At 38.9% G+C, this 144179-nt stretch overlaps 1 protein-coding gene across 2 annotated transcripts; it reads right to left on the bottom strand.

The window, feature by feature from the left end:
- Positions 1 to 65024: 65024 nt before the first annotated feature.
- Positions 65025 to 129106, bottom strand: SDHAF3 (succinate dehydrogenase complex assembly factor 3). 2 transcript variants are annotated; one of them, XM_055114728.1, is made up of 3 exons: positions 128869 to 129106; positions 103972 to 104117; positions 65025 to 65796 (listed from the first exon to the last, which is right to left on the bottom strand). In XM_055114728.1, the coding sequence occupies exons 1-3, from the start codon at positions 129040 to 129042 to the stop codon at positions 65658 to 65660; spliced, it is 459 nt and encodes a 152-aa protein (XP_054970703.1). In that variant the 5' UTR covers positions 129043 to 129106; the 3' UTR covers positions 65025 to 65657. The 2 variants fall into 2 exon arrangements, with proteins under 2 accessions (XP_054970703.1, XP_003809741.1); XM_003809693.5 differs by lacking the exon at positions 103972 to 104117 and having other exon boundaries at positions 128869 to 129105.
- Between the last annotated feature and the right edge of the window lie 15073 nt (positions 129107 to 144179).

Genomic DNA, 144179 nt, shown 5'->3' with positions numbered 1-144179 from the left:
GTTGGCCATTTGTATGTCTTCATTTGAGAAATGTCTATTCAGGTCCTTTGCCCATTTTTAAGTCAGGTTATTTGTTTTTTGCTATTGAGTTTGAGTTCCTTATGTTTTTGCATGTTAACCCCTTACTAGCTGTGTTGCTTAACAATATTTTCTCCCAATCTGTAGATTATCTCTTCACTCTGTTGATTTCTTTGCTGTACAAAAGCTATTACTTTGATTAAAATCCCAATTGTCTTTCTTTGCTTTTGTTGCCTGAGCTTTTGGGGTCAAATCTGAAAAAAATACTGCCCACATAAATGTCATGTAGTTTTTCTCCTATGTTTTATTTTAATATTTTTATAGTTGTAGGTCGTTCATTTAAGTCCCTAAACCATTTTTAGTTGATTTTATTATGGGGTGAGATAGGATCCAATTTTATTCTTCTGTGTCGTTTTTGTGATTGCCTAGTTTTTCCAGCACTCTATTGAAGAGACTTTCCTTTCCCCATTGTGTGTTCTTGGAACCTCTGTCAAAAATCAATTGAGTATAAATGCATAGGTTCATCTCTGGGAGCTCTATTCTGGTCCATTGGCTGCTGTTTTTGTTTTGATGCCAGTGCCATGCTGTTCTAATTACTATAGCTTTGTAATATAGTTTGAAGTCAGGTAGTGTGATGTCTCTGGCCTTTTTCTTTTTGTTCATGATTGCCTTGGATATTCAGGATTTTTGTGGTTCCATATGAGTCTTAGGGTTTTTCTATTTCTGTGAAAAATGACGAGAATTTTGATTGTATTGCATTTATAGAAAATTTGGGGTAGTATGGACATTTTAACAGTATTCTTTCAATCTGTAAACATAGAATATCTTTCAATTCATGTCTTCTTCAGTTTCTTATATCAACAGTTTATAGTGCTCAGTGTACACATTTTTATTTTGTAGCTGTTATAATAAATGGGATTATTTGGCCAGGTGCAGTGGCTCATGCCTTTAATCCCAGTACTTGGGAAGGCTGAAGCAGGCGGATCACTTGAGGTCAGGAGTTCCAGACCAGCCTGGCCAACATGGCGAAACTTCATCTCTACTAAAAATACAAAAATTATCCAGACATGATGATGCCTGCCTGTAGTCCCAGGTACTCGGGAGGCTGAGGCAGAAGAATTGCTTGAACTGGGGAGGCGGAGGTTGCAATGAGCTGAGATAGCACCACTGCACCCCAGCCTGGGTGACAGAGTGAGATTCTGTCTCAAAAAAAAAAAAAAAAAAAAAAAAAGGTGGGGGAGATTGTTCTCTTGATTTCTTTTCTGGATAGTTTGTTAGTTCATAAGAATGCTACTGATCTTTGTATGTTGATTTTTTTAAAATTTATTTTATTTTATTTATTTTTTTGAGACGGAGCCTTGCTCCGTTGCCCAGGCTGGAGCACAGTGACGTGATCTCAGCTCACTGCAAGCTCCACCTGCCTGGTTCATGCCATTCTCCTGCCTCAGATTCCCGAGTAGCTGGTACTACAGGCGCCCACCACCACGCCCGGCTAAATTTTTCTGCATTTTTAGTAGAGACGGGATTTCACTGTGTTAGCCAGGATGGTCTCGATCTTCTGACCTCGTGATCCACCCGCCTTGGCCCCCCAGAGTGCTGGGATTACAGGCATGAGCCACCATGCCTGGCCTGTATGTTGATTTTTATATCCTGAAACATGATTGATTTTTTTGTTATTAGTTCTATAATAGTGTTTTGGTAGAGTTCTTAGGATTATCTATGTATAAGATCATGTCTTCAACAATTTTGCTACTTCCTTTCCTATTTTTGAATGCCTTTTACTTATTTCTGTTGCCTAATTGCTCTGGCAAAAACCTCTATTACTATATTATATAGAGGAGTGATGAGAATGAGCATCTTTGTCTTGCTCCTGATCTTAGAGGAAAAGCTTTCACCTACTTCCTTCCTTATGTGGATGCCTTTTATTTTTTCTCTTGTCTAATTGCTCTGGCAACACTATGTTTAATAGAAGTGGTAAGAGTAGGCATGCTTGTCTTGTTCCAAAACTTAGAGAAAAGGCTTTGTTACTGTTGAACATAAAGTTAGTTGTGGGCTTGTCATATATGGCCTTTATTGTTTGGAGGTATATTTCTATACCTGATGTGTGAGGAGTTTGTATCATGGAAGATGTTGAGTTTTGTCAATTTTTTTTCTGCCTCTAATGAGATGACCATATGGTTTTTGTCCTTCATTCTGTTAACATGATGTATCACACTTACAGATTTGTATATGTTGAACCACATTTTAATGTGTTGTTAAATTTGGTTTGCTAGTATTTTGTTGAGGATTTTTGTGTCTATGTTCATTAAGGTCACTGCACTGTAATTTTCTTTTTTTATAATGTTTTTGCTGGCTTTGATATCAAGGTAATGCTAGCCTCACACAAAATGCTTGGAAGTGTTTCTTCCTCTTCAATTATCTGGGAGAGTTTGAGAAGGGTTGGTATTAGATCTTCTTTAAATGTTTGGTGGGATTCAGCAGTGAAGCCATCAGGTTCTGGGTTTTTCTATGATGAGAGATTTTTGTTACTGATTACATTTCCTGACTTGTCATTGGTCTTTGAAGGATTTTTTTTATTTCTTATTGATTCAGTACTGGTAGGTTATGTGTGTCTAGGAATTTATCCATTTCTTCTAGGATGTCCAATTTGTTGGCATATGATTGCTCGTAGTAATATCTTATGATTCTTTGTGATACGGATTTTATAATATCTCCTTTTTCACTTCTGACTTTATTTGTATCTTCTCTTTTTTTCCTAGTCTAGGTAAGAATTTGTCAGTTTTGTTTTCAAAAAGCCAATGTTGGAAAGAGGGGAGACAGTTTGATCAATGGGTACAAAATTACACTTACATAAGAGGAATAAGTTCTGGTGTTACATTGCACAGTAAGGTGATGATAGTTAACAGTAAGACATTGTATATTACAAAAAAAGTGAAAAAAGAGGCTTTTGGATGTCCTCATCACAAAGAAATGATAAATGAATGAGGTGACAGATATGCTGAATATCCTGATTTGTTCATTATGTAATATATATGTATTGATGCATCAAATTGTACCCCCATAAATATCTGCAATGACAATGTGTGAATACAACAATTTAATAATTTAAGTTTTTAAAACCAACTCTTGGCTGGGCACAGTGGCTCACGCCTGTAATCCCAGCACTTTGGGAGGCTGAAGCGGGCAGATCACGAGGTCAGGAGATCAAGACCATCCTGGCTAACACGGTGAAACCCCGTCTCTACTAAAAATACAAAAAATTAGCCAGGCGTGGTGACGGGTGCCTGTAGTCCCAGCTACTGGGGAGGCTGAGGAAGGAGAATGGCGTGAACCCGGGAAATGGAGCTTGTAGTGACCCGAGATCACACCACTGCATTCCAGCCTGGGCGACAGAGCGAGACTCCATCTCAAAAATAAATAAATAAGATAAATCAAATAAAATTAAGTTAAAAAAAAACAACTCTTGGCTGGGCGCGATGGCTCACGCCTGTAATCCCAGCACTTTGGGAGGCTGAGGCAGGTGGATCACGAGGTCAGGAGATCGAGACCATCCTGGCTAACACGGTGAAACCCCGTCTCTGCTAAAAATACAAAACAATTAGCCAGGCATGGTGGTGGGCGCCTGTAGTCCCAGCTACTGGGGAGGCTGAGGCAGGAGAATGGTGTGAACCTGGGAGGCAGGCTTGCAGTGAGCCGAGATCGCACCACTGCACTCCAGCTGGGCAACAGAGCAAGACTCCGTCTCCAAAAAAAAACCAACTCTTGATTTCATTGATTTTTTAAATTGTTTTTCTATATATTTTATTCTTTCTCTGGGTGTTTATTTTCTTCCCTCTACTGACTTTGGGCTTCGATTGTTTTCTAGTTTCTTGAAGTATAATGTTAGGTCATCTATTGTAGATTTTTCTTCTTTTTTGAGATAGAAATTTATTGCCATAAATTTGCCTCTCAGAACTTATTTTGCTGCATCCCATAGGTTTGATATGTTGTGTTTCCATTTTTGTCTGGCTCAAGATATTTTTTGATTTCTTTTTTTCTTCTTTGGCACATTAGATATTTAGTAGCCTGTTGTTTAATTTCCACATACTTGTGAGTTTTCCAAGATTTCTTATGTTATGGATTTTGTAACTTGATACTATCATATTGAGAAAATTTTGTTCAGACATGTTTTGTTTCTTTTGTATTTGAGACGGAGTCTCACTCTGTTTCCCAGACTGGAGTGCAATGGTATGATCTCAGCATACTACAGCTTCTGCCTCCCAGGTTCAAGCAATCTTCCACCTCAGCCTCCTGAGTAGTAGTAGATATGCAACACCATGCCCAGCTAATTTTCATATTTTTAGTAGATACAGGGTTTTACCATGTTGGCCAGGCTGGTCTCAAACTCCTGACCTCAGGTGATCTGCCCACCTTGGCTTCCCAAAGTGCTGGGATTACAGGTGTGAGCCACCAGGCCCAGCACATTTTGCTTCTTAATATATGATTTATCTTGGAGAAAGTTCCAGGTACCCTTGAGAAAAATGTGTATTCTGTTGATGTTGCATAGAATGTTCTGTATACATCTGTTAGGCACATTTGGTCTAAAGTATAGTTCAAGTCCAATGTTTCCTTATTTTTTTTTAATTATACTTTAAGTTCAGGGATACATGTGTATAACGTGGAGGCTTGTTAATAGGTATACATGTGTCATGGTGGTTTGCTGCACCTATCAACCTGTCATCTATATTTGGTATTTCTCCTAATGCTATCCCTTGCCTAGCCCCCCACCCCGCAACAGGCCTTGGTGTGTGATGTTCCCCTCCCTGTGTCCATGTGTTCTCATTGTTCAACTCCCACTTATGAGTGAGAACATGGGGTGTTAGGTTTTCTGTTTCTACGTTAGTTTGCTGAGAATGATGGTTTCCAGCTTCATCCATGTCCATGAAAAGGACATAAACTCGCCCTTTTATGTGGCTGCATAGTATTCCGTGGTGTATATGTGCCACATTTTCTTTATCCAGTGTATCACTGATGGGCATTTGGGTTGGTTCCAAGTCTTTGCTATTGTGAACAGTGCTGCAGTAAAAATATGTGTGCATGTGTCTTTATAGTAGAATGATTTGTAGTCCTTTGGGTTATAATCCCAGTAATGGGATTGCTGGGTCAAATGGGGTATTTCTGGTTCTGGATCCTTGAGGAATCGCCACACTGTCTTCCACAATGGTTGAACTAATTTACACTCCCACCAACAGTGTAAAAGCATTCCTATTTCTCCATACCCTCTCCAACTTAGTTCTTTCCTTTTTGATGGCCATTTTAACTGGCATGAGATGGTATCTCATTGCGGTTTTGATTTGCATTTCTCTAATGACCAGTGGTGATGAGCTTTATTTCATGTTTGTGGGCCACATAAATGTCTTTTGAGAAGTGTCCGTTCATATCCTTCACCCACTTTTTGATCGGGTTGTTTTTTTCCTGTAAATTTGTTTAAGTTCTTTGTAGTTTCTGAATATTAGCCCTTTGTCAGATAGATGGATTGCAAAAATTTCTCCCATTCTGTAGGTTGCCTATTCACTCTGATGATAGCGTCTTTTGCTGTGCAGAAGCTCTTTAGTTTAATTAGATCCCATTTGTCAATTTTGGTTTTTGTTGCCATTGCTTTTGGTGTTTCAGTCATGAAGTCTTTGCTCATGCCTATGTCTTGAATGTTATTACCTAGGTTTTCTTCTAGGGTTTTTATGGTTTTATGTCTCATGTTTAAGTCTTTTTTTTTTTTTTTTAAATGGAGTCTCTGTCACCCAGGCTGGAGTGCAGTGGTGCGACCTCAGTTCATTGCAACCTCCACTTCCCAGGTTCAAGTGATTCTCCTGTCTTAGCTTCCCAAGAAGCTGGGACTACAGGCGCCCCCCACCATGCCCAGCTAATTTTCGCATTTTTAGTAGAGACAGGGTTTCACCGCGTTAGCCAGGCTGATCTTGGACTGCTAACCTCGTGATCCACCTGTCTCAGCCTCCCAAAGTGCTGGGATTACAGGCATGAGCCACCACGCCCGGCACATTTAAGTCTTTAATCTATCTTGAGTTAATTTTTGAATAAGGTGTGAGGAAGGGGCCCAGTTTCAGTTTTCAGCATGTGGCTAGCCAGTTTTCCCAGCACCATTTATTAAATAGGGAATCCTTTCCCCATTTCTTGTTTTTGTCAGGTTTGTCAAAGATCAGACGGTTGTAGATATGTGGCATTATTTCTGAGGCCTCTGTTCTGTTCCATTGGTCTATATATCTGTTTTGGTACCAGTACCATGCTGTTTTGGTTACTGTAGGCTTATACTGTACTTTGAATTCAGGTAGCATGATGCCTTCTGTGTTCTTTTTGCTTAGGATTGTCTTGGCTATACAGGCTCTTTTTTGGTTCCATGTGAAATTTAAAGTAGTTTTTTTCTAATTCTGTGAAGAAAGTCAATGGTAGCTTGATAGGGATAACATTGAATCTACAAATTACTTTGGGCAGTATGGCCATTTTCACGATATGGATTCTTCCTATCCTTTTTTTGAATCTCACTCTGTCGCCTAGGCTGGAGTGCAGTGGCACAATCTTGGCTCACTGCAACCTCCACCTCCTGGGTTCAAGTGATTCCCCTGCCTCAGCCTCCTGAGTAGCTAGAATTACAGGCACATACCACCATGCCCAACTAATTTTTATATTTTTAGTAGAGACAGGGTTTCACCATGTTGGTCAGGCTGATCTCAAACTCCTGACTTCATGATCTGCCAACCTCGGCCTCCCAAAGTGCTGGGATTACAGGCGTGAGCCACCTCTCCTGGCCAATTCTTCCTATCCATGAGTGTGGAATGTTCTTCCATTTGTTTGTGTCCTCTCATTTCCTTGAGCAGTGGTTTGTAGTCCTCTTTGAAGAAGTCCTTCACATCCCTTGTAAGCTGTATTCCTAGGTATTTTATTCTCTTTGTAGCAGCTGTGAATGGGAGTTCACTCATGATTTGGCTCTCTATTATTGGTGTATAGGAATGCTTGTGATTTTTGCACATTGATTTTGTATCCTGAGACTTTGCTGAAGTTGCTTATCAGCCTAAGGGGATTTTGGGCTGAGATGATGGGGTTTTCTTTTTTTTTTTTTTGAGATGGAGTCTTGCTGTGTTGCCCAGGCTGGAGTGCAGTGGCGTGATCTCGGCTCACTCACGGGTTCATGCCATTCTCCTGCCTCAGCCTCCCGAGTAGCTGGGACTACAGGTGCCCACCACCAGGCCCGGCTAATTTTTTTTTGTATTTTTAGTAGAGACAGGGTTTCACTGTGTTAGCCAGGGTGGTCTCGATCTTCTGACCTCATGATCCACCAGCCTCGGCCTCCCAAAATGCTGGGATTACAGGCGTGAGCCACCGTGCCTGGCAGATGGGGTTTTCTTAATATACAATCATGTCATCTGCAAACAATTTGACTTCCTCTCTTCCTGTTTGAATACCCTTTATTTCTTTCTCTTGCCTGATTGCCCTGGCCAGAACTTCCAATACTATGTTGAATAGGAGTGGTGAGAGAGAACATCCTTGTCTTGTGCAGGTTTTCAAAAGGAATGCTTCCAGCTTTTGCCCACTCAATATGATATTGGCTGTGGGTTTGTCATAAATAGCTCTTATTATTTTGAGACGTTCCATCAATACCTAGTTTGAGAGTTTTTAGCATGAAGAGGTGTTGAATTTTGTCAGTGGTCTTTTCTGCATCTATTGAGATAATCATGTGGTTTTTGTCATTGGTTCTGTTTGTGATGGATTATGTTTATCGATTTGCATATGTTGAACCAGGCTTGCATCCCAGGGATGAAGCCGACTTGAGCATGGTAGATAAACATTTTGATGTGCTGCTGGATTCAGTTTGCCAGTATTTTATTGAGGATTTTCATATCCATGTTCATCAGGGATATTGGCCTGAAATTTTCTTTTTTTGTTGTGTCTCTGCCAGGTGTTGGTATCAGAATGATGCTGGCATCATAAAATGAGTTAGGAAGGAGTCCCTCTTTTTCTATTGTTTGGAATAGTTTCAGAAGGAATGGTACCAGCTCCTCTTTGTACCTCTGGTAGAATTCAGCTGTGAATCTGTCTGGTCCTGGACTTTTTTTTGTTGGTAGGCTATTATTGCCTCAATTTCAGAACCTGTTATTGGTCTATTCAGGGATTCAACCTCTTTCTGGTTTAGTCTTGGGTGGGTGTATGTGTCCAGAAATGTATCCATTTCTTCTAGATTTTCCAGTTTATTTACACATAAGTATTTATAGTATTCTCTGATGGCAGTTTGTATTTCTGTAAAATCAGTGGTGATATCCCCTTTATCATTTTTCTGTCTATTTGATTATTCTCTTTTCTTCTTTATTTGTCTGGCTAGTAGTCTGTTTTGTTAATCTTTTCAAACAACCAGCTCCAGCCAGACACGGTGGCTCATGCCTGTAATCACAGCACTTTGAGAGACTGAGGCAGGTGGATCACGAGGTCAGGAGATCGAGACCATCCTGGCTAACATGGTGAAACCTCATCTCCACTAAAAATACAAAAATTAGCTGGGCATGGTGGTGCATGCCTGTAGTCCCAGCTACTCGGAAGGCTGAGGCAGGAGAATTGCTGGAACCTGGGAGGTGGAGGTTGCAGTAAGTGAGATTGTGCTGCTTCACTCTAGCCTGGGCAACAGAGCGACACTGGGTCTCAAAAAAAAAAAAAAAAAGTACAGAAAGAATAAAAGAATAAAAAGTTTCTGTAATCATTGATTTTTTTTTTTTTTTTTTGAGACGGAGTGTTGCTCTCACCCAGGCTGGAGTGCAGTGGCGCAATCTTGGCTCACTGCAAGCTCCACCTCCCAGGTTCACGCCATTCTCCTGCCTCAGCCTCCCAAGTAGCTGGGACTACAGGCACCCGCCACCACACCTGGCTATTTTGTATTTTTTAGTAGAGATGGGGTTTCACCGTGTTAGCCGGGATGGTCTCGATCTGCTGACCTCATGATCCGCCCGCCTCGGCCTCCCAAAGTACTGGGATTACAGGTGTGAGCCACCACGCCCAGCCAATTGTTTTTTGTTTTTTTTTCTTTTTTTGAAGGGTTTTTCATGTTTCTGTATCCTTCAGTTCTGCTCTGATCTTAGTTATTTCTTGTCTTCTGCTAGCTTTTGAATTTGTTTGCTCTTGGTTCTCTAGTTCTTTTAATTGTGATGTTAGGGTGTCAATTTTAGATCTTTCCTGCTTTCTCCCATGGGTATGTAGTGCTATAAATTTCCCTGTACACACTGCTTTAGATGTGTCCCAGAGATTCTGGTACATTGTGTCTTTGTTCTCATTGGTTTCAAATAACTTATTTATTTCTGGCTTAATTTCCTTATTTACCCAGCAGTCATTTGGGAGCAGGTTGTTCAGTTTCCATGTAGTTGTGTGGTTTTGAGTGAGTTTCTTAACCTTGAGTTCTAATTAGATCGCACTCTGGTCTGAGAGACTGTTTGTTATGATTTCTGTTCTTTTGCATTGACTGAGGAGTGTTTTACTTCCAATTATGTGGTCAATTTAAGAATAAGTGCTATGTGGTGCTGAGAAGAATGCATATTCTGTTGATTTGGGGTGGAGAGTTCTGTAGATGTCTATTAGGTCTGCTTGGTCCAGAGCTGAGTTCAAGTCCTGAATATCCTTGTTAATTTTCTGTTTTGTCGATCTGTCTAATATTGACAGTGGGGTGTTAAAGTCTCCCACTATTATTGTGTGGCAGTCTGGGTTTCTTTGTGGGTTTCGAAGTACTTGCTTTATTAATCTGGGTGCTCCTGTATTGATTGCATATATATTTAGGATGGTTAGCTCTTCTTGTTGCATTGATCCCTTTACCATTATGTAATGCCCTTCTTTGTCTTTTTTGATCTTTGTTGGTTTAAAGTCTGTTTTATCAGAGACTAGGATTGCAACTCCTGCTGTTCTTGCTTTCCATTTGCTTGGTAAATATTCTTCCATCCCTTTATTTTGAGCGTGTGTATGTCTTTGCACATGAGATGGGTCTCCTGAATACAGCACACTGATGGTTCTTGACTGTTTATCCAATTTGTCAGTCTGTGTCTTTTAATTAAGGCATTTAGCCTGTTTACATTTAACATTAATATTGTTATGTGTGAATTTGATCCTGTCATTATGATGCTAGCTGGTTATTTTGTTTGTTAGTTGATGCAGTTTCTTCATAGCGTCAATGGTCTTACAATTTGGTATGTTTTTGCAGTGGTTGATACCAGATTTTCCTTTCCATATTTAGTGCTTCCTTCAGGAGTTCTTGTAAGGCAGTCCTGGTGGTGACAAAAATCTCTCAGCATTTGCTTGTCTATAAATGTTTTTATTTCTCCTTTGCTTGTGAAGCTTAATTTGGCTGGATATGAAATTCTGGGTTGAAAATTCCTTAAGAATGTTGACTATTGGCCCCTACCCTCTTCTGGATTATAGGATTTCTGCATAGAGATCCACTGTTAGTCTGATGGCCTTCCTTTTGTGGGTAACCCGACCTTTGTCTCTGGCTGCCCTTAACATTTTTTCCTTCATTTCAACCTTGGTGAATCTGACAATTATGTGTCTTGGTGTTGCTTTTCGTGAGGAGTATCTCTGTGCTGGTCTCTGTATTTCCTGAATTTGAATATCAGCCTGTCTTGCTAGGTTGGGTAAGTTCTCCTGGATAATATCCTGAAGAGTGTTTTCTAACTTGGTTCCATTCTCCCCATCACTTTCAGGTACACCAATCAAATGTAATCAATCAAATACCAATCAAACCTCTTTTTGGAGGCCCCAGCAGACAAGAGTCCAGCTGCCCACATCAGTAACCCCTCATCAACATACACTTTAGTGACTCTCTTTCTTCACTGTCACACTTCTCCTTCCCCTTCACCATGCTTCCACCACCCACCTCCCCCATAAATTCTTGCACCTAAATGTCATCCATCAACACTGTGTTGCTCTTTCGGTACAATTGTTTGCTGCTCATTGCTGCTTATACTACCGAGACAATGGCACTGCAGTTCTAGGAAACACACGGCCATTTTGTTGTCCTGGCTTGATGTTTTTGTCACGTCGAGTTCTTCCCCAATCTACATTGAATTCCAAGACCCTTTCAGCCCACATTCTCTCTGATAGAGCTCAAGTAGTCTCAGTTGGAGCAACAACAGATTTTATACACAGATTAGTTTTACATACTGATTTATGAAGGATTAGTGGTCATAAATATATAACCACATCCTATAAGCAACAGAGAGTCTTTGAATGGTTTTTAAGCAAGGAATAACATGAATTTTATTTTACAAAAATCACTCTGGAAGCTAAAGTGGAACATGGGATGAAGGAGGGTAAGAATGAAGATAAAAAGCGAGGAGGCCATTTATAATAAACCAGTTAAGAAAATGAATTCAGGGAATACAGTTGGTGACCAGGAGACAGATTAGAGAGAAATCATAGTATAGTATTCTTAAAATACTCTACTATGCACCTAGAGACAGTAAGCACAAATGTCTCTAGGTGCCATAGACATTTGGTGACATCAAGTTTTTGTTTATATTCAAAATTATGAGTTCTACAAAAGGAAAATTAATAACAATAAACAACATATCACAGTCTACAACTGCCTCAAATGGTCTCTAGAGCTGGGACTTAACTTCTTAGGGAGTGCTATGAAAGAGTTTTCCAGAATCTGGAAACTACTGATGGTATGTATGTGTAATTATGTGTACTTTTGTGGAGAGATGGTTCATAGCTTTACAAATACTCCAATGGGTCCAAGACTCAAAAGAGAAAGCTTTAGCCCAAGAAATGAGACAGATTTCAAACACCATTCCTTCTCATTGAAGCCTGTAAGCCAGCTGTTGGTGCATGTTATGCAGAGCTTCTTCAGAATGGAGAGTAACTAAGCCCTGCAACATGCAAGTTTACACTGAGAAAATTCTAATCAATGAAGAAGACAAAGCCTGGATATTAAGGCAGGAAAGTATTTGGCAGTAACTGATAGGAAAGTGTGAGATGGAGATACAGCACAAAGGCCTTCTTAAGTTTATGTCAAGTACCTCCATCAAAGCTGACTGAGAAAATCAGCTTGGGTGCAGTGTCTCATGTCTGTAATCCCAGCACTGTGAGAGGCCAAGGCAGGAAGATCACTTGAGCCCAGTATTGGGGGAATTTGCCTCCAATATTTCAATGTAGTTTCTTTCTATTTTCCATAAGTGTCGGCTGGCTGAGAAATAAAAAGAGACAGTACAAAGAGAGGAATTTTACAGCTGTGCCACCAGGGGTGACATCACATATCAGTAGGACCATGATGCCCGCCCAAGCCTCAAAACCAGCAAGTTTTATTAAGGGTTGCAAAAGGAGAGGGGGTGTAAGAACAGGGAGTAGGTAGAAAGATCACATGCTTCAAAGGGCAAAAAGCACAACTACTGATAAGGGTCTAACAGAGATCACATGCTTCTGAGGGAATAGGACAAAGGGCAAAAGCAGAACTGCTGATAAGGGTCCAACAAAGATCACAAGGCAAAGGGCAAAAGCAGAACTAATGATAAGGGTCTATGTTCAGTGGTACACGTATCATTGTGATAAACATCTTAAACAAAAGAAAACAGGGTTTGAGAGCAGAGAACTGGTCTGACCACAAATTTACCAGGGCGGAGTTTTTCCCCACCCTAGTCAGCCTGAGGGTACTGCAGGAGACCAGCGCATATCTCAGTCTTTATCTCAAACGCATAAGACAGACATTCCCAGAGTGGCCGTTTATAGACCTCCCCCCAGGAACGCATTCCTTTCCCAGGGTATTAATATTAATATTCCTTGCTAGGAAAAGAATTTAGCAATATCTCTCCTACTTGCACGTCCATTTATAGGCTCTCTGCAAGAAGAAAAATATGGCTCTTTTTGCCCAACCCCGCAGGCAGTCAGACCTTAGGATTGTCTTTGTTCCCTAAAAATCGCTATTATCCTGTTCTTTTTTCAAGGTGCACTGATTTCATATTGTTCAAACACACATGTTTTACAATCAGTTTGTACAGTTAACACAATTATCACAGTGGTCCTGAGGTGACGTACATCCTCAGCTTATGAAGATAACAGGATTAAGAGATTAAAGACAGGCATAAGAAATTATGAAAGTATTATTTGGGAACTGATAAATGTCCATGAAATCTTCACAATTTATGTTCCTCTGCCGCGGCTCCAGCTGGTCCCTCTGTTCAGGGTCCCTGACTTCCCACAACAGCCCAGGAACTTCAGACCAGCCTGGGCAACATAATGAGACCCCATCTAGAATAAAAACAAAAATTAGCTGGGTACAGTGGCACACTTAGATCCAGTTTTTAGGAGGTAGAGGCAGGAGGACTGCTTGAGCCCAGGAGGCTGAGGCTTCAGTGAGCCATTGTTACACCACTGCACTCCAGCCTGAGTGACAGAGTGAGAACGCCTCTCTTAAAAAAAGAGGAAAAAAAATAAGCACAGGCTTACAGGCTTTACAGAATGGGTGAGGATAAACGAGAGCTGTTTTCAAATATGGGAGGGGAAGATGGAAGCAGTATCAGTGCCTAAGGGGCCAAAAAGTGACCAGAAAAAATGCTATTGGTCAAAGCTATACTAGCCCACATTGTGCTTTGTGGATTTTAAAAAGCCTCCCTGCTTTTTCCAAGGGGATGCCATCTTGAGACAGGGCCCACAGCTTAGTGTGAGGCATCCAGACTGGATTCCAGACTCCATCAACCTGCTCAGCTTGCTGTTTAGTGCAGGGCTACACCTGCACAGCAGTACACATGGCCCTGCCTCTGGCCTACATGAACATTTGGGTCAGCATATCCACAGCCCTCCTGCCACATCCTTGCAACATTCCCTAGCCATTCCCTTCTCTACACCCAGCTCTTCAGACCCCTAACCCCTATCAGAGCCATGCTAGATATTCCCTACACCCTTCCCATTATCTAGACAAAAAGTTTGTTTACTCATTATCACCCTCTAACAGGCTTCTTAGCCAGGTCTTCCAACATCTTCCCAACCTCGCCCTTCTCAAGGCCACCTCTATTACATTTACACCCTGTTGTTGAGATCATCCCTAATATTATGCACCCATGATTTTCCCAGAAGCCTCTCTTCCCTTTTCTCATTCTTTTTTTCTTCACATTTCTCTCTTGCTTTCCTGATGTGTGTTATGTGAGCATTTCTTTGCTACCCATTGGTGTCTGCCATTTCTTCCCCTGTGGTCTAGTTTAGTATGGTGGTGTTTTGCAGAAGAGGATGGTTCTCCAGCAAAGGCCCCACCCTCAAGCCTGGATCCCCATGGCCCTAGGTGAGAAGTATTCTTGTTTTTGTGCCCAAAAAGTTGCCTTTTGGCCTGCCATGCCCCCCCCCCACCCTGTACCCACATAAACCCCAAACCCCAGACACCAGAAGCAGCAGACAAGGAGACAAACAGTAGAACAGCACAGAGAAAGAGAAGGAATGTCTGGAGGAGTTCAGGTGGGGACAGTTAGAGAATCAGCCACTGGACGGCCAAACTCCAGGGGAAGATAATCTTCCCACTACATCCCCTGTCCAGCTCCCCATTCGTCCTACTGAGAGCCACCTCCACCACTCAGTAAAACTCCCACATTCATGCTTCAAGTCTGTGTGTTTCTCAATTCCTCCAACACGCTGGACAAGAGCTCAGGATACAGAAAGCTGTCACACTGGCCCCCTGCCTTTGCAAAAAGGCAGAGGGCCTACTGAGCTGGTTAACCCTTAAGCCATCCCTGGACAGTGAGGCTAAAAGAATGCACTGTAACATGTGTCCACTTGGGCTTTGGGAGTCAGAGACACCCACCCGTAGACGCTGCTGTGGGGCTGGAGCTCAAAAACACTCACCCCAGTTCCTGCATCTGCCTGTGTGCCACCTCTCTGGTAAGGGGTTTAAACTTGCAGCTGCTGAACAGAGAACCACACCCCTGTCACACCTCCTGTGGCGGGGCCAGAGAACTCTCCCATTTCACTAGGACCCTCATGGCAGTTACACTGCCAAGGTCTGCAAGATCCTCTGTTGCTCCTAACTAGAGCTAGGCTGTCAATGTTCAATGTCAAAGGGGCTGATGTCTGCCCCAAGTGGTGTCATCTGCCATTGATGCCGACACTCATACTGCTAGCATCTTAGGCTTTCAACATCTCATTATCCTTTTATCTTTTTATTTTTTATTTTGAGGCAAGATCTTGCTTTGACACCCAGGCTAGAGTGCAGTGGCAGGACCACAGCTCATTTGTAGCCTTGACCTCCTGGGCTGAAGTAATCCTCCTGCCTCAGCCTCCAAAGTAGCTGGGTCTACAGGTGTGCACCACTGCATCCAGCTTCACCATTCTTTTCAATATATTCCCATGCTATTTTCAAGAATTAATTAACCTGATTTTCTCTTGTTATATACCAAAGTTATTAGAATTTGAGCTGCCAACAGTTTGGTAAATTATCAAAGAAATTTCAGTTAACATGAAATAGCAGTGAATATCTGTGAATCTAATATCTGGGTCAAACCTGTGTAAAGAATAAATAGTATTTCATTCCACTGACAATTATAAAGACTTCAGTTTAATTAATTTTCATTGATTTAATATTAGAGGGGAGCTCAGGGTGGGAAATACATTTATACCACTTCAGAGATTAATGAATTTCCTGCTACAGTACTTCCACCTCTTTTCCCTAGAAATGTTCCATTTCTGGCTACTATTTATTAAAGCTGCCTGTGATCTTAATTCTAAATCAGGATTCAATTGTACAAAGATAGAGTGGAAGGCATAGACCATGCCTGCTGTGGGATTTCCCCTAAGATCCTTACTATATGTTTTAGGTTGAAGTGTACCCCCAGAAAGATGAAGCCCTAACTTTCAGTATCTCAGAATGTGAGCTTATTTGGGAATGACATCATTACAGATGGAATTAGTTAATACATGATCATACTGGAGTAGGGTGGGTCCTTAATCAATGTGGCTGGTGTCCTCAGAAGATAAAAATTTGGACAGAGAAGGGAGACAGCCGTGTGAGGACTGAGGTAGAGATTGAAGATTTGCTGCCACAAGCCAAAAAACACATCAGGCTACCAGAAGCTGAGACAAGGTAATCCCAGCACTTGGGGAGGCTGAGGTGGGTGGATCACCTGAGGTCAGAAGTTCAAGACCAGCCTGGCCAACATAGTGAAACCCCATCTCTACTAAAAATACAAAAAGTTATGTGGTGGTGGGCGCCTGTAATACCAGCTACCAGGGAGGCTGAGGCGGCAGGAGAATCGCTTGAACCTGGGAGGCGGAGGTTGCAGCGAGCCGAGATAGTGCCACTGTACTCCAGCATGGGTGACAGAGCGAGACTCCATCTGGAGAAAAAACAAAGGGATAGATTTTCCCCTTTGAGACAGGAGAGTTCCCTGGCCCCCCTCATAAGACACGCGACAGGGGTGTGATTGTCTGTTCAGCCACTGCAAGCTCAAACCCCTTACAGGACAGGAAGCAGGCACACAGGCTGGTGCAGGAACCAGGGTGGACACTTTCGGGCTCCCGCCCCATGGCAGCATCTAGGAGTGGGTGCCTGCAACTCCTGAAGCCCCAGTGTTACGGTGCTCTTTTAGGTCTGCCATCCACAGACAGCTTAAGTGTTAACCAGCTCAGTGACCCCTTGGTACCTGGGCCCTTGTCCAGTGTCCCAGAAGAATAGGGTCACACACGACTTGAAGGATGAATGCAGGGGTTTTATTGAGTGGTGGAGGTGGCTCTTAGCAGGATGGATAGGGAGTTGGAAGGGGGGATTGAGTGGGAAGATGATCTTCCCCTGGAGTTTGGCCGTCCAGTGGCTGAACTCCTCTCTGACTGCCCCAAGTCGAATTCCTCTCAGTGTTCAGACATTCCTTCTCTTCTCTCTTTTTCTGCTGTGCTGTTCTGCTGTTTGTCTGCTTGTCTCCTCATCTGCTGCTTCTGGAGCCTGGGGTTTGAGGTTTATATGGGGACAGGATAGACGGCATGGCAGGCCAAAAGGCAACTTTTTGGGCACAAAAACCGGCATGCATGTCCTCACTTAGGACCACGGGTATCCAGGCCTGAGGGGAGGCCTTTGCTGCGGAACCACCCTCTTCTACCTAGTATTTCCCTGTCTCCTGTCCATATCACCTAGAGAATTCAGAGGGAGCATGACTCTGCTGACTCTAGAACCATAGGAGAATATATTTCTGTTGTGTAAGCCACCCAGTTGGTGGTACTTAGTTACAGTAGCTCTAGGAAACTAAAACACCATCCAAGCAATAACCCTGCCGTTAGTTCATTTGTTGAATTAGTCAGCAACCACTTATTAGGTGTCCACTGCTGGCTCCCTAGGCTAAGTGCTAGGAATACAGAGATGAATGACGTGGTTTCTGCTTTTGAGGAACTCACAATCCCAGGAAAGCGGGGTCGGGGGCAGGGGGCAGACACACCAGCAGCCAGGACTATCCAGAGAGATGCATGGTAAAAGACAGAAGTAGGTACCAGACACTATAAAAGTAAACGCATGAACTTAATGCCTAAGGCAATTGAGGAAGTCTTGATGGAGGTGACACTTAATCTAAGGAACAAGTAAGAATTCTATACAATGAAAGGAATAAGGGCTTTCAGAGACAGAGGGAACAGCATTAGGAAAGGAATTCACCGTGATATTTTGCTGGCATAGCAAGTTAGATCAGATTATCAACTACATTGAAATCCACAGGGATAACCTCCTATATTGGCATTGAGGAAAACAATCATAGAGCTCTGACCTCTAATATTACAGGGAATTATCTTAAATTATTTGTTTGACTGCTCAAAATAGGTAACTGTTGTCAAATGATAGACTCCTTCAAAAACATCGGGCTTAGGCTCATGCCTGTAATCCCAGCACTTTGAGAGGCTGAGATAGGTGGATCCCCTGAGGTTTGGAGTTCGAGACCAGCCTGGCCAACATGGTGATACCCCATCTCTACTGAAAATAGAAAAATTAGCCAGGCATGGTAGCACATGTCTGTAATCCTAGCTACTCAAGAGGCTGAGGCAGGAGAATTGCTTGAACCGGGGAGGTGGAGGTTGCAGTGAGCCGAGCTTGTGGCACTGTACTCTAGCCTAGGAGACAGAGAGACTTGGTCTCAAAAACAAAAAACAAAAACACCTGCTTAGATAAGGTACAATTCTCCCTAAACTGTTCACCTTAAATAATTTTAGTATTAATGTCTTCTAGAAATAATAGGATCCAAAACAGTCACTAGTGCCAAATGACAGGTTCCTATGGTGAGAAGCATTGGTGCTTTTGCTGCTAGTAAGACCAGAAGAGGACCATTGCATTTCTGTCAGATTGATTAGCTGACTAGCAGAGGGTCATTTGGACTAAATGAGAGCTAAATGAGTTCATTTAGCTGGTGTCAATCTGTGGCAGATTGATTCATCTGTTTTTTATGCAGAACTCCCAGGGAACAATGCCAATTATTTCCACAAATGGAAAGGAACAATCCAGCTATCTGGGGAGTGTCTTTAACATGCCTATTTCTTTAGGGAATTAGACGTTTCTTTCTTCTTTCCTTTCCCTCCCCATTCTTCTACTTTCCTTCCTTCCTTTCTTCCATCCTTCTTCTTTAGGAAAATTATTTTGAAAATTAAAAAGGTAAAGTTCAACATAAGTTTAAATTCTTCCTAGGCCTTTGCTAGGAACATCAACATTGTCAGGGACATCAATTGTTAGCATTTATTGACTACCTTTTATTTGCCAAGCACCATGTTAAGAGCTTTACAAGTTCTACCTCATTTCATCCTAATAACTCTTTGAGGTAGGTATTACATTTCCACTGTGTTGCAAATAAGAAAATTGAGGCTCAATGATATGAAGTAACTTGCCCACAGTGGCACCTTTAGAAGAAAGACTATGACAGGTAGGACTCGACTCAGTCCTTCTAACATCATAATCCATCTTCCCAATTGCAGTCCTAGTGCTTCTTAAACTTAATGTGCATGGAAACTACCTGAGACCCTTAAAATGAGGGGCCTGAGATCATGCATTTCTACCAAGTTCCAGGTGATAACAGTCAGCAGCCACCTTTTGAATCACTAGGCTATTTACTGACATAATCTGCTCTTTCAAGAAAAGCAGAATCCCAGTTTTCTGGAATGCTAAAAGTCAAATGGTGAAACTACCTGTTCAATTTAAAGTCTTCAGATAGCTTCTATTCCTCTGTGCTCTGCTGATTCATTCCTCCCTCTCTACTAATAGACTTCTCTACTAATTTTCATCCCTTTTTGTCTTTTCCCCTGTCATTTAGGACAACCCTTAAATTAGCAAAGGAATGTTCTTTCCATAAATCCTTCCTCTGTACCATCATGCTCCCAGGTAAAACCTCAGGTTCTTAGTCTGTATTTTGAAGTCTTTCCCCATCTTTATTTAGCCTCTTTCACTTCCTGCTATTCATCCTACTCTTTATTTTACCCAATCCTGAAATACGCCCTCTCAGTCCTTTCTTTAATCCATCAGGAGCAAAACACTACTTAAATTTAAACCTGCAATCTTTTCTATGTTAGGATCATTTTTGTGAGAAAACAAGTTTAGAACCAATGTCATAAAATAATAAATATTTGATTAGCCCCAGACTTTATGAAGTCATCACAATTGAATCTTTGGGCACATTTTAAGTGTGAAATGAAGACCTGTGGATCTCAAGAAGGCTTGGCAATTTGTTTGTTTTCATGTCACTGAGGTCAACAAACGAAAGGAATCATATTGTATTCATTCTCCCCAGGGGTTGATAAAGTTCCAAAGAGCTCTTTTGAGCCCCCATTCTTCTGGCCTCTCCATATTCTCTCCATTCCCCAGTCAATAAAGTCTCTAAGACCTTTTCAGGCAAAAGTATAGCATACACTGGTCTCTAGCATTGCTATAAAACCAAGGAGAAAAAGCCAAAAGAGCTGGAGGTCATTCTGAGAACTAAATAACTCAAGATCTATAACGTAGGTTATTAGTTTCAAAACTGAGAGCTGAGGCCAGGCACAGTGGCTCAGGCCTGGAATCCCAGCACTTTGGGATGTCGAGGCTGGGGGATCACTTGAGCCCAGGAGTTGGAGACCTGCCTGGCCAACATGGCGAATCCCCATCTCTACTAAAAATACCAAAAAATTAGTTGGGCTTGGTGGCGCATGCCTATTGTTCCAGCTACTCAGGAGGTGAGGCAAAAGAATTACTTGAACCTAGGAGGTGGAGGCCACAGTGAGCCGAGATCACACCACTGCACTACAGTCTGGGCGACAGAGCAAGACACTGTCTCCAAACAACAACAACAAAAACAGAGAGTGGCCCATGAAGAACAGTGAAAGCAAAACTCAGAATATAAAACTCTCAGTGGATGTGCTTCACCAACTATGTCCTCAAAAGAACTGGTTTCAACTGCACAGGAAGTCAGTCCATTTATTAACATGTTGCATAATCTATATATACTGTCCAATTAATCACCTACTGTATTTGCCAAACTTTACTGTTTTCCAAAATTGAACTCACCTTCAAAGAAAGATAAACAGCCCCTAAGAAATACTCAAAATAATTTGCCAAGGATATTTATGGTCCGCCCCTGCCCCACGAGATGGCGTCTTGCTGTCACCCAGGCTGGATTGCAGTGGTGCAATCTTGGCTCACCGCAACCTCTGTCTCCCGGGTTCAAGTGATTCTCCCGTCTCAGCCTTCTGAGTAGCTGGGAGTACAGGTGTGTGCCACCACACCCGGCTAATTTTTGTTTTTTTTAGTAGAGATGGGGTTTCACCATGTTGGCCAGGCTGGTCTCTAACTCCTGACCTCTTGATCCACCCACCTCAGCCTCCCAAAAGTTTTATGTTCTTAATGTCTTCTTAGTTATCCTCGTAATCTGGACCAAATGAATTGTTATAATTAGGTTTCAGTTCATTAAGTTTATAAAAATACACTGAACTGAGATTTTTGGTGAGCATGCTGCAGTGAGATGAATACCACTTGTCAGTGAGAGGATTTTTCATTTCTAAATTACTTAAATCATCTTTCTCAGTCCTCCTTCTGTAATAATTATGCCCCTTCAACATCTTTCTGAATCTTTATATCATTCTAAGTAGGTAAGGATATTCCTATGGCAAGGAGTTAGGAAACAAGTTGATGAAGAAAGGTAAGCCAAATAGATCCCAAAACAGCAAATAAATGGTTACATCATTGATATTCAATCATTGATTTTTGTTTTGTTTTGTTTTTACTTGTGTACCACAGTTCCTTTAGGGATTTTTTTTTTTTAAGAGACAGGGACTCATTCGGTCCTCCAGGCCATCATAGCTCACTGCTGCCTCAAATTCAAGGGATCCTCCAGCCTCAGCCAAGCAAGCATCTGGTACTACAGGCCCATACCACCATGGCTGGCTAACTTTTAAAGTTTTTGTAGAGATGAGGCCTCACCTTGTTGCCCAGGATGGTCTCAAACTTGTGGGCTCAAGAAATCCTCCCACCTCAGTCTCCCAAAGTGCTGGGATTACAGACATGAACCACCATGCCCAGGCCCTTTATGGATTTTGACTCAGGGTGTAATGATCTGGTTCTTCTCTTCATCATGTTTTTAGGTCCCATTGAGGCAGTGCTGTGGACTGAATTGTGTCCCCCACCCAAGTTTAAAAATTAGAGCTCTAACCCCCAGTGTGACTGTCTTTGGAGATAGGGGCTTTAAGGAATAATTAAGGTAAAATTGATTTTGGACGTCCAGCCTCCAGAACTAGGAGAAAAGAAATTTCTGCTCTTTAAGCCAACAACTCTGTACTCTGTTAACTTCACTGTTATGGCAGCCCAAGCAGACAATATAGGCAGTTTCACTTTTGCCTCAAGTTGATAAAATGCCACCCAACACAATTGTTTTGTATGTAATGCTATTAATAAAATTTTTCCAGAAATTAAGTGCGTTCAAAATAATATAAAATATGCTTAGAGAGTTTAGGCTTGTAAAACTGAATATTATAAATGTGAATTGAAACCAAGTGACGTCTATACAAGTCATATTAGAATAAGAGTGAGTAAAATACTTCACAAATCTGGAAATAGCACAGAGATAACAGCTAGTCTGATGTGGCATGATATTTTAATTCAAAGGTATCAATTACACATAGCCTATCTGGTCATGTGTCTTCTGCAGAGATTTAGAATAGATTTGCCCCCAAGTTATGGAATTATATAATGTTACAGCTGAACTAACTGCTAAAGCAATACAGTCTGAATCTCTCTTGTGGCAGCTAAGGAAGCTGAAAACCAAAGTGAGCAGGTAATTTGTCCAAAGTCACAACTTAGTGCAGGTAGTTTTAGTGGCCCATCGCCAGACACCAAGTCTGGGGAATTTTTAGGTTACCTTGTTTTTGCTTTTAAGTGGTCAGTGTTTTGGTCCACACAACATCTATTCTAACCTCCTTATTTGACTTCCTGGGCCACTGATGTCAGAAAAGCTCAAAACTGCAATTGCCAGACTCCCTTTCAGCCAGAATTCCACATGTGACCTGGTGAAAGATAAGAATTAACAGCTGGACTGTCACTCTTAGTTTTAGGGATGCTTGAACATAGTTTGATCTGTAGTTGAACTTCTTGACATATCCACTGTGGCTAAATAAGCCTTCTAAGACATTCCTAAGTACTGTACCTAGTTGTCGAGATGGTTCATTGTGTAAACTGTAATATATGCACCGTAGCTGCACTAAAGAATGGAAGCATGGCATACAGCCTTTGGAATGCTGAGGATTAGCTGAGACTTCAGGCTTCAGGGATCCTAAACTCTATGACTTTCTTATGCTGATGTGATCCACATTCACTTCAGCTTGTCATTTGTTGTGACCAAAACATGCCCCAATGTATGTGCCTGGGGACATCAGAAACTGCACCGAAGGCTTCTGAGACACTGTTGCTCTGGATGCTGTCTCTTCTGTATCCTTTCTAAGAGCTAGTTAAATGTTGTGGTGGTAAGTTTGTGCCTTAAAAGTTTGACTAACAGTCCAAACTAGGAACCCACTCTAGTAACAATGCACCTAGGGTCTGCCAAGCAGATCCACCTGCATGAGACTTGGAGGCAGAAGTGAGCACCAGGTGACCAGGTGATGAAGCCCACAGGAAAAGCTATCAGATCTTTTAGTGGACATGACAAAAGTATTTGGTTTTTCTGGGGCAACTCCAGTGTCTATTGTCCAGTCTCTAGCATCATCAGTACAAGCAGCAAGCTATTGCAGCAGGGATTTTTTTCCGTTATAACCAACTCAGGTATGGTGGGATACTTTTCCCTACTCTTTGCTCCTGACTACTTAAATTCTGTGGGCCAATCAGTTCCTTTAAATATGCATCTTTTTATTGGGTAGAGGGGACTCTTTCTGCATTAAGAACCCTGGGTCAATAAAATTAGAACCTTTTGTCTATCGCATTGAAGGGATTGTTCTGAACATTTTACTTCAGTTTGGCTTTAATTCCTATGTAAAACCCAGGTCTGAATGAAAGGTATTCATCTACACACTGTAAGGTTCAAGACTTGTTTCTAAAGGCTTCTGCCTGAAATTCAAACTCCCCCAAAGCTTCCTACAACTTGTTTATGATTCTTTGATCATCTCCTGAGGTTTTCAGTCAGGCAGTCAGACAACCAATGGAAGAGGAAAGGAAATTGAGGCCCATGGTTAGCTCTTTCTTGGGACCCCATTGCTGTGAGATGTTTGGATAATTTGGGAGACCTCTCTGGCCTCATGAACATTAAAACAGTCAAAAACAAGGAAGCTTTGGGAGAAAGAAATGTTTCACAAGAGCCTGGCTTACACAGCAGAGGAGGGAAGAAAACCAGTACAATGGAGCAGTCCCTATGCATTTTGCCAAAGTAAAAATGCTTCACCCTGACTCTCACTGGCTACCACTTATCACATAAACATGGCTTAGGCTTTAATAGTCAATGGGATAATTGGCCAAAATATGTTTATGGACCATCTGATAGGTACTGAGATATTGTGAAAGCTACAAAAAGAAAGACACACAAGAAGTTTGTGTATAAGAATTAGTCTCTTTCAATGTGTTTGTCAGTGTTAGAAAAATTCCGGGGAAGGAGACAGAGATCAGCATGGAGACAGATGGAGACAGAGAAAGCAGAATGGGTTGGCCCATGGTAAGGACCCTGAAGCTGCAGGTCTCTAAAAATGAAGAGGCATCAATGGAGAGGAGAGGAGGAAGGCAGAAGGCTTTCTATACAGGGGGAAAATGGTTTGAACAAAGTACCAGAGGAAACAGAAACGGAGACAGAACTGAAACTCAGTGGACTTATTTGCTTACAGAGAGATGATTACATGGGTGAAGCAGGAAAATAAAGGACAGTGGCTAGAATAGGGTCCTAAGTCTTTCATTCTATTGCTCTGCCTGCCCTCAGATAGAGAAATGCAATACTGCAGCAAGTAGTAAGGCTCTTTTCAGTGTGCAGCTGCCTCCTTTATATCTTATGAACTTAGGATTCAAATTGAGTGGCTACGAATGTGTAAGCAAAGCCTATAAGCTTTCAAATGAAATAAGGAACTACTGGCCATTTCTAATTCTGATGTGTGTAGGGAAATGTTTCCATCCATTTGCTCATTTATTCCATAAGCATTAAGTACCCAATAATTAAGTATTAATTTCAACTGAGCACTTACCTGTGCCTGGCTCAATGCATTAATGTTGTAGCAGAGACAGACAATTGCTTCTCATTTAACAGAACCCAGGACTTAACCCTTTTTGTATTAGAAATGACAGTGAATTCATCTAAAAGACTGTATTCCTCAGCCTCCTTTGTGGATGTGGGTGTGTGGCTCAGATCGGGCCAGGAGCAGTTGGATACAGGGGTTCTGGGAAAACTCCTTAGAAGGGATGTAGACTCAGTCCTTGATCCACCCTCCTTTCTGTTGCCTGAAACATGGCTATGTTAATGGACCTTCTCCCACTGAATCATGGTAGCATAAGGAAGCCACAGTCAGCCTAGGACTCTAATGACAACATGAAGCAGCCATACCAGGTCTTTACCGCCCACTTCTTTTTTTTTCTTTCTTTCTTTCTTTTTTTTTTTTTTTGATACAGAGTCTCGCTGTGTCACCCAGGCTGGAGTGCAGTGGTGCAATCTCGGCTCACTGCAAGCTCTGCCTCCCGGGTTCATGCCATTCTCTTCCCTCAGCCTCCCAAGTAGCTAGGACTACAGGCGCCCGCCACCACGCCTGGCTAACTTTTTTGTATTTTTTTTTTTAGTAGAGATGGGGTTTCACCGTGTTAGCCAGGATGGTCTTGATCTCTTGACCTCGTGATCTGCCCGCCTCAGCGTCCCAAAGTGTTGGAATTACAGGCGTGAGCCACTGCGCCCAGCCCTCCTTTTCTTAATATACACGATAAAAATGAATGCCTACTTATCTTCTTTAAACTGACCACAATTCCTAACTGATGTTATCTCATTTAGTATTCATCACCTTATGCCCTTAACATATGTAAGAGCAGGAAGAATCCATTACAAACAAACAACAAAGCTTAGTATCTGAGAGTTAAGCTCACTCACAGAATCCAAGAAAGAAGAAAAAAGTTTCTGTTTGTCTCTTAGTCACCTGTTAGTCCACACTAAGTTCTTACACGAGCAAACATAAATCCACCTTTTTCTTTTCTTCATTCAAGTATTGTCAACTCATCTTTTAATCTCTTATCTCTTCCCCTAGCGTTACACTTCTTTTCTGACTCTGTTCCCCCAGAGCTGGTCATTCTGAGTTCTCTGCTTTGCCCTTTGGCCAAGCTGGAATGGGGTTAGAGTAGGGAGTAGAGGTTGGGGGTCAGGGACTGAGGGGGGAAATGGCATCAGGTGAAGGGCCCTCTAAGCAGGAAAAAATAGGATAAACAAAGTACAGAAAACAATAGGAATGGGGAGGGAACTGTGAGTGACCCCCCATTTGCTTAATGAGAGAGGATCAATATGGACAAAGGAGGGGGGATAATGAAAAAGGAAAAAAGCTTGAGCTGAATCCTGAGATTCTGAATGTAGGAAAATCAGACTCAGGAGGAAATCGGTCCTTTATGGGTCAGTTTGATGATAAAACATTTATAACAAACATTTTTAATTCTAAGATTGTCCCCTCTTCGTATAATCAATTGCATTTCCTGGCTAACAGAATGTGTACTCTTCTCTGTATTACCAAAAGGTCCCCTTTTATTATCCTAGTCTGGCATAGACCAGAGAGACCCAGGAGTATGGATGTACACTCCACTTTAGAAGTGGGATGTTTACTCCTTTGAGATAGTTACTATTATTTCCATTTATCATATGATAAAAAAGAGACCAATAATTTAAGTAATTTGCCAAAGATCACAACTGGTCAAAGGCAAAGGGAGAACTCAAATATGGATATGCCTCTACTACTCTACTACTTCCTTTGATGTCTGACACCATGTGTGGCACAGGAGATATAAGACGGGGTTAAAAAATGGTTCTTGCCTTAGGGGATTTCTCAGTCTATCTGGTAGCTTGATATACAGTAAACACAAATAAATAATAGTAAGAGAGCATAGAGGAAGAAACAAACAAATAGGCAATGGTTTATAGAAAAGTCTCTTACAGGCCGCGCGCGGTGGCTCATGCCTGTAATCCCAGCACTTTGGGAGGCTGAGGTGGGCGGATCACAAGGTCAGGAGATCAAGACCATCCTGGCTAAAATGGTGAGACCCCATCTCTACTAAAAGTACAAAAAATTAGCTGGGCGTGGTGGCGGGCGCCTGTAGTTCCAGCTACTCGGGAGGCTGAGGCAGGAGAATGGCATGAACCTGGGAGGCAGAGCTTTCAGTGAGCCAAGATCGCGCCACTGCACTCCAGTCTGGGCGACAGAGTGAGACTCCGTCTGAAAAAAAAAAAAAAAAAAAAAATCTCTTACAGCCCTTGAAGCAAAGTCTCTTGAAATCACCTTCCTTTTTTGACCCCATCCTTAGGGTTTAATTGAAAACTGGTGATTTTCTGGAAAGTCTTAACTTATTCACTTGCGGTATTTCAATGAATATTCATTGAATACCTTCTGTGTGCAAAGCACTGTGATTTATGTTTCTCTAAGGGGTTGACAAATGGATGAGGAATGGTCCTACCCTTCAAAAAGTTTAGAAGAAAAAGTATAAAAAATTAAAGGCATAAAAATCGTAGGCTAACAAATTCTGTAAGGGGAATCAAAGGTAAAAGGTAAGAATACCAATGTGCTTTCATCTGTGATCTTTGGTCTCCTTTAAAGGTTGATTCATTCATCTGCTAACTCATTTGTTAAAATTTTTATTGAGCCTTTACTAGATAAGTACCATGCTAAGCTCTGGTAAGTCAACAAAGAACAAGACACAACATATGCCTCAGGAGTGCTTATAGACCAGGCATTCCCAAGAAGGGGCATTGGAAAGGGGGAAAGTAATATCACCCACAGAGCGGATAAAAGTTGGCTCTTGGTGGAGGTGGAAGAAAATCTTTTAAAAAAACATATAAGACACAGACATGCAGTACAAAAATATATAGCATATACAGGTCATTACATTTTTAAGGAGGAAGGGAATGGTGATTAGGAACAAAATGTCTAAAAAGATTCTTTAGATGGGTGATGATAAAGAGGGCTGAGAAATGCTGATATAAACAATTTACCAAGCAATTTCTACATAATGTGCTAAATGCTGTGATAAGAATGAGTCAAGTGGGCTGTGGGAGTACAAAGAAGGGAGACCTAACCCAGATTTGGAAGACAGGAAAGACTGCTTAGCAGGCAATAGCTAAGGTCAAAAAGCACGCAAGGGCCAGAAAAGGGATAAAAATGTGTTCTAGATATATGGAGCAGTATATGCAAAGTGCTAGGGCTGAGAAAGAAAGCATGTGGCACTAATGGTACAAACTTCACCATAAAGTTCAAGTTTGAAAGGGGAAGGGATGATATGAGGCTTCCACTCTTATCCAATAACTGTTTTTAAAAAAATTCTAATAGGTCACTTGGCTGAGACAGCCATCGTGCTTTAGGTTTCTATGTGAGCAGACCAAAGCCCAATGTAAACAGTAAAATGAAACAAGAGACTTTGCCAATCAGAAACTGCCAACTAACCTCTGAGATTGTTTCCATATGAAACCAATCAATGTCTTTGGCTTCCCTCCACATAAACCTCACTGCCCATGCTGCTGTGGTGGTGCACTCTGAACCTCTCCTGAGTTCTGCCAGATTCATGAAATAATCTTTGGTCAAATCAACTCTATTACATTTCTGTTGTCTAAAATGTTTCTTTAAGGGTATTGCATAAGGGTGCCACCTTTTGAGTGTGGTCCAAAGCAATAAAGGGCTCTGTAGCAAGTCAAGACTGCAACACAAGCTATTCTTCCACTTGGGACTTATGATTAGCAGATCCAATGAGACATAAAATGGCTGTAGCAAATAGAAATGATGTATGGAGTCTCTGACAGACAAAATAAGAAAAATCACAGCATAGGCTTCTAGGGTTGAAGCAAAGTCACACTCCCTTCAGCAGATAACTATCCTCATTTTGAGAAACAATCTTTTCTATGAGGCAGTGGTATAGACTAAATGCTAACTGTATCAAGTGAGCATGCAACCTGGCGTGTCTATAAAAAACTGGGTGTTACCTGATTTGCTGAGCCATAATTTGAATATATACAGCAGCCATCTATTTTCAAGTTCTATAACTAGATGGCTCAGATTTCTTTGACACTTCTGTTGCATTCCCTCTTTTTTTTTTTTTAATCAATCCACACTTAAGGCCCCATGGGAGTTCCTATGACTAAGAAGGAAAAAAGTCAGTACTGGTTTGTAGATGTCTCTATACAGTATATTAGTACCCACCAGAAGTGAATGGCTGTAGCATTATAATCCCTCTTGAGAGGATTGGTAATGAAGGGCATTAGTAATAGAAATTTATCTCAATGGGCAAAACTTCAAGCAGTTCATTTGATTGATCACTTTGCATCAGAAGGTAGACAAAAGAATGTATCTATATTGATTTGTGGGGATTTGTTAACACTTGGGACTGATGATCAGGGACTTGGAAAGAACAAGATTAGAAGATTAGTGACAGCAAGGTCTGGAGAAGTATGAGGATAGATCTCTCAGAATGGGCATGGTGTGAAAATATTTGTATTTCAACTGATGGCTTATCAAAAAATATCCAAAGCATGTCAACCACAAAGCAAAAATCTGTATTAGATACACAAAACAAAAATATAAAGGATTTAAAGTGTGCCACTCCGAAAAACAATCACACTACAAAGTCAGCAAAAGAGGAAAAAAGAAAAAAGTCTATAAAACAACCAGAAAACAATTAACAAAATGGCAGTAATAAGTTCTTACCTATCAATAATTATCTTGAATGTAAATAGATAAAATTATCCAATAAAAAGTCATAATGACTGAATAGACAAACAACAAGACCCAACTATATGCTGCATTCAAGGAATTGATATCAGTTTTAAGGACACATAAACTGAAAGTAAAGAGATGAAAAAAGATTTTGTACAAATAGAAACCACAAAAGAACATGGGTAGCTATACTTAGCAGACAAACTAGACTTCAAATAAAAAACCGTAAAAAGATAAAGACAACATTCTGCAAGGGGGTCAATTCATCAGGAAGATATAATAATTGTAAATGTATATGTACACAACATCAGAACACCTAAATATATAAACTATTAACAGATATGAAGTGTGTGAGAGAGATTATAGCACAATAATAGTATGGGACTTCAATAATGGACACATCCAGACAGAAAATAAGAAAACATCAGACTTGAAAAATGCTTTAGACCAAATAGACCTAACAGTGATAATACAGAACATCCCCTCCAACGGGAACAGAATACACATTGTTCTCAACTGCACATGGAACATTCTCCAGGATCATATGTTAAGCCAAAAGACAAGCCTTAACAAATTTAAGAAAGTTAAAAATATCAAGCACCTTTTCTGACCACAATGGTAAAAAAACAGAAATCAATAAGAAAAATGTAAACACAACATACTAAAACATGGGATGCGCAAAAGTAGTGCTAAGCAAAAAATTTATAGCAATAAACACATCGAAAAAGATATCAAATAAACAATGTTATGCCTCAAGGAAATAAAGAGAACTAAGCCCAATGTCAGCAGAAGGAAACAAAGAGATTAGAGCATAAATGAAAGAGACTGGAAGAACAATACAAAAGATCAGTGAAAATAAATTTTTTTTGAAAAGATAATTGACTAATAAAAGTGAGAACTCAAACTTGGAACTGAAAAAGACATTGCAACTAATAACACAAAAACAAAAAGGATCATGAGACTATTATGAAAAATTACATGCCAATAAATTGGATAACTCAGAAAACGAATAAATTTCTAGACACATATGCCACGACTGAACCAGGAAGAAATAGAAAATCTAAACAGATGAATAATGAGCAGCAGATTGAATCAGTAATTAAAAGTCTTCCATCATAGAAAATCCCAGGACCTGATGGCTTTACTGCAGAATCAACCAAACACTTAAAAAACTGATACCAACTCTTCACAAATCCTTGCAAAAAATGGAAAAGGCAGGAATACTTCCAAACTCTTTTTATGAGGCCAGCATTACCCTGATAACGAAACCAGAGAAAGACACTACAAGGAAAAAAACACATTCAAAAACACTGCAGGCCAATGTCTTCAATATATATCAATGTAAAAATCCTCAACAAAATATTAGCTAACTAATTTCAACAACGTATTAAAAAATAATTTACCATGATCAAGGGGAATTTGCCCCAGGGATGCAACGATGTTTCAACATACACAAATCTATAAGTGTGATACATCATGTTAACAGAATAAAAGACAAAAACCATGTGGTCATTTCATTAGATGTAGAAAGAACATTTGACAAAATTCAGCATCTTTGAGGGCATTCCAAGACAGCTGAATAGGAACAGCTCTGGTCTGCAGCTCCCAGCGTGATTGATGCAGAAAACGGGTGATTTCTGCATTTCCAACTGAGGTACCTTGTTCATCTCATTGGGACTGGTTGGACGGTTGGTGCAGCCCACAGAGGGTGAGCCAAAGCAGGGCAGGGTGTTGCCTCACCCGGAAGTGCAAGGGGTCAGGGGATTTCACTTTCCTAGCCAAGGGAAGCCGTGACCCACTACCTGGAAAAACGGGACACTGCTGCCCAAATACTGTGCTTTTCTCAAGGTCTTAGCAACTGGCAGACAAGGTGATTCTCTCCTGTGCCTGGCTCGGTGTCTGCCACGCCCATGGAGCCTTGCTCACTGCTAGTGCAGCAGTCTGAGATGGATCTGTGAGACAGCAGCCTGGCTGGGGGAGGGGCGTCCATAATTGCTGAGAATTGAGTAGATAAAGCTTCCAGGAAGCTCGAACTGGGCGGAGGCCACCCCAGCTCAACAATGCCAACTGCCTCTAGACTCCACCTCTGTGGGCAGGGCATAGCTGAACAAAACACAGCAGACAACTTTTGCAGACTTAAACGTCCCTGTCTGACAGCTCTGAAGAGAGCAGTGGTTCTCCCAGCACAGCGTTTGAGCTCTGAGAATGGACAGACTGCCTCCTCAAGTGGGTCCCTAACCCCTGTGTAGCCTAACTGGGAGACACCTCCCAGTAGGGGCCAACAGACACCTCATATAGGTGGCTGCCCCTCTGGGACAAAGCTTCCAGAGGAAGGATCAGGCAGCAATATTTGCTGTTCTGCAATATTTGCTGTTCTGCATCCTCTGCTGGTGATACCCAGGCAAACAGGGTCTGCAGCTCACTCCAACAGACCTGCAGCTGAGGGACCTGTTAGAAGGAAAACTAACAAACAGAAAGTAATAGCATCAACATCAACAAAAAGATCATCTACACCAAAATCCCATCTGTAGGTCACCAACATCAAAGACCAAAGGTAGATAAAACCACAAAAATGGGGAGAAACCAGAGCAGAAAAGCTGAAAATTCTAAAAATCAGGGTGTCTCTTCTCCTCCAAAGGATCGCAGCTCCTCATCAGCAACAGAATAAAGCTGGATGGAGAATGACTTTCGCAAGTTCACAGAAGTAGGCTTCAGAAGGTCGGTAATAACAAACTTCTCTGAGCTAAAGGAGGATGTTCGAACCCATCCCAAGGAAGCTAAAAACCTTGAAAAAAGATTAGACGAATGGCTAACTAGAATAAACAGTGTAGAGAAGACCTTAAATGACCTGATGGATGTGTCACGAGAGCTTCGTGACACATGCACAAGCTTCAATAGCCAATTCGATCAAGTGGAAGAAAGGGTATCAGTGATTGAAGATCAAATGAATGAAATGAAACAAGAAGAGAAGTTTAGAGAAAAAAGAGTAAAAAGAAACGAACAAAGCCTCCAAGAAATATGGGACTATGTGAAAAGACCAGATCTATGTTTGATTGGTGTACATGAAAGTGATGGGGAGAATGGAACCAAGTTGGAAAACACTCTTCAGGATATTATCCATGAGAACCTACCCAACCTAGCAAGGCAGGCCAACATTTAAATTCAGGAAATACACAGAACACCACAAGGATACTCCTCGAGAAGAGCAACCCCAAAACACATAACTGTCAGATTCACCAAAGTTGAAATGAAGGAAGAAGTGTTAAGTGCAACCAGAGAGAAAGGTCAAGTTACCCACAAAGGGAAGCCCATCAGACTAACAGCGGATTTCTCAGCAGAAACCCAACAATCCAGAAGAGAGTGGGGGCCAATATTCAACATTCTTAAAGGAAAGAATTTTCAACCCAGAATTTCATATCCAACCAAACTAAGCTTCATAAGTGAAGGAGAAATAACATCCTTTACAGATAAGCAAATGCTGACAGATTTTGTCACCACCAGGCCTGCCTTACAAGAGCTCCTGAAGGAAGCACTGAACATGGAAAGAAACAACTGATACCAGCCACTGCAAGAACATGCAAAATTGTAAAGACCATCGATGTATGAAGAAACTACATCAATTAATGGGCAAAATAACCAGCTAACATCATAATGACAGGATCAAATTCACACATAACAATATTAACCTTAAATGTAAATGGGTTAAATGCCCCAATTAAAAGACACAGACTGGCAAATGGGATAAAGAGTCAAGACCCATCAGTGTGCTGTATTCAGGAGACCCATGTCACATGCAAAGAGGCACATAGGCTCAAAATACAGGGATGGAGGAAGTTCTACCAAGCAAATGGAAAGCAAAAAAAAGCAGGGGTTGCAATCCTAGTCTCTGATTAAACAGACTTTAAGCCAACAAAGATCAAAAGAGACAAAGAAGACCATTACATTATGGTAAAGGAATAAATTCAACAAGAAGAGCTAACTGTCCTAAATATATATGCACTCAATACAGGAGCACCCAGATTCATAAAGCAAGTCCTTAGAGACTTACAAAGAGACTTAGACTCCCACAAAATAATAATGGGAGACTTTAACACCCCACTGGCAATATTAGACAGATCAATGAGACAGATGGTTAACAAGGATATCCAGGACCTGAACTCAGCTCTGCAACAAGCAGACCTAATAGACATCTACAGAACTCTCCACCCCAAATCAACAGAATATACATTCTTCTTAGCACGACATCACACTTATTCTAAAACTGACCACATAATTGGGAGAAAGCACTCCTCAGCAAATGTAAAATAACAGAAATCACAACAAATTGTCTCTCAGACCACAGTGCAATCAAATTAGAACTCAGGATTAAGAAACTCACTCTAAACCACACAACTACATGGAAACTGAACAACTTGTTCCTGAATGACTACTGGGTAAATAACAAAATGAAGGCAGAAATAAAGATGTTCTTTGAAACCAATGAGAACAAAAACACAACATACCAGAATCTCTGGGACACATTTAAAGCAGTGGGTAGAGGGAAATTTATAGCAGTAAATGCCCATAAAGCAGGAAAGATCTAAAATTGACACCCTAACATCACAATTAAAAGAACTAGAGAACCAACGGCAAACGAGTTCAAAACCTAGCAGAAGGCAAGAAATAACTAAGATCAGAGCAGAACTGAAGGAGGTAGAGACACAAAAAACTCTTCAAAATAATCAATGAATCTAGGAGCTGGTTTTTTTAAAAGACCAACAAAATTGGTAGACTGCTAGCAAGACTAATAAAGAAGAAAAGAGAGAAGAATCAAATCGATGCAATAAAAAATGATAAAGGGGATATCACCACCGATCCCACAGATATAGAAACTACCATCAGAGAACACTATAAACATATGTATGCAAATAAACTAGAAAATCTAGAAGAAACGGATAAATTCCTGGACACATACACCCTCCCAAGACTAAACCAGGAAGAAGTTGGATCTCTGAATAGACCAATAACGGGCTCTGAAATTAAGGCAATAATTCATAGCTTACCAACCAAAAAAAGTCCAGGACCAGAGGGATTCACAGCCGAATTCCACCAGAGGTACAAAGAGGAGCTGGTACCATTCCTTCTGAAACTATTCCAATCAACAGAAAAAGAGGAAATCCTCCCTAACTCATTTTATGAGGCCAACATCATCCTGATACCAAAGCCTGGCAGAGAACCAACAAAGAGAATTTTAGACCAATATCCCTGATGAACATTGATGGGAAAATCCTCAATACTGGCAAACTGAATCCAGCAGCACATCAAAAAGTTTATCCACCATGATCAAGTTGGCTTCATCCCTGGGATGCAAGGCTGGTTCAACATATGAAAATCAGTAAATGTAATCCATCACATAAACAGAACCAATGACAAAAACCACACGATTATCTCAATAGATGCAGAAAACGCCTTTGAAAAAATTCAACAGCCATTCATGCTAAAAATTCTCAATAAACTAGGTATCAATGGAATGTATCTCAAAATAATAAGAACTACTTATGACAAACCCACAGCCGATATCATACTGAATGGGCAAAAACTGGAAGCATTCCCTTTGAAAACCGACAGAAGACAGGGATGCCCTCTCTCACCACTCCTATTCAACATAGAGTTGGAAGTTCTGGCCAGGGCAATCAGGCAAGAGAAAGAAATAAAGGGTATTCAATTCGGAAATGAGGAAGTCAAATTGTCCCTGTTTGCAGATGACATGATTGTATATTTAGTAAACCCAATTGTTTCAGTCCAAAATCTCCTTAAGCAGATAAACAACGTCAGCAAAGTCTCAGGATACAAAATCAATGTGCAAAAATCCTAAGCATTCCTATACACCATTAACAGACAGAGGGTCAAATCATGAGTGAACTCCCATTCACAATTTTTACAAAGATAATAAAATACCTACGAATCCAACTTACAAGGAAGTGAAGGACCTCTTCAAGGAGAACTACAAACCACTGCTCAATAAAATAAAAGAGGACACAAACAAATGGAAGAATGTTCCGTGCTCATGGATAGAAAGAATCAATATTGTGAAAATGGCCATACTGCCCAAAGTAATTTATAGATTCAATGCCATCCCCATCAAGCTACCAATGACTTTCTTCACAGAATTGGAAAAAACTACTTTAAAGTTCAAATGCAACCAAAAAAGAGCCTGCATTGCCAAGACAATCCTAAGCCAAAAGAACGAAGCTGGAGGCATCACGCTACCTGACTTCAAACTATAATACAAGGCTACAGTAACCAAAATAGCATGGTACTGGTACCAAAACAGATATATAGACCAATGGAACAGAACAGATGCCTCAGAAATAACACCACACATCTACAACCATCTGATCTTTGACAAACCTGACAAAAACAAGAAATGGGGAAAGGATTCTCTATTTAATAAATGGTGCTGGGAAAACTGGCTAGCCATATGTAGAAAGCTGAAACTGGATCCCTTCCTTACACCTTATACAAAAATGAATTCGAGATGGATTAAAGACTTAAATGTTAGACCTAAAACCATAAAAACCCTAGAAGAAAACCTAGGCAATACCATTCAGGACATAGGCATGGGCAAGGACTTCATGACTAAAACACCAAAAGCAATGGCAACAAAAGCCAAAATTGACAAATGGGACATAATAATTAAACTAAAGAGCTTCAGCACGGCAAAAGAAACTACCATCAGAGTGAACATGCAACCTACAGAATGGGAGAAAAGTTTTGCAATCTACCCATCTGACAAAGGGCTATATCCATAATCTACAAAGAACTCAAACAAATTTACAAGAAAAAAACAAACCCCATCAAGAACTGGGCAAAGGATATGAAGAGACACTTCTCAAAAGAAAACATCTATGCAGTCAACAGACACATCAAAAAATGCTCATCATCACTTGTCATCAGAGAAATGCGAATCAAAAACAATGAGATACCATCTCATGCCAGTTAGAATGGCAATCATTAAAAAGTCAGGAAACAACAGATGCTGGAGAGGATGTGGAGAAATAGGAACACTTTTACACTGTTGGTGGGAGTGTAAATTAGTTCAACCATTGTGGAAGACAGTGTGGTAATTCCTCAAGGATCTAGAACTAGAAATACCATTTGACCCAGCAATCCCATTACTGGGTATATACCCAAATGATTATAAATCATGCTACTATAAAGATACATGTACACGTATGTTTATTGCGGCACCATTCACAATAGCAAAGACTTGGAACCAACCCAAATGTCCATCAATGATAGACTGGATTAAGAAAATGTGGCAATATATAACATAGAATACTATGCAGCCATAAAAATGGATGAGTTCATGTTCTTTGCAGGGGCATGGATGAAGCTGGAAACCTCCATTCTCAGCAAACTATCAAAAGGACAGAAAACCAAACAGCGCATGTTCTCACTCATAGGTGGGAATTGAACAATGAGATCACTTGGACACAGGGCAGGGAACGTCACACACTGGGGCCTGTTGGAGGGGGTGGGGGGTGGGGGAGGGATAGTATTAGCAGAAATTCCTAGTGTAAATGATGAGTCGATGGGTGCAGCACACCAACATGGCACTGGTATACCTATGTATCAAACCTGCACATTGTGCACATGTACCCTAAAACTTAAAGTATAATTAAAAAAAAAATAGAATCAATTAAATCAGTGGCTTTCAAAAAAATTCAACATCTTTTGTCATTAGACACTCTCAATACATTAGATATAGAAGGAATATACCTCAATACAATAAAGGTCATATATGATAAGCCCACAGTAAATATACTCAACAGTGAAAAACTGAAACCCTTTTCTCTAAGATCTCGAAAAGACAAGAATGCCTACTCTGATTATTTCTATTCAATGTAGAGTGGGAAGTCCTTGCCAAAGCAATTAGACAAGAGAAAGAAATAAAAGGCATCTAAATAGGAAAGGAAGTAGTGATATTATTATTGTTTGATGACAAGAACTTACATATAGAAAAACTACAAAGATTTCACCAAAAACTGTTAAGAGTTAATTTAAGAATATAATAAAGTTGTAGAATACAAACTCAACATACAAAAATTAGAGGTCTTTATGTGCACTAACAATGAACATTCCAAAAGAGAACAATCCTATTTACACTAGCCATAAAAATAATTTAGAAATAAATTTAATCAAGGAGATAGAGACCTGCACACTAAAAACTATAAAATGTTAATAAAATAAATTGAAAAAGACACAAATAAATGGAAAGATATCTCATGTTTCTGGATTGGAAGAATTGACATTGTTTAAATGTCCATAATACCCGAAGTGATATACAGATTCAATGTAATCCCTATCAAAATTTCAATGTCATTTTTCATGGAAAAGAAAAAAACAATCCTAAAATTCATATGGAACCACAAAAACCCCAAATAGCCATGGCAATCATAAGGGAAAAAAAAAACTGGAGGCATCACACCACCTGACTTTATATTATAAAGCAGCATGGTACTGGCATAAAAATAGACTCATTGACTAATGGGAAAACATACAGAGCCTGGAAATGAACCCATGCACATATGGAGAACTGATTTTCAACAAAGGTGCCATGAATACAGGAAAAAGACAGTCCTTAATGAATTCTGTTGAAAAAAATTGGATATCCAGATGCAGAAGAATGAAATTAGACCCTTATCTCACACCATATGTAAAAATCACCTCAAAGTGGATTAAAGACTTAAACATAAGACCTGACACTATAAAACTACTAGGGGAAAACATTCTGGAAAAACTACCAGACACTGGTCTGGGCAATGATTTTCTAGATTTGACCCCAAAAGCACACTCAATAAAAGCAAAAAGAGATAAACAGGATCACCTCAAAATAAAAATCCTCCACACAACAAAGGAAACAACAGAGTGAAGAGACAACCTAAAGATCAGGAGAAAATAGCTGCAAGCCATGCAGCTGATTAGGGGTCAATATGTAAAATATGAGAGTCAATTCTATACAAAGAAAACAAATCTGATTTAAAAATAGGTAAGGGAACTGAATAGACATTTATCCAAAGAAGATCTACAAGTGGCCAACAGATACTAGAAATATTGAGCATTTTTTCATAATTAGAGAAATGTAAATTAAAACCACAATGAGATATCCCCATACACGTATCAGAATGGCTATTCAAAAGATGAAAGATAATGAGTATTAATGAGAATGTATAGAAATGGGAACACTTGGACACTATTGGTGGAAATATCAATTAGTACGGCCATTATAGAAAACTGCATAGAGGTTTCTCAAAAAACTAAACATAGAATTACATATGATTCAGCAATCCCACTTTAGAATATTTACTCAAAATACTTGAAATCAGTATATTGAAGAGATGTCTGCATTCCCATGTTCACTGCAGCACTATTCACAGTGGGAAAGTTATGGAGTCAGCCTAAGTGTCCATCAACAGAGGAATAGATAAAGAAAATATGGTATCACACATAATGGAATACTATTTAGTTAAAAAAACTTGTCATTTGTGGCAATATGGATGGAAGTAAAAAACATTATGCTAAACTAAATAAACCAGACACAGATGAAGATTGCATGTTCTTATTATATGTAGAATATAAAACACTCAAATGCAAAGAAGCACAGAATAGAATGGTAGTTACCGGGGGTGAAGGTCGGGGGGTGGTACAGGAGGAATGAGGAAGATGATGGTCAAAGAAAACAAAGCCTCAATTAGAAGAAATATTTCTTTTTCCTTTAGATGTATTGCATTGCAGACTGAATATAGCAAAATAACCTATTGTACATTTCAAAATCACTGAGAGTTAATTTCAAATGTTCTCACCACAAAAAATAAGTATTAAAGATAATGAACATATAAATTAGCTTGATTTAATTATTCCATATTATATTCATAAATATCACTTTGGGCCAGGCATGGTGGCTCATGCCTATAATCCCAGCACTTTGGAAGGCTGAGGCAGGTGGATCACCAGGTCAGGAGTTCGAGACCCACCTGAGTAGCATGGTAAAACCCCGTCTCTACTAAAAATACAAAAAAATTAGCCAGGCATGGTGGCACATGCCTGTAATTCCAGCTACACAGGAGGCTGAGGCAGGAGAATTGCTTGAACCCAGGAGGCAGAGGTTGCAGTGATCCAAGATCGCACCACTGCACTCCAGCCTGGGCTACAGAGTGAGACTCCATCTCTCAAAAAAAAAAAAAATCACTTTGAACCCCATAATTACATGCAATTATAACTTGTCAATTTACAATTAAAAGTTTTTTTATAGGCCTGGCACAGTGTCTCATGCCTATCTCAGTATTTTGGGGGCTGAGATAAGAGAATTGCTTGAGCTCAGGAGTTCAAGACCAGCCTGGGCAACAGTGAGACCTCTTCTGTACTAAAAAACAAACAAACAAAACAAACACACAACAATCTAATAAAAACATCTACGGGCCGGTTGTGGTGCCTTATACCTGTAATCCCAGCACTTAGGGAGGCCAAGGCTGCTGGATCATGAGGTCAGGGAGATAGAGACCATCCTAGCTAACATGTTGAAATCCTGTATCTACTAAAAATACAAAAAATTAGCCGGGCATGGTGGCACCACCTGTAGTCCCAGCTACTTGGGCGGTTGAGGCAGGAGAATCCCTTGAACCCGGGAAGCAGAGGTTGCAGTGAGCCGAGATCACGCCACTGCACTCCAGCCTGGGTGACAGAACGAGACTCTGTCTCAAAAAAACAAACATCTATGGTAGAGGATATTCCCAGTAATCAGGTGAATAAATTGACATAGTTTGTGAATATCTTTCAACTTCTTTCTCCAACCACCCTAGTGCTTAATGGGCCTATGTACAAAGTGGCCATGGCGGCAGGGATATGGTGGCAGGATGCTATGCATGGGCTGAATAACATGGACTTTCCCTCACCAAGGCTGACATGGATACCACTGTTGTTGAGGCTAATCTATCAACATCAGAGATCAATGCTGAGCCCTTTGATGTGCCAGTACCCGCTAGGAGACTAGATAGATATCTGGTAGCAAATTGATTCCGTCAGTCTCTTCTTTATGAGGAATAGGCAAGGATTTATCCTCATTGGAATAGGTATGTATTCTGGATATGAATTGGGCTTCCCTGTTGATAATACACTGCCAGCGTCACAATTTGTGAACCTATGGATTGCCTCACTCAGAATTATGTGATTATACAAATGTTGCTGGTAACCAGGGAACTCATTTCAGAGCTAAAGAAGTGCACAATGGGCTCATGCCCATGGAGTTGATTAATCTCCCAGCACCAATCACCTAGAAGCAGTTGATCTAGTAGAATGCTAGAATAACCTAGTGAAGACTCAGTTATGGTGCCAGTTTGCAGACAATGCCCTGAAAGTATGGGGTTCTATTTTACAGGATGAAGTTTATAGTTTGAATTAGTGACCAATATTTGCTGCTGTCTCTCCCAAAGTCAGGATAGAAGGACCCAGAAATCAACATGCAGAATTGCATGTAATTCCCCTCACTATTAGTAACGTACTTGCAGAATTTTTGCTTTGAACTTTGCCAATTTAGAAGACATGGTTCCAAGGGAAAAATGTTTCTACCAGGGGACACAATGATGGTTCTATTGAATTAGAAGTTAGGGCTACCACCTGGCCATTTGGGGTTCTTCATGCTACTGATCCAACAGGCAAAGATGGGGTTAATCAACTGGCTGGGATGATTGACTCTGTTTACTAAGAGGAAATGGGGTTGCTGCCTACACCGGAGCTGGGAGGACTATGTTTGGAAACCAGAAATGTTTCCGCCTCAAAAGGGCAGGTCCACTGAAGATTCAGGTCCTTCAGAATGAGAGTTTGAGACATCAAACATCACCAGGTTAAAAACAACAGTAAAGACAACTTTGATCTGGTGAAGTTACGGCTGAGAACAAAAGAGACAAGGGATTAGTAGTGAAAGAAGAAAGTTATAAACTATTACCTTGGGACTAGTTATAGAAGTAATGACTAATGTATATATTTTCTGTTTATTGTATAAGTGAGCGTTCATCTCTGTACATATAAATACAAATTTTTCTTTCATATGCTTCCCCTTATTAATTTTCACAAATTTTGTTGGCAGGTAAGTTTACTATTTCCTCTTTAGGTGACCAAATATTCAGATGGAACTGTGACTGAACTTTGGGAGTAGTTATCATAGCCCAGAGATAAATCATTTATGGATGTGGATGCTCTTATTGTTGTAACTTTAGGCTCCTCATTTTGAGAAAAGGATGAGAACATCTTCATTTCTAAAAAGGATAGTTGCATTTCTAAGTGAAAACATAGAGTTGTTTTTGTTGTTTGTAAGACAAATACACATAGAAGGATGCGAGCGTGCTGAATAGCTAAAGGGATGGATTTTGCCAGTTTCTGAGTTATTGTCCTTTAGCTTCAAATCCACTCTTCTAACTTAGCTTTGTGATGCTGGTGTTAGGACTCTACAAACTACATTCATGCTTTGCCAGATGGTTTCCTTAGGCTCTGCCAATAGGGGATACTAGAGGAAAACTACTGGATTGGAGAAGGAAAAGCCTTGTTACTTCCAGTTTGCCTCTTATTCTTATTCCTATCAGTGTCCTCCAGGCTCTTTTCACTCTAGAAGCTGCCACCCATTCTAGTAGCAGCAGTTGAAGCAAATTTACAGTTTCTAACATTTGCAAAACTAGCTGCATCATACTCACTCCACCTAAGACACACCAGCTGTCCACTGCCCCTCTCCTCAGAGGCCTGAATTTCAGCTACTCGGGGCACACTTCTTTTAAAGTTTAATAATTTTAACCTCTTCCCGTTATTCCCTCAGCCCTAGAATTGATAGCTTCTTCCTGCATTTGCTACCTCTATGACATCTTATTGTTCTCTTTTGCTTTATCAGTTCTTCATAACTAATAAACAACTTTTCATCTTCTGTCAATGAAAATGACTGGTGTAGTTTCTGTCTTTTGAGAGTAGTTTCGGTCTTCTGACGAGTCAAGTTCAGCCTAAAACTGCCTTCTCACGTATTTTAAGTTCAGCTTAAAGGTTTCTCCATACAGAGAAATACTGTAAACCAGAGGTGTAAACAGATTATAACCTAATCTTGTTTCAATCAAGAAGTTTTGGCCAATTGAAGGCAGCCAGCTGTTCAAACCATGTTCAAATAAAGCAAACACAAAGATGTAATCAATCCAGCTGTTTCTGTACCTCAACTTCCATTTTCTGTATGTCACTTTCCTTTTCCTGTCCATAAATCATCTTCCACCACAGAGCTGTGCTGAAGTCTCTCTGAACCTATTTTGGTTTTGGGAATGCCTGATTTGCAAGTCCTTAGTTCAATCAAACTGTTTAATTTGTCTATGGTTGTTTCTTTTAGCAACTCTAAGTGATTCAAGAGGTAAACTCAAGCTAGATCGTAAAGCATCTAACGATATGAATTGAGGAGTTTGGACTTACCTTAAACAAGATAGCATTGAAGGGTTTTTAAAGCAAGGAAGTGACATAATCAGATTTGAATTTGAGAAAAATTACCCTCATGGCACTCTAGAGAACAGATTGGAGGGGTCAATACTAGAGGAAGTTAGGAAGATATTGGGGAAATCCAGATGAGATAATAGGTTGAACTAAAGTGAAAGTGTGGATAGAAAAAACTGAGTGAATGTAAGAGTTATTAAATAGAATAAACAAGACTTGGTGATAGGTTGAATAAAGGTGGGGAGGGAACAAAAGGAATGTATTTCATGCAGAGGTAAGGAAGAGAAACACATCAAAGATGACACCCAGTTTCTGGTAATGACAGCTAGGTGATTGTTCATAAAAAGAAGCCCAGACAGGGTGATCAGGTTTAGGGCAATTGAATGAGTGGAATTTTGAACTATGGTCTTTGGGTTTTAGGATAGCTAGGGGTAGATATGTAAGGAATGCTTGGATTCAGAGGTATGGAGCTCATGAGAGAGATGTAGCCTGGGGAGAGATCTGGATATCAACAAATACATGGTTCAGAGAGCCAAAGGAGTTGATGGAGTACCCACAGGGGGAATGGAGTAAGAAAGATCTAAGACCAAAATCCTAAGAACAAAATGTGAGGATGTTTGGTGTGGTACTTTGAGTAAGCAGGTGTTTCTTTTTCTTGCTTTCTTTTTTTTTTTTTTTTTTTTTTGCAGACAGAGTCTCGCTCTGTTGCCCAGGCTGGAGTGCAGTGGTGCATCTCCGCTCACTGCAAGCTCCACCCCCCAGGCTCATGCCATTCTCCTGCCTCAGCCTCCCAAGTAGCTGGAACTACAGGCGCCCACCACCATGCCTGCCTAATTTTTTTGTATTTTTAGTAGAGACGGGGTTTCACAGTGTTCACCAGGTTGGTTTCGATCTCCTGACCTTGTGATCCACCTGCCTTGGCCTCCCAAAGTGCTAGGATTACAGGCGTGAGCCACCACACCCAGCCACAGGTGTTTCTTTTCATTCCTGAATTTGAAAGGTACCATTAACTGTGTCCAGAGTTAGGGCCCATTTACATGATCTCAGGAAATTTGCCTTGCAGTCTCCTTTTGGAAGAGTTACTATCATCTAGTGTTGATTGCCATGCCTGCACTGTCTCCCTACACAGGGGACTCTACTGGGACAACCCTATTGGCATCACTAATTGATGACCAGTATGGGGTGCTCGTCTATGAGGAACTGACGCAGAGGTACCTAAAGGAATGCTTGGCACCCTATGAGCAACATGAGAACCTTGGAGTGGGTAAGACCACTGAAAAGCAAGTGTCTAAAGTGTCACTTGATGAGGACACAACCAATAGGTGCTGAGCCAGTAGGTTACCTTTAGCAATTCAATAACATTTTCCTCTGGGAGGAAGTGTAATGGGATAATGGTTAAAGGCATAGGTGCTAGGAAAACTAAAAAGGTTAAAATCCCATTTCTTGCTCTTATCAGCTATTCGACACCTAGCAAGTTACTTCATTCCTCTAAGCTTCAGATTATTCATCTATAAAACAAATAGCAAATCATAGGGAAATTGAGGTTTAAATAATTTATGTAATATGATCTATATAATAGATGAATAGCTATATACTATATGTAATCTAATAATAACCAATATAAATCTCAGTATGTGGCATACATTCTATGTTAACTACATGCGCTTGATGTCAGTTTATTGCCTCTCTTCTCCAAAGTGATTCTGCCTTACCAGCTCTGTGATGATGGAGATTTAAATATTTTTCCTTTGTAGTGAGAAAATATCTAGCTTTATCAGTGGAGAGTGCTGGAGGATCATTGTAAAAGCAGGGATTTATCTAGTGTGCTGCCATTTTTGCTTCTCCTTTGTTCCTACTGCACAGATGCCAGCAGCATGTGTCTTGGGACACCAGCATACTCCGCCTACCTGCATGTCCAGGATGTATAGTCTCTTGCCAAGCTTGTAGCCTGGCCTGGACTGGTGATCACCTCACCTGGCACTCAGGACATTATCAATGAACATCTCATGCTATGGGGCACCCTGCTCACAAGTAAACTCCAGATGCCCTGGCTCCCTCTTTGTGCCTACCTGGCTATCAGCCTCTGCCCATCCATACCTGAGTTGCTTATTGTGTAACTCCAGACACAAACACTGTGCACTCCAAATCACACATTTCCTTAGGCCTCATACCCTCTGTGTGCCTGTTACCATCCTCAACCTGCTTGCATTGCATAAGGTTGTTAAGACGCCCAGATATCCACACTACATATCCATCTGTACACTGACTTACCAATAAGCAGAATCTCCAAACTCCCAATTCCTCTGTAAGCCTGCCTGCCTGCCAGGACCATCACACATGCCAGAGGGTAGTTTCCTGCTTGCTTAGCAACTATACACTAGCTCTAGCCTGGGCAACACAGCAAATGCCTCTGCTATCTACTAGGTTCTGAATCCCAACCTTGGGAAGGGCCTCTCTTTCCAAGTTTGTTCTTCTGTGGGTACTCTGCCTTATCCCTAGGGTATTCCTTTGAGTTCTCTTTACAGCTTTATAAGAGTTTTACAGTTACTTTCCTACTTAATACTTTTTATATTAAACTTTCCATATTCAAATTGATTGTTTGTTCCAGAATGAACACTGACTACTATACTATTTTTAGATATTATTTTATTCAACTAATATTTATGGAGTCCCTGCAATGTGGCTGGCACTTTATAAGTATCGGTCAAACATCAGAGAACAAAACAAACTTTCTGACTTATGGAACTTGCATTCTCCATAGAAAGACTGAGATTGGGCTCTCTCCTCCTGCCACCCAAGATGCCAAAAAGAAAGGCCAATGGGAAGAAGCAGGTGGCCAAGAAAGTGGTGAATCCCCTGTTTGAGAAAAGAATTAAGAATTTTGGCATTGGACAGGACATCCAGCCCAAAAGGGAGCTCACCTACTTTATGAAATGGCCCCATTGTATCAGGTTGCAGCTCCAGAAAGCCATCCTCTATAAGTTGCTGAAAGCGCCTCCGGCGATTAACCAGTTCACTCAGGCCTTGGACCGCCAAACAGCTACTCAGCTTCTTAAGCTGGCCACTGACCAGAGAAAAAGCAAGAGAAGAAGCAGAGGCTGTTGGCCTGGGCTAAGAAGAAAGCTGCTCGCAAAGGATATGTCTCTGTTAAGAGATCACCTGTCCTTCAAGCAGGAATTAACACCATCACCACCTTGGTGGGGAACAAGAAGGCGCAGCTGGTGGTGACTGCACAGGACATGGATCCCATCGAGCTGGTGTCTTCCTGCCTGCCCTGTGTCATAACATGGGGGCCCCTTACTGCATTTTCAAGGGAAAGGCAAGACTGGGGCATCTAGTCCACAGGAAGACCTGCACCATTGTAGCCTTCACACAGGTTAACTTGGACAACAAAGGAGCTCTGGCTAAAATGTTGGAAGCTATCAGGATCAATTATAACGACAGATATGATGAGATTCCCCATCACTGGGGAGGCAACGTCCTGGGTCCCAAGTCTGGCTCACATTGCCAAGCTGGAGAAGCCAAAGGCTAAAGAACTTGCCACCAAATGGTTAAATGTACCCTGTTGAGTTTTCTGTACATAAAAATAATTAAAATAATACAAATTCTCCTTTAAAAGAAGACTGAGATTGGGGCAACAGAGTTAAACAATGTGAGATGTGTCTTTGGGTCTAGAAGACATAAAGGTACCCTCTACATGTTTCATAAAGCTAAGCTTTGAGAACAACTGCAATATTTTGAAGATATTCACTATACTATTTTACTGAAGTGTTACAATGCTGCCTTTCTCCCTACTTTAGATTAGTTGGTTTAAAATATTATCTAATCCAAATCCCATTCATTCAAATGTTTTTACCATAATCTTTTTGTTTAGTCATATTTTAAAATCAAATTGCTATTGAGTGAGCTTATCTTACAAGTTCATTATGATATACATTTTAAATGTAAAATTTTACTATTCTTGTAGCCTGGTGCTTTGTTCTCCTTTCAGTCATCTAATGTGAGTGGCAGCGTTTGTTAGATATGCCATTACTATGCAGATAGTTATTCTTTTAATGTTGCTTAGCAACAATTATTCAACATTCAGCTCCTTTCAGCTTTCGCACGGATATATTTTGAAATCCTGAAAAGGGTGTACTATTTCAGGTATCTAGCATTGAACTCTATTATTTCTTTGCTAAAACATTATAAGCTAATCTTACAATTTGTACAAAAATAATACATTTCCTAAAGCCCATAACTGCCAACGGACCCCAGCACTTCTGCATGTTTCTGTAAGTCAGACTTAAAGATGTCTAAAATACTCAACTAGTTGGAATAAGTGAATTTATATTTCAAATTCATTAATCTCGAGAGTCAAAATGCATTCCTTGATCAAATAAGTTCTGAAAATAAAAGGGCAAAAAATGTAGTTAAACTAGATACATTTAACAGCCTCTTGAAATTCCATAATTTTATAGGAATCAAGTTGATATAACAAAGGTCCTGTAGTCTTTCCTCTATCAGGTCTCTTAACAAAAGGAAAATGCAAACAACCCTCAAGTGTTGTTCATTGTAAAACCAATTTTTTGAAATACATCAACATAAAATGCCAAGAGCTAGAAAATAAGGAGCTTTATAAAAAATGAAAGCAACAAATATAATCACAAAAGTAACCATTAGGTCAATTTTCCCTCTTAAGCAGATATATTCCTACATGACATATTAACCAAATTCTTGAAGTGTTAGGAATAATTCAAAATTGGGGGGAGTTGGATTACATTGAAAGGGAGCTAATCACTATAAATGAAAGAATCTGTGGTTGATCCTTAATTGAAATAATTATTTTCCTATTTTTTTAGTTTTACTCACTCAAGGTATATTGTTGGTTTAGTTTGTTTTTAATATAGCAGTGAAAGTCAAGCCCAGAAACCCATCAGAATTTCCTAGACAGCTTTTTTTAAAACTACAAATGCGGTGGCTCACGCCTGTAATCCCAGCACTTTGGGAGGCTGAGGCGGGCGGATCACGAGGTCAGGAGATCGAGACCATCCTGGCTAACACAGTGAAACCCCGTCTTTACTAAAAATACAAAAAATTAGCCAAGCGTGGTGGTGGGTGCCTGTAGTCCCAGCTACTCAGGAGGCTGAGGCAGGAGAATGGCATGAACCTAGGAGGTGGAGGTTGCAGTGAGCCGAGATTGCACCACTGCACTCCAGCCTGGGCGACAGAGCGAGACTCCGTCTCAAAAACAAAAAACAAAAAACAAAAAAAACTACCAATGCCTAAGCTCTATCCTACACAGTTTCTTCAGGGTGGGCACCCAGCAATTTGTATTTTTTAAAAATCCACCATTGTACTCAATGGTAAAACACTCTCATTTATAAGGCTCAATATGCATTGGGAGAAGGAGGAGGGGTTCCATATCGTGTCCACTCTTTCTTTCCTTGATCTTCAGCAAATGTCTCCAAATGCCTTTGGACTGTCCATTTAGAGATTACACTTTATCTCTCTTTCCCATGCCCACACTTTGAACAATTATCTTTTCCACTCCAGAAGTTTTTAGTAGCTTAAAAATGGAAGTCAACAACATATACATACAATTTGAAGAATAATTATAAACACTCATATAAACATAACACAGCTTAGAATATGAAATATTGCCCCGCAGGATCCGAAAGACCCCATGTCCCCATTTCCAGTCACAACCTTGTTAGTGGAGTTAACCACTATTTAATTTTTGTGATAGTAATTTGCTTGCTTTCTTTAACGTTTTACCATGAATACCTGCATTCCTCACGATATTGTTGTTTTGCCTGTTTTTCAGTTTTGTACTAATGCATTCACACCATATTTATTTGACTTCTTTCTTCAGTGTATATGAAAATAATAGTCCATTCAGGTTTGCTGCTATATGACTATATCATAACTTTTTTTCCATTCTACTATTGAGGGACATTAGCATTGTTTCTGGTTTGAGAAAAACAAGCAATGGGGAAAGGATTCCCTAGCTAATAAATGGTGTTAGGAAAACTGGCTAGCCATATGCAGAAAACTGAAACTGGACCCCTTCCTTATACCTTATACAAAAGTTAACTCAAGATTGATTAAAGACTTAAACTTAAGACCTAAAACCATAAAAACCCTAGAAAACTGAAGCTGCTAAAATAATTCTTATATGAACATTCTTGTATAGTATCCTAATTCACACATGCACAAAATTGTCTAGAACTGGTTTTGTGGGTTGCAAAGTAATAGTAACAGCAATAACAATAATAAATGCTTTGTAGTGTTTATTACATTCCAGGTACTGTTCTGAACATTTCACACAGACTAGCTCATTTAATGCTCACAACACTATGAAAGCAAAAATTGGTTTTGGGGTGGGGAGACAAACTTTACTTTTATGAATCAAGTCACATGTTCAAGGTGAAAAAGCTAGGAAAATGGAATTCAAATCAATGCAGTTGGCAGAAGTGTCTGTACTCGACCATCATACTACAGTGTAATACCATGAATGCAGTAACATGAAAAATGCAATAGTATTATGCATAATAATCTTCAAATTTACTAGAGAATATAAAAATGTATTCCAAAGACATTATACTAATCTACACTCCCACCAGCAGGATAAGAGTTTTTATTATTTCCTTATCTTTATCAACACTTGTTATTGTCAGACTTTATTTTATTAAACCTGGAAGTTGTGTAATGTAATCTGATTGTAATTTCTATTTAAGTTTCCCTATTACAAATGAGGCCAAGGATTTTCTTCTGTTAACTGACCATGTAAATTTCCTTATTTGTGAACTTACTGTTCAATATCTTTGCCCATTTTCTATTGGAATTTACCCCTTTTTCATTGATTTATAGGAGTTCTTCAGATGTTTTTGGCCATTAATATGTGTAGCAACGATCTTTTTATACTCTGAGGCTTGTGTCTGCATTCTTTACTACTTTTAATAATAAGCTTTATGTTAATCAGACTTATTCATTTTGTTCTTTAGAACTTGTTGTCTTATTTTAAAAGTTCTCTCCTACTCCAATATTTTGAAGATACTCCGTATTATTTTCTTGCAGTGTTGTAATACTGCCTTTCATATTTTGATCTTTAAGAAACCTATAACCAATTTGAGATACCAAAGTTTATTTTTTCCTAGAAAAATACCACTTTCCAGAACAGTTTATTGAAAATTAGTCATTTCTCCATTATACTGCAGTACATCATTGCCGTAAGTCAAGGCACCCTATAATAAAAGGCTATAATATCTTAATAATTAAAGCTATATTTTGACATCTGGTAGGGTAAGTTTGATTATATTGTCTTTAAGGGTGACTTGGTTATCCTTGGCCCTTTACAATTCCATATAAATTTTAAAATAAGCTTGTCAATTAAAAATAAAAACATTTAGAAATTAGATGAAGACTGTGTTGAAACTACAGACCATTTGGAAACAAGGTATTTACAATATTAAATATTCTAATCCTTGACTGTGGAGTGCCACTTCCTTTAAGACTTCTTTAGTGTCTTTAAGTAAAAAGTTTACAATTTCCTCCAGAAATTTTTTTTTAGTATAGTTAATTCCAATTATTATTTTTAATTTTTTAAAATTAAGTTCTGAGGTACATGTGCAGAACATGCAGGTTTGTTACATAGGTATACACGTGCCATGGTGGTTTGCTGCACCCATCAACCTGTGATCTATAATAGGTATTTCTCCTAATCCTATGCCTCCCATAGCCCCCCACCATCTGACACACCCCCAGTGTGTGATGTTCCCCCTCCCTATGTCCATGTGTTCTCATTCTTCAACTCCCACTTATGAGTGAGAACATGCAGTGTTTGGTTTTCTGTTCTTGTGTTAGTTTGGTGAGAATGATGGTTTCCAGCTTCATCCATGTCCCTGCAAAGGACATTAACTCATCCTTTTTTACGGCTACATAGTATTCCATGGTATATATGTGCCACATTTTGTTTATCCAGTGTATCATTGATGGGCATTTGGGTTGTTTCCAAGTCTTTGCTATTGTGAACAGTGTCGCAGTAAACATGTGTGCATGTGTCTTTATAGTAGAATGATTTATAATCCTTTGGGTATATACCTAGTAATGGGATTGCTGGGTCAAATGGTATTTCTGGTTCTAAATCCTTGAGCAATAGCCACTGTATTCCACAATGGTTGAACTAGTTTATACTCCCCCCAACAGTGTAAAAGTGTTCCTATTTCTCCACATCCTCTCCAGCATCTGTTGTTTCCTGACTTTTTAATGATCGCCATTCTAACAGGAGTGAGATGGTATCTCATTGTGGTTTTTGATTTGCATTTCCCTAATGACCAGTGATGATGAGCTTTTTTTCATATGTTGGCCACATAAATGTCATCTTTTGAGAAGTGTGTGTTCATATCCTTTGCCCATTTTTTTGATGGGGTTGTTTTTTTCTTATAAATTTGTTTAAGTTCTTTGTAGATTCTGGATATTAGCCCTTTTCAGATGGATAGATTACAAAATTTTTTCCCCATTCTGTAGGTTGTCTGTTCACATTGATGATGAGCTTCTGCACAGCAAAAGAAATTTTTAGTTTAATTAAATCCCAATTGTCAATTTTGGCTTTTGTTGCCATTGCTTTTGGTGTTTTAGTCATGAAGACTTTGCCCGTGCCTATGTCCTGAATGGTATTGCCTAAGTTTTCTTCTAGGCTTTTTATGCTTTTAGGTCTTACATTTAAGTCTTTCATCCATCTTGAGTTAATTTTTGTATAAGGCGTAAGGAAGGGGTCCAGTTTCAGTTTTCTGAATATGGCTAGCCAGTTTTCCCAGAACCATTTATTAAATAGGGAATCCTTTTCCCATTGGTTGTTTTTGTCAGGTTTGTCAAAGATCAGATGGTTGTAGATGTGTGGTGTTATTTCTGAGGCCTCTGTTCTGTTCCATTGGTCTATATATCTGTGCTGGTACCAGTACCATGCTGTTTTGGTTACTGTAGACTTGTAGTATAGTTTGAAGTCAGGTAGCGTGATGCCTCCAGCTGTGTTCTTTTTGCTTAGGATTCTCTTTCTTCCGCTTGATCAATTCGGCTATTGATAGTTGTGTATGCTTCACAAAGTTCTCGTGCTGTTTTTCAGCTCCATCAGGTCATTTATGTTCTTCTCTAAACTGGTTATTCTAGTTACCAGTTCGCCTAACCTTTTTTCAAGGTTCTTACCTTCCTTGCATTGGGTTAGAACATGCTCCTTTAGCTCGGAGGAGTTTGTTATTACCCACCTTCTGAAGCCTATTTCTGTCAATTTGTCAAACTCATTCTCCATCAGGTTATGTTCCCTTGCTGGTGAGGAGTTGTGATCCTTTGGAGGAGAAGCAGCATTCTGGTTTTTGGAATTTTCACCCTTTTTGCGCTGGTTTCTCCCCATCTTTCTGGATTTATCTGCCTTTGTTCTTTGATGCTGGTGGCCTTCAGATGGGGTTTTTGTGTGGACGTCCTTTTTGTTGATGTTGATGCTCTCATCCTTTCTGTTAGTTTTCCTTCTGTCAGTCAGGCCCCTCTGCTGCAGGTCTGTTGGAGTTTCCTGGAGGCCCACTCCAGGCTCTGTTTGCCTGGGTATCACCAGCAGAGGCTGCAGAACAGCACAGATTGCTGCCTGTTCTTTCCTCTGTAAGCTTCGTCTCAGAGGGGCACCTGCCAGATGCCAGGCGGAGCTCTCCTGTCTGTCGACCACTGCTGGGAAATGTCTCCCCGTCAGGAGGCATGGGGGTCAGGGACCCACTTGAGAAGCAATTCTGTCCCTTAGCAGAGCTCAAGCGCTGTGCTCAAAGAACTGCTGCTCTCTTCAGAGCCAGCAGGCAGGAATGCTTAAGTCTGCTGAATCTGTACCCACAGCCGCCCCTTCCCCTAGGTGCTCTGTCCCAGGGAGAATAGGGGTTTTCCCTCCAGAGAATTTTTAACATCTTTTTCTAAATTGGTTTCTAAGTATTTAATATTTGTTGATAAAATACTTACAAATTTTCATGCTGCTTTTTGCTGCTACACAGAAATTCAATTGATAGCAATTATTGCATCCAGCAAACTTCTCTTATTCATCTGAATTTGTGGAAATTTATGGATTCTTCTAGATTTTCTACATATACAATTATATTTTCAGAGACTATCAGTTTTGAATTCAGAAGAAATGACAGATATCTTTGTCTTTTTCTCAATCTTAAAGACAAAGCTTTCAACGATTCATCATGTTTGCTGCTGATGTTCAGTAGAAACCCTTTCATTGATAAAGTGCCCTTTATACCTGGTTTGCTAAAAGCATTTTTATCATGAATGGATACTGAATGTTTAGCAAATGCTTTTTCTCCATCTAATGAGATGGTCATAATTAAATCTCTTTTAATTTATGTGATCATAGTAATTGATTTTTTTATGTAAAAACAACTTTGGATTCCTGGCATAAACCCAACTAGTTCCTGATGAATCATCCTTTGCTGAATTTGTCTTGCTAATACTTAGTTTAGAATTTTGAATCTATGTTCCTAAGTGAAATTGGCCAGTAATTTTCCTTTTTCATACTTCATTTGGTTTCAGGTATTTGCTGGGCCCATATAGTTAAGGAGTACCCCTCTTTTCTGAAAAGGCTTAAGTTTGGAATTACTTTTTGAATACTTGTTAGTACTCACCAAATAAGTTGTTTAGGCATGGAATTTTCTTTCTGGGAATATTGTAAATTATTGATTCAGTTATTTTGATGGCTATTGAACTATTGTATATTTCGGTAAGCTATGTTTTTATTAAAATTCATCAGTTTCTTCTACGTGTTACAAACTTATTGGTTTTAAGTTATTCATAATAATATATTTAACATCATAATAGGAATATTTATGTCCTCTTCTTCATTCTAGACACAGGATATGTGTGCCTGCTTTTTTCCTTAACTTTGTCAGAGGTTTATCACTGTTAGAAATCTTTTTCAAAGATAAAACCTTAAAATAAAATTCTGCTCATCTTTATTGCCTTCTAGTTTCTTTCAGCTTATTTTGTGTTGTTTTTCGATAACTTAAGATATATGCTTCTTTCATTAACATTTAGTCTTTCCTTCTGCTAGACACGTTTAAATCTATCAATTTCTTCCAAGTGCTGTTTTAGCTGCAACACATACATTTTAAGTATTTTCACCACTGTCCAGTTCCACTTATATTTTAGGTTAGATGAGCATTTCTTTGACACATGGGTTACCTTGAATTGCGTTAACATCCTCAAATATGAGGCTGCTTAATCATTTACTTACCAGGTAATGCCAAACTTTTTTTTTTTTTTTTTTGAGACAAGAATCTTGCTCTGTCACCCAGGCTGGAGTGCAGTGGCACGATCTCAGCTCATTGCAACCTCTGCCTCCTGGGTTCAAGCAACTCTCCTGCTTCAGTCAGCCTCCCAAGTAGCTGGGATTACAGGCATGCACCACCACACCCAACTAATTTTTGTATTTTTAGCAGACACTGGGTTTCACCGTGTTGGTCAGACTTGTCTCAAACTCCTGACCTCAAGCGATCCACCCACCTTGGCCTCCCAAAGTGCTGGGATTACAGGCGTGAGCCACTGCACCTGGTCAGTAATGTCAATTTTGAATTACCTTCCTAGTGGACTGAAATTTTCATTATATGACTCTTTCCCTAGCAATTTCTTTTTTCCAATACTAATATATCTACATCAGCTTCCTTTTGGTTTGTATAATTTTACCCATCACCTTACTTTCCAAATGTTTGTATTTTATGGTTTAGGTGTTGTCTTTTATAACAGTATATAATTGGTTTCATTTTTTAATCAGTTAACAATCTGCCTTTAACTGGATAACTCAGTCCATTTACATTTAATGTAATTACTCACATTTTGGTTATGTCTACTAATACTGTCTCATTTTTTTCTACTTATTCTGTTCCTTCTATTTCTAATTTTTTTCTATTTCATTTTTCCACTCTACTAGTTTTGAAGTTATATATTCATTTCTATGTAACAATCATTTGTAGTGGTTACACTAGAAATTACATCTATACTTACATCTGTTAATATCTTTTTTTCTACTTATTCTGTTCCTTCTATGGTTTTTTCTATTTCTTATTTTATAATTATTTTTCCTGTTTCATTTTTCCATAGTACTAGCTTGAAAGTTAAATATTCATTTCTATATAGCAGTCATTTGTAGTAGTTACACTAGAAATCACATCTATATTTACAATTAATCAGTACATTTTATTCACTTCTCACACCATCTAAACTTAAAGCACTTCCTTCAATCATTACCATACCAATTGATGTATTATTCCTGTATATTTTTAAATCTCTCATTTTTAACCCCATGAAACATCAATATTCAATATAATAAAAGCTCCTTCAGAGTCATCCATTTTTACAATCTAATTGGTCTTTTATTTCTTCTCATTACACAAATAAAGCACATCCTTTTTTATTAAAAAGAAACTTTTTAAGTTCAGAGGTATATGTGCAGGTTACATAGGTAAACTTGTGTCATAGAGGTTTGTCGTATAGATTACTTTGTCAGGTATTAAGCCTAGTACCCATTAGTTGTTTTTCCTGATCCTCTCCCTCCTGCCACTCCCCACCCTCCAACAGGCCCCAGTGTCTGTTGTTCCCCTCCATGTGTCCATGTGTTCTCATCACTTAGCTTCCACTTATAAATAAGAATATGTGGCATATGGTTTTCTGTTTCTGCATTATTTTGCCAAGGATAGTGGCTTCCAGCTCCATCAACATTCCTGCAAAAGACATGATCTCATTCTCTTTTATGGCTGAATAGTATTCCACAGTGTATATGTACCAGATTTTCTTTTTACACTTCCACCAACAGTGTATAAGTATTCCTTTTTCTCCATAACCTCACCAGCATGTTATTTTTTGACTTCTTAATAGTAGCCCTTCTGACTGGTGTGAGATAGTTTCTCATTGTGGTTTTGATTTGCATTTCTCTAATGATCCATGATGTTAAGCTTTTCTTATATGCTTGTTGGCCACAGGTACATCGTCTTTGGAAGAGTGTCTGCTCATGTCTTTTGTCCACATCTTAATGGGGTTGTATTTTTCTTGTAGATTTAAGTTCCTTCCAGATAATGGATATTAGAACTTTGTCAAATACATAGTTTGCAAATACTTTCTCCCATTCTGTAGGCTCCCTGTTTGTGCAGCTCTTTAGTTGGAATTAAATCCCATTTGTAAATTTTTGCTTTTGTTGCATTTGTTTTTGGCGTCTTCATCATGAAATCCTTATCCGTGCCTATGTCCTGAATAATATTGCCTAGGTTGTTTTCTAGGGCTTTTATAGTTTTGGGCTTTCCATTTAAGTCTTTAATCCATCTTGAGTTGATTTTTGTATATGGTATAAGGAGTCCAGCTTCAATCTTCTGCGTATGGCTAGCCAGTTATCCCAGCACCATTTACTTATGGGGAGTCCTTTCTCCATTGCTTGCTTCTGTCACGTTTGTGGGAGATCAGATGGTTGTAGCTGTTTAGCTTAATTTCCAGGCTCTCTATTCTGTTCCACTGGTCTATATGTCTGTTTTTGTATTAGTATCATGCATTTTGGCTACTGTAGTCATGTAGTGTAGTTTGAAGTCGGGTAGTGTAATGCCTCCAGCTTTGTTCTTTTTGCACAGGAGTGCCTTGGCTATTTGGGCTCCTTTTTGGTTCTGCATGAATTTTAAAATAGTTTTTCCTAGTTCTGTGAGGATGTTATTGGTAGTGTAATAGGAACAGCATTGAACGTACAAACTGCTTTGGGCTGCTATAAGGTCATTTTAATAAAATTGATTCTTCTTATCCATGAGCATGGAATTTTTTTCCATTGGTTTGTATCATCTCTGATTTCTCTGAGCACTGTTTTGCAGTTCTCCATGTAGAGATCTTTCACCTCCTCGTTCACTGTATTCCTAGGTATTTTATTCTTTTTGTGGCAACTATGAATAGGATTGCATTCCTGATTTCACTCTTGGCTTGACTGTAGTTGGTGTATAGGAATGCTACTGATTTTTATATGTTATGTATCCTGAGATTTTGCTGAAGTTGCTTCAGCTTCAGAAGCTTTTGGGCTGAGATTATGGTGTTTTCTAGATACAGAATCATGTCATCTACAAACAGAAATAGACTTCCTCCTTCCTATTTAGATGCCCTTTCTCTTGCCTGGTTGCTCTGGCCAGGACTCTAATACTATGTTGCATAGGAGTAGTGAGAGAGAGAGAGTATGCTTTTGCCCATTCAGTATGATGTTGGCTGTAGGCTTGTCATAGATGGCTCTCATAGTTTTGAGGTATGTTCCTTCAATACCTACTTTATTGAGAGTTTTTAACATGAAGAGTTGTTGAATTTTATCGAAAGCCTTTTCAAAGCACATCCTTTATAATTTCCTTTAGTGAGAATCCGCAGGTGGCAACCTTGCTCATATTTTGTTGTCTGACACTATCTTTTTTCTACCTTCATTCCTGAAATACACTTGCTAGGTATATAATTTTAAAATGGAATTTATTTCTCTCAACACATTAGGGATAGTCATTCAACTGGTTTCTGATTTCCATTATTGTTCTTGAGAAGTCAGCTTAAGATTAGTTGTGAGGAAGATTCACTGTGCACTGCTTACCACTTTAGCCCACTGCATCTTGCACTGCAGTCTCTACTACTTCCAAGAGTCTGGTGAGACAGGACATTCACACACACGTTTCATGAAGTCGTCTTATTAATTGTAGGTAGGCAGTAAGGAAAAACAGTAGCCCAGGATTCATGACAAGCAAGTCTCCAAAGGCTGAGGAAAGCTGCCTAGGGCAGATTGGGACTCATCTGTGCATACTCTACTTGCACCGTCACGGAGAGCCCCTGGATTTTGAAAGCCGTACCCCCTAGGAGGTGACATGGGCTGCTGGGTTAAAGTGGTGAAGGACACCCTGTTCCAGGAGGGACAGGAACAGAGCCTGGGCTGTTCTGGACAATTCTTCATTAGGATGTTGTATTCCTGGCACATTTCTACAAGAGCTACAAGTGAGAAAGTGGAGAATAGCTGGGTCACCAAAGCCATCCAGGGACTTGTCCTGTACTAGCTGAGGTTCCCTTGTGACTTTTATTTCGGCTGCTTTTACAAGTTATTGGCATTCTGCTGCTTCAATACGGTATGTCTAAGAATGAGGATTTTATATCTATCCTGCTTAGGATAAATCCATAGACTATGTGTTTCATTGATTTGAAAAAGTCTCAGGAAATATAGCTTCAAATATTGGTTCTGCCTCGGTATCTATCTGAAACTATTAGATATACATTACACTCTTGTGTTTTAACCACCTCTCATATTCTCAAGTTTGTTTTTCATGCGGAATTCTGGATAATTTCTTTTGGTTCTGTATTGCAGTCACTAATTCTCATTATTTCAAGTCCATCTTGTCTTTTGAACTTGTCCATTAGGGTTAATTTTTTAATTTTAGTTATTCTATTTTCTACTTCTATAAGTTCTATTTGGTTCTTTTTCAAATATGCCAGCCTACTTTTTATAATGCCTTGTTTCTTGCAGATATTTCCAAATAACTTTTAAGTTTAAACGTGAACACGTTTTATATTATACATGTGTTAATTCCAATATCTGAGTTTTCTGGTGGTCTGTCTCTGCTGCCTCTTAGTCATGGTGCTAGCTTTCCATGTGGAGTCTGCTTGTTTACTGAAACTTGAGGATTCACTTTTCTGGAAATTATCTGTGACCCGAGTATCCTCAAAACTTGTTTACATTTGTCAGGTACTCATTCTGGGGCCATATATTAAATTTATAGCTTAAGTTTTGTTTTAGTACACAGATGACTTGAATCCAGGATAGCCTGCAATTCTGTACAAGTACTGGAGCAAGTTTTCTTCTGGCTCACTCTAACCCTGAGGGTATATATAGTCTTTAGGGTCCTGTCTCTCTGGAAAAACCGTTTATGACTCTCCAACTTACGCGGGTTCTGTGCTTTGTCTTCTGCCCACTGTGTCCCAAAGAACCATCAAAACCAAAGTAGAAATTCATCTTAGGGTAAAAGAGGCTTTGCCAGTTTCACTTAGCAATATTGGCCTTATAATTAATCTCTTAGGGTATTGCCAGCTCCTAGAAGCTTCTAAAAAATACTTTTTCTACTCTACCTAAAAGTTTTCATTTTCAGCAGAACTGCTCAGATTAGCATTGTTTGCCACATTACTGAAAAGAAAATCTAAAATTTTATTTAAAATCCCATATATTTCATAGCATCATTTTCTCACCTATCAATGTCAGGAAATGTTCCATGTCATTAAAAATTCTTCATAAACCTACATTTAAACTACTTCGTTATACATGTCATCACAACTCACTTAACCTTTTAAGTATTTGGGGGAGTTCTGCTGTTCCAAATTCACTCAAATATCATTTTTAATAACATGATTATGTGAAAAACTGCACATTCCTCAATATCTTTTCTTTAGGATAGAATCTTAGAAATAAAATTTACGGGTTCAAAAAGTACCATTGTTCTTAAAGTTCTTAATACATATTTCCAATTTATTTTCAATAAGCTGTATCAGATTCCTCTCAACCACCAAGTACAATGGTAAGAAGCCAATTGTGCCATGTATCACTACCATTAAGTACAATCCAAACACCCTCCTCCACTCCAAATGTTAAGCAGGGAAATAGGATTTGCATATCACTAAGGTGACTGGCTGCAAATAACATACTAAAAAAACAGGCTGGAGACAAGAAAGCCACATATAGATTGCTACAGAAAAAAATTGTAAGTCTAAAGTATCAGACTAATAGTCGGAAAAGGGGGAATGAGGGATTTTGAGACAGTAAGGCAGTACAGTGTATCAGCCCTAACTATATAATAAGCTGCCCCAGAATGTACTGATTTAAAAGAACTGCCATTAATTTAGCTTGTAATTGGCAATTTGGACTGGGATTAGCTGTCATGGCTAAGCTCACTCATATAAATGTGGTTGGCTGAGAGCTGGCTGGTCTAGGATGACTCACCTTTGCTCCACATGATCTGATCCTCTGGTAGGCCAGCCCTAGTTTGCTCACATGGCAGTTGGTCAGATGTCCAATAGTGCCGGCAGAAGTATGCAAGGCTCTGAGGGCCTAGAACCTAAGTTTGCATAATATTACTCCCTCATTCTTTTGAGCAAATCAAGTCACAAGGCCTGCAGATTTGAATAACTGAAAAACAGATTAATAGGAGGCACTGCAAAGTTACCTTGCAAAGGGCATGGGTACAAGGAGTGGTAGAGAACTATGAGCATTTTGTGATCCACCATGTAGTGTTGTCAGAATTGCTGAATAATGAGAAAGAGGCCTGTAGGGAAATGGTGAAATCGAAGCAAAATTGCAAAAATCTGAACTGGTAAACTGTGTACATGTTTTTTTTTTATTTTTATTTTTTATTATACTTTAAGTTCTAGGGTACATGTGCACAACGTGTAGGTTTGTTACATATGTATACATGTGCCATGTTGGTGTGCTGCACCCATTAACTCGTCATTGCGCATATGTTGTTATTCACTGAAAAGGGAAGAGAAGTATATTTGATTTTAAACATGAGTTGGAAATGTCAGTCTCAAACACAGATCTGAAGTTGACAAATGAGATTAAGAAGCTCCATCAAAAACTACAAGAACTGATAAAAATCAGTAAAACTGCAAGATACAAAATCAACATATAAAAATTAGTAACATCTCTATATGCCAAAAGTGAACAATCTGAAAATTTTTTTTAATCCCATTTACAATAGTTACAAATAAAATTAAATACCTAGGAATTAACCCTTTAACCAAGAAGTAAATGATCTCTACAATGAAAACTATAAAACAATGAAAAAAATTGAAGAGGACACAAACTATGGAAAGATATTCCATGTTCATGGATTGGAAGACTCAATATCATTAAAATGTCCATATTAACAGATTCAATGCAATCCCTATCAATGCCATTCTTCACAGAAACAGGAAAAATTCTAAAAATTATGTGGAACCACAAAAGACCCAGAATAGCAAAAGTTATCATGAGCATAAAGAAGAAAACTGGAGAAATCACATTACCTGACTTCACATTCTACTACAGAACTATAGAAACCAAAACAGCATGGTACTGGAATAAAAACAGACACATAGAACAATGGAAAGAAATAGAGAATCCAGTAATAAATCCACACATCTCCATACATCTACTGGCCAGGCGAAATGGCTCATGCCTATAATCCCAGCATTTTGGGAGGCTGAGGCGGGCAGATCACTTGAGGCCAGGAGTTCGGGACCAGCCTGATCAACATGGTGGAACCCCATCTCTACCAAAAATGTAAACACTAGCCAGGCGTGGTGGCACATGCCTGTAGTCCCAGCTACTCAGGAGGCTGACGCACAAGAATCTCTTGAACCTGGGAGGTGGAGGTTGCAGTGAGCCAAGATCATGCCACTGCATTCCAGCCTGGGTGACAGTGACACTCTATTTAAAAAAAAGAAAGAAAAAAAACCAAAAAACCCCCACACATCTATAGTGAACTTATTGTTGACAAAGGTGCCAGGAACATACATGGGAGAAAAGACAGTCTTTTCAATAAATGGTAGCGGGGAAAACTGGATATCCATATGCAGAAGAATGAAACTTGACCCCTATTTCTCACCATATACAAAAATCAAATCAAAATGGATTAAAGACTTAAATCCAACACCTCAAATTGTGGAACTACTATAAGAAAACACTGAAGAAAATATCCAGGGCATTGGTCTGGACAGAAACGTGAGTAATACCCCACAAGCACAGGCAACCAAAGCAAAAATGGACAAATGGGATTATAGTACATTAAAAAGTTTCTGCACAGCAAAGGAAATAATAAAGTGAAGAGAACCCAGGGAATGGGAGAAAATATTTCCAAACTATCCATCTGACAAGGGAGTCATAACCAGAATATATAAGGAGTTCAAACAACTCTATAAGAAAAAAATCTAATAATCAGATTTAAAAATGGGCAAAAGATCTGGTAGACATTTCTCAAAAGAAGACATTTAAATGGCAAACAGGCATATAAACAGGTGTTCAAAATCACTGATCATCAGTGAACTGCAAATCAAAACTACAATGAGATAGCATGTCACCCCAGTTAAAATGGCTTTTATCCAAAAGACGGGCAATAACAAATGCTGATGAGAATGTGGAGAAAAGGGAACCCTTGTGCAGCTTAGGTGGGAATGTAAATTAGTACAACCACTATGGAGAACAGTTTGGAGGTTCTTAAAAAAACTAAAAATAGAGCTAGCATATGATCCAGCAATCCCATTGATGGATACAGATGACAAATAAGAAAAGTCAGTATACTAGAGAGAGATATCTGCACTCTCAAACTGCAGCATTCTTCACAATAGCCAAGTTATGGAATCAGCGTAAGTGTCCATCAACAGATGAATGGATAAAGAAAATGTGGTATACAATAGAGTACTATTCAGTTATAAAAAAGAATGAGATCCTGTCATTTGCAACAACATGGATGGAACTGGAGGTCAGTATGTTAAGTGAAATAAGGAATGAATAATACCTACTATTTCACAGCACAAGGTGACTATAGTCAATAATTGTACATTTAAAAATAAGTATAACTGGATTGTTTATAACACAAAAGATAAATGTTTGAGGGGATGAATAGCCCATTTTCCATGTGATTATTACACATTGCATGCCTGTATTAAAATTATCTCATGTACCCCATAAATACATACATCTATGTATCCACAAAAATTAAAAATTTAAAAATGAGATTTAGGTTGGTGTTAGTGATTTAAGAGTAGAGCTAATATTTGAAGCAACAAATGTGTAATGTGAGAGTCCTGAGGATGAAATCCCACAGACATCATATTTTTAAAAGTGGGGGTAGGGAGGAGAAAATTTATAATCTAAAGGAGAAGTAGGCAGTATAAAAAGCAGAAGTGGTTTAAAAGCAGAAGACAGTAATACTATCAAATCTTCAAATTATCAACCTTACAGTGATTAATATCCCATTGATTTTGGCAAGTGAGTGGTTACCCTGGCTAGAGCAGCAGGTGAAGTAAAAGAAAAAGACATGGAAGGTACTGCTCAGTGGCTGGCTGAAGTGAAGGATCACAGAAACTAGGGAGTCTGTAATGGAAATAAAAGCACTAGTAGAATGACATTGAAGGCACCAAGTAGTCAAAGGACTGATAAGTTTATGTATCAGTTTACTGTTAAAGACCACTCCCTATTACCCAAACTTTTAGTTCACGAACTTGGTGTCCCAGTATTTGCACGGTGCATCTAGGCAAAACAGCAAACAAAACTTAGTTTTGTTTATTAAGTAGTCCAAACAACTTATTTGTGCCAAAACAATTTAGCACCTGTTGGATACTATGCAACTTACACTGTAATCATATTAACCAACACTACCCACATTTTCTGTTACTCATCTTCTGTGATATTTGCATTTTTATCACAGCAACCACTAAAAGCCCAGCTTCACAAAGATCTGTCATTAAAAAGAATGTGGCAATATAACTGTAAAACTGAAAATCCTTGCACTAGTAATGTGCGTGGTGTCCAGCAAACACAAATGTGACTGTGATTTCCTCAAAGTTAAAATATCCTGCAGCACCCCTGAGTTCTCTGAGGTGCCCAGGGAATCTCAGTTTATAATTTTGGAACCATAGCCCTATTCCCTATCCTTGCTTTTATTTTTCTCAATAGTACTTATCACCCTACATATTTTATTTCTCTCCTTTAGAATGTGAGTTCCATGGGGGTAGCAGACTTTTTGTCTTTGATAAGTGCTATATCGCTAATACCTAGAATGACATCTGGCAAATGCAGGTTTTTAATAAGTATCTGTTGAATGAATTGTGCAGTGGGAGTAAGAAACTGATTATATTGTTAAGAGATAGTGGCAAAAGCACAGGATATTGAAATTCATAATTTCAGATGCAAAACAGTTCTGAACAGAGTGAAGGTTTAAGTGTAGCCATGGCATGAGTGAGTGGTTGAATGAAAGTGAATAATGCTAGATAACTCTCAGTCTGCTGGTTAAGTAAACGACATAAATACTAAGTCACCAAAATAATGGCAAGATTTGAGGTTAAGTCAAGTGCCAACGAACAGAAGGGAAGTATACCCTAAAAGAAAAAAAGCCACAAAGGAACGAGTTCTTAAGCGAGGGTGGCATAGTGATGGGTTGAAAGGGACAATAGGATGGGTCTCTTGTAAAGTGGGAGTTGTGGCCCACTTTACAAGACTACAGCGAAGCAGCGTCTTCAGAAGTATTAGGTTTCTATTAGGCATGATGAAAAGGATAATGCTGTAAAGAGTTTGCAGATGTATTTGTTCATGATGAACGAGGGCTCCTGAATGCACAACTAGATTTTAAACTTCTTGAGGGCAGGAGCTTTGTCTTATCCATTGTTGTATCCCTGAAGCCTGTTATAACACAGACGGAATAATTATTGATTATCATCTTTCTCAATGAGAAAGACCAACAACAGATCAGACTGACTCAAAAAAAAAAAAAAAAAAGGATGCAAGAACGGACTAAGGTGGCCCTAGCAGGTATATACAAAGAGAGAACACGAGACACCAACCCAGAGAAAACATGTATCAGTTTCTAAAGAGATGACATAAATTGCAAGTACATCTAAAAAAATGATCGTTTCAGAATCTTGGAGTAAGCCTTCCTAACTAACTGTCTTAGTCTCTTTGGGCTGCTATAACAAATTACCTTAAACTGGGTGGCTTATAAATAGAAATCTGTTTCTCACGTTTTGGAGACTGCAAAGTACAAGACCAGGGCACCAGCAGATTCAGTGTCTCATGAGGGGCCACTTTCTGCTTTAACATCTTCTCACTGTATCCTCATATGGTAGAAGGGGCAAGAGATCTCCCTGGAGCTTTTTTTTTATACGGGCACTAATCCCATTCATGAGGGCTCTACCACCTAATAGTATCACACTGGGAATCAGGTTTCAATAACTAAAGATACAAGTCATTTAGCATAATATTTTTTAAAATCCACATTTTATATTGTAAATGGGGTTACCGTTTTTAAAATTTGAGATCTTAGGAAAGTTTATTATACTTAAGTTGATTTGTAATGTCCTCAACTATTAGTTGATAAATGAGAGTCTCAATGTAGCTACACATTATTTCAGGGGTTGTTATTAACAAACAAACACTGGAGGAAACGTATTATACTTTGTATAGTTTAGTTTATTATACAAATGATAGTAAAATAGTGAATTTTAAAGCTTCTTCCTAACCTTTCATTGTGAATGAACAGTGATGCAGGGAGAAGAGACATTCAGAAGAAAAATCATGTACGTATTATTAAAGTAGAAATGATAAAATGTTCAGAATGACAATGTATTTAAAAAATAATAACCTTGTTGGAATTGTACATCTATCATTATCACAACATGCTTATTTGATGAAGCTAAAGAAAAGCCAGAAGACTAATATGGCTGGATGAGAATAGCATTTTAAAACGTTTTCAGCAAAATTCTAGAAATTTGTCCATTTTAGATACATTATTTGCTGTTTAGTTCCAAAACTGAATTTCATACAAGTGCTATTATTCCAATAGTTTTTTCAATTGTCACTAGTGATCTTGATCCATATACTGCAATCATAATATCCAAAATAAAAGAGTATTTCATTAATAACAGGTGTTTTCAAAGCTTAAATATATTTCAAAAACCAATGACAAAGTAGGGGTTCTAAATTTTTGCATGTCTTATTAAGCTTTGTTGTATAGACTAAAATTTTGGTTTCGTAGACTCAGAAATACTAAATTGCCTATTGGGTTTTGTGGCTTCTTGCATCAGCTCCTGCAACTGTCCAATTTGCTCATCACGAAAGTCATTAAGTTTTTCTTCTGGGAGGAAGGTGCCAAAACATGCTTTTCCAGTTGAATTTTGTCTGTTTTCGTTAGCCTGTTGCGATAACGCTGTTGCATACACCTAAAAAGATAAAGAATGAAGGTTATAGATGTAAAGTTTAAATAATATTTAACATTAGAGGACTTGAATTCTAATTCTGAGTCACCTATTTTTCCTCATCAGTAAATGCAGAAGTATTTGGTTAAGGAGATATAAATATAGTTGTGAAGATACAATTCATTGATAATTTCATGTATATCTATTTTTAGCACTTTTAAGTGTTTTAACCAACTTTTAGCAAAATTTTTAACCTGGATATAAGTAAAGAGTGGTGAGTCCCTGGATGGGCTTCAGAAGCATGCATAAACCACCTCAAACCATACGCAAAATTGTATTTACACAAGTACGGACATCATTTCTGGGGCCATAGCTTTCAACGGATTCTCAAACAGGAACCATGGGTCTTTTTTCCCCCAACTTTTATTTTAAACCTGCACATATATCCCCTAGATACAAGGGGTACATGTGCAGGTTTGTTAGATGGGAATAACTGCATGATCCTCAAGTTTGGGTACAGGTCCTGTCACCCAGGGAGTAAGCACAATACCCAACATGTAGCTTTTCAACCCATACCTCCCTCCAGTAGTCCATGCTGTCAGTTGTTCCCAGTTTACATCCATGTGTGCTCAATGTTTAGCTCCCACTTAAAATTTTATTTTTCTGTTCCTGTGTTAATTTGCCTAGGATCATGGCATCTATGTTGCTGCAAAGGACATGCTTTCATCCTATTTATGGCAGCACAGTATTCCACGGTGACATGTAACACATCTTCAAGTGAGTCTAAATTCATTCCTATGTCTTCAATTACAATTTTAATTTAAAATATACTAGAGAAAAACTTCTTAAACCTTTAAGCCTTCAATGTTTAACAACCATCTGTGTCAAGAAAAACTTTTTCATGTTCTAATTTGGTCTTATTAATAAGTACATTCAGCCTAATATTCCAACTATCCCCATCTGCACAAGTGCCACTGTTTTGAAACAGATTCACTCTAAAATTAATCTTTTAAGCAGACAAAGTGCCAAAGTATTTTAGTTCATGAAGTTAAAGTGAATGAACTGGCTAACTCTGGATAATGCTGCTACCTGATCTGGCTTGAGATATATAAATTGCTTGTAATTGCTGGAATGGCAGCATTGCCAGAGCAACTTTAATTCCAAACATTCCAAACCTATGGAGAAAATATTTCTTCCATGATTTACAGAAATCCACTTATTAAGATGAAAACATTTCAAGTTTTATCAATTCCACTTCTATATGCTTCAGGGCAGGCAGGGTTTTTCAACCTTGGCACTATTTTGTGTGTGTAGGGGGGGTAGGGGTGGGGAGGGGTCGGTGAGAGTCTGCATTGCAGGATGTTTAGCAGCATCTCTTGTCTCTGACCACCAGATGGCAGTAACACCCCTCTCCCAGTCTTGATAATCTAAAATGTCTCGAAACACTGCCAAAGGTTTCCTGGCAAGGCAAAAATCACCCTACCATCCTAAAGAAACTTTAAAACATGTGAACAAGTATCATGCACAAGAATGTTGATTGTTAAAGCAAAAAAAAAAAAAAAAATTGGAAATAATTGTACTTCAATAGAAAAGTCAAATACACTGAAATTTACTCAGATGATAATAAAGATGTCACAACAAATAAGCTACAAGTCTATGTATCAACACGGATGAAACTCCAAAAAATAAAATCTAAAAAGCAGGCTTTAAGAAATTATTCATTTGCAAAAATGGACAACTAAGGAGCTCTAAATAGCAAAAACAGAGGACTCACAACTCCCAATTTCAAAACTTAACTAGAAAGCTACATTAAACAAAAGTGTGGCACTGGCATTAGAATAGATATATAACACCAATAGAATGAGGAGTCCAGAAGTAAATCCTTACATATATAGCCAATTGATTTTTGATAAAGATGTCAAATCCATTCAGTGGAGGAAAGAATAATCTAGGCAACAACTGGTGCTGGGAAAACTGAATTTCCACATGCAAAAGAGTGAAGTTAGACACCCCATCTTCTACCATATACAAAAATTAACTCAAAGTGAATCAAAGACCTAAATATGAGAGCTAAAATCATGAGAATCCTAGAAGAAAATATATAGGTAAATCTTTATGACCTTTGATTTGGCAATAGGTTCTTAGATATGACACCAAAAGCCCAAGCAACAACAACAAAAATAAACTGGACAGTATCAAAATTAAATACTTCTGTGCATCAAAGGACACCTAATAGTAAAAAGACAAACTACAAAATGAGAAAAAATTTGCAAATCATATCTGAAAAGGGTTTATTATCCAGAATATATAAGAAACCACAACTAAAAGACAAATAGCCCAATTTAAAAATGGGTAAAGCACATGAATAGACATTTCTCCAAAGATATACAGATGGCCAAGTACATGAAAAGATGGTCAAAATCATTTGCCATTAGAAAAATGTAAATCAAAACCACAATGAGATGCCACTTCACCCTAAGATGTCTACTATAATAATTTTTTAAACCCCAGAAAAATAACAGTTGGAATAAACTAGAATCCTCATACATTGATAATGAGAATATAAAATGGTATAGCCACTGCAGAAAAGATTGGCAGTTCCTCAGAAAGTTAAACACAGAATTACCATATGATCCGGCAAATGCACTCATAGGTATATTACCAAAATAACTGAGAACAGGAACTCAAACACATGCTTGTATACACAATAGACGACATTTGGAAAATAACCTAGATGTCCACCAGCAAGCAGATAAACAAAATGTGGTATACACATACAATGGAATATTTATCACCCTTAAAAGGGAATGAAGTTCTGATCCATACTACAACATGGATAAACCTTAAAAACATTATGCTAAGAAGCCAAACATAAAAAGACATATTGTATGATTCCACTTACATGAAATATCTAGAATAGGAAAATTCATAGACAGAAAGAATAGATAATACTAAGGGCTGGGAGGAGGTAGGAGAGGGTGTTACTGTTTAATGGCCACCGAGTTTCCATTTGGGTGAGGAAAAATCTAGAATAATGTCTCTACAATGTATCATTTACAGTGTCCAGGAAAAAAATTAAAAATTATTACAAACACAGTTAAGAGAAGAGGCAATCAATGGAGACCAGTGCCTGAGATTATTCAGACATTAGAATAAGCAGAGATAGATTTTAAAGCAGGTACTATAAATGTTAAGTATGTAAAAGAAAATACAGTCATCATAAATGGGGCAGATAAATCTCAGCAGAGAATGAGGAATTATAAGAACCAAATAAATTCTAGAACTCAAAAATGCACTATCTGGAATTTTTTAAATGTCACTTAATAGTAGACTGGAGATGAAAGGAAGATTCATGAACTTGAAAATACAGCAATAGAAATTATCCAGTTTTAAACAGAACTATTTAAAAAATGAGTAAAAGATTAGTGATCTGTGAAATAATGCCAAAAGATCTACCGTAAGTTTAAGTGGAATCCAAGAAAAGAGGTTACTGCCTTAGCAGAAAAATAAATTTTAATGGGTATCTTATTTTTTTTTTGAGACAGAGTCTCGCTCTGTTGCCCAAGCTGGAGTGCAGTGGCACGATCGGCTCACTACAAGCTGTGCTTCCCGGGTTCACACAATTCTCCTGCCTCAGCCTCCCCAGCAGATGGGACTACAGACGCCCACCATCACGCCCAGGTAAATTTTTTGTATTTTTAGTAGAGATGGGGTTTCACTGCGTTAGCTAGGATGGTCTCAATCTCCTGACCTCATGATCCACCCGCCTCGGCCTCCCAAAGTGCTGGGATTACAGGCCTGAGCTACTGTGCCTGGCCGGATATCGTATTTTTATAAAGTTTTATGAATTTTAATGAATATTTTAAGGAAAAATAAATTCAAGAAGCTTAGCAAGTTCCAAGCAGAATACAAAATACTATACCTAAGCATATGATAGTTAAATTGTTGAAAAATAAAGCAAAAATCTTTTTTAAAAGTTTAAAAATATATATATCATTTACAAATATATGCAAATGTACAAAACATAAAAACAAGCATGGAAACAACCAACATCAGGATCCTGATTACCTCTGAGGAGTAAGAAAGGGGAATGGAATTTTAGCTGTACCTTTTAATATTTATTTACTTTAAAAAAGTGAACTAAATATTTCAAAATATTAATATTTGTTAAATCTGAGTGGTGAATACATAACTTTCCCATTTTTGAAAATTTTCATAACTTTGTGCATAATTTCAGAGAATATTTCACTTAGGGTATAATTTATAATAATTATGGGAATAATGTTTCTTATGGAAAGTAGAAATACATTTCATGTGTGAGAAATGATCAATGAATGAACATCTTGGGTAGAAAGACTCACGAAAAGGAAACAAAAAAACCCAACCTTTCGCCCGTACACCACCCATTACCGACTAGTCTTTGACTCCATGTACTTGCAACAGCATTCCTTTCCTGGCAAGAGAGAAAAATGGCCAAAATAAAAATAACTTCAGGACCACAATTTGGAGGTTTCCAGATATAGGAAGAAGCAGCAGTAAAATGTGAATTTATGACTAAGTCACCCCGCCAAGCATATCTACCTGGAGGGAAGAGACTCAGAACAGAAAAATACTACACTACACATTAACTAACAGCATCCTTTGGTTTCAAACTGTTATGCTGGCTTCTAAGAATAAAGCTATCCCGAAAGTTAGAAGATTTCTATGATTGCTCTCTTGAACCAAAGAGAATGTGCAGTGCTTCCTCAGGGTAAGTTAAGCAGCTGCTTCAAGTAGCAGAAAGCTGTCGAAGAGAGACACTTTTGAGTATGGTGAGAGCAGGTGCAGTGGGCTGAATGGTGTCCCCAAAAGATGTCAAGTCCTAATCTCTGAAACTGTGTTACCTTATATGTATATTATAGGTTTTGCAAGTGTGATTAAGGATTCTGAGATGAGATTATTCTGATGGTCCTGAAAATACGGTCACAAGTATTCTTAGAGGGGATGAGATAAATTAGGCATACAGAGGAGAATGTGATATGAAGAAAAAATAAGTTTGGAGCGATATGGCCATAATTCAAGGGAATCTTGGATCCACCAGAAGCTGAAAGATGTGGATTTCTTCCCTAGAGCCTCTCACTCTTTAATTAGGCCTCTCCAGAATACACTACCATTGTTTTAAGTCAGGCTGTGGTAATTTATTACAGCAGACACAGGAAATTAATACAGCAGTGAACTACAGAAACACAGTCTTAAAGTCTCCTAGTAGAAAAAAACTAACCTTCATGCTATACTGTTTCCCACTAGAGTTTTTGAAAAGGCAGAGAAGCTGTAGTACCAGTTTGTCAGTGATAGAACAATTAAATATTATAAGGCCAGCTGTGCCTTCACTGTACTCTCTAATTCTCTACCTGTATATTAAACTTGCTTATAGTCTGAATCAAATTGATACTATTAAATTACTGGTATGGTCGAGCACACTGGCTCACACCTATAATCCCAGAGCTTTGGGAGGCCGAGGCAAGAGGACTGCTTAGTTTTTAGTAAACCAAACATCACACATTCTCACTTGTAAGTGGGAGCTAAATGATGAGAACTCACGAACACAAAGAGGGGAACAACAGACACCTACATAAGGGTGGAAGAAGGAACAGAAAAGATAACTATTGGATATTGGGCTTAATGACTAGGTGATGAACTAATCTGTACAACAAACCCCCGTGACACAAGTTTACCTACGCAACAAACCTTCACATGTACCCTCAAACCTAAAATTAAAATCTAAAAAATGTGTCAGTTTAATAACATTAAGAAAACAACCAAATTATAAATTATCTTAAATTACTTCAATTTTAGAACTCATTTATCTATTATACAGATGTTTTTAAAGAATAGAAATGAACTATATTAGATTTCTTCTTACCAGCATTTAGAATCAAACTAAATAAACCATTTCAAGGAATAACATAGAGAAACAACCAGATATTACATGTCTTCTGATATTAGTACATATTACCAAAACAACAACAACAACAAAACCAAAAACAAACAAAAAAATACACCTAATAAGCCTCTACATCTAATTATCAATTTACAGGAAACACAAGAGACCTAAGTGTTAAACATCACCATGGGAATGCAATCAGCATGATTCAGACTATGAAAAACTACATAATAACGCCAGTCTCAGAAGTAATAAAGGAAAAATAGCAACTTTACAGTGAAGAAAGCTGAAAGATACCACCTCAATGAAATGATCAAGGTAAACATGACCAGTAGTAAGTCACACTGCCCTCATGTACCTCCCGATAATTAGGCACTGAGAGGATGTATCACCTCGGTGGTATTCTTCCCAATAATGCACAACCTCAATCTAATCATAAGAAAACATCAGATAAAGTTCAATTAAGGGACACTCTATTAAATAACTGATCAGTACCCTTCAAAAGTTTTAAGGCCATCAATGACAAGGAAAAAGGAAGGAAGGAACTATTACAGATTAGAGGAAACTAAGGAGCTCTGATGACTAAATGTGATGCAGGATCTTGCATCAGGCCCTGGAACAGAAAGAAAAAATTCCTATAAAAGCTGGTGAAACTGAATATACTCTGTAGTTTAATTAATAATATAATATTGCATCAATGTTAGCTTCTTAGTTTCTATAACAGTACTATAGTTATGTAGGCTATCACAGGGGAAGTAGCTGCAGAAAGGTATAGGGAACCTGTACTATCTTTGCAACTCTCTTCTGTAACTCTAAAATTAACTCAAAGAGCTTAACAAAAGAATTTTAGATTTAACAGGTGTATTAACTAATTATAATACTTTCTTATTTGAACAAAAATGCTCACAGTGGCTCATGCCTGTAATCCCAGCATTTTGGGAAGCTGAGCTGAGTGGATCCCTTGAGGTCAGGAGTTCGAGACCAGCCTGGCCAACATGGTGAAACCCTGTCTCTAATAAAAATACAAAACTTAGCCGGTGTGGTGGCATATGCCTGTAATCCCAGCTACTCAGAAGGCTGAGGCAGGAGAATTGCTTAAAACCAGGAGTCGGAGGTTGCAGTGAGCCGAGATTGTGCCACTGCACTCCAGCCTGGTGACATAGCAAGACTCTGTCTTTAAAAAAAAAAAAAAAAAAAAAAAAAAAGCTGCTAACAAAAAGAATCAGGAAACTTTAAAAACTGACTGGATGTTTGGTATTAAGAATTATTTTGGCCAGGTGTGGTGGCTCACGCCTGTAATCCCAGCACTTTGGGAGGCTGAGGTGGGCAGATCATGAGGTCAGGAGATTGAGATCATCCTGGCTAACACAGTGAAACCTCGTCTCTACTAAAAATACAAAAAATTAGCCGGGCATGGTGGCGGGCGCCTGTAGTCCCAGCTACTCGGGAAGCTGAGGCAGGAGATTGGCATCAACCTGGGAGGCGGAGCTTGCAGTAAGCCGAGATCGCGCCACTGCACTCCAGCCTGGGTGAGAGAGAGAGTGAGACTCTCATCTCAAAAAAAAAAAAAAAAAAATTCTAATTTTGGAGGTGACATAATAGTATGGTCATGACTTTAAAGAGTCTACATTAAAATACCTAAGAAAAATTTTATGTTTGTGATTTAAAAATCTGGGAGAAAGAGAAATAAGTGAGGGTACAGATGAAACCTGATTGGCCATGAGTTGACAACTGTTGAAGTCGAGTGATAGGTACACAGTGGTTCATTATATTTTCTCTACATTTTATATGGTTGAGATTTCTCTAAATTAAAAAAATGCATATATACACATGCATATACATATTCATATGTAACTTAAAATTAGAAACATTCAACTAAAACTATTTCAATAGCTTCTCACTTTCAACTATGGGTTTGAAATTTCTTCTCAACAAAGCTTCCCAGGTAGTGGTGCAGTCCACAGCCTGCTAGGAAGCAGGCAAGCATTGCCACCTGAGTTCTACCTCCTGTCAGGTCAGCAGTGGCATTAGATTCTTACAGGAGCATGAACCCTATTGTGAACTGCCTATGCAAAGTATCTAGGTTATGTGCACCTCATGAGAATATAATGCTTGATGATTTGAGCTTGATGATCTGAGGTGGAGCCATTTCATCCCAAAACCATCCCCTACAACCTGCAGAAAAACTGTCTTCCACAAAACCAATCCCCAAAAGGGGACCGCTTACAGTTCTTTGATAAAGCCTTGATTTACCAGTTTTTCTTCTGTTTCTAGAAATATTTCTTTAGAAATATTTCTTAAACATCTTATTATAATTTTTTACAATATACATTTTTAAAATCCAAGTAAGACATACCAAAATCATTTTTAAATAGGTTTCACAGTAATTTCCTCATCAAAACAGTGGGATTTCAGAACTGTCACTTTAGCACATAGCTGGTAACCTTTATTTAATAATTCACTTTGTGTACCATTAATATTTTTATTTATAATGTAAATCATTGAAATTCCCCACAGGCTAGAACCAAAGTGGCATAAAATTCCTTATATAACTGACATACAAAAATTGAGACTGAGACTGACTGGTTCAATAAACAAATATGGGCCACAATTTAAGATTCCAATAATGAACAGTGTTGGAAGAGAATTGGATTTGAATATGGAAAGGTGGTTAAGAGTCACAGAAAGACAAGAACCAAGAAAACAATGGATTTCGGAGAGTTGAGGACTCTGAGTAACAGGACTATGAAGGCAGAAAAGCTACTGGACCCATTCATCCCTTAAAAAATACATGCATATAGAAAGAGGTATAACGATTGGTCACATTAACTATAGTTCATCTAGACTACAAAAGAGCATGCAATAGTTAAAAAGAACAAGGTCAAACATGTACTGACATGAAAAGCTTCCCAAGTAAAATAATCAACTTGCAAAATATCATGGATATATGCCATTTGAATATGCTACAAAACATGTACAAATTTAAACAGAGGCTGAAAGGATGGCCAGAAACTTTTGAAGAATAGTTTTTCATATTTTGTTCTGAACACCTCAACCCTGTACTGTTTTGATATTTTATAATAAATATTATTTAAGTAACTAAATGAAAGGGAAAGAAAGGAAAGAATAGCTATAGGAAAAATTTGGGGATAAGGAAATTACAGCTCCAGTATTTCATTTGTCCTTAACAGCAGAGATCAAAGCAATTTTGCAGATTGTAATTAATATAATTTGAACACAAGCTTTAAAAAAGAAAATCTAAGTTCTCATTATTTTGTTTAATCATATATCTAGTATTTGCTCATCTGTGTTTTCTAAAACAAAATTACAACTAAATGGCCCCAAAGTAATAATGATATATGAAAATCCAAACTGTCAAGCTCTGTAAATAAAGATAATTAGTTGCCTCACAAAAGGCTATTCTTATTTAGAAAAGCATGTAGCATAGGCCTCCTTTAATACTAAAACCAAATGGTTTAAAACATTTTATGAAAATAGCATTATTAAGGTACTCATCAACTGTATAGAGTTCAAGAAAATACCAAACTATATGACATGTCCCATTAAAAACTTGACTTTTTAAATATTTTATATACAAATAATTTCCTCAATAGCATAAAAAAAGATTTTAGGTTAAATCATAAAATGCTGTCACAATCAGAATTAGTCTGATGCCTTTCTTCTGAATTACAAAAATTATAAATTCCCTTTAAAATAGGCATAAATTGTGCTACTATTCTCACAACTTCCTGGATAGCTAAAATGACAGTCATTTTTTATAGTTTTGAAAAATTATTTGTATTCTTTAAAGTAAACAACCAAAGGAAAGCCAATTATTATCTAGGAAAGAAAAAGGTAACTTTCCCCCAAAATTTATTCAATTATTATAAGATTCTCTTTAGCAACACTGAACCAACAAACCTAAGTTGGGAGCATTTGGTCAAGCTTTCCCTAGAGAACTTATTAAAAATATCATGCCTCCTAGAGGAGCAAAAACAAAAAACACTCCTCCCCACAAGAAACCTGAAAGTTACCTGAATTACAATAACTAAATTCAAAGACACTTTGGGGATTTGAAGCACATCTGCCCAAGTCATTAATACAGAATATATTATAGAAAAAGAAAAAAGAACCTATGTTGGCAATGATAATAAATTTGGTTTCTTGGGCTCATTCTGACGAGGTTTTATGATTTTCAAGTCAAAGATGATAGCTTATACATGCTATTTCTTAGCCCACAAACACTTGTAATATATAACTCTTTGATATACAGAGTGCAAAGAATAGAAAGTAACACTAGTGTCACTAATAAGTCAATTTCTCAGGTGGCCATGAAGCTTAGCCTCTGTGAAGTCAAATTCCCCAGGTTCCTCTGTAAACCAAACTCAAGATTCACCTGTGACTCCCAGAGATGAGCAAAAAAAGGTGTTAGTTGTGACACAGCACAGCAAAGATAAAAAGAAAAAAAAGCAAGAACATAGAAAGTTCTTGGCTAAGGAAGTAGTAAGGAAATGTTATAGAAAACCTAGTTCACAAATATTCTTTATATTTGTCTACTATAAACTCTATGTCCATGATATTGGACACTTACAAATCAAATGTCATAATGTCAGAAATGAGAAGTCAGCACAGAAAATAAGCACATTCTTGTTTATGAAATTCATCCCAAAGTTCCCAGAAACAATAATAGCATTGTACTTAAGGTAATATTACATAACTTATTTTACTTAATCTAAAAATGTATTCATAAAACTAATTTTAAAAATACATTTTCCTGATCATTTAGGTGAATGGACTACTTGTACATTTTATATTTTATATATAACCTTTAATTTATTCTTTAGTAATATTAGAATACAGTGAGGCACAAGGAAACTTTCTGGAGTAATAGATTTTTGTTATCTTGAATGTGGTGACAGTTTCATGGGTGTATACATATTTCAAAACTCACCCAAGTATACACATTAATATGTGTGGTTCACTATGCATCAATGACACCACAGTAAAGCTGTTACATTAAAAAAAAAAAAAAAAACGAACTAGCCAACTCCTTACCTTACTCACTTATACCTCAATGGAGGTGAGGATGGGTTCTAGCAAAGTAGCAAGAAAATAAGTTTAACTGTAATACCTAAGGATGACAATGATCCAATTAGATAAGAATGTATATACACTACTGATTTAAAAATTGATGGGGAACAAAAAACAGCTTATAAAGCTAATACACAAAACTCAAAAAAAGCTTTTGAAAAAATTCTTCCAAATATTTTACTATCAATATTAGTCATCAAAAACAACTAAATTGTAATAGTTAAGAAAATAGAACAAAAAATTTCACTCGTAGACATTAAAAACATAAAGAGTTCAAAACTATAATTTTTTCTTTTTTTACATTTTTTATAATCAGGCTTTTTCTTTTCACTCTACAGAAAAACTGCATTTAGCAATAGATTTTTAACTACCTGTTCCTCTGTAATGCAGGTTAATTCTATATTTAAAAAAATTATATAAACTAAAGGACATGATGCATTCAAATTCTATTTTGATGTAATCTGTTTAGAAAATCACCAATTTATTGAGAAAATAAAATTAGTATGTTTTATAACAAATTATTTACATTATAGCTGTCACCAAAAAAATGTATAGCAATCTGCATAATTCTTACTCTCCAAAGGAATCTATTATAACATCAAGTGAGTTACATCAAATCAAGTATTTTAAAAATTATATTTGATATATATTGAAATTGACAGTACTTTCACAGTTCAATTTGGGGTAATACTGATCCAAAGCAGACGATCATGATATTAATACTTTTTTTTTTGAGACAGTTTCGCTCTTGTTGCCCAGGCTGGAGTGCAGCGCCGCGATCTTAGCTCACTACATTCAAGTGATCCTCCTGCCTCAGCCTCCCAAGTACCTGGGATTACAGGCGCCCACCACCATGCCCAGCTAACTTTTGTATTTTTAGTAGAGGCAGGGTTTCAACATGCTGGCCAGGCTGGTCTTGAACTCCTGACCTCAAGTGATCCGTCTGCCTCCCAAAGTGCTGGGATTACAGGCGTGAGCCACCGCACCCAGCCCTGAAAGTCAAATTTTAACAGAAAATTTAAATGTATTCTAATGTCTTACAAGTTATCTTCTGCATTTGTTATTCTAATTAACCAAATGAAAGAGTGTAGCATTATCACAATCACATTTCACGTTACCCAGAGTCTACATATCTGTAATCAAACTAAAATATCAAACAAATAAGATAGCTTACTCACTAAAGGAGAATATAAGAATAAGTATATAAGAAATGAACAGGATATTTATTTATAGGCTAAAAGAAAAGGGAACAAAAATTAGTTAAGTAACATAATAAAAAATGTAAAAGGCATGAAGAAAACACAAAAGCCAAGTGTATGAAACCTCTCACCTTGGAGTCAACACCTATCCCAATTACACCCCCGGTTAGCAGGAAGAAGTTAGAGCAGGTGTCACACTTTTTCCATCTTCATTAGCCCACACCTTAAGATTAAGGTGTTATAAAACCCAAAGGAAGGGATTGAAACCATCATTGCAAAATTATAACTGAGACAGTGAAAGAGATCTGACCTAACCAACTCCATCTTGCTTCTCATGTCCAAGGTATCCTTATTCATTCCTGGGCACAGGTTGAATTAACTTTGGGAGAATTTAGTTTACAGTTTGAAACAAAGATAACACATCTTTCCCAAAACAAACCCCCTTCTTGCCTGGGAACTAGACTGCTGTTGTAGGACTAACAAATTAGCCAAAAGATTATGATTTCAGACTCATGCAGCTGGAGGCTACAAGATTCTGACCCTCCCCCAGATTGCTCCTGGGGATAATATCACTATTGTGAAACTTAAGATTGATGCAGGATTTTTTGCTCTAAGTTTAGTTCAGCTAAATCCAAGTTCTTGTCTCATGACCAGGAAAAATTAGGCACGTGAACACGTTGAAGGGTGATGAGGGCAGAATTCATTAGGCAAAAAGAGGGGGTCCTGCCAGCAAGCTCCCACCTCACAGACTGAATACCAGGGCTCCCACACATAAGCTGAAGAGACCAGGCTCCTCCCCTGCATAAAGCACGAATTCCTGGTGGCTCTACCCCATTCCCCCCAGTGCATGTGGGCCTCTAGTTCACTGTGGGCATGTCCAGGCAAGACCCTGTGCAGGTATTCCCTTATCTGCACAAAAACATCCAGTGTAAACACTTGTGGGTGGATCAGAGATTCACTAGGGACCCTTCCCTATCTACCTAGGCATTTGTCTGCCTCCTGCCTCTGTCAAGATCAGTGCTTGTTTTGCAACCCCTGCACTTGGATCAGCTGGCACCACCCAGATCGATAAACTGGCTCATCTTATCTGTGGGCCCCCCACCCAGTGCAAGAGGATGGCTTCAACTCTGTATGATTTTATCTCTGACCCCACCAATCGGCACTCTAGACTCACTGTACCCCACCCACCAAATTTTCCTTAAAAACCCTGATCCCAAATGCTTGGAGAGATTGATTTGAATAATAATAAACTAATCTCCTGTACAGCCGACTATGTGTGAATTACTCTTTCTCTATGGCAATTCCCGTTTTGATAAATTGGCTCTGTCTAGGCAGCAGGCCTGGTGAACACATTGGGTAGTGTATTAGTCTGTTCTCACACTTCTCTATTAAAAAAACTACCTGAGACTGGGTAATTTTTGAAGAAAAGAGGTTTCATTGACTCACAGTTTGGTAGCCTTAACAGGAAACATGACTGGGAGGCCTCAGGAAATGTACAATCATAGCAGAAGATGAACAAAAAGCGAGCACCTTTTTCACATAGCAGCAGGAGAGAGAGCCAAGGGGGGGAAGTGCTACACACTTTTAAACCATCAGATCTTGTGAGAACTCACTATCATGAGAACAGCAAGGGGGAAATCTGCCCCATAATCCAGTCACCTCCCACCAGGCCCCTCCTCCAATTTGACATGAGATTTGGGTGGGGACACACATCCAAACCATATCAGGTGGTTACACGTAAATCCACCCTAACACACTCCTCTTTAACTGCCTTGGCATGAAAAGAAAAAAAAAAAAAATCACTGAAAGTTGTAAAATTTTATCAAGCATTGTCAAGAAAGAAAGTGCCTAGATCAGTCAAATTAGTATTTTGATGCCCTGAGTGAGACACTATAGTGGGAAAAGTACATAAAATCCATTTTAAGTTTAGTCATAAAATCCATTATGCATTGTTCTATGCTGAATTAATAACTTTTAGACAGCAATTATTATTTCTACTATTCTATAAGGTCCTTCATCTGGCTCCTTATTTCACCAGCATCAATACAAACTACCTATAATTCCTGTAAACCTAAAATAAAATTCTAAGCCCCCCCGCCAACTAACTGGCCCCTTCTCTTGGCCAAGGGCATTCTAAAGTAAACCTGAAATATTAGTTCAGGCCATGATGGGAAAGGGTGGTCAGACATGCCTGATCATACCTTCTTCCCTTTGGAATTCAGGCACAGCTGACCAGCATTAACATTAAAACAGAAACCTTAAAACTAACAGAACAGACTCAGTAAGTCTTACAATCTGTTCTCTCCAAAAGCTGCTATCAAGAGACTTCATCTGCGTAACAAGAACCTTCCTCTCCACAACCCCTTATTTTAACCCGGACACTCCCTTTTATTGATTTCAGGTCTTTAAACTCTTTCAACCAATTGCCCATCAGAAAATCTTTGCATTCCCCCTATGACCTGGAACTCCCACCCTCCCCAATTTGAGTTCTTCCTGCTTTCCAGACTGAACCAATATACATCTTACATGTATTTACTGATGTCTTATGTCCCCTAAAATGTATAAAGCAAGCTGTTGCCCAACCACCTAGGGCATATGATGTCAGGACCTCCTGAGGCTGTGTCACGAGCATGTCCTTAACTTTGACAAAAAACTACTAAGTTAATTGGTTTAGACTTGTCTCAGATAGTTTCTGGTTTACATTCCCAAATATTCTATACCCATCCATGCATCAGCAGCCATATATTCTATTTGGAATGTCCTTATTTACTTCATGGAACAAGATGTCAAGACTCAGTTCAAATGTCATATTGTTGAGGACACCTGTACCCCTGCCCCAGGTTTGCCTCTATGCTCTCTTGGCAATTTGTACAAAGTTTTTTTATAGCAGACTTCTTACTGTTGTTGATGTTGACAGCAAAGTCCTCAAGACACAGGATCATGCCAAGACACCCACATCCCTTCACTGTCTAGCAATACCAGGCATTGATACACATTTATTAAAGAAAAAAGGAAAAGAATAAAATGTGTAAACTGTACTGACCAGCTAAAACCTGTATTCACAATTCACCTGACAAATTTTGTTTTACAAGGCAAACTGCCAACTTAGCCTTGCAGTCTGCATATTAACCTCTTCAATTTCACAGAAACACATAGAACTTGAACAAATTTGAATGGATGAGCTTGCAAATCTAAATATCAGAATTCAGACCAAGGTTTATCCCAAGAAAATGTGGATACTCAGTGAGGATTAGTATAAACATGATTATTTGGAGGTGTTTCTCCTTTACACCATTTTACAAAATCTCACCTAGTCATTTAAATTCTTCAATCACAAAAAAAGTATTATTAAAAAGGCAGCAAAGTCCATTTAATTCCACATTTGAAAGTCAAATGTTGATTTTCAAATAAATACCCATAAAAAACATGCTAATGGAATGCTAACTGGTAACCAAAATAAAAACAAGCAAAAAAAAAAAAAAAAAAAAAAGTAGGAAAATCCTTTGAGATACCTTAATTGATGTGAAGTCAAGAAATTTATTTTATTTTATATTTTCTTTGAGACGGAGTCTTGCTCTGTTGCCCAGACTGGAGTGCAGTGGCACGATCTCGGCTCACTGCAAGCTCCGCCTCCTGGGTTCACGCCATTCTCCTGCCTCAGCCTCCCGAGTAGCTGGGACTACAGGTGCCGGCCACCACACCTGGCTAATTTTTTTGTATTTTTTTAGTAGAGATGGGGTTTCACCAAGTTAGCCAGGATGGTCTTGATCTCCTGACCTCGTGATCTGCCCACCTCAGCCTCCCAAAGTGCTAGGGATTTAATCTTTTAAAGAGTGAGTTATATTCAAAGAACTCCAAGCTATTGTTTTCCATTACAATTTCATCACAGCCATGACACATTATTTCAAACTATGTTCCCTAATAGGTTTATCTTGCCATCTTTCCTATAGTTTCAGTTCACTATGTAATTTTGTTTATATAATATGTTGCTTCAGTATGATGCAAATTATGGAAATTATGTTAGTCTATCATCCCTCCATCCCCACATTGGTAGATCAGTTTCACTTCAAATCTCCACCACTAGTTATTCACTGTGTGTGTGATGAATTCACGCAACTCAAGATGACTTAGGGCATAAATGTCATAGCTATATAAAAGAACTATGAACCGGAAAGGCACGGTGGCTCACACCTGTAATCCCAGCACTTTGGGAGGCCGAGAGGGGTGGATCACCTAGGGTCAGGAGTTCAAGACCAGCCTGATCAACATGGAGAAACCCATCTCTACTAAAAATACAAAATTGGCCGGGTGTTGTGGCGCACACCGATAATCTCAGCTACTCAGGAGGCAGAGGCAGGAGAATCGCTTTAATCCGGGAGGTTGTGGTGAGCCGAGATTGCGCCATTTGCACTCCAGCCTGGGCAACAAGAGTGAAACTCTGTCTAAAAAAAAAAAAAAAAAGAACTATGAACCAATACACCTTTAGTTTAGAGATAATAATTACCTTGCCACCATACAATCTGTTGAATAAGCAGGAGGCCATGAGCCTGATTTTGTCACCGCACTCCAGCCTAGGTGACAGAGTGAGACTCCGTCTCCAAAAAAAAAAAAGAGGCCAGGCGCGGTGGCTTGTGCCTGTGATCCCAGCACTTTGGGAGGCTGAGGAGGGAGAGGAGATCGAGACCATCTTGGCCAACATGGTGAAACCTCGTCTCTACTAAAATATAAAAAAAACAGCCAGGCATGGTGGCACGTGCCTATAATCCCAGCTACTTGGGAGGCTGAGGGGGAATCGCTTGAACCTGGGAGGCAGAGGTTGCAGTGACCTGCGATCGCGCCACTGCATTCCAGCCTGGCAACAGAGCAAGACTGTGTCTCAAAAAAAAAAAAAAAAAAAAAGAATTTTCAACCCAAAATTTCATATACAGCCAAACTAAGCTTCGTAAGTGGAGGAGAAATAAAATCCTTACAGACAACCAAATGCTGAGAGATTTTGTCACCACCAGGCCTGCTTTACAAGAGCTCTCGAAGGAAGCACTAAACATGGAAAGGAACAATTGGTACCAGTCACTGCAAAAACATACCAAATTGTAAAAAACATCAACACTATGAAGAAACTGCATCAATTAACAGGCAAAATAACCAGCTAGCATAATAATGACAGGATCAAATTCACACATAAATATATTAACCTCAAATGTTAATGGGCTAAATGGCCCAGTTAAAAGACACAGACTGGCAAATTGGATAAAGAGTCAAGGCCCATCAGTGTGCTGTATTCAGGAAATCCATCTCACGTGCAAGGACACACATAAGCTCAAAATAAAGGGATGGAAGAATATTTACCAAGGAAATAGAAAGCAAAAAAAAGCAGGAGTTGCAATCTTTATCTCTTATAAAACAGACTATAGGCCAGGCGCAGTGGCTCACGCCTGTTATCCTAGCACGTTGGGAGGCCAAGGCAGGCAGATCACAAGGTCAGGAGTTCAAGACCAGCCTGGCCAACAGGGCGAAACCCTGTCTCTACTAAAAACACAAAAATTAGCTGGGCATGGTGGCGGGTGCCTGTAATCCCAGCTACTTGGGAGGCTGAGGCAGGAGAATCACTTGAAACCGGAAGGCTGAGGTTGTAGTGAGCCGAGATTTCACTGCACTAAAAATTAAAAAAAAAAAAAAAAAAAAAAAGGACTTTAAACCAACAAAGGTCAAAAGAGACAAAGAAGGGCATTACATAATGGTAAAGGGATCAATGCAGCAAGAAGAGCTATCTTAAATATATATGCACTCAAATTCATAAAGCAAGTTCTCAAGAGACCTACAAAGAGACTTAGACTCCCACACAATAATAGTGGGAGACTTTAACACCCCACTCTCAATACTGGACAGATAAATGAAACAGAAAATAAACAAGGATATTCAGGAGTTGAACTCAGCTCTGCACCAAGAGGATCTAATAAATATCTACAGAACTCTCCACCCCAAATCAACAGAATATACATTCTTCACAGCACCTCATCGCAATTATTCTAAAATTGACCACATAATTGGAAGCAAAACACTCCTCAGTAAATGCAAAAGAATGGAAATCATAACAAACAGTCTCTCAGACCACAGTGCAATCAAATTAGAACTGAGGATTAAGAAACTCACTCAAAATCGCACAACTACATGGAAACTGAACAACTTGCTCCTGAATGACTACTGGGTAAATAACAAAATGAAGCCAGAAATAAATATGTTCTTCGAAACCAATGAGAACAAAGACACAATGTACCAGAATCTCTGGGACACATTTAAAGCAGTGTGTAGAGGGAAATTTATGGCACTAAATGCCCACAAGAGAAAGCAGGAAAGATCTAAAATTGACACCCTGTTATCAAAATTAAAAGAATTAGAAAACTAGAGAAGCAAGAGCAAACAAATTCAAAAGCTAGCAGAAGATAAGAAATAACTAAGATCAGAGCAGAACTGAAGGAGATAGAGACACAAAAACACTTCAAAAAAAAATCAATGAAGCCAGGAGCTGGCTAATATCCAGAATCTACAAAGAACTTAAACAAATTTATAAGAAAAAAACAACCCCATCAAAAAAATGGGCAAAGGATATGAACACACACTTCTCAAAAGATGACATTTATGCGGCCAACATATGAAAAAAAGCTCATCATCACTGGTCATTAGGGAAATGCAAATCAAAACCACAATGAGATACCATCTCACTCCAGTTAGAATGGCGATGATTAAAAAGTCAGGAAACAACAGATGCTGAAGAGGATGTGGAGAAATAGGAACACTTTTACACTGTTGGTGAGAGTGTAAATTAGTTCAACCATTGTGGAAGACAGTGTGGCAATTCCTCAAGGATCTAGAACTAGAAATACCATTTGACTCACCAATCCCATTACTGGATATACACCCAAAGGATTATAAATCATTCTACTATAAAGACACATGCACATGTATGTTTACTGCATCACTATTCACAATAGCAAGACTTGGAACCAACCCAAATGTCCATTGATGATACACTGGATAAAGAAAATGTGGCACATACCACCATGGAATACTATGCATCCATAAAAAAGGATGAGTTTATGTCCTTCGCAGGGGCATGGATGAAGCTGGAAACCATCATTCTCAGCAAACTATCACAAGAACAGAAAACCAAACACCACATGTTCTCACTCATAAGTGGGAGTTGAACAAGGAGAATATATGTACACAGGGAGGGGAACAGCACACACCAGGGCCTGTCAGAGGGTGAGGGGGGCTAGGAGAGGGATAGCATTAGGAGAAATATCTAATGTAGGTGACGGGTTGATGGGTGCAGCAAACCACCATGGCACGTGTATACCTATGTAACAAAACTGCACATTCTGCACGTGTACCCCAGAACTTAAAGTATAATAAAATGAATAAGTAAATAAGAAACCAGGAGAGAAACTTACTGTTGTAATCATTCTTTGTGTAATCCCAACCAAACAGCAGCTAATTGTGAAGTCGAGTCCCATAGACTATATAGATGCTTGCTGACTTATGATGGGGTAGTGTCCTGACAAACCCACTGTAAGGTAAAAATACTAATAGGGGAAAATAATTTAACACACTTAACCTACCCAAGATCATAGCTTAGCCTATCCTACCTTAAACATGCTCAGAACACTCACATTAGCCTACAGACAGGCAAAATAAACACTGGCAACACAGTATACTGTAGAGTACTGTGACTGAGTGGCTGATTGGGACCCAGCCACTGCCCAGCATCACAAAAGGCTATTGCACTGTATGTCGCTGGCCTAGGAAAAGATCACAATGCAAAGCACAGTTTCTACTAAATGTGTTTCACTTTTGCATCCCTGTAAAAGTAAAAATATTTTAAGTCCAACCATCGTTAAGTGGGGGACCATCTGTACTTTTTTTTTTAAGAGATGACAAAGAAACTGAAACAAGTAGAAATTAATGTTTGTTTATATTAAATTCCAAAAAATAATTTTCCTACTTAAAAAAGAAAAAGAAAAGTCTTATTGCGCCTACACTGACTGTTCTCCAAAGCTCAGGCTTCAGCAGCCATTTGTCATTCCTTCCACCAATACACCTCTATGTTCCAGAGCTTCAGCATTGCCAAATTCAAAACCTAATCTCAAGTCTGACCACCTCTGCCTTTCACCACAGTCACATATTTACAACCGCCTACAGCGCATCTCCATTTGGACACTTTTCCATTGGCCTATTCTTTTTTTTCTTTTGGTGGGGGGTAAGGTTGTAGATTAACAGCATCCCAAGGCAGAAGAATTTTTCTTAGTACAGAACAAAATGGAGTCTCCTATGTCTACTTCTTTCTACACAGACACAGTAACAATCTGATCTCTCTTTCTTTTCCCCACATTTCCCCCTTTTCTTTTCAACAAAACTGCCATCGTCATCATGGCCCGTTCTCGATGGTTGCTGTCTCTTCAGAGCTATTGGGTACACCTCCCAGATGGGGCGGCCGGGCAGAGGTGCTCCTCACTTCCCAGATGGGGCAGCTGGGCAGAGGCGCTCCTCACTTCCCAGACGAGGTGGCTGGGCAGAGGCGCTCCTCACTTCCCAGACGGGGCGGCCGGGCAGGGGCGCTCCTCACTTCCCAGACTATGGGCGGCCGGGCAGGGGCGCTCCTCACCTCCCAGACGGGGCGGCCGGGCAGAGACGCTCCTCACCTCCCAGATGGGATGGCTGGGCAGAGGCGCTCCTCACTTCCCAGATAGGGCAGCCGGGCAGAGGCGCTCCTCACCTCCCAGATGAAGGGTGGCCATTGGCCTATTGTTAACAAATCCTTGTCATTATCTTTCCTTTCCTAATGTCATCAGGATAGCACCCATCCTCAGACAAAAATCATAGAATCAGATGGCAGCAAATATGGCAGAGTAGAGAACACCAATGGTCTAACCCTCCAAAAAGCAACAAATAAACTGGCAAATACTGTCAGAACCAACCTTCTCGAAACTCCCGAAACTAATGGAAAGCTTACAGCAACCAGGTAAATGTTTAGTCAAGAAAAAAAGAACTAAATCTCAGTAGGACAGTTTCGTGGCTTTTTAACTCACTCTTATCTACTTCCATGTTCCCCAGATGACCAGTGGCCTTGAAGACATCAGCCCACACTCCTGGTAGACATACTCAGTACCAGAGGGAACTGAATAGGCCTTATTCTTTAATAAAAAGAAAAAAAAAATTGGGGTTGTTTGTTATGACTTATTTGGTGATTTCCTGGAGGACGAGCTCAAAGGGACTGCCTTTCTCTTGCTTGACTTAGAACTCTCCCTGTGCTGTAGAACTCTCCCTGTGCTGAGGGGGCTATTTGGGAAACTTCAACAAAAATATGTAAAGCAAATGTTAGTCAGTGCTGCCTGGGGCAAGGGATATTGGGGGAAAACAACAGACTAACCAAAAAACTTGGGAGGAAAGTCTGGTGAATGTGATGCTCTGGTGAATAAAGCTTTGAAAAGCACCCACATATTTCTGGAAATCTAAAAGGTCATACACATGGCTACAAGTCTAAAATGTTAAGGAAGTTTAGATTCTAGCATCACTGCTTAGAGGAGATTACCCCCAGGAGAGCTGCCTCAACAGGAACATCTACAAACTATGTTTTAAGAACAAGACACACATTTTTATCATATTAAGCCACTAAGACTTTGGAATTATTTGTTATAGAGGCTGGCACTAATTACGTGAATAATACAGACTTGAAGGAATCTAAAAGACGTGTATGCCATTTTGCTGGAAAATAATAGAGAACTTATTTAAATAAAAATGTGTAACTTTATACTATGTTCTGTTCAATTAGAATCTCAGCAAGTATACTTTCCTTATATCATTGAATTGCTAACAGTAAACAGAAAAAAGAAAAAGGTTGTTTACACGTGTATACATTTTTCAATAATTTACATTGAGCCTTACACTGTAACAATTTTAAAGCTTCATGAATCAAATTTTTATAAGTTGAAGTATTTTAAATTAACTATAGAATGAAAGTTTATTCCTAAAATGTTAGCTAAAGTTAAAAATATCCTGTTAGTCCTATTTTATCACAGTTTAAGGTCATAGTCCATACACTGGGTTTCTTATAGTGATCCTGGTCTATATTATTTTTTAATTATTTTTTCCAATGACACTGATCATGCATCTTTCCATTTCAAAGAATTACTCATAAACATGGGGAAACTCGCTGGGTGCAGTGGCTCACATCTGTAATCCCAGCACTTTGAGAGGCTGAGGCGGGTAGATCACCTGAGGTGAGTTTGAGACCAGCCTGGCCAACATGGTGAAACCCCGTCTCTATTAAAAATACAAAAATTAGCCAGCGTGGTGGCAGGCACCTGTAATCCTAGCTACTCAGGAGGCTGGGGCATGAGAATCGCTTGAACCCGGGAGACAGAGGTTGCAATGAGCCGAGATTGTGCCACTGCACTCCAGCCTGGGCAACAGAGTGAGACTTTGTCTCAAACAAACAAACAAAAACACGGGGAAACTAAGATGTTTATAGGATCAGAAGAAATGGAAACATTAAACAACAAAAAAAGGTTCATGGGTAAAAGCTTTCATATTCTATATTCGTGGAAATGTAACTGTTAGCCTGCTAAAAGTGTTCTCTCAATTAACCTAGCCCCCAAAAGGAAATTTTAAGACAAGTAACCTAGCAATGATTGTATTTTTTTTTTATACTTTAAGTTAACCTGTGCACAACATGCAGTTTAGTTACATATGTATACATGTGCCATGTTGGTGTGCTCATGGCACACCATGATTAACTCATCATGATTAACTCATCATTTAACATTAGGTATATCTCCTAATCCTATCCCTTCCCCCACCCCCCATCCCACAACAAGCCCCAGTGTGTGATATTCCCCTTCCTGTGTCCATGTGTTCTCATTGTTCAATTCCCACCTATGAGTGAGAACATGCAGTGTTTGGTTTTTTGTCCTTGGGACAGTTTGCTGAGAATGATGGTTTCCAGCTTCATCCATGTCCCTACAAAGGACATGAAATCATTTTTTATGGCTGCATAGCATTTCATGGTATGCATGTGCCACATTTTCTTAATCCAGTCTATCATTGTTGGACATTTGGGTTGGTTCCAAGTCTTTGCTATTGTGAATAGTGCCACAATAAACATACGTATGCATGTGTCTTTATAGCAGCATGATTTATAATCCTTTGGGTATATACCCAGTAATGGGACTGCAGGGTCAAATGGTATTTCTAGTTCTAGATCCTTGAGGAATCACCACACTGACTTCCACAATGGTTGAACTAGTTTACAGTCCCACCAACAGTGTAAAAGTGTTCCTATTTCTCCACATCCTCTCCAGCACCTGTTGTTTCCTAACTTTTTAATGATCGCCATTCTAACTGGTGTGAGATGGTATCTCACTGTGGTTTTGATTTGCATTTCTATAAGGATTCCCAGGGTTCTAACTAACTACAAGGTTGGAATTCCAATATACAACCCACCTTGTTTGTCAGGAAATAGAAGGGAACTGTCACAGCAAGGATACCAGGTACAGAAGTCTAACTTGAAAAAGTCTAGAGAATGTAAAAAAGAATCAACTCAGGAAGCCAGTAAAATGACGACTTTTGAAATTCTTTTAGTACTCTACTAGACAATTAGTATCCAGATTCAAATGTCAGTACCCCAGGGATACAGAGATTATACACAGCAAGGCAATCCACTAGGGTAAGGGGAAAAATAACAGAATTCGTATTTAAAATTTCTGGTTAGAAAACCAAACACCACATGTTCTCACTTAAAAGTGGGAGGTGAACAATGAGAATACATGGACACAGGGAGGGGCCTGTCAGGGGCTGGGGGACTGGGGGAGGGATAGCATTAAGAGAAATACCTAATGTAAATGACGAGTTGATGGGTGCAGCAAACCAACATGGCACATGTATACCTGTGTAACAAACCTGCACGTTGTGCGCATGTACCCCAGAACTTAAAAGTATAATTAAAAACATAATTCACTCTAAAAAAATATATATGTAAAACATTAAAAAAGAAATTTTTAAATTAATATTTATAGATTATCCTTAGCATCCTCATGACTGTGTAACATACAGTCTAGGTCATGTAGAATACAGGCAATAAATAATATGAGGGAAGAACAGAAGTTCTCCTGTTCCCCTGCACTGAAGAAACCTCCACCTATACCCCTGTATTTACTTTTGATGTATTGCTATTTATATGTGCTACAGTTTGATATGTCAGTTAAATGGATTTAAATTTATATTATCTAGTTTAATTAAACTAACCCCTAAAATGGACAGATAACTTCAAAAGATGCCCATAAAGAATATTCTGAAGACAACATTAATAATGCAAGCACAAGCAAAAGATAACAATGGAGAATACTTTTCCAACTATTAGTGCAAGCTCATCAGCCACATTAATGAGGTAAAAACAATGGCAATAATGTACACCTGATATGGTGGGAATGGCACTTTACCTCTATGGTTTTCATCCCAACAACTCAAAACCCCAGTTTTTTCACGAGAAAGACATTAGACAAATCCAAGCTGGGGGACATTCTACAAAAGACTATGTGTACCTTCAAAACTGTCAAGGTCATCAAAAACAGGGAAAGGCTGAGAAACTCTCACAGCCTAGAGGGCTAAGGTGACATGACAACTAAATATAATGTGATCTCCTGGGTGGAATCCTGGAACAGAAAAAGGTCATTAGGCTAATGACCTAAGTTAATGTGAATAAAGACTAGGCTAAATGTGAATAAGAATGGACTTTAGTTAGCAATACTGTGTCAATATTAGTTCATTAGTTATGACACACGTACCATACTTTTTTAAAAAATGGCAATATAATTAAGTCTAAAAACAACCTAAAACTTTCAAAAATATCAAGAAGACTACTTGGAATGCAAATTGATATCTACTGTTATTAATGAACACTCCCCACTAGGTAATGTATCATGCTTTGGATATTAGCTAATTGTAAGACAGTTCAGAATTTATAATATATATAAATATATATGCTCCAAAAGTTTAGAGACTACAATTCTAGAAAATAAGTAGTCACCATGTAAATAACTAGATGTGATACTACTGTCCATATATCCCCAGTTACTTATTGTATATATACCAAATATCAAATGCTAAGGATATAAAGATGATCTCACAATTTCTGATTTAAAGCAGCTTATAATTTAGTGGGAAAGCACACAAGTAATAAGGTAGTTAATCACCACACAATATAATGAAGAGCAGCAAGTGCATAATAATTGCCATAAATAGAAATGAACAAAGTTCAGTGGGAGCACTTGGGCTGAGAAATGAGGCATGGGGCAGAAAAGGTTTCCAGGAAAATGTGCCATCTAAGCTAAGTCTAAAAGGATAAGAAGTTGGCCAAACTAAATCAAAGGAAGGTGTTCAAGAAACAAGGACCAGTATGCACAGGAGTCCAGAGCTACACTGTCCAATAGAGAAGCCACAAACCAAGATGACTACTGAGCACTTGAAACATTATTACTGAGACTGAATGAGGAACTCAATTCTTGATTTGATTTCATTTTAATTTAAATTTAAATTTTAAAATTGAAGCAATGCAGCACAGAAAAGATATTAATGCTCCCCAAATTGACCTCGTTTAATGCAATTCCAATCAAAATCCCAGATATGTTTTTTGTACATAAAGACAAGCTTATTATAAAATGTACAGTGGAAAATAAGGTTCTATTATAGCCAAAGCAATTTTGAAATAGATGAATTAAGTGAAAGGAGTAACTCTTTCTGATGTTAAGGATTAATGTATTGCCACAGGTAACAAGGCAGTGTGACAGCTAACAGACATGGAATAGAAAGAAAACACTAGACTGACAAATATGCCTAATTGATTTTTTACTAAGGTACCCGAGTAATTAAATGCAGGAGAAATAGTCTTTTAACAAATTACGCTGAAGCAACTGGATATCCCTAAGCAAAAAATAAATAAACCTTGACCTAAAACTTCAAATCATATGGAAAAGTTAATTCAAAATAGATCATGGGCTTAAATGTAAAGCATAAAGTTATCAAAAATAAAAATAAAAACAAAAAACAAAACAGGAGCAAATCTTCAGGACCTAGAAGTAGGTAAAGAGTTCTTATACTTGACACCAAAAGAATAACCCCAAAAAGGAAAAAATGATAAACTGCGTTTCATCAAAATTTAAAACTTCTGCTCTGAAAAAGACTGTGTTAAAAGGATAAAAAAACAAACTACAGCCTAGGAGAAAATATTTGCAAACCACATAACTGACAAAGGACTAGCATTTAGAATGTATCAAAAACTCTCAAAATTGGAAAAAAAAAATCCAATTGGAAAATGGGCAAAATAAATGAGCAACATTTCACCAAAGACAATATAAAGGTGAAAAATAAGCACAAGATGTTCATCATCACTAGTCATTAGTGTCAGGCCTCTTAACCCAAGCTAAGCCATCATATCCCTTGTGACCTGCACATATACATCCAGATGGCCTGAAGCAAATGAAGATCCACAAAAGAAGTGAAAATAGCCTTAACTGATGACATTTCACCATTGTGATTTGTTTCTGCCCCACTCTAACTCATCAATGTACTTTGTAATCTCCCCCACCCTTAAGAAGGTTCTTTGTAATCTCCCCCACCCTTAAGAAGGTTCTTTGTAATTCTCCCCACCCTTGAGAATGTACTTTATGAGATCCACCCCCTGCCTGCAAAACATTGCTCCTAACTCCACCGCCTATCCCAAAACCTATAAGAACTAATGATAATCCCACCACCCTTTGCTGACTCTCTTTTCGGACTCAGCCTGCCTGCACCCAGGTGAAATAAACAGCCTTGTTGCTCACACAAAGCCTGTTTGGTGGTCTCTTCACACGGATGCATGTGACAATTAGGAAAACATGAATTAAAACACGAGATATCACTATACACCTTAATTAAAACAGCCAACATCCAAAACACTGAGACCACCAAAATGTTGGCAAGGATACACTACAGAAACTCTCATTCACTGCTGGTGGAAATGTAAAACGGTCACTAAAACGCTGGCAAGGATATGCTACAGAAACTCTCATTCACTGCTGGTGGAAATATAAAATGGTCACCAAAACGCTGGCAAGGATATGCTACAGAAACTCTCATTCGCCGCTGGTGGAAATGTAAAATGGTACAGCCACTTTGGAAGACACTTTACAATTTCTAACAAAACTAAACATACTCTTACCATATGATCCAGCAATTGCATTCCTTGGTATTTATCCAAAGAAGTTGAAAAATTATGTACACTCAAAAACCTGCAAACGGATGTTTACTGCATCTTCATTCATAATTGACAAAACTTGGAAGCAACCAGGATATCCTTCAGTAGGTAAATGAACAAACAGTAGTACATCCAGACAATGAAATATTAATCAGAGCTAAAAAGAAATGATCAAGCCATGAAAAGACACATAGGAAACTTAAACGCATATTACCAAATAAAAGCAGCCAAGAAGCCAATTTGAAAAGGCTACATTCTGTATGATTCCAACATGTAACACGCCAGAAAAGGCAAAACGAGGGTGAGAGTACACAGATCAGTGGAGAAACCACCTTTGCAAAAATTACAAGTGAGAAAATTATGACAGCAAAAGAGATATGACCTAATCAACTGCATCGTGACTTTAACCTCCCAACTGCCCTTGTTCATTCCTAGGTGTAGGTCTAGCTAACTTTGTGAGGAATTTACACTTTAATTTTGAAACAAAGACAGTGACAGGCCCTCCCCAAAACAAACATCCTCCTTGCTTGGAGACTAGATCACCTTTGTAAAACTAACAAATTTGCCACAAAATAAGAAATAATGGCTCAGGGCCAGATGCAGTGGTTCATGCCTGTAATCCCAGCACTTTGGGAGGCCATGGCGGGCATGGCGGGAGACCATTGCTTGAGGTCAGGAGTTCAAGACTGGCCAAGATGGCAAAATCCTGTCTCTACTAAACCACCACGCCTACAAAAATTTGCTGGGCATGGTGGCACACATCTGTAGTCCCAGCTACTCAGGAGGCTGAAGCACGAGGATCACTTGAACCTGGGAGGCAGGGGTTGCAGTGACCTGAGATTGCGCCATTGCAATCCAGCCTGGGCGAAAGAGCGAGACTCCATCTCAAAATAAATAAATAAATAAACAAAATAATGGCTCAGAAGTCACGCAGTCAGAGGCCATAAACTTCCTAACCTCCTCAATTGCTCCTATGGATAACATTACTACTGTAAAACCTAAGACTGATGTTTGACATATTTTTCAGACCCTGCATTCTAATGGATCCACTGGTGTTACCCAGACCCATAAACTGGGATATCTGGTCTTGTGACCTCCCACCCAGGAACTGACTCCATGCAAGAGGACAGATTCAACTCCCTATTATTTCATCCCTAACTTAACCAATCAGCATTTCCCATTCCCTAGTCCATGCCTGCCAAACTATCTTTCAAAAACCCTAGCTTCCAAATTTTCAGGGAGGCTGATATGAGTAATACCAAAACTCCAGTCTCCAATTTAGTTGGCTCTATGTGTATGAAACAGTTTCTCTACTGCAATTCCCATCTTGATAAATTGGCTTCATCTGGCAGAAGGCAAGTAGAACCCATTGGGGGTTACAGTTGTGGGTTATCAGAGGTTGGTGAGGGGGATGAACCGGCAGGGCAGAGAGAATTTTTAGGGCAGTGAAAATATACTATATACTACTATAAAGATGGATACATGTCGTTATACATTTGTCTAAACTCACAGAAAGTAAGAAAACAAGAGTAAACCCTACATGTAAATGATGAACTCTGGGTGATCTTAATGTGTCAATGTAGTATTGGGGCTCAGAAAATGATACCCCAAAGTAAGGCTCTTTGGTATCATGACTGGGGAACAGCAGGGAACCAGTGGATGCAAGCTGAAGTTTTCTCTGAGGACCCCTAATCTGCCTAAAGATGGATCTGGAAAGACCGTACCACAGGAAAAAGAGACTAAAGGTTGGCCGAGCGTGGTGGCTCATGCCTGTAATCCCAGCACTTTGGGAGGCCGAGGCGGGCAGATCACGAGGTCAGGAGATGCGGACCATCCTGGCGAACACTGTGAAACCCTGTCTCTACTAAAAATACAAAAAAATTAGCCAGGCATGGTGGCAGGCGCCTGTAGTCCCAGCTACTCGGGAGGCTGAGGCAGGAGAATGGCATGAACCCGGGGGGCAGAGCTTGCAGTGAGTGGAGATTGTGCCACTGCACTCCAGCCTGGGCAACAGAGGGAGACTCCAACTCAAAACAAAAAAAAGGACTAAAGGTTAGCAACCTCACCCAGAGCAGCTTTACCATTCTTTGGAGGGCTGCTCCCTGAGATATTTTAATCTATGTAACAAGACAACCTTTGTTCACTAGATTTCTTCCCCTCATCCTCCCAAAGCCTGTCTGTCCTCACCTCCACTCCCTAGAAGCCCCAAGCCCCTATTTCTTTCTGCAGCTACAGATATTATAAAAATTCCAATCATCTGGCCTTTCTGAGTCTTTTATTTTGTGAGACTCTTGTGTATATGCACATAATAAATCCGTATGCCTTTCTCCTATTAATCTGTCTGCTTTCAGTTTATCACAGATTCAACTACAGAAACTTCGGAGTGTGCAGTAAAAGTTCCCGTCACCTCTACAGTTTGTTCATCTATTGTAACAAATGTACTACTCCAGTGGGGGATGCTGATAATGGGAGAGGCTATGCATATGTTGGGGCAGAAGGTATATGGAAAATCTCTGTGCTTTCCTCTTAATTTTGCCATGAACCTAAAACTAATCTTAATATATTAAGTCTTAAAACACACTAACAAACAACTGACAGCCAGGCGCAGTGGTGCAGGCCTGTAGTCCCAGCTACTGAGTATTTTAACCCCACTATTTAGACTACTGATCAGAAAAAGATTCCTAGGCCGGGTGCGGTGGCTCACACCTGTAATCCCAGCACTTTGGGAGGCCACAGTGGGAGGATCACAAGGTCAGGAGATCGAGACCATCCTGGCTAACACAGTGAAATCCCGTCTCTACTAAAAATACAAAAAATTAGCCGGGTGTGGTGGTGGGCGCCTGTAGTCCCAGCTACTCGGGAGGCTGAGGCAGGAGAATGGCGTGAACCCGGGTGGCAGAGCTTACAGTGAGCTGAGATGAGGCCACTGCACTCCAGCCTGGGGGACAGAGCGAGACTCCATCTCAAAAAAAAAAAAAAAAAAAAGGAAAAAAAGATTCCTTTCAAAATATTACTGCTCACTGACAATGCACCTGGTCACCCAAAAGCTCTGATGGAGCTATACAAGGAGATTAATAATGTTTTCATGCCTACTAATACAACAACCATTATGTAGCCCCACGGATCAAGTAATTTTGACTTTCAAGTCTTATTTTAAAAATACATTTTGAAAGACTATAGCTGACATAGATAGTGATTCCTCTGATGGATCTGGACAAAGTAAATTGAAAAACTCCTGGAAAGGATTCACCATTCTAGATGCGATTAACAGCATTTGTGATTCATGGGAGCAGGTCAAAATATCAACAGTAACAGGAGTTTGGAAGAAGTTGATTCCAACCCTCATGGATGACTTTGAAAAGTTTGAGAATTCAGTGGAGTAAGTAACTGCAGATGTGGTAGAAATAATAAGAGAACTCTACTTCAGAAGTGGAGCCTGAAGATGTAACTGACTTGCTGTAATCTGATTATAAAAGTTGAATGGCTGAGTTCTCTCTTACGGATGAGCAAAGAAAGTGATTTCTTCAAATGGAATCTACTCCTGGCAAGGATGCGTGAACAGTGTTGAAATGACAACAAAGGATTTAGAATATTACATAAACTTAATTGATAAAGCAGCAAGAGGACTTTGAGGGGATAGACTTCAACTTTGAAAAAAATGACTACTGTGCATAAAATGCCATCAAACAGCATTGCATGCTACAGATCAATCTTTCCTGAAAGTGTCAATTAATGCAGCACACTTTATTGTGGTCTTATTTTAAGAAATTGCCACAGCTACCCTAAACTTCAGCAACTACCCCCCTCATCATTCAGCAGCCGTCAACATTGAGACAAGATTCTTGATCAGTAAAAATATTATGACTTGCTGACAGACAATCATTAGCATTTTCAGCAATATTTTTAAATTAAGGCATGTATATTCTATTTTAAGACAATGCTATGACACACTTAGTAGATAATAGTGTAAACATAACTTTTATATGCATTGGGAAACCAAAAAACCCACATGGCTCATTTTATTGCAATATTTGCTTTTTATCACAATATCTCCAAGGTATACATGTGCAGTTTGCTCCTACTACAGTGGTTTTGCCATTTAGTATATAGTACAAATCTGCAACTATGTATTGTTTGGCAATGCTTTTTATTTTGCAACTAACCCTTCTGGCACCAGTAAGCTTTAAAAAAAAAAAGTGTATCTTGAGTGAAAAACTGAAATTTTTATTTCTAAAAACCAGTTGATAATAAACATGCAACATGCAGACTACTCCAATCTCACAGACTAAATGTATATCAAAAGACACAAATCAGCCAGGCACGGTGGCTCACACCTGTAATCCCAGCACTTTGGGAAGACAAAGCGGAAGAATCGCTTTGAGCCCAGGAGTTCAAGACCAAAACCTGGGTAACATAGTGAGACCCATGTCTCTACAAAAAAAATAGAAAAAAAATAGCCAGGTGTGATGGCGCAAGCCTGTAGTCCCAGCTACTCAGGAGGCGCAGGTGGGAGGATCACTTTGGCCTGGGAAGTTGAGGCTGCAGTGAGCCAAAATCATGCCACTGCACTCCAGCCTGTGAGACAGAGTGAGATCCTGTTTCAGAAAAAAAAAAAAAAAAAGACACAAATCTACTGATTGTGCATCAGAATCTACTTTTAAAATTACTGTACATGGAGACAATAGGTATAGCTACAGATAACATATATTTACATATTACACTGAGAAGCACAATTTTTTCATTTAGATCAAATCACTAATCATCTAAGTTAATTTCACTCATTTTTATTCTAGGTTATCTTACGCACGTATAAAAAGTAAAGCAATAGTTGTTAGACTGTTAACAAAAGAACTACTTTGAAAAAAGTTGAATGCTGTTAGCTTTATATCAGTGATAGTAGATGCTTCAAATGGAAAAACCAGTTAAATTAAATCTAGGAACAGGGTGAATTGTTTATCAAATTCATGGAGTCAAAGTAAAACTATTGGTGACTATTTGTTTATTTTTATTTTTAAGAGACAGGGTCTTGCTTTTTCGCCCAGGCTGGAGTACAGTAGGGCAATCATAGCTGGCTTCAGCCTCAAACTTCTGGGCTCAAGCAATCCTCCAGCCTCGGCATCCTGGGCAGCTGGGCCTACAGGCATGAGCTGTCATGCCTGGCTAATTTTTAAAACATTGTTGTAGAGACAAGGTCTCACTTTGTTGCCCAGACTGGTCTCCATCTCCTGGCTTCAAGTGGCCCTCCCGCTTCAGCCTCCCAAAGTGCTAGGATTATAGTTGCAAGCCACTGTGCCCGGCTGGAAATTCATTCTTAAAGGTTAAACATCTGATGTTATCGTGTTATTGTAAATTCAGTTTTTAAAAAGTTCAGCAGTGGCTCACATCTGTAATCCTAGCACTTTGGGAGGCTGAGGTGGATAACTTGGGGTCCGGAGTTCGGGACTAGCTTGACAACATGGTGAAACCCCGTCTCTACAAAAATTATCTGAGCATGGTAGCATGTGCCTGTAATCCCAGCTACTTGGGAGGCTGAGGTATGAGAATTGCTTGAACCTGGGAGTGAGAGAGGTTGCCGTGAGCCTGCACTGCAGCCTGGGAGACACGGCAAGACTCTGTCTCAAAAAACATAAAAATAAAAATAAATAAATAAATAAAAAGTTCACCACTGAAGATAAAATTATTTTTTACAGTGATAACACATTTTGGTGGAGCAGAGTACCAAAGTAAGAAACAATGTTCTTATTAGAGTCTTTGAGAGGAATGTACATGCAATTGGTGGTGCGTACACAATTTATAACCATGCCCAAACTGTGACATTCTAATAATCAAAACAGAATCTGCTGTCAAATTGACACTTGGCTAAAAATCTGTATTTATACAGTAATATATAAAATTTTTGTAACAAGACTGCTATTGAGCACAAGCACTTCCCCATGGCAGCATGAGCTTTCCTTTTGGGCTGCCTATCATATAGATTTTAGAAACCCTGGAGCCTTTTCAGAACTAATTTGCAAATCAACCTAAGTACCCTACAATGATGCTGAAATTTCTTATAAACTAGTTCCCTAGATTTTGGTTGCATTTTGTTCAAATCAGTAGGAATTATTTAATCAAAGTACTGGACAAATAAACAAAAAGCTTAAGCTTTTAATGAAGTGTTTTTGAAAACAAAGCTTAAAAGTAGAAGACAAATTTACTAAAAGAAGAAACAATGAATTATGAGAGCACAAATAATGCACAAGATCTAATTTTGAAATTCTATAATTGTGTATCTATCTCAACTTCTGAAAACAATCTTTTGAAGGAACTCCTAGTTATAACTGCGTATACTTATATTCATACCCAAATAGAAGAAAATTGAAAAGGCCTATGATTTTGAAGCATGTGAATTTGGCAAAACGTTTAAAATAATCCTAAATACAGATAATTTATCTGACAAGTTTTATCCTACAGAAATATCTGTCAGAGAAAACTAATCTAAATGGAGACAATAACAGTACTTATTGGCCGGGCGCAGTGGCTCACGCCTGTAATCCCAGCACTTTGGAAGGCCGAGGTGGGTGGATCACGAGGTCAGGAGATCAAGACCATCCTGGCTAACACGGTGAAACCCCGTCTCTACTAAAAATACAAAAAATTAGCCAGGCGTGAGAATGGCATCAACCCGGGAGGTGGAGTTTGCAGTGAGCCCAGATTGCGCCACTGCACTCTGGCCTGGGCGACAGAGTGAGACTCCGTCTCAAAAAAAAAAAAAAAGGTACCTATTAAAATCTTTGGGCTTAACTATTTATAATTTAAATGCAAAAAAAATATTGATTTGAGAATCTCCTCCATTGGGCAAAATTTGCTGAGTTTCTTTGGTATCCCAATATCTATAGCAGAATAGTTTTCTCTATTAATCATAAAATGTAACTTCAAAAAAGATATCAGGCAATTAAAAAAATTAAAACCAAATTGCAAAATCTGTATTCTTCAGAGAAAAAAAGTGACACTGTATTACAGACAGGAACAGATAGAAAGTACATAAATATGTCTCAAGAACAATTATTTTATGTTCTTTTTGTAACATTTATACAATCACAATAAAAAGTGTTTTGCCTTCAAATATACAAATGTTTTATATTTTGGAAAATTTTTGAGAAGTTATAAAGAACTGTTTCATAGTTCTAACAACATAATAAACACAATTTATATGTCAATAAATACACATTTCAAAAATGTGTGTATGATGTGATTTTAGTGCTTCTTTTACTCCCACAAGTGTCCCAGTTTTGACAACAAATTATACAACCAAACTAATAATAGACAGGACAAAACATCAGCACATTTAAAAAGGCCAGAATATTACTGGCCAAAAATAAAAAATGTCATGTTATCTCTTTGCTTTTTAAACTAAATTATCTGTCATCTAGCGTTCAAAAGTGGGGGGGAAAAAGCCTATTTAAGTTTTCACAAAATTTCCAAATCTCTATTTTTATCTTTTCCAGGTCATCAATGATATAACTCATAATTTCACAATTAATCTGCTAACTATAAAGCTGCATCTTCCTTAAAATTTTTATTATAAATATATTTTATTGTAGTAAGAACTACAAAAATTTACTCAAAAACAATCATGTGTTTGATGGCTATCTGCCTTCCAAGACTGGGAAATCTCGAAAACGAAGATTCTCTCTCTGTTGGGGTTTTGAATTACTATGAATCATCAGGCTATAGAGCAGGATCTGAAACATGGAAGGCATTTAATAAATGTTTATTGAATGAAATAATTTCTTCAATTAAGACAAAGAAAATTTAAGAGAACACTTGACAGCGACAGGGAAAGGAAGCAAGATTCAAAATGGTAATGAGACCATGAAGTGGTCATTCAAAATTCTAGGTAACACAAAAGAATGTATGTTGAACCAATTCCTTAATTTCTAAAATAAAGTCAAATAAAATTTCACATATTGGGTTTCATATATTCATCTAGAACTGGTAAATAAATGCCTTCAGTATCCCTTAAACTTACTAAGAAAAATGACTTTTACCAAACCAATTATTTAAACACTATTCAGTGATTACCCATGAAGCCTTCAAAAATGGATTAACATTGTATATAGTAGAAAAAATATTTACTCCCTTTTAAAATTAGTTAAAACATATATATAAAATAGTTAAAGTGGCAACAAATCTGTAACAGACAATTCAAATATGAAATGTACTAGTCAGAATGTAAAAAGACAAATACTACTTCAGATAAAATTTAAAGTTTTCATTTAGTTACATCTTCCCAGACATAAGTATCTTCTGCCATCATGTGGAAATTTCTGAAATTACATGTACACACAAAATTAATGTTATCAAGCTCCTAGAACTGATAAAGGAATTCAGCAAAGTTTCCAGATACTAGATTAATGTACACAAATCAGTAGCTCTTCAATACACCAATAGCGACCAAGTGGAGAATCAAATCAAGAACTCAACTCCTTTTACAATAGCTGCAAAAAAAAAAAACAAAAAATACTTAGGAATATACCTAACCAAGGAGTTGAAAGACCTCCACAAAGAAAACTACAAAACACTGCTGAGAGAAATCACAGATCACACAAAGGGAAACACACCCCATGCACATGGATGGGTAACATCAATATTGTGAAAATGACCATACTGCCAAAAGCAATCTACAAATTCCGTGCAATCCCCATCAAAATATCACCATCATTCTTCACAGAATTACAAAAAACAATTCTAAAATCCATATGAAACCAAAGAAGAGCCCACATAGCCAAAGTAAACTAAGCAAAAAGAACAAATCTGCAGGCATCACACTATCTGATTTCAAACTGTAAGACCACAGTCACCAAAACAGCATGATACTGGTATAAAAACAGGCACATAGACCAATGGGACAGAATAGGGAACCCAGAAATAAACCCAAATATTACAGCCAACTGATCTTCGACAAAGCAAACAAAAAAGTAAAGTAGGGAAAGGACAACTTTTTCAACAAATGGTGCTAGAATAATTGGCTAGCCACATGTAAGAGAATGAAACTGGATCCTCATCTCTTGCCTAATACAAAAATCAACTCAAGATGGATCAAGGACTTAAACCTAAGACCTGAAACTATAAAAATCCTAGAAGATAACACTGGAAAAACCTTTCTAGACATTGGCTTAGGATTTCATGACCAAGAACCCAAAAGCAAATGCAATAAAAACAAAGATAAATAGCTGGGACCTAATTAAACTAAAGAGAAAAGGACAGTCAGCAAACAGACAACACACAAGAGTGGGAGAAAATCTTCACAATCTATACAACTGACAAAGGTCTAATAACCAGAATCAACAATGAACTCAAACAAATCAGTAAGAAAAAAACAAACGATCCCATCAAAAAGAGTAAAGAATGTAAGTAGACAATTCTCAAAAGAAGATATACAAAAGGCCAATGACCATATGAAAAAACGCTCAGCATCACTAATGATCAGGGAAATGCAAATCAAAACCACAATGTGATACCATCTTGCTCCTGCAGGAATGGCCATAATAAAAAAAATAAAAAAATAATAGATGTTGGCATGGATGCGGTGATCAGCGGACACTTCTACACTGCTGGTGGGAATGTAAACCAGTACAGCCACTATGGAAAACACTGTGGAGATTCCTTAAAGAATTAAAAGTAGAACTACCATTTCATCCAGCAATCCCACTACTGGGTATCTACCCAGAGGAAAAGATAATCTTTTTCATTATTTGAAAAAGATACTTGCACATGCATGTTTCTAGCAGCACAATTCACAATTGCAAAATAGTGGAACCAACCCAAATGCCCATCAATCAATGAGTGGATAAAGAAACTGGTATATACACACACACACACAGTGGAACACTACTCAGCCCTAAAAAGGAATGAATTAACAACATTTGCAGTGACCTGGGTGAGACTGGAGACTATCATTCCAAGTGACGTAACTCACGAATGGAAAAACAAACATTGTATGTTCTCACTGATATGTGGGAGCTAAGCTGTGAGGATGCAAAGGCTGTAAGAATGATACAATGGACTTTGGGGACTTGGGGGAAAGAGTGGGAGGGGTGTGAGGGATAAAAGACTACAAATATGGTGCAGTGTATACTGCTCGGGTGATGGGTGGACCAAAATCTGACAAATCACCGCTAAAGAACTTACGCATGTAACCAAATACCACCAGTACATCAATAACTTATGGAAAAAGAAAAAAAAAATTAATGTATCAGACTAGGGTATTAGCTTACCCTAGCAGTTTCTAATATTTGAAAAGATTAATCCAGTTTTTAAACAAAGTAAATATTCTTAGAAGAATTTAAGAAGGGGCTGGGAGTGGTGGCTGACTCCTGTAATCCCAGCACTTTGGGAGGTGGAGGTGGGTGGATCACTTGAGGCCAGGAGTTTGAGACCAGCCTGGCCAACATGGTGAAATCCCCTAATAAAAATACAAAAATTCGCCAGATGTGGTGGCATCTGCCTGTAATCCCAGCTACTCGGGAGGTTGAGGCGGGAGAATCGCTTGAACCCAGGAGACAGAGGTTGCAGCAGTGAGCCAAGATCGCACCACTGCACTCCAGCCTGGGCAACAGAGTGAGACTCTGTCTAAAAAAAAAAAAAAAGAATTTAAGAAGAAAATAATCCTGTAAAGTTGCTCCTTCTTCCTGAGAGAAGATAGTGGTGTTCATTTGTACCTTAAGGAAACTGCATGCAGACACTCTGTTTCATTTTCTTTCCAAGACTCAGCAGTTATGGCTCTTCTAGGCCTTTTCCACTTCAAGATCTTAAATTCCTTAAGTACTGTCTCCTTTTCTCTCCCCGACTTTAGGCACTTAAAACCCTATAATAAATTGGAAAAGAAACAGGAGTATTAAGCTACTTTAACTTGTTCTGAATAATTAGAAACTAGAGATGCTTGATACTAGTTCTATAAAGACAAAAGCTTATTAATAGCCAAATAGCAAAAAAACAAAATTAAAAACTGAACCAGCTATGCATACAATCATATGCCTAATGGGTTGACAGTATTATCTACATAAAGACATGAATTAAAGTGCTCGGAATAAGCCTAATGCCCTAAATTCTCATATATTTATAAAATACAATTTCAGAATTTAAGACTTTGTTTACATTATTAATCTTTATAAACACTACAATTCAGGCCAGGCGCGGTGGCTCACGCCTGTAATCCTAGCACTTTGGGAGGCCGAGGTGGGCAGATCACGAGGTCAGGAGTTTGAGACCAGCCTGGCCAATATAGTGAAATGCCGTCTCTACTAAAAATACAAAAAATTAGCTAGGCGTGGTGGTATGCGCCTGCAATCCCGGCTACTCGGGAGGCTGAGGCAGGAGAATTGCTTGAACTCGGGAGGCAGAGGTTGGAGTGAGCCGAGATCACACCACTGCACTCCAGCCCAGGCAACAGGGCGAGACTCTGTCTCAAAAAAAAAAAAAAAAAAAAGACAACAATTCACACATTTCATTGCTCAACTTTTTATCCAGCTGTGGTAATTAGCATATTTGGTCTTTGTCAAAAAATAATCACTCATTTTTCTTTTGGGGGGGAAAAAGACTTACTGAACATCTATTAAAACATACTACTGTCCCATTAATTTTACAAAGATAAGTAGAACATTGTTTTTGTTCTCAATGAACTTACCATCAACTAGTGGCAAAAAGGTGTACATAAGTAACTATAATACAATGTAGATAACATTAAGTACCAAAAGAGACTGTAATCCCAGCACTTTGGGAGGCCAAGGCAGGGGGATCACGAGGTCAGGAGATAGAGACCATCCTGGCTAACACAGTGAAACCCCGTCTCTACTTAAAAATACAAAAAAATTGCCAGGTGTGGTGGCAGGCGCTAGTCGGTAGAGCACAAGACTCTTAATCTCAGGGTCGTGGGTTCGAGCCCCACATCGGGCGCCAGATATCGGGGGAAATTCACCCCCGATATTTCACGTAGGTTCTTTTCTATTTTCCCTAAGTGTCGGCCAGTCTGAGAAATAAAGGGAAAGAGTACAAAAGAGAGAAATTTTAAAGCTCGGTGTCCGGGGAAGACATCACATGTTGGCAGGTTCCGTGATGCCCCCTGAGCCGTAAAACCAGCAAGTTTTTATTAGTGATTTTCAAAAGGGGAGGGAGTGTACGAATAGGGTGTGGGTCACAGAGATCACAGGCTTCACAAGGTAATAAGATATCACAAGATAAATGGAGGCAGGGTGAGATCACAGGACCACAGGACCGGGGCAAAATTAAAATTGCTAATGAAGTTTCAGGCACGCATTGTCATTGATAACATCTTATCAGGAGACAGTGTTTGAGAGCAGACAACCGGTCTGACCAAAATTTATTAGGTGGGTATTTCCTCGTCCTAATAAGCCTGGGAGTGCTATGGGAGACCGGGGCTTATTTCATCCCTCAGCTACGACCATAAAAGACAGCCATCCCCAAAGCAGCCATTTCAGAGGCCTCCCCTCAGGGATGCATTCTCTTTCTCAGGGATGTTCCTTGCTGAGAAAAAGAATTCAGCGGTATTTCTCCCATTTGCTTTTGAAAGAAGAGAAATATGGCTCTGTTCCGCCCGGCTCACCGGCAGTCAGAGTTTAAGGTTATCTCCCTTGTTCCCTGAACATTGCTGTTATCCTATTCGTTTTTCAAGGTGCCCAGATTTCATATTGTTCAAACACACATGCTCTACAAACAATTTGTGCAGTTAACGCAATCATCACAGGGTCCTGAGGCGACATACATCCTCCTCAGCTTGCGAAGATGACGGGATTAAGAAATTAAAGACAGGCATTGGAAATCACAGGGTATCGATTGGGGAAGTGATAAGTGTCCATGAAATCTTCACAATTTATGTTCAGAGATTGCAGTAAAGACAGCCGTAAGAAATTATAAAAGTATTAATTTGGGGAACTAATAAGTGTCCATGAAATCTTCACGATTTATGTTCTTCTGATATGGCTTCAGCTGGTCCCTCTGTTCGGGGTCCCTGACTTCCTGCAACATGTAGTCCCAGCTACTCAGGAGGCTGAGGCAGGAGAATGGTGTGAACCCGGGAGGCGGAGCTTGCAGTGAGCCAAGATCACGCCACTGCCCTCTAGCCTGGGTGACAGAGCGAGACTCCATCTCAAAAAAAAAAAAAAAAAAAAAAAAAAACACTACCAAAAGAGAAAAATACAACTTGAGGGAAATTTAAGACATAGAGATTTCTTTCCATTTGAAGAATTAATCAATTAAGAATTGACAGCACCATATGAAGGTTGTTTTGAAAGACACTTTAGGGTTTGGCCATGCAGACAAAGACAGTAAAACATTAAGCCAAATGAACAGTCAGAGTCAAAACAACTTGAGGCCACTTTCAGAGAGCAATGCTCAGTTAAGTGACTAGAACATAGAATTCATGACAAAGAACATTGAGATAAAGGTAGGAAAAATATATTCGGGCCAGATTTTGCACAGTTTTGAATGTCACGTTAAAGAGAGGTCAATGGGAAAACACTGATGGGTTTTGACAAGGGTAATAAAATGATCAAAGTTGTATTTTATAAGGTGACAGTTAAAAAGAGACTAAAGGCAAGATTATTCATGAAATAACTACAAACATCCAGAGGTACTGACAATTGGAATGGAGAGAATAGGTCAGAGTTCTGATACCGTAAAAGAAAACAGTCAACAGGATTTGGCAACTAACAGCATACAGAGGATAAGAAAGAAGAAAGACTTAATTAAGAATAACAAAATTACAAAATTTGTTTTCAGAGCACTCTTACCTGGAATTCTTGTCTCCTTCCTGTCAACCTACTTCCTACCCTACACTGATAGCAGCAGGAGGCAGACAAATGCCTAGGCAGACAGGGGCAGGTCCACAGTGAAACCTCAATTTCAAACCAAAGGCAGTTTAAAGCCTAAAAGTCAAGCTATGAGTCTCAGATACATCTACAGGCCAGACTAAGAACCTCTCTTCCTGTCTGGTGCTCTTTCCTCTATTGATCCTCACCCTTCACCTATTTTACATATACACACCCTTCCCTAATTGGCTTTTTTACACTGTCATGCCTACTTTTGAGTGGTGCCTTTGTTTTAGCCTTTTTTGCATACTCACAAACCAATCGGCATATACTCCCCCATTCTGAGCCCATAAAAGCCCCAGACTCAGCCATATTTTGGAACTGCCCATCTCCGGGTGTGGGGGACTACCCACCTTCAGGTGGGGGACCACTCACTTTGAGTCCCCTCTCCACTGAGAACTGTTCTGTTGTTCAATAAAACTCTTCTCTGCCCTTCTCACCCTTCGGTTGTCAGTGTAACCTCATTCTTCTTGACACAGGACAAGAACTCAGGAACCACCGAACACAGGTAGGAAAAAGGCTGTAACACTGTGGCCTTCTGCCGGCACCGGGCAGCGCCCCCATGCAGTGAGAAGCAGCGGCAGGGCCAGGCCAGCCCCCGAGGCACTGCTGGGAGCAGGGCAGTGGGACTGAATGAGCTGTAGCACAGGCAGGCTGGGGAACACCTGGCCCAGACACAGGCTGAGTGTGGATCCTGTGACAAGCACAGGATCTGGGCCAGAGTGCAAGCCAGGTGTGGTCCAATGGACCTAGTGGGTAGGCGCCTCCTGCAGTGAGCCTGGGCACAAGCAGGGACCAGATGGGGGTGTCACTGGCCACAGAGGTCTCCAGCTGGCAAAGCAGCACCAAAAAAATACTGTGTCAACATTAAAGCTAAAATATCTAACATTTGTGGAACACTTACTACGTGTAAGGCACTGGACAACTATTATGCATATACTATCTTATTTAATCCTTAACCTTAGAGGTAAGTACTGTTGCTATGCCCATTTTACTGATGAGGAAACCAAGGCTTAGAATGGTTAATCAAATTACCCAAGGTCACAGAGTAAGTGGCTAGATGTCAATCAACGTCAGATAATCATTAAAAGTGTTAGTCATATTAAATTTAATATGTAATCTCTCATATGGGTATACATATTTTTAAAATAAATTCAAAGATAAAATGATCTTCAAAAGCCAATAAGGGCTGGGCAGTGGTGGCTCATGCCTGTAATCCTAGAACTTTGGGAGGCCAAGGCAGGTGGATCATCTGAGGTGAGGAGTTCGAAACCAGCCTGGCCAACGTGGTGAAACCCTGTCTCTACTAAAAACGCACAAAAAATTAGCCAGGTGTGGTGGCAGGCACCTGTAATCCCAGCTACTCAGGAGGCTGAGGCAAGAGAATTGCTTATACGTGGGAGGTGGACGTTGCAGTGAGCTGAGATTGTGCCACTGCACTCCAGTCTGGGAAACAAAGACTCTGTCAAGAAAAAAAAAAAAATGCCAGTGGGGCTTGGCACACTGGCTCACCCCTGTGATCCAGCACATTGGGAGGCCAAGGCGGGTGGATCACTTGAGGTCAGGAGTTCGAGACTAGCCAACACGGTGAAACCTACTAAAAATACAAAATTAGCTGGGTGTGGTGCCACGTGCCTGTAATCCCAGCTACTCAAGAGGCTGAGGCAGGAGAATTGCTCAGACCCAGGAGATGGAGGTTGTGGTGAGCCAAGATGGTGCCACTGCACTCCAGCCTGGGCGACAAAACAAAACTCCATCTAAAAAAAAAGCGAATGGAATGAGGGCATATGAAGGATTGGCAAGTGACATGGTAGATATATTGGTAGATAATCAGAAATTCAACAGCTAAGAAAGAGAGATGCTTTCCCTTTTGTACTCACACTACTCATACTCCAAATCACTGTCACGCTGCCAAAAGACCAGCATTCACAACTATTATTCTTTAAGACACAATGGGTCTCACCCTATCACATACTGATTTGTGGCAGGCTCATAAAGTCCTTAAAGATCCTGACTATGTACTAATATCCATAACCCCTAAAAAATAGTAGACATTGAATAACTGAGTAAACAACTGAACTCAGTTGGGCTGCTTCTGTCTAGTTCTCTCCAACATAGTGTGAACACCCTCACATAGTTCAAGGTCTACATTTTGAACAATTTCTCCATATCCTTGACTTGAACTTGATCTTGAAACCTCCGCTCCTGATCTCTTGTCTCCTTTCTAGTTTTGAACTTAATAATGTCCTGTGCATTATCCTTGACTCTCAACTTGTTAAGGTCATGGACAAATATAGCTGGCCTGATTTATATTACAAGTGTTTCTCCTAGTTTCCAGGAAATTTCCAAGAGTTCCCTAACCCACAGACTCCCTCCTCAGTTATCAAGGAAAGGATTTAATTTCCATGGGCTCTAACAGAACGTATGTTAGATCATGAAAGGGTTCTCCTTTGACTGACAATGTAAATCTAGTAGGCTATGCAGAGGATGTGAGAGATGTGGACAAGTTCCCAATGTTCTCAGCTTTAGTTTGTATATACTTTCCCAAAGAAAGAATATAATAAATACTAGTGAGGCTCCCAGACAGCCCTGAAAAACAAACAACCAAAAAAAAAAAAAAACAAAACACAAAACCCTATATTTAAAGAAAATGGTGCAGTTAAATATTACACAATAGGAATCACATTTTATTTTATTTTATATTTTCAGTATAAATCTACCATTTTATATTATATTAAGGACTAGGTAACTGCTTATGGCTATTTCAAGCATTCAAACTAAGAAGATGAATTATCATTACTATCTTCCAAGTATTAAGCAGAGCAATAAATTGCTGGATATTAATCAAACAATAGTAAGTAGTAAGTGAACAAACATTATATTTGAATGCACCATATACATCTACTTCTTTAACTACAGACTAAGCTAAAGCAAAATAATTTCAGATTCCAGTTTTGCCTTTAAAAGAGAAAAAAACTTCTGAATAACTTTTTAACTTTGCAAAACTTCACACTACCCATTACTATTTAAGAAAATAGTTTAAAAGTGTACTGTACATAGTTCAATCTTACATAAACTCTTGCCACCCCCTTAATTTAGGCTGTAAAGAATATTTTGATAGCGTTTTGTTAAAAAAAAGTGGAACTAAAATAATCTGGCAGGTCTTACTTACTGAAAGTACCAAATCGGAATTCTTCACATGAAACAGAAATTTTCTTTTCAGATACATGCATCAAGATTTCTAGACATACCCTATTTAAAACAAATTTGATTTATGCAAATACAGGTTTACACAAAGAAACAAATTACAGGTTGATAATTCACTTTTCAAAAGGATTCACAAAAGAACTCTTTTAATTAGTAAGTTTGCCAATATACCTAAAAGTTATATTTCAAAAAAAATCAGTTTATAAAGAATTCTTCAGAAATACACTCAAGGGTATTAAATTAGTTATAGTTAGTTATAAGAGTATCAAGCTTCGGAAACTCCTATTAGTCTTTGTCCTAACAGCTCGACAAATATTGCAGGTGAAACCAAATACATTAACTGAAAATGGCATAGAAATGCATATTTAAGATAGTCTCTGACAAATACATTTATATCTATCCTAATCATCATGAACCTACCAAATTCTTCTTTAAAAATATATACAGAGACTAGCCCAGGCATGGTGGCTCACACCTGTAATCCCAGCACTTTGGGAGGCCGAGGCGGGCGGATCACGAGGTCAGGAGATCGAGACCATCCTGGCTAACACGGTGAAACCCCATCTCTACTATAAATACAAAAAATTAGCCAGGCGTGGTGGCGGGCGCCTGTAGTCCCAGCTACTCAGGAGGCTGAGGCAGAAGAATGGTGTGAACCTGGGAGGCGGAGCTTGCAGTGAGCCGAGATTGAGCCACTGCACTCCAGCCTGGGTGACAGAGTGAGACTCTGTCTCCCAAAAAAAAAAAAAATATATATATATATATACACACACACACACACACGCACATACATCACACACACACACACACAGACACACACACACACACACACATATGGGGACTAGCAAATAATGCAGTCAATAATGACTAAAGGTGACCCCAAGAAACCAATGGGCTAAGATCTACTTTCCCTTCTTTGTATAGGCCAGAAGTACAAAAAGAAAAATCCAGAGATCCCCATTAGTGTTGCAGGTTTTTAAGAAGTCCTCTTGCAGGTCAGAGACAACGTCTAAGAAAGGAATTTAAATTTGATGATCTGGAAATGAAGCATTTTGGAGCAGCTAAGAGAGGCAGGAAGAAGGATCCTAATGTCCACAAACTATCACTGCCAGCTAGCTTCTTGTTCTGTTTAGAGTTGTATCCTAAGAACAAATCCACAAACACTGGCATCTTAACTGAAGACCAAAATGTTAGGTATGATGTAGAGTACCCTTACTGATAACAAAAAGCAGCCTTACAATAATAAGGGGGTAAAGCTCAATGAGAAATATGACAAGGATGTAGCCACTTCAGGAAAATCTGACAGTGCAAAGGAGAAAGCTAAAGTTCCTGGGGAAAAAAAAAAAAAAAAAGAGGAGTAGGATGAACAGGATGACAGACAGGAGAAAGAGAGGGTTAAGGAAGGGGGTATGAAGAAGAAGTAAAACTGAGCATCTCTTTCCATGTAAAATCCAGAGTAGGGAAAACATCATAATACACCTCTCTGAGAATGTCTCTGCCCTTACTAGATTTAATTACAAAATTAGAATATGATCACGTCAGTTTCTCTAAAAGTGTTCTGAAAATCTTAAGTATGTGCATTAAACAGTCAGGGGTGTTATGAGCACCCAGAAACTGTATCAAACTTGCAAAAATGTCCAAACATTTTAAAGTAAGAACATCTTCTCAGCTGGGTGAGGTGGCTCACACCTGTAACCCCAGCACTTTGAGAGGCCAAGGCAGACGGGTCATGTGAGGTCAGGAGTTCAAGACCAGCCTGGCCAACATACTGAAACCTCATATCTACTAAAAATACAAAAATTAGCCAAGCATGTTGGCAGGCACTTGTAATACCAGCTACTTGGGGGGCTGAGGCAGGAGAATCACATGAACCTGGGAGGTGGAGGTTGCAGTGAGCCAAGATCATGCCACTGCACTCCAGCCTGGGAGACACAGCAAGACTCTGTCTCAAAAACGAAAGTTCTTTTCACTCTGTGCATCTTTCTCTTAGCCTTATAAAAGCATTTAATGATAGTCACAGCATTTTTCTTTTAAAGTGGTGTTCATTCTGGTTATTCACCAGTAATCCAGAGTTATCAGTTATATATATCTATAGCTTATAAAATAAATAAATCACAAACTCTTGAGGCCCATGATTGGAAGTGTGAGGCAATAAACATGTTACTTTTGGGAGGGGCCACATTCAAGGCATGTGGTTTGAAGCCAGATTCACTGAGGCTGCAGGTGGCAGCCATCTCACCCAGGTAGCTGCTGTAGCTGTTTTTGCAGTTACGTGTTTGCTGTATCATCTGCTGCCATTCTGAGCTTTGGAAAGGGGGGAGGGAGTCAACTGCATGAAAAGTGTATGGATTGGTTTTTAAGTGGGATAGTTCTTAAACAAACTATAGACCTCTTCGTCAGTAAAGAGTTATTGCACCAAAGTCCAGAAACCGTTCCTACTTAACCTATGACATGTACAATAATATTCCGGTTTTGGCCTTGGGTTTTTGTTTGTGTGTTTATAACAATGAAATGTCTTTTAAAGGAAAATAAACCATACTATAATTTTTAAATCTATTCGAATAAAGCACAAATATTTTAGTGTTTTAGAGCTCTGAAAGCAAAGTGCAATTTACTTTAGAAATGCTTTGAGTTACACTGATTTAGGAGTAAAGAAGAGCAAAAACTTGTAAATGAGGCAAATACCATTCTCCCTCCTCTAGGGTTAGGCTAATTAAATTTACACACAAAGAGAAGAATCTGAAATTTTTCAGGCCTAGGAAAAATAAGTAAGAAGTAGTTTAATCCATTAACATGTGTAATAGTAACAATGATACCTCAACAGAAAGAAGGTGGTAAACCTAAAAATAAAGGATTGAGGGCAAACTTACAATATGCATTCAGTACTGTTCAGGAAAAAAGGGCAATGAAGCTGTAGGACCCACAAAAATAATCACTAAAGGGATGTTTTCTACTGCAGACACAGTGAGGTCTGATGAAAAAAGCTCTCACGCCTACCCACTCCCTGTCATTTTAATTCCATGTTTACCAGGCAACCTTCTAAACACTAATTCAGTTTCCCAGAAAGCTTAATAGAGGTCCACAATCCCCTGAAGTCAAAGAAGTTCTTAAAAACAAAAGCTCTTTCAGAACTTATCTGGCAGCAAATCCTGACATAAATGTACATAAAGTCTTTATTTACTCCACTTACTGTGAATATTCAAATTTTTTCTGCAGACATACTAATGTATTTGATTACAGTACCACCCTAGATCCCACTCGGTGTTTCTTAAAATTCACTAAATACTACTTCTTCACTTTCTAAAATCTAAAAAAAATACATGATTCTGAGACATATCTGAAAAGGTTTCCCCTGGAAGTAAATATAAATATTCTAACTCCTGGAAATGAGAGCCCTCTTCACAAGCCCCCACTCCCCTAGCAGCAGAAAAAATAAATCAGTATTCTTATTTATATTTCAATGTTATACAAATTTAAGTAATGTGAGTCTGCTGCCAAAAATCTGATCATTTCTGGTTATGTTGGTAAAGTCCAACTCCAGACTATAAGATCAATTACCAGACCCTATATGATCACAATCAAGGTGGCACATAGCTACCTAGAATATCTTTCTGAAGCCTACTGGTTTCTAAGCCAAGCGGAGCCTATTTACCTGTCTTCCACCCTCCCTGATTGATGTGTCAGAAGAAGACAAATCAACAGTTAACCTATATCCCCTCCCAATCCTACCTCACTGACAGCCTTCATTCACCTTCTATAAAACATAGGGGAAAAAGGTAAAAAATTAAAATGGAATACAGTTACTACATGGTAACTTAATTTTTATCAAGTTTAGTGGAAAATCATTGAATATTTAAGTATGATCTCTAAGAAATTAAACATAAGATTATTCACATTGCTTAACAAGACATAATACTAGACCAGATAGATGACACTGATGTGATGATAGGTACCAAATAGATAACCATGATGATTTTCTGATCTCAGTTTAGAGCCCTAAAGACTCCAAATATTTTTTCTAACGGTTACGTAAAAAAGAAATATTTAGATACATTTTGAATCTACACGTTTAGATTTTCATTTATTTCATTTACAAAACTCAACAAGAAATCATACAAAATATATAGATGACATTAACATTTATTAAACATGAAAAAGTCTGAGTTGAACCTACAAAATTTTAAAGGCAAAATTAGGAAATGTATATATAAGGCGCTAGTAACTGACTCACTGAGCATGTCTGCCTCAAGTCCTTTGTGAAAAAGACTGGTAAAAATATTAACTACATCCAGTGCATTTTAAAAATTATCCTTAATAACTTTCTTATAATTACTAAAGTAACACCTGATTTTTGCAGATAATCAAGAAAATCTGAGGTACACAGAAGAAAATTACAATCATTCTTAATCTTATCATCCAAAGATAAAGTTTATATGTAATTATGTTACAGTTTTTCCATGTTATTAGTTCTTCTGAAACACCATTTCTAATAACTGCATACTAACCCATCCATCATGTGGCTATAATTTCATTATTCTATCATTGGATATCTACAGTAATTTAAAATTCTCACTTTACTATAGATATGCAACACAGCAATTAACATCTTTGTACGTAAATCACAGAATGACCTATTAGAGTCTCTTTTGCCCATTTCTTTTAGTAAAGCTTTAAGTTTTTTCCTATTGAGCTAAATAAGTTCTTTTCATATTAATGTGACCAATCACATATTAATCCCAAACATTCTATTTGTCTTTATAATTTAACCAAGCCATTTGATTCAATAGTTTAACTCACCTCATAATATAATCACATCTTAAGAGGTAAAAAGGAACTTTTGGTCCATCCCTAATTCAGGGGTAAAATATATTTTCCCTCTTGAGACAACTAAGGCCCAAAGAAACCTTTCAAAAAATCACACAGAAAACAAATATGTGCCTGATTATTTAAAAAGTTTAACAGTTACAGCCCAGCAATTTCCATTCTCATCTCATTACTGAAAACAATCTTTCAAATAGAAATATCAGGCAATTAGCACTTCAGGCTAATAAACATAAAAACAAATTATTACTTAAATAATATTTAGATACTGATTTACAAGATATTGTGCTAGAAGTGTAGAAGATAAAAAGATGATTAAGAAGATATCTTTTCCCTCAGGAAAAATATAAAAACTGAAGAATCAAATAGACAAATTGTAACAAGCAAACAAGCAAGATTCAAAGGAAAAAATCTGTAATCATCTTACAGCACAAAAGTTTAATAGTTTTTTGGAAACACTAATTTTAAATCTTGACTAGACCTTCATAAACTAAGAACACAACATTTTTGTCCTATCTAGCTATATGATACTGATAGCAGCAGGAGACAGACAAATTCCTAGGCAGACAAGGGCAGGTCCAATGAAACTGACTTTCAAGCCAAAAACAGCCTGGAGCCTGAAAACCGAGCTGCCAGTTCCTGGCAAAGTCCATGACCAGATAGAGAACTTCCTCCCTGCCTTTTCAGCCAATCAAATGGTGTTTTTTCCAGGCCTGCCCATGGACCAATCAGCATACACTCCTCCATTCTGAGCCCATAAAAACCCCTGGACTCAGCCACAGGTGGAGACTATCCCCCTTCAGGTAGGGAATACTATCCACTTCAGGTCCCCTCTTGTGTGGAGACTGGAATAAAACTCTTCTCCACCTTACTCACTATGTGGTTGTCCCCATAACCCTATTCTTCTTGGATGCGGGACAAGAACCTGGGACCTGCCAAATGGTTGTAGCCCTCCCACCCTCTGCCATCACAGGGCTGCGGCCACACGTGACAGGAAGTATTGGAGGGGCGGGGCCAGCCCAAGAGCCACAGGCCAGAGCAGGGCAGTAGGAATGAACAAGCTATAACATGAACAAGCTGATCAGCTCACCCAGCTGCAGGCAGTGACACACTCCCACCAGCTGGACTACAAAAGAAGAGCTAGGACCCTTCTGGGGGACCAGACCCCAGGACTTCCCGAGCCAGAGCTGTAACATGCCCCAGTTTGCTAGGCTGCAGACAGCAGAAATAAGCTATCTTGTTTACTCATTGTCAGTGTTTTTGTGATGGTTTATTGAATGGTGATTTGTCACACATATATGTTTTCTACATCAAGGTTTTTTTTTTTTTTTTTTTTTTTTTTGAGATCACTCCGTCACCGAGGCTGGAGTGCAGTGGCACTGTGTGGGCTCACTGCAACCACCTTCTCCAGGATTCAAGCAATTCTCCTGCCTTAGCCTCCTGAGTAGCTGGGATTACAGGCATCCACCACCACATCCAGATAGTTTTTATATTTTTAATAGAGACGAGATTTCACGTGCTGTAATGCCCCCTTTGGGGCTCCACAGTTCCTGGCATCTCCAAGTTTTCGGGCTCCACTGCCTTCTCCTCATCCTGATACTGGCACCCAAGGTGGAAGCTGCTGTGGTATGCCTGGTCCAGCCACGGCCTCGCACGAAGCCAGTGCCTGAAGCTGCCCATCCCACTGCAGACCCACCACAGCAGCCGGCACACCTGGCTGTGCACCATGGCTGGATCCCACACTCGCTTGCTCACATATCCTTTGCTGCTCTGTGCCTGGCTCGCCCTCAGCAGACATGGGATCCAGGCTGGTAGCATAAGCTGAGCGCAGCCTGCCAGCCTGGGTGGGCAGAGCATAGAGACTAGTGGCCAGCTCAGAACTAAGTGAGGCCTGGGCAGGGGTGCTGCCGGCCAGAGATTTCCGGCTGGCAAAGCGGGACTGAAAAAATCCTGCATCAGTATCAAACAAGTCATTTTACTTCTATAGGCCTTAGTTTCTTCATCTTTAACATGAAAGGATTTCCAAGTAAAGATGGCAGACTGGGGATATCACGAGAGCTTATTTTTTTATCTCCTCTCCCTTCCAAAGCCAGACTAAACTAGCAGTAAAGCAATTTTTAAAAGGAATAATCCATAATGACTAGAGAACAAGAATGGAGCCATTAGCGGCCAAGCAATTTCAACAGATTTTCTGAAGATGGAAAGCAGAACAGTGTAAATAATGAAGCAAAGCAGACACAGGAGGCCACAGTTCCGAATACAAACAGAGAATACACCTAAAGAGACAGCCAAGCTGCCAAAACCAAGTGAACTCAAACACCAGGTAGGTAGGAAATCAGGAGCAGGAAGCAAATACAGGCAAGATTAACCTAAAAGTAATTTCCCAATCAACAAGCCTATCTATATGTATAGTTCTTGGTTAGTTTCTTATTGTTTTATTCATAAATATGGACAGATAACCAAAATTCTCAAGACATTTGGAACATGAAAGAGACCAAAATAAAACAAAAAATGTCCCCTTTGAAGAGATAAACAGGAAAGAGTACACTGCTTTTTATTATAAGCCCTTCTACACTAATTAATTATTCTAAGCCATATGTATCTACTACTTCAATTTAAGAAAAAAGTTAATCTCTGCTACTAAGGAGGCTGAGGCAGGAGGATCACTTGAGCCTAGGAGTTCGAGAGCAGACTGGGCAACAGAGCAAGATCCTATCTCAAAGGGAAAAAAAAGTGCACCAACTGAAAAACAGGGGCTTAACAAAACAATCAGAAGCTCTCTTTCGGTTAATTCTACTCCCTATGTAAAACTTCAGTTGTATACAGTGTTCTTATTAAGCAACCATAAACTACATTTATTTAATAAAATAGTAAGAATAAGGAAAATTAATATTATCCACATATTCTTTCCCATATTTTTCATGAATTTTAATTTCTTTTTATTTTCCTTTCATGCATATATAATTTTTATCACCTTAAATTTTGTACAAAAACTTCAAATTTTAAGATTGCACATTACCTATACACATACCTCTACACACACAATGTTTCAGAACTATGACCACTAGCATATTAACATTATCATGCTATTACCATTATTTTAAATCTGAAAATTTTGAATCATTTAAATAAAAGAAACATACACCTGTATTCTAGTAACATACCATAAAGTCAATAATATATGCAATATTGATCAAACTATAATTTTTACTTTGTTACTTTATCATGAGTATTGTTATAACACATTTTATAACACCAATAAAAATTAAATATTCCTAAGTAGTAATATCTTAAAAGCTTCACTAATAATGCAAGTGTTTCAGACATGAAAAAGTAGAAAACATTCTATGTTGCAAGGATAAACTGTTTTGCATCTTCTCTTGTACCCCTTTTTAAACCATTAGTTAAGGACCACAGTATGGTTAAAATGTTTTAAAAGTTAAAACTTGACTTTGGGAGGCCGAGGCAAGTGGATCACTTGACGTCAGGAGTTTGAGACCAGCCTGGCCAACATGGTGAAACCCCATCTCTACTAAAAATATAAAAACTAGCCAGATGTGGTGGTGGACGCCTGTAATCCCAGCTACTTGGGAGGCTGAGGCAGGAGAACTGCTTGAACCCAGGAGAAGGAGGTTGCAGTGAGCCGACGCAGTGCCACTGCACTCCAGCCTCAGTGACAGAGGGAGACTCAGTCAAAACAAAAAACAAAAAACAAAAAAAATTTGATGTAGAAAACATATATGTGTGACAAATCACCATTCAATAAACCATCACAAAAACACCGACAATGAGTAAAATGCAGAATTAACAATTTGACTGAGACCCAACTGACCCACTCATACTTGGGAAATGTATCCCTGACACATACAATCCATTCACTAAACAGAGAAGCAATTCATTCCTTTTCTCCTGCAAGCTAAAACTATAAATCAAGATGTTCAAGAGCAACAAAATGAGGTCCACAAATTAGGTAAGAGAAGCATACATTTATAAAAACTAGCCAAATACCCATCCAATCCTAATTATACTAAGGAAACTCTAAATATAGGTGACATGCCACTTAATAATACATGTGTATATATGATACATACATACAAATGATGATCCACTTCAAAATCATATATAAGACATCCCATGAGAGTTACAAAGGGATGGCTACCTGAAGTCTGAAGCATTTCCTCCTCTCGAACAAATGCAACAAAATAAAATGGGAAAGAAAATGTTATAATAACTAAATTATCACACAAGTATAAAGAATTGAACATAATCAAGAAGAGCAGTTACAGTCAGTCCATGATACCGGGATCATTGCCTTTACTTGAAGAGAAGAAAAAGAAAATGGATTCTCTTGGATCTGGCAAGATAGCCAAATAGGAACAGCTCTGGTTGGCAGCTCCAAGCAAGACCAATACATTTCTCCATTTGATTTCTCCAATGATTTCTCCATTTCCAACTAAGGTACCCTGTTCATCTCACTGGGACTGGTTAGGCAGTGGGTGCAGCCCATGGAGGGCGAGCAGAAGCAGCATGGGGTGCTGCCTCACCCAGGAAGCGCAAGGAGTTGGGGGGAGGTGAGGGGCTCCCTTTCCCAGCCAAGGGAAGCCATGAGGGACTGTGCTATCCGGCCCAGATACTATGCTTTTCCCATGATTTTTGTAATCCGAAGACCAGGAGATTCCCTTGTGTGTCTACACCACCAAGGCCCTGAGTTTCAAGCTCAAAGCTGGGCAGCTATTCGGGCAGACACCGAGCTAGCTGCAGGGTTTTTTTTTTTTTTTTTTTTCGGTACTCCAGTGGTGCCTGGAACCCAGGCAAGACAGAACCGTTCACTCGCCTGGAAAGGGGGCTGAAGCCAGGGAACCAAGTGGTCTCGCTCAGCAGGTCCCACTCCCATGAAGGCCAGCAAGCTAAGAACCACTGGCTTGAATTTCTCGCTGCCAGCACAAGTCTGAAGTCGACCAGGGATGACACAGCTTGGTGGGGGGAGGGGCATCTGCCATTACTGAGGCTTGAGTAGGCTGTTTTCCTCTGACAGTACTAAGGACTGGGAGGAACTCAACGTAACGCAGCAAAGCAGCTGTGGCCAGACTGCCTCTCTAGATTCCTCCTCACTGGGCAGGGCATCTCTGAAACAAAGGCAGCAGCCCCAATCAGGGGCTTACAGATAAAACTCCCATCTCCCTGGGCCACAGCACCTGGGGGAAGGGGCAGCTGTGGGCACAGCTTCAGCAGACTTAAATGTTCCTGCCTGACGGCTCTGAAGAGAGCAGCGGATGCTGACAAGGAGGGCTTTCGCAGGACGGTGCTTGAGCTCCACTAAGGGACAGACTGCTTCCTCAACTGGGTCTTTGACCCCCATGCCTCCTGACTGGAAGAGACCTCACAACAGGGGTTGACAGACACCTCATACAGGAGAGCTCTGGCTGGCATCAGGCTGGTGCCCCTCTGGGACGAAGCTTCCAGAGGAAAGAGCAGGCAGCAATCTTTGCTGTTCTGCAGCCTCTGCTGGTGATACCCAGGCAAATAGGGTCTGGAGTAGACCTCCAGCAAACTGCAGCAGATCTGCAGAAGAGGGGCCTATTAGAAGAAAAACAAACAGAAAGCAGCAACATGAACATCAACAAAAAAGACCCTCATACAAAACCCCATCCAAAGTAAATCCATGAAGATGAGGAAACACCAGCACAAAAATGCTGCAAATTCCAAAAACCAGAATGCTTCTTCTCGTCCAAATGATTGCAACTCCTCTCCAGCAAGGACACAAAACTGGATGGAGAGTGAGTTTGATGAATTGACAGAAGTAGGCTTCAGAAGGTAGGCAATAACAAACTCCTCTGAGCTACGGAGGCATGTTCTAACCCAATGCAAGGAAGCTAAGAACTCTGACAAAAGGTTACAGGAACTGCTAACACAATAACCAGTTTAGAGAAGAACATAAATGACCTGATGGAGATGAAAAACACAGCATGAAAACTTCATGAAGCATACACAAGTATCAAGAGCCAAATCAACAAAGAGGAAGAAAGGATATCAGAGATTGAAGATCAACTTACTGAAATAAGGCATGGAGACAATATTAGAGAAAAAAGAATGAAAAAGAACGAACAAAGACTCCAAGAAATATGGGACTATGTGAAAAGACCAAGCCTACGATTGATTGAGGTTCCTGAAAGTGGTTTCTTTGAAACCAATGAGAACAAAGAGACAATGTACCAGAATCTCTGGGACACAGCTAAAGCAGTGTTTAGAGGGAAATTTATAGCACTAAATGCCCACATCAGAAAGTGAGAAACGCCTAAAATTGACACCCTACCATCACAATTAAAAGAACTAGGGAAACAAGAGCAAACAAATTCAAAAACTAGCAGAAGACAAGAAATAACTAAGATCAGACCAGAACTGAAGGAGAGACATGAAAAACCCTTCAAAAAAATCCATGAATCGGAGCCGTTTTTTTGAAAAGATTAACAAAATAGACCGCTGGCCAGACTAATAAAGAAGAAAAGAGAGAAGAATCAAACAGACACAATAAAAATGATAAAGCATTCCCTTTGAAAACCAGCACTAGACAATGATGACCTCCCTCACCACTCCTATTCAACGTAGTATTGGAAGTTCTGGCCAGAGCAATCAGGCAAGAGAAAAAAATAAAACTTATTCAAATAAGAAGAGAGGAAGTCAAACTGTTTGCAGATGACCTGATTGTGTATTTAGAAAACCCCATCGTCTCAGCCCAAAAACTCCTTAAGCTGATAAACAACTTCAGCAAAGTCTCAGGATATGAAATCAATGTGCAAAAATCACATGCATTCCTATACACCAATAATAGACAGAGAGCCAAATCATGAGTGAACTCCCATTCACAATTGCTACAAAGAAAATAAAATACCTAGAAATACAACTTACAAGAGACACAAAGGACCTCTTCAAGGAGAACTACAAACCACTGCTCAAAGAAGTAAGAGAGGACACAAACAAATGGAAAAACCTTCCATGCTAATGGATGGGAAGAATTAATATTGCTAAAATGGCCATACTGCTCAAAGTAATTTATACATTCAATGCTATTCCTATCAAGCTACCATTGACTTTCTTCACAGAACTAGAAAAAAAATTACTTTAAATTTCATATGGAACCAAAAAAGAGCCCGCATAGCCAAGACAATCCTAAGCAAAAAGAACAAGGCTCAAGGCATCACTCTACCTGACTTCAAACTATTACTACAAGGTTACAGTTACCACAAGAGCATGATACTGGCACCAAAACAGACATATAGATGAATGGAACAAAACAGAGGCCTCAGAAATAACACCACACATCTGCAACCATCTCATCTTTGACAAACCTGACAAAAACAAGCAATGGGGAAAGGATTCCCTATTTAATAAATGGTGCTGGGAAAACTGGCTAGCCATATGCAAAAAACAGAAACTGGACCCCTTCCTTACACTTTACAACCAACTCAAGATGGATTAAAGACTTAATTGTAAAACCTAAAACCATAAAAACCCTAGAAGAAAACCTAGACAATACCATCCAGGACATAGGCATGGGCAAAGACTTCATGACTAAAACACCAACAGCAATGGCAACGAAAGCCAAAATTGACAAATGAGATCTAATTAAATTAAAGAGCTTCTGCTCAGCAAAAGAAACTACCATCAGAGTGAACAGGCAACCTACAGAATGGGAGAAAATTTTTGCAATCTATCCATCTGACAAAGGGCTACTATCCAGAATCTACAAGGAACTTAAACAAATTTACAAGAAAAAAAAAAAACCCCATCCAAAAGTGGGCGAAGGATATGAACACAACCTTCTCAAAAAAAAAAAAGACATTTATGCAGTAAACAAACATGAAGAAAAGCTCATCATCACTGGTCATTAGAGAAATGTAAATCAAAACCACAATGAGATACCATCTCACGCCAGTTAGAATGGCAATCATTAAAACGTCAGGAAACTACAGATGCTGGAGAGGATGTGGAGAAATAGGAACACTTTTACACTGTTGGTGGGAGTGTAAATTACTTCAACCATTGTGGAAGACAGTGTGGCAATTCCTCAAGGATCTGGAACCAGAAATACCATTTGACCCAGCAATCCCACTACTGGGTATATACCCAAAGGATTATAAATCATTCTACTATAAACACACATGCACATGTATGTTTACTGCAGCACTATTTACAATAGCAAAGACTTGGAACCAACCCAAATATCCATCAATGATAGGCTGGATACAGAAAATGTGGAACATATACATCATGGAATACTATGCAGCCATAAAAAAGAATGAGTTTATGTCCTTTGCTGGGACATGAATGAAGTTGGAAACCATCATCCTCAGCAAACTAATACAGGAACAGAAAACCAAAAACCTCATGTTCTCACTCCTAAGTGGGAATTGAACAATGAGAACACATGGACACAGGGAGGGGAACATCACATACCTGGGCCTTTAAGGGGGTGGGGGGAAAGAGGAGGTAGAGCATTAGGACAAATACCAAATGCATGCAGGGCTTAAAACCTACATGATGGGTTGATAGGTATAGCAAACCACCATGGTACATGTATACCTATGTAACAAACCTGCATGTTCAGCACATGTATCCCAGAACTTAAAATAAAATTTTAAAAAGTAAAAAAGTACTTACATTGCAGCAGTAGCTAGGAACAACTACATACAGATGGAAAAAAAAAAAGAAAAGAAAAATTCCAGCACTATACAACTACTTTCATTCTCTTAACTCCTAAATGTTAATGTTCTATCTTTGACCAACTTATACCCAAAAGGGGCACTTCCACCCACATCTTTAGTCTACCAACTACAGGTAATAACTTCCAAATCTCTGTCTCCAGCCACAATCTGTCTCCTGAGTATCAGACCAACACATATCTCTCTGAACATCTTCACTTAACTGTCCATGAGAATTTTTAGCACAAAGCACACCAAACTGAACTCATTCCCAATCTGTTCCTCCTATATGACTATTCTGGTTACTGGTATCATGCTCCAAACCTGAGAGTTATCCATTCTGTTTTCTTCTCCTTCACTAATACTGTATTAGTCAACAAGTCAAGTTCCACTCTACTTTAAAAGAAAAAAAAAAAAAACCTCATAAATCTATATCCTCCATTTTCAAGGCCTCTGTCTTGGTTTAGGTATATACCTATTTGAGACTGGGATTACTACATCCATCTACTAACAGTTCTCCCTACTTTCAATCTGGCTTTTACTTCAATTATTCCTCTATATTGCTGCTAACATGATCTTTCTAGAATGTAATTTAAGTCATTTCCACCATTTACAAAGCCTTCAACGATTCAAAATAAAAACTTAAAACCCTTAGCAGAATATCCTGTCTCCTGCCACCTCTTTAGCTTTATTTCTTCCTCATCTTCTGCGTAAAACACTAAATTCCAAACACAACACTGCAGTTCCTGGAAAAAAGTCATACTGTTTCAGCCGGGCGCGGTGGCTCACGCCTGTAATCCCAGCATTTGGGAGGCCCAGGTGGGCGGATCATAAGGTCGGGAGGTCAATACCATCCTGGCTAACACAGTGAAACCCCATCTCTACTAAAAATACAAAAAATTAGCTGGGCGCAGTGGTGGGCGCCTGTAGTCCCAGCTACTCAGGAGGCTGAGGCAGGAGAATGGCATGAACCTGGGAGGCGGAGTTTGCAGGAAGCTGAGATCACACCACTGCACTCCAGCCTGGGCGATAGAGCGAAGACTCCATCTCAAAAAAAAAAAAAAAAAAAAAAAAACAAAAAACCTCATACTGTTTCTTACCTCGATGCCTCTGCATATGTTATTCCCTCTTTCTAGAAGGTTCTCTCTTTGATATGGTAAATTTGACCTACTCAAGACTTAACCATCTTGTGTAGCTTTCAACTTCCTCCATTACTCCTTGATCCCACAGCATTTAATAGACACTCTTTCATACTATATTACAATTGTCTATCCTTTTCTACTAAACTTTGAACACTGTGAAAGTAAAATACATTTATTACTCATTTTTGTGTCTTAAATGCCTAGCACATTGTCTGGAAATAGTAAGTGATCAAAACTATCTGAAAAATGTTTCTGCCTTTTTCTAGAAACAAAACAGTTAAAAAATATTCCCCAACAGACACAGAACAGGTACTTAAGAAAAACAACAGGAACTAGGCAAGAGACAACTCAGAAAAATACATGGGACAGAAAAAGAAAAATACATGAAGTCTCTTCAGGTAGCTCCTGAGAGCACACTCTTCTGTGCTCTTTGTCTCATATTCTCTCACCAACATGTTTTATCTATTTAATCTTCAATGCTTATTCTGATTTCCTAGAAAATAAGTGGTAGGCACAGAGAGAAAAATAGAAAGCCTTAAACAACTATTCCTCAAAAATGAGCACAGTCAGAACTTTTAAAATGCCATAGTAAGACCCCTGATCTATGGAGTCTCAATTTCACTTCTAATAGTTACCTCCTAAGAGTTGAGATTACAATGCACATTTTACAAACCAGTTATCGTACATTCTCCCTTCATAGATTCCCAAAAACTCTTCCTGAACTTAAATTTTTTCTCTTATGGTGAGAAATTACATAAATTCACTATTTACTCTGTAAACATGCTTTTACATTTCTATACTTAAAATACTTTCCTTCCACGTTGCCCCACTTGGTCCCTGAACAAAAACTCCCCCCAGCTGAATTCTCTCTACTATTATATTGCCAGTTTTCCAGGATCACAAATGAAGAGAATTAGAGAACTCTCTTCCAAATATGGGGCCTCTAGTGTTCTTGATCCCTTTCTTTTCTCCAGTGGCAACTATACCCAAAGTTGCCCCTGATGTAAAACAAATTCAGAATCCATTCAAGTCCATAATTAAGTTTAGATGTGTGTGAGGGACTGGGATCGTGTAGACCAGACTCTACATATTAAGTTAGAAGTCCACAACAGTTACTCTTAGTTTGATGTAAACGTAACCATTAAGTTATATTCAAACAACAGGTGCCAAGTTTGTAATGAGCACTAACTGAAAAATAAAGGCATAAAAATCCATGTCATGTCTAGCAGTATCTAGTATAACATAATCATAAATTAGATATTTTGAAGAACATGTGTGGGGGAAAAAGACTTGGAAGTCTTAAGTATATTACTCTCTGGTGATAAAACTTCTCTAGCCAGGTTTTTCTCCCCTCCAATCATTAGCATCTTCTCTAGCCCTACTCTTTCAAAAAGACCAGTTCTTCAAGTATCTTTCCTGGTAGGATCCAACCTACCACGTCTAACTCCCAGGCTTAGATTAAGCTGCCTTGTAACTGTGATAATTATGTTATACAAAGAGATTACTATGTTTAAATTTATCTTTACCCAGCTGCCAATTCATTAATTCCAGTAGATCAACAATGGTCGGGGAAGACAGGAAAACTGTTCTCTACAGACGCGTGTCAACTAATAAATTCAGAAGGAATGAGGGAAACAAAAGAGCCACCATTGGAACACAATGGCAAAATCCATCAATGAATGCTAAGACTAGTAATCATCTGAAAGCCTGAGAGTACCTACCCCCAAATATGTATTAATTTCAAAAGAGAAAATAGTAAGTTTACAGTAGAGACACCACGTGGATTATTACTTTAACCAAGTGATCACAGTTATCATCACCAGTAAGAAGTCATGTTAGTATCATGTGCCCTCTGACATTAAGTGTTGAGACGAACACTTTGCCCATGTGGTATTCTCAGTAATGCATAACATCAATTTAACCATGAGAAAACATCAGACAAACTCAAATTGAGATACATTCCACAAAGTAACAGACTAGTACTTTTCAAAAAAGTATCAAGGTAATGAAAGATAGGAAGACGGAGCAACTGTCACAGAATGGAGATTAAGGAAAAAGAATGACTAAATGCATTGTAGAATCCCCATTGGATCCTGGAACAGAATAAGGACATTAGTGAAAGGGCTGGCAAATTGTAAATAAAGTCTGTAGTTAACAGTATTGTAGCAATGTTAATTTCTTGTTTTTGATCACTGTACCCTGATTATGTAAGATGCTAACACAGGGGGAAACAGGATGTAGGGAACTCTCTACTGTCTTTCTAACTCTTCTGTATGTCTAAAATTATTCCAAGTTTTAAAAAGCTCAATCCCAGTTACCAAGCCTACCAGGTCAACTAACACATTTTTTATTTATGCAGTTCTTTTTTATACCCTCTCTCTCTCCTACAACCTATTATCAATTTTTTCTGAGTTGCTACTCTTTCCTACTTTTTCCCAAAGAGGCTTCCATGTGCTTACATTTTAAGACTTCTTAAAATAACCTTATTTCCTCCCAACAGAGAGCTACTCTCCTTCCTGTACGGCCACAAAATGACCTACCATGAAAGATGTAAAATACTTTAATACAGTATCTTATAGTTTCATAACAATTAGCAATACACAAGTGCTTGTAAATACATTTACATACGTAAATTTTGAGATGCAGAAACACTTATTATTTTATAGATGAGAAAATAAGACTAGAAAAATTATGTGATCTGACACTTAAAATGTCAGAGACTGAATCTGAATCCAGTTCTTCAGGCTCCAAAACCAAATTACCTTATTAAAATAAAGTGCTCTGTGTCTGAAAAGCTTCAACTTCCCTGCTTCAGGCAAGCGAATTACATCAAATACACCATGATTTTCAAGAAAGTTCTAAATTTCCCGATTGTTCTAAATGTCGCTCTTAAAAGCTTCAATAATTATACAAAAAAGAATTCTGGAAGTCAGTGCAAAGTTTGTGTTCACCCTAACCATTCTTTTGATTTTTTTTTAAAAAGCAGACTTCAGTCATCTCCCCTTCAACTTTTTAGGCCGAAGAATCGCTTACCTCTATTTTCATATCAGCTCCAACTCATGCTTTCAAATATCTGAGCTGTCATTCCAATCTCTAATTCCATTCATTTATTTATATTTGCAAATGAAAACTAGGGGCAATCCTGCAGGGCCCCGAGCCCCACGAAATACTCTGAATATCTTTTTTCCTTTACTCAAAAAAAAAAAAAAAAGTCAAACGACTTATTGCTAATGCATGTGTCTGTTTAATATTTAGCGCAATGGTGCAGGGCGAAGTAACAAGGACTTGAGACCGGAGGAAACAACTTTCGCCTGACTTAACTGCCACCAGCATTTTTCTCCTTCACAGTTTGTAATCTCCAACCTTTTGTAATCTTTTTCATGTTATCTGATTTCTGTATCAGCCAAGTGAGAAAATTATTTAAACCCAACCAAAAGCGCTGAGATTAAATAATAAATTACGGAAATAAGCCTTTAAATTTGAAAACTAATAAGAGAACCATTAATTTATTAATGGGCGCTTACTAGGTGCAAAGGCACTTAAAAGGACAAAAAGCTCCTGAGGTCTTTGAGCACTTAACGACGACTTGCTCATTTTTGTGACCTCCTACCCTCACCCTTCGAGCACCTGGCATCTGCAGGAGCTCAAAAGTTGAACTGAATTGGGGACGCTGAAGTAATAGGATCTGCTCTAGTGAGAAACCCGTGGGAGAAACTTTGGAAAGTGTTACCTGAACAGCATTACGCTAATACAAACAGAACAGGTTGCTGCTCTGTTTAACCCCGCATGGGGGACTGGAACTAGAAACCTGGACACCGAGGAACCCCAAAGGTCTTGGGCAAAGAAAAGGGAGCGTCACCTGCCTCCCATTCCTGCAAGAAACGCTGTGCCTCGTCAGAACCAACGGTCTTATGTCTCCTAAATTCGTCTTTCACGTACTGGTCGCCCAGGGATTTGAGGTCCGGGGGCAGAACACGGTGCAGCTGCAAGACGCGCTTGTACAATGCCCGGACTCGAGAAACGTGCTGCCCCGGCATAGCGCCCCACGCCGACCGCCGACTGCGCCTGCGCAGAGGGACGGCGCGTTTCCCCCCCCTTCTGCGAACTTGCGTATTAGTGAACCGGAAAGCAGACGAAAGAGGGCGCGCGACCTCTATCCGGTTTGGTCCCTTGCAGAATCAGGTCCTCCCGGAAACCCAAGCTCCGCTGCGGGCGGAAAACGGGTCGGTCCTTCTCTAGGAGGGGCGTGGCCCTCGTGGAGTCGCGCCTGCGCCTCGTCGTGGCTTCTTCTGGCCTGCGTCCTGACGACACAGGCCTTGAAAGAGAGAGGTCTGTGGTGGGCCGTTGTCATTTCTCAGTCCCACTCCACTGTCTTTTTCATTCAACTTCGTTTCTGTCCTCCTACCAAAGGCCTGAGAAAAGCTTCGTTAAAATCGGGCTCCTCCGGGAATCCTTCCATGGTTCCCAACCCATTTGAGGCATTTAGAGTATTACTGCACCCTGCTTTAGGGATCAGAGTGAGATTAATCTCGCCATCCACTAGCTCACCAACCCACGCTCTTTGCACAGCGCTGTTCTCCCAATTTATACTCTGGGCATGGGCTCTTCCTTGCAAACAACCCAAGTGAGCCCAGAGCTGGCGGACTCCTTAGCCAAAGTCAAGTTGGCTGCTGAAGGATCCTTGGGAAGAGTTTTAAACGTATTGTTTCCAGGGCCACGACCCTGGAGATTCTGGTTAAATAGTCTAGGATAATAAGAACGAGGAATCTAGAAATTTACAAAGCTCTATCTTTTGCAAAGGTAATACTGAGAGTAGAACTGGTTTCCAAAGCTGGCAGCTCCTTGTGTTGTCCTTTCCTATCACACATTTGGTTCTTCAGCAAATCCTGATGGCGTCACCAACAAAAATGCAGAAATCAACCATTTCACCCCATGTACTCTACCACAATCTCTCTCCACTGGATATTGTGTTAGCTTCCATATCTGTGTTCAGCTTCTGGCCATGACCAACTTTGGTCATGCTCCAACATAATTTAAATTAAATTTGGCCTAAAATTTCCTCCCTACTCTGAGTTGCTATGTAGGGAACTGCAACCTAACTTAGTATGTAAATAAACTGCAACTGAGAGTATATTCTTGTGACAAGTAGCTGAGCTTCAGCCAATCACAGGCTGCCAACTGATCAGACTATGTGCATATAAGGCAAATACGTCATAATGTCCTGCCCAAATAAGACTAGCCCAACTGTAAGCAATCAAGCTGTTTCTGTGGGGCACTTGCTTTTTCTGTCTATAAATACTGCCTGCCCACAGTGCTGGGTAGAGCTCTCTGAACCTCTCCCTGTTAAGTGCTGCTGCCTGATGAATGCCTCATAAATCGTGTGTGTGTGTGCACGTGCGCTCGTGCAAATAAACTTTATTAGATTTAACTTGTTTAAAGTTTAACAACCTAAACTGTAAATCAGATCATTTCACTCCTCTGCTCAACAAAAGCCTCCAGGGATTTTCATCAGAGTAAAGCCCAGTCTCTAGCCCTTAAAGGTTTAAATTTTCTCCTATTGCTTTCTCCCTAGTTAGCCAGTTGCAGCCACACTGGCCTCCTAGCTCTTAGTTCATATTTTTAAAAGCCAGGTACACTCCCAACTGAGGCCTTGGCACTTGCTGTCCCGTCTACTTGGAATGCTTTGCCAAATGTATCTTCCTGGCTAACACTTTTATTTCACTCAGCGCATTACTTCGGGTCCCCTTCTAATGAGACCCTCCCTGGCAACCCTATTTGAAACCCTGCTTGAAGTTGCAACCTCACCAAACCAAGAATTTCTTATGCTCCTCCTCTGCTTTGTTTCTCTCTATATTACTTACATAATTTACTCATGTGCTTATTCTCCATTTATTATCCCCCAACTAGAGTACAAATTCTATGGGGGCAGGGATTTTGTGATTTGTTAGTGACCTGCACTAGGTCTGTAGTAAGCACTCAATAAATATCTGTTGAATTAATGTGTGAAACTCACTAACGGTGTCAGATGCCTCATATTCCTGCTGGTGAAGAAGAGGCAGAAATGTTGAAATTTGTGTGATTGTCTCACAGACCCCAGACTTCTTTCTGTGCAAAAACTTTCTGAAAGAAAAACAAGACACACTCAGCTACTGAAGGCAGGTACTCACTCATTTTAGTATCCTTTTCAGGGCCCACCACAGTGCCATACAAATAGTAAGTAGAATTTATTGCCTTGAATAGAGCTTCTCCTTTTGCTTAAATTTAGGGAAAATATGTGTTTTAAAAAACACAGAACTTTTTAAAAATGGATTTAATTTGGTATTATGACAAACTGCATTAATGGCAAGGATTGAATGGCAGCGTGGTTATTTTGCTTCAGGAAATTTTTTTCTAACCATACTTCATCTGTTAATATCCCTGTAAAATTGAAAATTGATTTCTTGTCCCCGTTTGTTTTTTTCTGGTTTCCTTTGGAGTTAAAGAACATGTGTAATAAATACCTCTTTCAAGAGCCAACACTCTTATAAAAATGTGAGAAAACATTCTGCCAGTGAATTAATTAAAAAATAAAGGAATTAATTGAGCCTAAAGAGAGTAGAAAGGGTCCACAAAGCATTGGAGAATCAATGCTCAAAAATGGCAGATGATGGGTGAAAGAGAAGCCAAGACATAGTGGTGTGGTTAGGCCTTGAGAAGTGGAATCAAGCAATAACAGTGAGAATAATGACAGTTAACCTTTATTTTATTTTTTTTACAACAAGTTGGACAGTGAGCTATGTTTTGAGGACAAAACTTTTCTCTGTTTCCCTGACCAATTTAGGCTGATCAGTGTTCCTCTTGTGGTAAAAATAGCCATGAACTGAAAATAAAATCACACTTATATTTCTGGCCACCAATCTAGATCACTACACTTCATGCAGACCTTTCCTTTATCCTTCCTTCATGTGTTTATTTTTCTTATATGTTACTCTGCAAGTGATTTAACCGCTCTGTGCCCAGATTTTCTCACTTGTAAATGAGCTGGGTTAGGTAATTTGCAGTACTTTCCAACTTTACTAATCTCTAACCATGACTTCTCTCAGATTCCCTCCAAAATTTTTTGTAAAGTGAAAGAGAACATATATCCACTCTTAAATAATTGCTTTAAAAATTTTTTGTTTAGAGAAACGTGGGGTAAATGCCTTAAAATTGTATATGGAACACACCACCTAAGCCTTTCAGGGCACACAAAATATAATAACCACCTATAGCCATAGGGATGATCAACACAGCAACTGCACTATTCAGTGTACTGCTTCTGTGGACTACCTCACACACAGCTAGAAATGGAAGGAGGCAGCTAGGGACAATTTTTGGCAAGCAGATAGAGAATTTTGAGGTCAAAAGAGATGGAGAGAATTGGTAAATGAGGAAAAATAAATTAAAGGAGAAGAAATACCTGTATGGAGTGTACTGAATTTTCACTTTGTATTATACTCTAGTCTTTACTAAAATGTTGAAAATAAGACTTGCTTGCAAATAATGCTAAAGCATTTTTCTCTCAAACGGAAGTGAGAAAGGAGTGGGGAGGGGGAGAACTGATGACAAAAGATTTAGAAGCTGCTTTACATCATTAGATAAGAAAACAACGTTTTTACAGTCTTGAATTCAGTTGCACAAGTGGCTCAGTTTTCAAATTATAGTTACTCAAATTTCAAGTTCTAAATTACTGAGAACAATGAAAAGTCTGGGACAAGATACATCTTTAACCCAAACAGCTCTCACATGCTTAGAGGCCTAGAGAGATGTACAAACCTGATCTGGCCATTGCGACTACCCATGGTCCCCCAAAACAACACCAGAAATTGTCTTTCATTTCCCACCTTACCTTGGAGTCTCAAAGTTAGGTACATCATTGTGTGACGATGAAAACTATAAAAAGAAAAGAATTCTTTAACATTTTTAAATGGTATCTGATATGTCTAATTATTGAAATGCAATGGTAAGATAGCAGATAGTCTTAAAACCAAAATTTTAAGCTTAAACATACTGTTCAAGGAATTAGGAAAGCAAATACATTCATGGAAAGTCCATTCTCTGAAAGTCAATTTAGAAAGCATAATAGTCTTTAGCATTTTTCTGAATTTCTGAAACATGTTACATAAAAAATATCAAAGAGACGGGAGGCTGAGGCAGGAGAATGGCGTGAAACCGGGAGGCGGAACTTGCAGTGAGCCGAGATTGCGCCACTGCACTCCAGCTTGGGTGACAGAGCGAGATTCCGTCTCAAAAAAAAAAAAAAAAAAAATCAAAGAGAAACTTTATGTGTTTGTATCTGGAGAGAAAAAGCAAACCATAAGGAATGTTTTGAAATGTTTGTAATTGTTGATTACTGAGAACAGAAAATCAACCGAAAGTCCAAATAAAATGTTATATTTTATAATTTAAAGTATTAATGATATACTATAAGATATAAGGAGGAAAAAAATGACCATTGTTCATAAGCTGAAAAACATTTGACAAATTCAACACCAATTCCTGATTTTAAAATAATAATAATAGCTGGGTGTGGTGGCTCACGCCTGTAATCCCAGCACTTTGGGAGGCCGAGGTGGGTGGATCATGATGTCAGGAGTTCTAGACCATCCTGGCTAACACAGTGAAACCCCGTCTTTACTAAAAATACAAAAAATTAGCCGGGTGTGGTGGCGGGCGCCTGTAGTCCCAGCTACTGGGGAGGCTGAGGCAGGAGAATCGCTTGAACCTGGGAGGCGGAGGTTGCACTGAGCCAAGAGCGCGCCACTGCCCTCCATCCTGGGCGACAGAGCCAGACTCCATCTCCAAAATAATAATAATAATAATAAAATAGAAATCAATGAATTCTGCAACACAAAAGCCAGCATCTTAGTTGATAGAAAAACATCTGACAAAGTAGGCAAAATTTTGTGTAAAAAGGGAAAAAAATGCACATACAGCTGACCCTTAAAGAATGCAAGGGTTAGGGATGCCAGTTAAAAATTCATATATAACTTCTGACTCCCCAAAAACATAACTACTGTGCAAAAAGGATAAACTAAAAACTGCATTATCTTGTTCAGTTGATTATATTATTCAAATTTTCTATACTTTCTCTTTTTTTTGCCTCCTCGATCTTTCCATTTCAGTAAGTAGAGCTTAGGATTCACCCACTATTGATCAGAAGACTTATAATTAGGTAAACAGTTGATTAACACATATTGTATGTGTATTATATACTGTGTTCTTATGATAAAGATACAGAAAAGAAAATGTTAAGAAAATCATAAGGAAGAGAAAACATATTTACAGTACTGTACTATATTTATCAATGCCATAAGTTTATGTCATCTGTTTCCAAGATGAATTGTATGTCAGAGATGGCTGGCAACCATAAGTGCAGACCTCAATCTATGGTATATATCAAGCAATTTAACTTTTTCTTTTAATGTCATGACTTTTTTCTGCTTCTTGGGAGCACTTCCAGCATTGCTAGTGGCACTTCACATGGGTCTCTTGGTGTTATTCAAGGTTTCCTGTATTGCACTGGATGCAATAAAAAATATGCAAGAACTGTGACAGATCTCTTTTTACTGGGATATGCGGTTTACTGGAGAGATGAACTGTTCACGCAGAGATTATTAGCATCACACAGTGCTTTATTGTTTTTTGTTTTTGTTTTTTGAGATGGAGTCTCCTTCTGTCGCCCAGGCTAGAGTGCAATGGTGCGATCTTGGCTCACTGCAACCTCCGCCTCCCAGGTTCAAGCGATTCTTCTGCCTCAGCCTCCCCAGTAGCTGGGACTACAGGCGCGTGCCACCACCACACCCGGCTAATTTTTGTATTTTTAGTAGAGACGGGGTTTCACCGTGTTATCCAGGATGGTCTTGATCTCCTGACTGTGTGATCTGCCTGCCTCAGCCTCCCAAAGTGCTGGGATTACAGGCGTGAGCCACTGCCCCTGGACGTAGCATCACACAGTGTTTTAAGCAGATACTTGCAAACCTGAGCTCACCAAAATAGCAACAGGAGGTGGCTATGAAATTATTACAGTAGAACAGTATGAACCACCATTAGTTTTACGCAGTTATGATTTAATACCACACCTTTATGTTGGTTTACATTTCTCTCTACTGGGAATGACCCCATATACAGTCTGTTTGTATGTATAAGTTTTGATAAATTTTAGCTGTTTATAATAGATTTGGGTATATTTTATGGTAACAAATGATAAAAATAAACTAGTATCTGCATTGTATTTTATGAATTTATGACATACCTCACATTTTCTTAATTTTTTTATATTTTTAGGCTATGCTGTTTGTGAGTTTTGTCAAACTGTCACAAATCTCCAAAAAATTTTCAATGTATTTTTTTTTAAATCCACATATAAGTGGACCTGTGCAGTTCAAACTCATGTTGTTCAAGGGTCAACCGTATTTCCTTAGTTGTGCAAAAAGAATAAACTCAAAACTGCATTATCTGGTTCAGTTGATTATATTATTCAAATTTTCTATACTTTCTCTTTTTTTTTGCCTCCTCAATCTTTCCATTTCAGTAAGTAGAGCTTTGGATTCACCCAGTATGATTGTGGATTTGTCAGTTTCTCCACATGAGTGTATTTGTTTTTGGTTTGTGGTTTTGGGAGCTATGTTGTTAGACACATTGAGACTTATGATTGTTATACTTTCTTATACCTTTCAATAACATGAAATAGTTCAAGTTCCTTTCAGTATTTTTGTCATAAATTGTATTTTATCTGGCCAGGCATGGTGGCTCACGCCTGTAATCCCAGCACTTTGGGAGGCTGGGGGGGGGGGGGGCGGATCACGAGGTCAGGAGTTCGAGACCAGCCTGGCCAACATGGTGAAACCCCATCTCTACTAAAAATAAAAAAATTAGCCAGGCATGGTGGCACACACCTGTAATTCCAACTACTCAGGAGGGTGAGGCAGGGGAATCACTTGAACCCAGGAGATGGAGGTTACAGTGAGCCAAGATCGTGCCACTGCACTCCAGCCTGGATGACAGAGTGAGACTCAATCTCAAACAAACAAAAAATTCTTTTTTATCTGATATTAATATAGTTATAATTGCTTTTGTTTTGTTAACATTTGCTTCAAGTGTCTTTTTATGTTCAACCATTACATGTCATTTTGTTTTTCTCCTCTTTATTATAACTGGGTTTTATGCAGTCTCTCAGTTGATCAATTTAGCCTATTATTGTGTTTCATGGTCTGTTTGAACTACTCCCTGCTGTCATATTTTGTGTTTTCTACTAACCACAATTTCCAGATTTTTTTGACTGTATTGCCTTTTATTGAACTACCAGTTGGAAACTTTTAAATTCTATTTCTTTTTTTTTTTTTTTTTTTTTTTTTTGTGAGACAGAGTCTCGCTCTGTCGCCCAGGCTGGAGCACAGTGGTGCGACCTCGGCTCACTGCAAGCTCCGCCTTCCAGGTTCATGCCATTCTCCTACCTCAGCCTCCCGAGTAGCTGGAACTACAGGTGCCTGCCGCCACACCTGGCTAATTTTTTTGTATTTTTAGTAGAGATGGGGTTTCAGCGTGTTAGCCAGGATGGTCTCAATCTCCTGACCTTGTGATCCACCCGCCTCGGCCTCCCAGGGTGCTGGGATTACAGGTGTGAGCCACCGCGCCCAGCCTTTTAAATTCTATTTCTGTTGTTCTAGTCATCACCCTTGCATTTTCAACATGTATCCATAATATCATATTGTTCAAACAATATCTAAGGTTAATCAGTTCCTATATGCTCCTCCAAATAAGACAGGAACATTAGCATGATTTTATTTCCCTCCCTGCCTGTCCTCTGCAATGTCCTATATTGATGTCTATTCCAATTGTAGGTTCAGATTATTGTTCAAATTTAGTTTCCCTATTCTTAGTTAGTGATACACTATCCTCTGTTCTCATCCTGTTCTGCTTGCTCTGTTAACTGTTTCCTGAGGTATAAGTACTTATATTTGTTGAGTTCATTGTATTTCCTGGTATTGGCTTTCCACAAATACGAACAATTCTGACTAGGTACTTACTTTTGTATTTCGGATGCCCAGTTAGTGTGTCTCTTCTCTCAAAGGAAAGACAAGACAGGCTACCAAGGATTGTATGTCTATCAATTTTCAGTAAGAGTAAGGGAGTAGAGACAATGTGCCACTAGGATATCTTGCCAGTCTGAGTATCTTAGTGGGTATCTTAGTCTTACACTTGTGGAAATTCCTACCCTCTTGTGTGCCCTTGTTATCCACTTAAGGGCACATTCTTATCTCTCTGACCCAATCTCCCATACCCATTGCCTTCACCTGGAGGCAGCCACCTGGCTGCTCCTACTGTGGTACCCTGACTAATCACCCTGTTTGCTGCCAAGACCCTCCCTGCTCATAGTGTTTATCTCTTCCAGGTGTGGTACATTCTGAGAATCACTCTTACCTGCTTCTAGCAGTACTCATGTACTTACCTTTTGGGCTGAGCTTTCTTTTTCAATGAGAGCTACTCTCCATCACCCAGGGAATCTTCACAGTTTCTGAAGTTTCAATACTTACAGTACTGTTATTTCTGGTAAGATTATGAATGTAGTTCCCAATTTTGAACAACACATTATCTCTTTTACATATAAACAGATATTTTACATAACTTGTTTAAAAACTTTAAAACAGAATTCATATTACTATTAAATTATTAATATTAAATTCCCCATCTTTTCCAATCCAGTTACAGCTTTTTAAAATATATGTTGTCTCATTTCTAAAGATTAGTAGGAATGGGAGGTTGGGGTGTGTTTCCAGTCTATTATTTTAACATTTGAAGAATGATATATTATTTTCAGTTGTAAAAAAAAAATGAAATGTAAATGTCCAACACCAAGGAATTAATTAAATTATGATATAGCCATATAATAGAATATTAAATATGCTTTTAAAAATGATGTTAAGTATGATATTTTAATGACAAAACACATCAAATTATTGTTAATCAAGAGCAGGATACAAATATATATAATATATATGATTTTAGTCATTTTTTAAAAATAGAAACTCTAGAAGCAAACATGCTAAAATACTTACTGGTAAGATTATGAATGTAGTTCCCAGTTTTGAACAATAAGTTATATCTCTTTTACATGTAAAAAGATATTTTACATTACTGGCTTAAAAACTGTTGAAAACAAAGAATTCATATTACTTTCAAGTTTCCATAAAAATCTTGACAAAAGCTGATCAAAAATTAGATGATATCGCAAAGAAAAATTTAAACGCATTTTTTTAAAACCAGGAATTTTATAGATCTTATTCTCCGACCACAATGCACAAAATTAGAAAATCATAATACTTACTATGTAGCCACAAAAATTAAAACAACACAAAAGTACAACCACTCAAAAATTCTAAAGCATCCTTATACATAAATCTTAGAACAAAGAAAGGAACATAAAAACAGAATATTTAGAAAATATTAAAAAGATACTTAAGGTCTGGGAACAACACAAAACAAAATGGATTATATTTCAAATTGTGTGATCATATACTCAGGCACTCATCTAGGAAGACATTATAGATGAGTGGAATCTAAGCTGTGCCTTGAATAATGATATCATATAGACAGGTTAAGAAAAGACCTGAGGTTTTTCAAAAGAGAAAAACAACATGAAAAGCAACACTGAGCTTGTGTTGTTAGAAGAGTGAAGAAACCAAACTGATTAGAATAATGAATAGCCTATTGTAGGCAGAATAGAAAATAGTCCTTTAAAAAATAGGAATATTTGTTTGGATCTAGAAAGAATTATATAGGTATAATATATAGTATTATATAATTACATATCTTTATATATTTATTAATGTATAATTTTACAGGTGGTAAAATGGGCCAGAGAAGTTAAGTGACATCCTAAGTTGAATGGGTGTCGATTATGAAACTGGTCCAATTGTCCCATAAAACTGATGTTTATGGTTTCTTTTGAATAAACATAGAAATAGACCCTCCCAAGACTTTTTTAGTTATTCCCTATATTGTTTAAGGGATAATGGCAAGAAAAAAATGTCTGGGAGATTCCTAAGACTTAAGAAAGTTACATTTTTCTTATCTGAGTTACTTTCTCAGGAAACCAAACATCAGGCCTTCCACATAGTATCAAGGAACTGAAACTTACTAAATCACTGCATTTGGACAATGAGATGCCAGATCCCTTAGCCATTATTATTGCCTAACTGACCACCTGCTTCCTGTTGGCCAATTCCTCTTCCTTACCCCTCCCTAATTCCTGTTTTCCCACACATAGTTACTTTTCTTTCCTGGTATATAAACTTTCAATTTTAGTTGGTCAGGGAGATGAATGGAGATGGATTTGAGACTGATCTCTGATCTCCTCAGCTACAGCACCTGAATAAAGCCTTCTTCCCTGGCAATACTCTGTCTCAGTGATTGGCTTCCTGTGTGGTGAGCAGCAGGACCTAGACTGAATCCCTGGAGTTTCAATACCAATTATATAAAGCCTTAAAAGGCACACAAAGTAGTTCACCATTTACAGAGTAGGAAATGAGGAGTTACTGGGAGATGTGAGTCAAGAGAATTGGTGAAAGCAGTCTTTTAAAAACAATCTGGCAGCCATGTGCAAAATAGACTATTGAATGAATAAATACCTTCATTTAAACAAAGGGCCTTGCATGAATCCACGATGACAACATGCCTGAAGAACATGATTAACTCAACTGTCTGCACTTGAGCCAAAGAAGACAGCAAGAGATTTCCAGGAGTTCATAACACATAGAGGCAGGCAGAGCTGTGGGAGCATGGGCATGAGACTATGAAGGACATTGGATTTAAGGACTGACCGGATATGAGGAAATGGAAAAAAGGCTGAATCTAAGAGGTTTTCATGTTTTCCTTTGTAGATGTATAATTGAAGACAGAAAGTCCGGAGAGAAAACTGCTTGTGGAAATGCATTTTATTTTAATCACACTGAGTTTGAATGGGGCAGCCTACCCTACATGATGCATTGAAAATTTACCTAATAGTGTCAGTGCAGTTCCTTTAATCGTCTAAGTCAGTGGCTCTCAACATCTGCTGTATATTACATTCACCTGTGAAACTGGTAAAAAAATAAATAAATAAATAAATAAAATACTGTTTCTTAGGCCTCATTCTAAACTGCTTGAATGAGGCCTCAATTCAAACCTCCAAGGGTGGGCTGAGACATTGATATTGCTTAGAAGCTCCGGGCAAAGTGATTCTAATGTGCAGCCAGGATTCAGAACCAGTGATCTAAATTCCCATCTTGGAGACATTTGAGTTCTGGGAAAGTACACAAGATATTACGGCACTGTGTTAAAAACTAATTATTAAATGTTCAGCCTTTTCTGTACTAAAGAGTCCTTGCAACAATGGGGGAAAATATTGTTATATAGTTAAGAATATTTTAAACCATAAAAGTGAAACTTCTCTCTGAGGAGGAGAATGTAAAGTGAAAACAGTAAAAACATAACTTTGAGTTATATCCGCATTTATAAAGTAGGGGGAGGTGATTATAATGTCATGATCTGAAGAGCACACCCCAGAATCTTTCCACATGCCATATCCGCAATACCACATGTTTCTCCAGGAAAATGATTTAACTTTTCCAGATAACTAATGAACATTTGGAATACAGCTTACTTATACAATCATCTCTTGATATATACGGGGAATTGGTTCCAGTGCTTCTCCTCTGCTCCCCAGGTACCAAAATCTGCAGATGCTCAAGTATATGATAAAAAATGGCATAGTTATTTGCAAATAACCTATACACATCCTCCCATATACCTTAAATAATCTCTAGATTACTTATAATACCTAATACAATATAAATAGTTGTTATACTATATTGTTTAGGGAATAATGACAAAGAAAAGTCTGTATATGTCAGTACAGCTGCAATTGTTTTTCTGAACATTTTTGATCCTGAGTTGGTTAAATCTGTGATGCAGAACGCGTGGATATGAAGGGCTGACTGTACAATGTTGGCACTCTTAATAAAGATCCATAAAATCTCCATTATCTATATCTTCTTCCTTCCTACTCTCCTTCAACCCAAACTTTCCACCAGAACTCTTGATTATATCCCAACTCTTCTGAGGAGTGTCTTCATAACCCCTTGTTCTTTCTCTCACAGGCATTTTCAATTATTTTCTTCATGATATTATTTCATTGAGCTCACAAACACTCACAAGAATACTTAAGGTTAAAAGAAAATCTCTCTATTCTGCCTCCCCTTTAAGCGACCATCCTGTTACTCTGCTTTTTTTCATTGACTGGAAAATATACATTCCTATTCCCACTTTCTCCATCTCCATACCCATTCCTCATTTAATCCCCTGCCTCCTCTTTTTTTTGAGACTGAGTCTGGCTTTGTCACCCAGGCTGGAGTGCGGTTGTGTGATATTGGCTCACTGCAACCTCCACCTCCCCAGGTTCAAGCGATTCTCCTGCCTCAGCCTCCCAAGTAGCTGGGATTGCAGGCTAATTTTTGTATTTTTAGTAGAGACGGGGTTTCACCATATTGGCCAGGCTGGTCCAGAACTCCTGACCTCAAGTGATCCACCCACCTCAGCCTCCCAGTGTTGGGATTACAGGCCTTGAGCCACCACGCCCAGCTCATTTGACCCCTTTTAACCTGGTGTTGGCCTCACTATTCTTCTGAAATCTCTTTCTTCAAAGTCACTAGTCATTTGCTTCTGTTCACACTCCTACCCCCTCCTGACTTCCTAGAAGTCTTTGCATCTTTGCCTTCCACACATTTGTGCTGCCCAGGCGATCCCACCTTCAGGACCCCACTCCCTCTGTCTCCTTAACTGGCTGTAGTTCTTCCAGCCCACAAATGTGAACACGTTCGAAGGCTCAATCCAAACATGACTCCCTGTCAGCGCTCTTGTCCCGGCCAGCTGTCCCCAGCAATTACTGATGCTCTGCTGCCCCCGCCTGGCCAAGCCCATTCTAACCACTTCAAAGGCCTCACTGGACCCTTATCTGGAAAACCGCCAGCATAGCTTCTCAAAAAGCCATTCCAAGCCTCATACATACACCTCTGACCTCTCCACAGTTAGAGTCTTGCTCTCTATATAACCACAGGGTAAGTCCAAACTGGGTGTCCTGTCATCCTTTCAGAGTCTCTGTTCCAAGCTAAACTCATCAGTTTTCTCCAAAGACTTTTCTCTCTCCACGCATCTGTGACATCTTTCCTTCTTTTGATACATGTCATTGTCGAGGAATCCTTGTTTTGACGCTACTTTTGTAAATCAGTTGCTTTTTCTCCTTGCCATTGCCCCACCTGCCTAGACTCTGTATCTCTCAGTTGAAGGATTGCAACAGTCTTCTAATTGCATTTCCTTTCTTTAGTTTTTTTTTCTACCTCCAATTAATAGGACATAACATATTCAAATTGATCTTTTTAAAACATGGCTTCACTCAGGTGTCTCCCACAGCCCACCATCTTCCAAAGCTTTCCCACTGTCCTCAGAGTACAACCTGTGCCCCCAGGATATAAAGTCACATTGTAATCAAAGGCAACTGGCAGCCACACTATTACTAACTCACTTTTTCATAGCACTGTACTTTCATAGTACATAGCACTCTTAAAATTGAAGCAAAACAATCTAAATAATTCAGACAAAGATATCAACTTCATAAGGCCATTGTCATTTAACCTACAGAAAGCAAAAGTCAGTAAATATATAAACAAATGCAAAAAAATTGACAAGGGACATTATCTCCCTTCTCTCTGTCCTCCTCAAATTAGAATGAATTTACAGTATCTATTCTGTTTTGTTGTTGTTGTTTATTTCAATAGTTTTGGGGGAACAAATGGTGTTTGGTTGCACAGAAAAGTTCTTTAGTGGTGATTTCTGAGATTTGGCGCACCCATCACCCGAGCAGTGTACACTGTACGCAATGTGTAGTCTTTTATCCCTCACCCTCTTCGCACCCCTCCGCTCAAGTACCCAAAGTCCATTATATCATTCTTATGCCTTTGCATCCTCATAGCTTAGCTCTCACTTATAAGTAAGAACATATGATGTTTGGTTTTCCATTCCTGAGTTACTTCACTTAGATAATGATCACCAACTCCATCCAAGTTGCTGCGAATGCCATTATTTTGTTCCTTTATATGGCTGAGTAGTATTCCATGGAATACTATATATTCCATGGAATACTATATAATTCCATGGAATACTATATATTCCATGGAATACTATATAATTCCATGGAATACTATATATTCCATGGAATACTATATATGTTATGTCCTATTAATTGGAGGTAGAAAAAAAACTAAAGAAAGGAAATGCAATTAGAAGACTGTTGCAATCCTTTAACTGAGAGATACAGAGTCTAAGCAGGTGGAGCAATGGCAAGGAGAAAAAGCAACTGATTTACAAAAGAAGTGTCAAAACAAGGATTCCTCGACAATGACATATATCAAGAGAAAGAAATATGTTACAGATACATGAAGAGAGAAAAGTATTTGGAGAAAACTGATGTCATTTATATATATATATATAACATATATATATGATACCGTGGTGTGTTTGTGTGTGTGTGTGTGTGTATACACCACAGTTTCTTTATCCACTCATTGATTGAAGGGCATTTGGGCTGGTTCTATATTTTTGCAATTGCAGATTGTGCTGCTATAAACATGCATGAGCAAGTGTCTTTTTTGGATGATGACTTCTGTTCCTCTGGGTAGATACTCAGTAGTAGGATTGCTGGATCAACTGGTAGTTCTACTTTTAGTTCTTTAAGGACTCTCCATACTGTTTTCCACAGGGGTTGTACTAGTTCACAGTCCCAACAGCAATGTAAAAGTGCTCCTTTTTACTACATCCATGCCAACATCTATGGCCATTCTTGCAGAAGTAAGGTGGTTTTGCACTGCAGTTTCGATTTGCGTTTCCCTGATCATTAGTGATGTTGAGCATTTTTTCATGTTTGTTGGCCATTTGTATATCTTCTTTTGAGAATTGTCTATTCATGTCCTTTGCCCACTTTTTGATGGGGTTATTTGTTTATTTCTTGCTGATTTTTTTGAATTCCTTGTAGATTCTGGATATGAGTCTTTTATCAGATACATAGCTGGCAAAGATACTCTTCCACTCTGTGGGCTGTCTGTTTGCTGATTATTTCTTTTAC

This window comes from Pan paniscus, chromosome 6 (genome assembly GCF_029289425.2).
Source record: "Pan paniscus chromosome 6, NHGRI_mPanPan1-v2.0_pri, whole genome shotgun sequence".
In the NCBI taxonomy this organism is placed as follows: Eukaryota; Metazoa; Chordata; class Mammalia; order Primates; family Hominidae; genus Pan; species Pan paniscus.
This window is presented reverse-complemented; position numbering and strand designations above follow the sequence as displayed.

Bases quoted from the DNA above. Each gene is read 5' to 3' on its own strand.
- SDHAF3 (XM_055114728.1), bottom strand. From the start codon at position 129,042: ATGCCGGGGCAGCACGTTTCTCGAGTCCGGGCATTGTACAAGCGCGTC. The intron at 104,118-128,868 runs GCAGGTGACGCT...AATTTATTATAG, and splicing joins GTTTCTTGCAGGAATGGGAG to GGTTTTAAGTGCCTAAAGTC. The intron at 65,797-103,971 runs GTACAAATGAAC...TTATCTTTTTAG, and splicing joins CTGCATGCAGTTTCCTTAAG to GTGTATGCAACAGCGTTATC.